Source organism: Podarcis liolepis, assembly GCF_965112155.1.
Source record: "Podarcis liolepis genome assembly, chromosome: 1".
Lineage (NCBI taxonomy): Eukaryota > Metazoa > Chordata > Lepidosauria > Squamata > Lacertidae > Podarcis > Podarcis liolepis.
Window position 1 is genome coordinate 89,729,082 of NC_139554.1, and position 124,227 is coordinate 89,853,308.

Consider the following 124,227-nt stretch of genomic DNA (forward strand, 5'->3'; position numbering starts at 1 on the left):
ATCCTCACTTAATAGCTTCCCAGTGTTTGTAGAAAACTTGTTGTGTGGAACTGTTGGCAAGAATGGATGAAATAACATCCAAACGAACAATCCAAACACAAAGCAATGAATAAAATGGCATCTATTGGAAGAGCAGACGATGCACAACAGCCTGTATGTCAACAGTTAAGGGCTTCTCCAGAGTGCTCAGGGCTGCTGAGCAGGGAAGGTAAAACAGCCTTTTCCAGTACTTCCAGTATGCTTTCTGCAGACCTGTAGAACTATGGCAGTTCCCAGTGCTCTATATACTCATTATTGGTGGAACTAAGGAAAAGTGCCTACGGATGGTCGGATAGATAAAGAGAAGCATGGCACTCCCATGACTCACAAAAACTAATAGCTGGAAATATCCATAGGTAAGGGTTGCATTTGCACATGAGCTGGGAAATGGTTTAGGGATATTCTGGGCAATTCTGGCTAATAAGAATTTGCCCTTAAACTGACTTAAATGAGGCTACATAGATTAATATGGCCTCGGCCCAGTCTACCTGAAGGATCATCTCCACCCCCATCGTTCAGCCCGGACATTGAGGTCCTCCTCTGAGGGTCTTCTGCTGGTTTCCTCACTGTGAGAAGTGAAGTTACAAGGAACCAGGCAGAGGGCCTTCTTGGTAGTGGCGTCCTCCCTGTGGAACTCCCTCCCTTCGGATGTCAAGGAGATAAAGAACTACATAACTTTTAGAAGGCATCTGAAGGCAATCCTGTTTCAGGAAATTTTTAATGTTTGATGTTTTACTATGTTTTTATATATGCTGTAAGCCACCCAAAGTGGCTAGGGTATAAATATTATTATTATTATTATTATTATTATTATTATTATTATTAGTTTGCGAACAGGTTCTATTTATGCAACAAAGTTCTAAAAAAAGGTCAAGAAAGAGGGAAAGAAACACCATACAAATAAAAATAATACAGGATCCATCCTCATTTAAAACATTGAAAATCTGTAATTTGCACATTGAAATAGCCCATATGTTCTACAAGGATCCACAAATTTATTTCTTCTTAAGAAAAAAATAGGACATGTCTATTACATAAATGTAATATAAAATGTTAATTTTGTCATGATTGCATAGTCCCATTGTTATTATGCCATTTTTTTCATAGGACTATAGGTGTTCTCCTCTTCCCTGCAGTGAAGACTAATTAAGGCTCAGTATACACATGGAGCAGGGACGCGGGTGGCGCTGTGGGTAAAAGCCTCAGCGCCTAGGGCTTGCCGATCGAAAGGTCGGCGGTTCGAATCCCCGTGGCGGGGTGCGCTCCTGTTGTTCGGTCCCAGCGCCTGCCAACCTAGCAGTTCGAAAGCACTCCCGGGTGCAAGTAGATAAATAGGGACCGCTTACTAGCGGGAAGGTAAACGGCGTTTCCGTGTGCGGCTCTGGCTCGCCAGAGCAGCGATGTCATGCTGGCCACATGACCCGGAAGTGTCTCCGGACAGCGCTGGCCCCCGGCCTCTTGAGTGAGATGGGCACACAACCCTAGAGTCTGTCAAGACTGGCCCGTACGGGCAGGGGTACCTTTACCTTTACCTTTATACACATGGAGCAGGATGAGGTGGAAGACTCCAAAGGTGATAGATTGTGCCACTTTGGCATAAAGGCAGGGCACTAGATTTCTGAAGGCTGCCTAATGTTAGGGAAGAAATATCTACAAGTAGACACTGGGTAGGCCAGGATGCTTTCTGCCTAAAGTACTGCTTTTCTGCTTCCAGGAAGCTGAGCTTTGTTTTGTTGTTAAGTAGGGGAGCATTCTGCCTGCTGTCTGAAGTGATATGTTGCATCCCACCACCTCATTCTACTGCACAGGTAAACCAGGAGTAAGCTAATATAGACCTAAACTGATCTGATTCCAAATATTCCAGTTTCTGTTGTCTGGTTTGTGGACTGGGCAAGTGGTTAAAAAAGAAGCTGTATCTCTCCTGACCTGGATTGGGTTCAATCTGCAATTTGGAAATGCAGTTGCATAGCTGTGTATTTTTGCTGGCCCTCATGCAAGCATAGTCTTTTGAGAGAAGAGGCATCTCAAGGCTGGGGGGGGGGGCGACTTGAGTACTTAACAAAAAGCATCCAAGAGTATCTGAGGATACAGGAAAGAACCAAGACCCAGAATACTATTGGGAGCTTTTATGTGTAGTGTGTTCCTGCTCCCCTATAATTTCTGAAAAACAGTCTAGTAAATACCAATTCCCTGGTAATGACTCCCCCAACCATCAAATTTAGGATGACCCTTCTGACATAACCCCCTCCCCAACAGAATTCCCCCCCCCCAGCCACATCTGTTGCCTAGCCAGACCTTTCATGTAGTCTAACCATGAGTCCCCTGCATGATGTGGTTATTGCCCAGGTTGACCTTCCCTCTGAGAAGTCCAGATCAGTGTATGACACCTTGACTATCTGAGCACTTCTTGTCAATGACAGCAGCCCCTGGTCCTGCACAAACAGTACTCAACATGGATCTGCCATTGACTAATTATGGCTCAATACTGACAATGCAATAGGGTCGTGTAATTCATGTTCTTAGACATTCTGACCCAGGACAGGCTATTTGAGGTACCTGGGAGATGAAGAAAATATCAGCAGATCGCGCTACTAACACATCCAGTTGTTGAACATATTTTGTAATTAAAGATTCTGTTTCCTCTTGCGAAGACTCCCAGCTCAGTTCTCCACTTAGGCATTTTGTATAATTAATGTTCTTGGATTTCTGTTCTTTTTGTTTTCTTTTTTGCTGCGGGGCTTGTTTAAAAAATTTAATAGGCCTCTAACTGTTGACATAATTGTATGTAATAAATTGTCCTAAAACAGATTTACATGCTATTCAGACTCCTCTTAAGCAGTGACCTTTATTCAGTAAATAACTATAGAAATTCACATAAATCATAATCTCTTCTTCAGAATCAATCCTGGGTTCAGAGATCTCCCCATGACACAGATCAAATTAGGCAGTTCTGCCAGAACGCAAATAGGGTGTTCTGTGATCTGTGGCCTGATGACCCCCATCTGAACCACTAAACAGAACTTTCCCTCTGGACCCTTTTACCAGCAAATTCTGAATTTTGATCCTATCTGTGGGTGAGTGGGGCTCCACCCCATCCCTCACCCCAGCACTTAGCTTATGAATCCAACCCAATGCCTTTTCCCACCAAAGTTGTGACAATTGCTATGAGGAAGGCAAAACCCACAGACAGGTCCAATATGTCTGAAAGCAAATTCCTTCCTGGCCCCAAATGTGGCGACTGATTAGCCCCACAGCAAAGCCATACATGTGCGTTGCCTGCTTGCAGCCCAAACTTGTGAAGGGGGTGTTGTTGCCAGCCAACCATGCTGCCCACACCAAGCACAAGCAGCATATAAACTGGGTTGGCTCTTCCTTCCAAAGGCCATGATTGGCCAGTTCAAACCAAAATTGAGCAGGCAATCCTTAGAGCCCCCTTGGCTGGCCAAGGTCAAAGATGAGCTGCCCACATGAGCAATGGATCACCCTCCTTCCTTCACTCGGCTCACTGATGTCGCTCAAGGCCTCAACTTCCATTGTACCTGAAGGAGGTAAGCGGTCTTTACCTGTAGGCCTGTGCCCTTCTTTAATAGCTGTGAACCTGTGCTATTCATTTGAACCTGAGTTAGTGGAGTGGGCATGGTGAGAGCATAGTTAAACATTACATCCAGGGATCTAAGGTATCGTGTGAGGGTCAAGTCTCCAGACTCCTCCACCTCCTTGGTCTGAGAGAAATCCTGCCAAGGAGCTGTATTCAAAGAGTGTTAATACCAATTATCAATACGTGTATGGAGCCTGATTTTAGTTACTAACAGTTCAGCCACACTTCAGCTTGCCCCGTCACTTACTCCTGGGGAAATGAGCAAACGTCAAAGGTTTTCTCCAGATTGACACTGGCTGTGATTTAGCACTAAAGAGTGGGCTTTTCAGGGGAAAGCAGTGGGGAAAAGGCAAGAGGCTCGGATCCATGTTTTCTAGGCATGGGGAAAGCAGAAGTCTGGACAAGCCCTAAGGTATAACAGACAACACAGAAGGTAGAGGACAGTTAGAGGTAGAAAAAGCAAGTTCAGAAAGTTTGAGAAACTCAGATCGTAAAGAATTATTATTGACCAAAAGTTGAGGTAGCCTCAAATTACCTTGTAGGCTTGATATTTGCTAGTGGAACATTTTCATCTTGTACTTTGCTTCAGGGATTGATGGGGAAGAAATCATATCACTTCCCCATTTTTTAAAATGAAAATGTCTTTATCCTATGAGCATGAAGATTTTTCTCTTTTTGCTTTTCTGGGATGCATTAATATTTTAGATGGATAGACTGGGACATATCTTACAAGCATCAGTGAAAAGTCCCTTCAAATTTCCAGATTCTTCCCCCAACTTCTAATATCACAGCGAGCAGTAACAATTAATAAACTAAGTTTTTTCAGCCCTTATGAAAACTCCAACATCCCCTCCCTGATGAGGAGAGCTCAAATTCATAACTTCACTTTAAAAAAAATAACATGTTTTTTTAATGGAACAGGAGTATTTCAAATGATGTTCTGGGGAGTGAAGGGCAGCTTGTTTTTCTATTATTAAAATAAATTATTAAACATGTGGTATTAAATGCAAGGAATGATCTAACAAAATCAGAGCATTTCTTATTGCATTTTGCCATGTGCTGTGTAAAGAATTCAGCTCATTCTTTACAGAGCATTGCATAATGCTAGTTGACATAAAGCTGGTTTCAAAACACGTGATGGCTATCTTACATGTGCCCTTAAATAATTGATTAACTGGTTGTTGTTGTTTTTTTTTAGAAAAATGTCACCTATTTCTCCACAGAGATTCAACCTGGCTAACAAAACTGAACAGAACAAACCTAATCTCCTTTAAAAAACCAACAACAGCCAATATGCATTCAAGTTTATAAATGGACCCATTTCCAATTCTGCTTAACAAACGTAACACAGAACTGATCCAGCAAAATAAAAAGAGAAAATATGCAATTAACCAAATTCCATTTTTAAAAGCCAGGTCTTCAGCAACTGCTTGAAGCAGTATAGTTATAGTGCCTAATGGACCTCGCCTGGGAAGGCATACCATAGGAACCACTGCCAGAAACTAACAGGAAGAAGTCATGCAGCAATAAGGATGAGAACTAGAGAGTCTACATCAGGTACAAGGTGGATGTTTTTAGACGCCAACTCCCATCTGTGTCCATTGGCTATGCTGGCTGGGACTGATGGGAATTGGAGACCAACTTCAGAAGGACCAGCAGGTGTGCATCCCTGGAACAATCCAGATGACTGCATTGTAGCAGCCTGACATATGTATCCACCCAGAAACAAACCAGGAAACATTATAGCTTAGTATGAATCTGAGCATAAGATTTCAATTGTGCCCCGAGGCCCCCAAGCCCTTCCCCAAGTAAATAACTTCACACTGACACGTAATTTTGGTTTAACTTTATTGATTACAGCAAAGTGAGTGTTATTGGCTTTGGCATTGGCAACAGACTATAACTGACTCCTGCCTCTCTGGCTGGTAGTCTGAAAGGGTAAACACCAAACGAGGGAGCAACATCAATGAAGATCAAACGAAGCTCACCCCGGGGTTCCTGTGGTCCTAGACCTAGCCCCATGTCGCACTGCCACTTTTATAGGCTGCCACCAATCATGCCACCTGCACTGATTGGCTCAAACGGCTTGGTGTGATTGTGGGGTCATACAAACAAGGCCTGGGCCACGCCCAGCACCTTCAACCTGGTGGGGGTTGTCTCAGGGGCCCGTGCACAACCAGTACCCTCGTTAAAGAGGATCCCATTTGATTTAAAAAGTCAGGCCTATACAAAACAGAGCTGACACCGTAAGCTAAACCAAAACTAGGAATTGGCATATTTAGTGATTTGGATATAATTTCATTTGGCATAGGGTGGATTAGCATGTACACAGAAGCCCTCTTCAGACATTCTACTTATATGTAATGTTAGACTTGTTAAGAATATTTCCAATTAAAGCTAGAATTTTAGAAAATGTTTGCTTATTAAGGCTATACACTTAAAAATATACATTTTTAGCCAGCTCTGTCTGACAGGTGGGCAGGGTAACTGACACCATAAGCTGGACACTTGTTCCAAAGAACAGCAGAAATGCTTATCAGGCACAAACAGCTCCATCTGGGAGGACACCAGTCATAAACATGCTGAATGCACAGACAACAAAGATTGCATGCCATGTTTCAGTCTTGACTGAGGGATGAGGGGGAGGTGCAATATTTGGATGTCAATGCCCAGGACAGTGTTTGACGTCAACACTCTTCCGATGACCCAGGAAGGAATTGGGACAGAGTTTTGGAATGCAGAAGGCACTATCTGAGGAAGTGGTCTTAGAGAAGCCTCCATCAGCAAACAGCACACTCTCAAGCAATTGGTCACCCCTTGCCTGAAAGTGACCGTGACAATGAATGAATGAATGAATGAATGAATGAAACAAACTTTATTTTCATCAGGCATCGGCCATAGCAACAAAAGAACATTGTGGTATACACAGAACAAAATAAGAAGTTGATTATATAAAGCACAGGTTAGAGTCCTACATCAGCAGTCAAATAGTGGACCTTATTCTGATATGACTATGAATGTTTAGGACAGCTTATTATACACGTATAACTGGCTATGCATGTGCTTTAATAAATGTTATAGAAATGGTGCCTAATTGCAATTAGTTGACCTGTCTCTCATTACATGAGTTAGAACCCTAGAAGATCAGGATCTAAACTACAAAGGAGGCTCCCTGCTTCAGACATTCTCTCAACAACTCATGCACAGGAAACAGCATAGGGTGTTCATCCCTGCTCAGATGTTGTTTTTACACATGAGTATAATGCCTAAATATTTCTCTTACAAACAGCACAATCTTATGTCTAGTTACTCTGCAGTATGTTCCCCTGTGTTCAGAGGAGCTTACTAGCATATATGTGCTTACAGAATTGTAGCCTAAATATATTTTTCTTTTAAAGAGAGAGAGAAAAACTAGATTGTGAATTAGGGCTGTGCACTATACTCCAGAGACAGCTGATGTGATTTTAGTTTTAGTTCTTAAAAAATTTAGACAGAGCCCAAAAAGGAAAGAGCTCCATTATGGCCTTTACACTGCACTCCAATTTTCTCTAAAATGTCATACTGGTTATTATTTTATTTATGCCATTTTGTGTTGAAAATTGAAAGGGAACCCCATCCCAACTATAAAAGCATCCAGAGCTGCTTAAAAATGTCTTTTTAATGTTTTATGATCTAACTTTCTAACTAGTTCCTACTTAAAGTTCCGAACAGGTAAGCTCAGGCCATTGCAGTTAGTTATTAGAACTTCTTTTCCTCTTCACACAAGAAAGGCAGAATCTAGAGGAAGAGTCTTAATATTGCCAGATGTTCATGAAGACAGAAATCCTCTTGTATGAAAAAGTTCATGGAGAGGAGAAATACAGCTCAAGTGCAACCATAATCGTCTTTCTGCTGTTTACACCTACCTTTACCTTGCAGAATGTGGTGCTCATCTAGAGTCATTGTCTATATGACTAGAGTGACCAGATTCAAAGGAAGACATTTACACCCGCACCGTTGCTCATTGTGCAGAAGAAGCAATATCATCAGGCCCAGCTTTTTCCTCTAACACTACACAACAATCCCTTCTCTCTCTACACAACTATGACAAAACACTCCATTATGCTGAATTAGAAGAGGTTCCATTGCTCATTGGAGGTTTTAAAGAAGACATTGCATGGCCATCTGCCACAAATGCTTTGGTTGTGATTCCTGCATTGCAGGGCATTGCATTAGATGATGCTTGGGGTCCCTTCCAACTCTACAATTCTATTATTTTATGATGGGTTTTGGTCCTACCCTGTGGAACAGGAGAGGAGAGAGATGCTAAGATCTAAACTCTGCTCTGAACGGGTGGGTTGGGATTATGAGCAGCCGCAAGAAGCAAGAGAATGAAACTGAATTTCTCTTGGGGGATTGGAGTTACTCCCTGTCGTAAACTCCTTGAGCAATCAGGAAGCCTGTCAGCACAGCATCAGCTGGTTTAAATAGAATCTGAGATAATGTCCTGGTCCTTCGCAGGCTCATAAGTAGAGAGGAGTGGACTGTGAAATGGAAACAGCATCCAATAAACTTCCACACAGAAACAGACATGCACAAATTTATGAAGTGTGGCTAGGCAAAGGGAAGAAATGCAGTTCTGTTTGCATTAGAATGCAAACTTCTTTAACTTGCCCTTCCCAAATCAATCTGTGGACTAAAACACAGCTATCATTTGACATGCACACATTTTGTAATGCAGTTCTCCAACAGACAGTGTGTACAAAAATGCATAAATGAAGGGGAAAGGTGTGTACATTGATGAATATACAAAAATGCATCATATTTGGATAAATTGCTTGCAAAATAGGTGCATTAGCCAAAACTGCATACCAAAATGCTGACAAATTTTCATGACCATTTTTAAAAAAAAGAAATTACCAACTGGAAATGGGGTGAAATAATCAGAAAAAATAAAAACTGAAGATATTCCCCCAATTTTAAGAGTCTGTGTTCCAGTGCACTCTTCTTTGCTTATAATTTCTCCTGAAGTTCATGAAACATTTCCCCAAGGAATTTATGACTGTGATGATATTATTATCATTATCATCCTTATTGAAGATGTTGCCTTGGCTTTCCTCAATTAAAAAAAAATCAGTGTTCAAGGGTTCTCACATACTAATGTACATACAATGTGATAAAAATAAACAGGAGATTAAAAAGCTGCATAAAATAACCCAACAGCAAGCAGTAGGATTCAGCCAAATGCTGGGAAAGCTGTCAGCAGATAAAAATCATGAAGATGTTCTTAGCCAATTTCCCCAGGCAGACATTCTATAAAGTGGGCGCCACTGCAGAAATTGCCCTGCTTAGACAGATGATATGTTATTGTTCTGCTTTGTAAAGAACACTTTGTTATTCAATGGTCACATATTCTTATTGAAAATTGTGAGACGTGGGAGTGTTCTTTGAATATATTATAAAAGTATGCTAATGCTCATTGTTCCCCATTATGTTGTCCAAACGCCATGTCACTGTTCCCACTATGAGCCATCCACTCTCCATATTCTCTCTCCTTCCTCTTCCCATATTTCCGTGTGTGTTTAGGTATGAATATGTAAATGGTCCCTTTCTGATAATTAGGCTGCAACAACCCTATGGACAGTAAGCCCAGATGAACACAGTGGGATTTAACTTCTGAGTACGCCTGCAGAGGACTGCACTGCGTAACAGATAACATTGAGTTTACGGATAACATTGAGTTTACGGCGTTAGTACTTAGTTCTTAGTGAAACGAAGCACATTTCTGTGGAAATAATCTCCATTTAATTTTTCCTTGAAGGAAAAGCCATAGTGTATGGTCAGATGCAGTGCTATATTCTAGATTCTGGTCTTGCACCATTTTCCCATCCAAAACCCTCCTCTCTGAGTTTTATGTTACATAACTTAGAGAGTATGGGGATAGGTCATGATTTTATAAACGGTATTAAAGCGATCTATCAAGAACAAAAAGCTAAAATTATTGTAAATAATGTGGTTTCAGAGGAAATTAGAATTGAGAAGGGAACCAGGCAAGGGTGCCCACTGTCCCCTCTGCTGTTTATCTCGGTTCTGGAGGTCTTGCTAAGTATGATTAGAAAAGACAAACAAGTTAAAGGTATTACAGTAGGTTCGAAACAATACAAATTAAAAGCCTTTGCTGATGATTTAGTTCTGACATTACAAGATCCAGACTCCAGTGCAGTTAAAGCACTGGAGCTAATACATGAGTTTGGTCAGGTAGCAGGATTTAAATTAAACAAGAGCAAGACCAAAGTAATAGAGAAAAATCTGGATAATGAAGAAAGGAAAATATTACAAGAAAAAAACGGGCCTAGATTTTGTGAAAAAAGTTAAATACTTGGGGGTGAACCTGTCTGGGAAAATTTTGAATTTGTATAAGGATAACTATGAGAAAATATGGAATGAAATTAAAAGAGATTTAGAGGTGTGGTCTAACTTAAAATGTCATTAATGGGCCAGATTTCTGTGATTAAGATGAATGTGCTGCCAAAGATGCTTTTTTTGTTTCAAGCCCTCCCAATTATAGACAATGTAAAATGTTTTAAAGAATGGCAAAAAGCTCTTTCTAGATTTATCTGGCAGGGGAGGAAACCCAGAATTAAATACAAATTACTTACGGATTCTAAAGAAAGAGGGGGATTCTCTCTGCCAGATTTAAAAATCTATTTTGAAGCTGCTGCACTTTGTTGGATTAAAGAATGGATGAAATTAGAAGATACGGATTTACTAGATTTGGAAGGATTTGATAATGTATTTGGTTGGCATGCATATTTGTGGTATGATAAAGTAAAAGCCCATAAAGCATTTAAAAATCATATAATTAGGAAATTGTTGTATAATGTTTGGATAAAATACAAAGACCTTTTAGAAAGAAAGATGCCCAGATGGCTTTCACCAATGGAGGCAAAGGCCCAGAAAAAAATTAAATATGGATACCAAATGGTTGAGATATTATGACTTATTAATAGAGGAAGAGGAAGGTTATAAATTAAGACCATTTGAGCAAATTAAAGATAAGTTAAATTGGCTACATTACCACCAGATTAACGAATTGTATAAACTGGATAAGAAAAATGGTTTTGCCTTGGAAAAATCCAAGTTGGAGATGGAGTTCTTAGATACTGAAGGTAAAAACTTATCTAAAATGTACAAGCTTTTGCTGGAGTGGCATACGAAAGATGAACAAGTTAAATCGGTGATGATAGATTGGGCAAGAGATTTAGGACATAATATAATGTTTGAGGACTGGGAAAGATTGTGGAAGAAAGGGGTGAAGTTCACCGCATGTACTTTGTTAAAGGAAAATATTATGAAGATGATGTATAGATGGTATTTGACTCCTGTAAAATTAGCAAAGATGTATCATAACTGTGATAATACATGTTGGAAATGTAAAGAAAAGGAAGGAACATTCTTTCATATGTGGTGGACCTGCCCCAAGGTGAAAGACTTCTGGGAAAAGATTTATAATGAATTGAAAAAAATGTTGAAATATACATTTACAAAGAAACCAGAGGCCTTTCTTCTTGGAATAATAGGTTCGGAATTGCCCAAGAAAGATGTTAATCTATTTTTGTATGCCACAACTGCGGCTCGTATTATGTTAGCTAAAAAGTGGAAAACTCAAGAATTACCAACAGTAGAAGAATGGCAGATGAAGATGATGGATTTTATGGAGCTAGCCGATCTAATCGGAAGAGTCCGCGACCAGAAGGAGGAGGAACACCATGAAGAATGGAAGAAATTTAATGATTATTTAGCTAAATTTGTTAAGGTAAAATAACTGGAAATAGCGTCCAGATACTCAATGGGCTTAGGATTGTACTTATGTTAACTGACAAAATAATATGTTTAATACAAGAAGGAAAAGATTTAAAGATGTTAACGTTTAATTTAAAGGGTATTAAAACTGGGATTTGGAAAAGCGTTATAAGGATATGCAATGAAATTCAACTAAGGGGAAACGAGGAAGTTGTTTTACAAAGTAAATAACTGTTATTTTCAATAAGGTTAGGATTTATGTTTGTTATGTTTTGTTTGTTTTATGTTTTTGTTTGTCGTTGATATTGTAAAAACTAATAAAATTTTTGCAAAAAACAACAACAAAACCCTCCTCTCCAATTACACTTTGCCTTCGTGTTCAATGCAACTAACTTTTGGGTAGGTGTCTAAAGGATTGCATTGTCACTGATTTTTCTAAACATCACCTTGGAAATCCTGGCTGAAAGGCAGCCTAGAAATATTTTAAAATAAACTAGAGCTGTACCCCCTGCTCACAGAGCTCACCAAGCCCTCTTACCTGCCACTCGCTCCCTTTACATCTTGCTCAACCCCCTTCCCCTTACACCCCTCGATCCCCTCCCCTTACACATCACCCAAACTGCACTCTCCATTCACTTGCAAATTGGCCAAACCATGCCCCACTTCCCATGCAAATCTGCCAGTTCTCTCTATTGCCCCTCCTGAAGAGCTCATCAAGGAAGGGGTAAGGCTTTGAGCACCCTGTGGGACCGGCCGAGCAGGAGAAGGCGAAGCTGGCGTCAGTGAGGCAAGACACAGCCTTGCCATCAAGAACCAGGCACCACTTCCTTAGGTGGGATCAGACACACCAGCTCAGGTGTGTTTCAACATGTGGTGGTCCCATCGGGTAAGAGAGTCTTGGAAATAAACTTGCCCTGCCTCATCGTTAACAGCTTGGCCCCCACAAAGTTGATGGGCATTCCCATTCAAATAGTGTGTGTGCACTGCGTCATGCGAACAGTTATGTGGAGTGAGGCTTACCTGGGCTTCCACAAGTTGACTTATCCAAGTTGGCACCCCTGTCTGCATCTACTGCTTTGCTTGCATACCTAGGAATCATGATTTCTGGACCCAGTGCTTCCTGCTGAGCTTATACTGTTAGTAGCCTGAATAAAAACCTTTGCCTTACTCTCAAGTATGAGCAGCTGTCATTGTGTTTCGGGATGGGAGCATGACAAGAACAACTGCACTGTAAAAGCAATAAATCCCACCCCACCCAAAAAAAAAATTACAGTGTAAAAGAAAACAGAAATGGTGGTGTTTTCTTCAGTTGATGTTCAATTGAAGTTTCTGCAAGGAGATGTGATGCCAGGAAGCCGCAGGACACCTGCAGCTTTAGCAACAGGGGCCACTGTAATTAGGTAACACTGACCCTGGGTAACAGGCACTGCTGGGGAGGAAATAACTGCATAGCATGAGCTCGGGGCCTGAGAGACAACCTAAGGACTTGCGCTTGTCATTAACCCCTCGTAATTGCTCTGTGCCCAGTGGGATTGTAAAAAGAAAATGAACCGCTGATAGAATGCGTGACAGTGAAAAGTTTTTTTTAAGGGCGGTGACTTTCAGCTGCTACCTGCACTAGTATGAATGGTTAGATCCTCTCCATTCAGTTTCTAATAGCTGGTATGAAAATTTTATCTGATTTTCTACTTCACTCTTTTGAAATATTGAAGGTTGATAAATTATTAAACCAAATGTAAAATGTTACAAATGTGCGTACGTTTCGTAAAGAAGCCTGCTCAGGCAGGCTGCATAATGGGCCTGTTTCTGCCGTGCAAATAAGCTCAAATCAAGCTTCCTTTCTTTTCTCCATCTGTCTCAAGGTCTGACTACTTATTCATGAGACATCCAAGTGCTGTATATTTCCTAAGCTTTCTGCTCCACCTCATTTGATCTTGTTCTCTTCAGCTCTCCAATACTTTTAATGAACTTTCAGGTACTCTGATTTTTTACTCCTTTTTGAAGCACTTGGAAATCAAGCACCAGTTGACTTTGGGAGGACTATCAGCATGTTCCTGTGTAATGCAGAAATGTAATATAAATATTGTGTTGTGTTTTATTAGATCTTATTTTTTTGTGGTTGTAAGTTTTTAAGAATTGTTTTTAGTGTGTTGTATTTTAAATTGTTGCAACCTGCCTTGGGACCTTAGCGGGAAAGGCAAGTAATAAATGGTGATGGTGATACCACTGTGCTGTTTTGCTAATGTTGGAGAGCTGGCAGTCAATGATACCTTTCTGTTATATCCTTTGGTCCATAGAAGACTCATAAAATTTACATGCATGTAGATGGAGCTTTGCATCCATATTGGGACACTACTGTCCTATTTTATCCTTCCTCCACAATAATACAACTTAGTTCCAGGTAAAACCATGACCTGATCTGAATCATATGATTCGGACACACATTCCTCCAATGGCAGAAAAGGAAAATCACCCCAACTTACTGGAGTGCTCTAGCAGGTTACCTACTCCCACTTCTTCATCTGCCATTGCAGCAGAATAGGAAGCAGAATAAGGCTGCAATTCTAGGCACATTTACCTGAAATTAAATCCCATTGAGCTCAGGGCGCCTTACATCCAGATAGACATACATAGGAATGTGTTGTGAAGGAGCTGGCTGGTGAGGCAAATGGATTGTTGTAGTTGTTGCTGCTGCTGCTGTAAGGGCCAGCAAAAGAAATTCTGCAGTGCGGGGGACCACTGCTGTGAGCCGTCACAGCAGAACAAGAAATAGCTTAAAGGCTCAGTTCAAGAATGGTTCATTGGTTTGTTCTTTCACTGCTGAAGCCAGCCAATGAAAGGGTATTGGGGGCAGACTGCTTCAGCAGCACATATACTAAAACTGGAATGATATAGGGAAGATTAGCACAAAATACCTGGAGGCATATTGGTGATGGGAAATACCCCTTTCCCAGAGTTCCTTTCTCCCTTCTGCATTGCCCTCTCCTTGTTAACAATAACAATAACAATAACAATAACAATAACAATAACAATAACAATAACAATAACAATAACAATTTATTATTTGTACCACTCTGGGGAATTAAAAATACATTAAAACACCAGTCATTAAAAACTTCCCTAAACAGTGCTGCCTTCAGATGTCTTCTAAATGTCAGGTAGTTGTTTATCTCTTTGACATCTGATGGGAGGGCGTTCCATGGGGTGGGTGCCACTACCAAGAAGGCCCTCTGCCTGGTTCCCTGTAACTTGGCTTCTCACAGTGAGGGAACTGCCAGGCCCTCGGTGCTGGATCGCAGTGTCCGGGCAGAATGATGGGGGTGGAACACTCCTTCAAGTATACTGGGCCAAGGCCATTTAGGGCTTTAAAGGTCAACACCAACACTTTGAATTGTGCTCAGAAACGTACTGGGAGCCAATGTAGGTCTTTCAAGACCAGTGTTATGTGGTCTCGGTGGCCACTCCCAGTCACCAGTCTGGCTGCCACATTGTGGATTAGTTGTAGTTTCCAGGTCACCTTCAAAGGTAGCCCCACATAAAGTGTGTTGCAGTAGTCCAAGTGGGAGATAACTAGAGCATGCACCACTCTGGCGAGACAGTCTGCGGGCAGGTAGGGTCTCAGCCTGCATACCAGATGGAGATGATAAACAGCTGCCCTGGACACAGAGTTAACCTGCACCTCCATGGACAGCTGTGAGTCCAAAATGACTCCCAGGCTGTGCACCTGCTCCTTTAGGGGCACAGTTGCCCCATTCAGGACCAGGGAGTTCCCCACACCTGCCTGCCCCCTGTCCCCCAAAAAGAGTACTTCTGTCTTGTCAGGATTCAACCTCAATGTACAAAGACTCTCTTTCTTTCTTTCTTTCTTTCTTTCTTTCTTTCTTTCTTTCTTTCTTTCTCTCGCTCTCTCTCCCTCCCTCTCCCTCTCCCCCTCTCTCATACACGCATACACAATTCTTCAGGCAAAGCAATTAAAATTATATTATAAATATAATGAGAAGTTGCATCTTCTATCTCCCTCTCTAATAAAGTACATGTGGGTGGGTGCTCTCTGAAGAGAAAGCAAAGATTGGGAAATGTTGCAACTGGGTTGGTTTTATTAGGACTGTTCTATCTGTTTGCTGATTGTTGTGTTCTGAATGGCCCCTTGTTGGCTACAGGTTAACAACCTGAGAGAAGGAAGAGCTAATGGAGGAGTGTTCAGTCTTGATGCTCTAACTTTTCAATGGGCATGAAGGAGACATTGCTTTAAAAATGGTTTCCCTCTAGAAACGGGGCAGGGGGTGGCTGCTGATTGGATTCATGTGTGTGCAGGCTTATAACTGATTGGCCAGCAGGGAAATGTACTGAAAATGGACACCAGAGAAACTGACTAAATGATCTAATTGATGACTATATTGCATAGATATAGATGATATAGATGGGAGAGAGACAGAAAAGACTGTGGTTCTGTGTCTTTTTCTGGGCAAATTCAGCCCTACCTGACCAAGCTGAAAAACCATCTCTGCAGTGGATATGTCCAGTAGCCTCATTGCAACCATAGAAGTCAGGCATCAAAGTAACGGCCGAAATGTAGACAAGAGAAAGGATATTAATTTCTCATTCCCCCCACACACATCTCAGTCTCTCAGGGTTAGTATTTAAATTCTTAGAACACGGTGTCAGAGTGATTCATTGCTAGTAAAGATCAGTGCATTGCTATAAGGAAATATTGCATAAATTCATATCAATGGGGAGCAACATTCTACTCAAGCCAATTTCTTTGATGGAGAAGGATATCTGGAATTAGAAGAGACTGTCTTGTGTGATGGATAACTTATCAGTGCCACTAGTTGATTTCTTGGAAGGCCTTACAATGTGACAAAAGAAGAGATCAGTTAGGGATACAAGAAGAAAGCATTGCTTTCCATTCTGCCCTGAATTTGCTGCATGCACCTCTGTTTCTGTTCTACTGCAGTTCATTTTCCACCAAAAACTACATTTTTGTCTTTGTGGCAAAATTATGTAATTAATTATGTAAATTACATAGTTTATGTTGTCATCACATTATTCCACATTATTCATTTCAATGCAATGGAAACACAATGGGTGGGGGTATAATCAACTGCATATCATTTGCAGACTGAAAACAGTAACAGCAGTCAATAGCAATTGTACTTGCTGGATGGATTTCTGTTCCAGACATGGAATGAATAAGCAATCGTTGGTAGTTTCCGATCCCATTTCCATTGGAATTATCCGGCCTCCCTTTCACCAATCTATCTTTAAGCTGTGAATGGGGAAACTGGTCAAAATGTTTGTGGCCATTTCTTGCAATAAATGGCTGATATTTCCTACCTATGCTGTAATATTGTGCTCTTTGTCATTTGCAAAGATGAGGATATATCAGATAAAAAGAGAAAAGGTTAGCAAAGCACTTAAGTCAATAGTCTTCACATTTGACATCAGTTGCTTGTCAAGACTTTCAGCATATTTGTCCAGTGATGAAATTTTCTTCCAAAAGAATCCCATAAAATCTTGTTTCCATGGAGCCACCTTTCATTTCCCTTTTTTCCAGCTCTTGCATTCCCAATCCTATTCATGTTTACACAGGAGCATTTTTTTTGTGTTGTTGTTTTTTGTATTCAACAGGACGTCTGATACATTTGCATGGGATTTTAGCCCAAGTGGGACTTAAACTTAACGTACATAGGATTGTGCTGTGGGATGATTAACATTTCCTATATACCGGTGATTCCCACTATATTGCTGTAAGGAAGTGGCATTTTAAGAGAATAGATATATTTCCCAATATTGATAAGATACCACTTTCTCAGAATACTATAAGGGGATTGTAGACGGAATTTTAACACACCTATAGCAGAAGAGAGTGAGAGATGCCTATGCTACACCTATATTTTCTCCCCAGTGAGGTTAAGGGCAGTTTCAGATGGAGGGTTTTAGAATGTGACAGCGATAAATGTCTTCTCCCATGGCACCCATTAAAATCAAAGGTTCGCACAAGTGGTTTAAAGTGGTGGTTGGGGGCACCATCTGTTTTAGGTCATAGATAGTCAGCAACTATCTTCAACAGCCAGTTTCGAAAAGAAGAAGGTTTCATTTAATGAATGTGAACAAAATATAATTAGGAATTCTGTTTTGGGTTCATCAGTAGCATGTGCACATTTCAAACACCAGCACCTTGGTGTCACTGCAAATCCTGTTCTGCAATAATGTTAGATACAATGCACCATGAAGTTTCTGCAAGGTTACAGGTGCCGCTATTAATACCTTGATGACTGTCAGTTCTTTTGTGCCTCCTTCACCTTTTCTCTGTCATAATTATGTCTCTAACAGAGATACCAGAATAGAGACTCAGTAGCGTGAGATTAATAGTACTACTACTGGGAAAGTTGTATTCAGTCTGAAACATCCAGCAGTTTTGAAATTCTATTAGAACATCTCTCTGGTTAGAATGCATTCAAGGACCCCAGGGGTGTTGAATGCAGGCAGTGTGGCCTCTACTGAGAGCTAGAAAAAAGGTATCTCCTCATTTTCCAGAGGCTCCTTAAACAGGGTGGGGCTAAGCACAAGTGTTATTTCAATAAAGACAACTTGTAAATCTGTCCTTACAGTTTGGAGCACCCAAATGGCTAGGGCTTGGGCATGCCCAGTTAAGACTTTGGATTTCTTCCCTCAAAATAAGAGGCATTCAGGTCATACCACAAACAGCTTTTGAAACAGCCTTCACATGCCCCTCAACTGCCCTCATTAAATCAGGACATCCCACTTTGGGGCAGCACAGCACCCAAAAATGCAGCACGTTGTGCTGTGGCCCTGAAGGACATTCATAGCATGATCTTTCATGAGATCAAGGAGCCCAAAACCACACATTTTGAGCACTGAAATCTCACGTAGGTCATGTGACTCATGTGGGAGCGTGTCACAGAAGACATGTCTCCTGGTTTTCTGTGGCGAGATGTTGGAGGCTATGCTCTCGGTTTCAAAAGGGATGCGTGCTTAGAGTTGCAGAGCTTTTCCACTCAAAAATGGTGGCCCAAGCTATTCCTTGTTTTTCTCCACCACTACCTGCTTCATGGCCCAAGCAGGTAACCACACACCCAGCTACTGGCAGACACCATGTTTTCTCAGACTGTGGCAATTCACAGTCTTGTCTGGATGGGATTTCCACCCAGCAAAAGTAGTAAGCAAGTAGTGAACACAGATGAGCCTGGCATCCTATGGGATAAACTTTCCCTGACAGCCAAACTAATGATATTAAGCAGCAGCGTTTTCTGCTGTGCACATCTCTGCCTGACCTTATACCAGGATGCTTCCCCCTTTTGACTTTCTTCCTTAAAAAGCCTAATAGATTTTCTTTAGCTTGAGGCAGAGTAAACCTCTACTGGATTGAAGTAATGTAGAAATATTAGAAAAGATTGGGGCTGGGAATTCTTCCCTTCCTCCCCATTCTCCTTGCAGGGTGATTGGAGGAAAAATGTCTGACCTAAATCTGCCAGACACCTTCAAAAGCAGAAGGATGAAAATGTGTGAGGGGAGCGGTATAATCTGCAAGCCACCCAGCACCAGTGAATAATTGTTATTGGAATGCAAATGCCACGAGATTAATCTGAAGGGGAAACAAAATCTGAGCAAGTGTTAAATGATTATAGTTTTACTCTCATATTTCTTCTTTTTTTGTCTAGATAGATATTCTGCACTATAAATAAATATTTTCAGATGTAAGCATGCACCTCATGCACTTTCATTTGTTTTAATTTTATTTGAAATTTAAGCCAGAGAGGGAGGGCGAGACTTGAGGGAGAGCTAAATTTCAAACTAGAGCACCACCTACAGCTTATTTGGTCAAATTGCAACGTGGGGGGGGGTCCTTTTTGAAAAAGAAAACAAGCAGGTCTAAACATCACCATTTTATTCGATTGGGTTTTTTTAGCTTTTTTATTAATGGTGCATAAAAAGAATACAAAAAGACACAGAGAAAATACATGAGTACACAAAGACAAACTGCCATTTACACATACAAAAAGTACCTTCCCACCCCCATGATATCCTATCACCACACCTAGCGACTTCCCTCCACTACAGCTTGACTTCCATAGGTTTTGAATTCAGTACCCAACATTGCAATCTTTTAGGTTTTTTATTTTAAGCTTTGTATAGACTATCTTATTATTATTACTCCCCCACCCCCGTTCCTTGAGTCTAGGCATATCAGCATGTTCTTCTCTGAACAGTGCTTGTCCGTATATTCTTCAAAACATTGCCATTCTTGTCTTAGTTTTTGATTTGACTGCATTCTTATATATGCAGTTAGCTTTGCCATTTCGATAAATCTTTGGTGGGTATTGACTCATTCTTCCATTTGCTGGCAAACGCTCTCCTGGCGGTGGCTGTGGCATAAAGAAAAATTCCTTTCTTTTTTGTGGTATATCTTTCCCCAGTGGGCCTAATAAGAATGCCTCTGATTTCTTTTGGATAGGTATTTTAAACATTTTTTTAAGTTCTTCATGTATCATGCCCCAATATGTTTTAGCTTTTTCGCAGCTCCACCAGGTATGGAACATTGTTCCCTCCACTTTTCCACATTTCCAGCATAGGTTTGACTTTTATTTATAAATTTTGGCAAGCTTAGATGGTGTTAGGTACCACCTGAAAAACATATTTCTTGAAATTTTCTTTTATAGTGTAGCACGCGGTGAACCTAATGTCAATGCGCCAAAGTCTTTACCACTGGTCCAAATAAATCATGTGGCCAATGACTTATGCCCATTTTACCATCACCTCTTTTACTTCTTCTTCTTCGAGGTCCCACTCTAATAAAAGGTTATAAACTTTATATAGTATTTGCTTATTATTTTTCAATAGTACTTTATGTAATTTTGATGCTTCTGTGTCAAATCCTCTTTTTATATCTGTTTTAAAGACACTTTTTAATTGATTATATTGGAGCCAATCCGATAAATAATGCCTTATTTCATCAAATTGTTTGAACTTTGGTTGACCTTGTTCTTCTGTCAGAAATTGTCTATAGGTGGCCCATCCGCTTTGCATAAACACCACCATTTATATGGCCGCATTTTGGTGGTTTTGCTTATTGCAATAACTATTCATCCCAGCAATGGATTTCCTCTCCTGGTTCCTTAAGGGTGGTCGGAGTTTATTTGGCCTGGTGCTGCCATTAGAAAGCTGATTTGGAATGTCATGGAGGAGCAATAGACTGTCGTGTGTGTGTGTGTGTGTGTGTGTGTGTGTGTGTGTAATATTTTTATCCAAGGGAAACACACCTTTTGAATTTTCTTCCTCATGAAGAAATAGCACATCAAAATAGCCTTAAGAAATCTACATTTTGACTTAAAGAGTGGAGTGCCATTGCTGTTCTGCATTATGCAGTGAAATGTCTTGGGCCAATACTGGTTGGAATAGGTAGATGAAGCAAGACTGTAGAAATCCTGAAGTGACCACTTAGCAATCTAGAGTAGGGCTCAGCAAATGGAGGTCTTGGGTAAAATATGGCCCGTGACCAGTATCATTTTGTCTCACCAAAGGCAGGCAAAGGTCATGCATGGGCTAAGAAAATTGGATTTGCTGACAGGGCACTTTGAGGTATTTCATTTGTGATCTCCACTAACTACTCTCTTCTCAAAGTGGACCTCCAGCAAAATCACTTGCCACCCAATAATCTAGGCCACTTCAGGACCTTGGAATCCATTCCTGCTCCATTTTAAATAAACATCCACGGTAAGAGGTGTATCCAAAGCATCCAGCATGAGGTGTATTTTCAAAGCCATATTTCCAAGTTTTTCACAACAAGATAAGGAAAGAAGTAGTGGGTCAACTATTTTCATATTCCAGTGATCATATGAGGCACTGCTTGAAAAAAATGTGAACAGTACATGAGAGCAGCTCATGAGAGGACTATCTGGTACCAGACAGCACAGAATAGGGGAACGTTATCAGGATCTAAGCAAAACTTTTCAGAAGCAGATTTTTGAAGAGAGGGCTTTGTGAGGGAAATGAATTGCCTTGAATACAGTTCTGCTGAAAGTGAATTCCACAGGCTTGAGAGAATGTCACTATATGAAGGAATAGATATGGCCATTTAGCAAGCAGTAACTTATTACAGCATGCATATAACTAGTGCCAACGACTGCATAGACCCGCCAAGTCAGCGAGAAGAATTTTAGCACACTTCTGCATCTAATCAGAACTCTGATAAAGTGGGAACAGTGATAAAAACTCCCCTCAGCACTTGAAAGGGTGACTCAGAACACCCGTCAACCAAGGAGTTGCATGATCAATAACCGAATGTCAAGAGGCTGTATGTTTTCAGCCTGAGGTCCTATGCTAGCCCCATAAGTCTAGAATGCAAAGAAAGAAGTTGCTATGGTTATAGGAAGCAACTTTCCTTAGTCAGGCTAAAGAAAGAAAAACAACAGAAACTGCAATGCTAATGTGGTTTGGGCATCAAACCAGAACGTCAAACACAGAAAGAGTCGGCCTTGTAATTAGGCACATGCAAAGTGTCCCTGAATCATATTCTGTGACTCTTATTGACAGCCATTTGATTTCACTTGAGGAAGTGCCTCAGCACTCATGCAAGTTTGGTGAGTTCTGGCAAGAGTGCATCCTGAGACTTTTGCTTTCTTCAATGAGCCTTGGATGGTCTACCTTAGAAAGAGCATGCGGATTCACCCTGACTTAAAATAGTCCCTGCCAGGGGCAGCTTTATCTCTGAATCTTACTTTTTTCACTTAAAAGCTACAAATAAAAATGCTTGGATTCTTAGAAGGCAATCTTCAGTTTCTTCATAATGACCAAAGATAAAAGAACTGACAGGTAATCTATAAATCTACTTCTGGCTAAGGAATGAAGAGATATTAAACCATGAAAGATCAATTATTTCACTGCTATTTCTCTCACACACATTCACATGCTTTCACTAGATGCTTGCTATATTTTAGAACTGCATCCCAGAATCAGGGGTACTAAGCCCCTGTGTTTCTCTGGCTTATTCCATCTGGCTGTAAGATTGTCATGGCAATTCTGGCTTATTCATCTAATGCATATGATGCAGCAGTGGAACACTTTGCATGCAATGTGGCTTTTCCCTCAGATTTATGGATATTTTACATGCACGGACTCCAAAATGTGCAGTTTTTGGGGTGCTCGCCAAAGGGTGCATATACAATTAAAAATAGATCCTGAGTACCCAGAAAAGCATGTAGTCCAGGGCTGGGGAACCTATGACTCTTCAGAAGTTGTTGGACCAAAGTTCCCATTGGCTCCGGCTGCCATGGACTGTAGTCAGCTGGGGTTGAACTTTGGTCTTTCAGATTTCAGTGGTGCCCTGCGTGAGGCCAAAATTTGATATCCCCCTGCCTCTTGTTTTCTGTTCTACTCAATTCATTACATCAAAGTTGTGACACCCTACGGCACCCTCTAAGCTCAGTGCCTAGTGTGGCAGAACCAGTTGCACTGCCCTAAATTGTTGAACTATGGAAACCATTGCCCAACAACACCTGGAGGACCATGGGGTTCTTCATCCCTTCAGGGTGTTATGCCATGAACCTGCTCACCTGAGGACATTGGACATAGTGGGGGGGGGGGTTGAATTAAAACTTTTATTGTGGGATCTACCAGAGAGACTGGACTTATTCTCCAGTGCAGAGGTCTCTGGGAGAAACGACCCAGGAAGATGTAACCTAAGTGAGACATTACTTCCACACACTGTACTTAAGAGTCTTTCCAATCATCCTGACCTCCTTCAAGTTTCTAATATTACTCAGGCATCTAAAGCAATGTGGAGAAACATAATGAGCCTACTTTTTATTGGTAAAAACACAAAGGAAGATGCATCAACAAAATGTCGGCAACATGAAAAGGGAACGAATAGATCATCCAATTTCTCTATTCATTCTCTAACATTTAAAATGCTACTAGGCTGAAAGCAGGCATCCATAGACACACAACCTGATTGTAGCCTTGAGAGAGAACATTTTCCTGGGTGGCTGCCTTCCCCTCACCCTCTCCTTTCCAATGCTTATTAACAAAAGCACTGCTCTAACTGTGATAATGAGGAGAGAGGAAAAGTCCATCTTTCAAGAAGGAAATTCTATTTTTTCCAAACTTAACTTCAGTTGTCCACTTTTCTGCAGCAATTTTCAAGAATTAAAAAATCCTCATGAAAACCTGTCAGCATTATAGTGTGAATTTCTCACAATCAACACATTTTTCTACACTGTTGACTGATTTACACATTTTTACAAGCCATTTCTCTTTATATAATGCATTTGTGTATGTTACTTACACCAATATTTTTGTTTCATGCACACTTTTACCTAACATGTGCATGTTTCTAAGTGCTGTTTGATTGAAGAGCTCTATCCCAAAATTCAGATAAGTGCAGATTAAGAAGGATGGCTATGTTTCGGTTTTCATATGGTTTGAGAAAGTGTGGATTGGATAGATTCACCTTTAAATATGAATCTAATTTCTCCCCAACTTTATTTAAGAGGCAAATATTTTGCTCTGAGACTCTTAGCCAAGCAAAGGTCTTGCTAAATGAGCCCATAATAGTGAGTTTAGCTTCAAAGTTGGATCTTCCAGATCTAACCATTTTGCTCTCAATCACACAATGTCACACAACAATCAGAAGATTTGTTAGCAATCTTACAGAACCAGCCTTTCCAAACTCCAGCTCATCTGTAGAGAGAACATTTTTGCTTAAATTTTACTTACATATTCTTACAAACATGATGAGATTTAGCTCCTCCCCCCCCCCATTTGGTTAGTGTGAAGTGTTAAACCATTGCTGCCTTTCAATTGTGGATAATATAATCCAGTATATTGCTTGGGGAGAACTCTGGCCTCTTGGGATGAAAAAAGACCCCATAAATGTACTGCAAGCTGTTATCTAGTTTTCTAAAATGATTCACTTCAGGGATAAGATCTTTTATGCCAACTTTTAGCTCAGGGGAAACTTTTATGACCAGGATATAAACTTCTGAATAGAGAGGGTTTATAATGGAAAACCACAGTGTATCTATGGGATCAGCTGGAGCAATGCTATTATACAATTTACAGCCGCCTTTGCTTTAGAGTCCCTAGAACAATGATCTCTCACAAAGTCCAATATTAGAGGGCTGTTTCTAAGATGGCAGGAGTGGGAAAAGAGGGAATCCTGCATTGCTGGGAGTTCTACCCCCTGTTCAAAGAATCACAGCTAACTGACGATGATTTCCACATGTAAATGGGGAGAGATTCTGAACTTCTTCAATATATAGGTCAAACATCTGAGCATATGGCCCTTGGGGTGTCAGTTTAATTGAGGATTTCCAGTACACTTTTCAGCTCATATGAGATCCCAAAGCAGAGAACATTACACATATACAATAAAACAGCAGTGTTATCAGCACAGAGAATAATATAAATCCAACCAAACTATCACAACAGGAGATTAACAGCTTGCTTTAAAAGAAATGTGTTAAGCTCTTGAATTTGGCAAATGTTGAGAGTTAAAGGAATCCCATAAGGAATACAGAGTGAGAAGGCTCTGTTAATTATCACAACAACCTAGTCTCAGCCAGAGGGAATACCTGAGGCAGAAATTCATTACTAGGCCTCTGTGATTGAAGAAAGTCCTAACACCTTCAGGCCAGAGGTCTTTTAGGTTTGCTATTTGGCTCCTGAGACCAGATTGGCCAAGCCAAACCTTTCCATCACCTGATGACATATTATGGCAGGCATGGGTTGGCTAAAGCCAGCAGGGGCGGGCTTTCTAATTTCATTGTCACCCTGTGCAGGGCCAAAAATTGGCATGTCCCCTATACCTCTCGCCTTCTGTCCTGCTCAATTGACTGTGTCATAGTTCCTAAACATTTTTATTCACAGACCACATTAAAATTGCTCAGGATCTTGGCAGACCACTTAATCATGTTTCTGCCCATTGTAGCAACTATAATCCCATTCATGGATGCAGTAATCAGACTCTCGGCTCAGTTATTCACCAATGGCTTTATTCCAAAAGTCACGGCAATGTCCAACCATAGATCAAGCTACATGGTTCAGAAGTTTGTCACAGACTTCTAAGGTATATTGTAAGGTGTAAGCTAAGAAGTTGTCCCTCACACTTGACACAGGACAGGGGGCACAGTCATTTGTGCAGTTGTCATCCAGAGCCCTGGAACTGGGCAAGCAAGCATGCACTCATGCAAGTAGGCTGGGTCTGCTCATGCCAGTGCAGTCATTGCCTTGACCTTGGTGACAGAGGCGGAGGCAACATGGCTGACTCACTAGCTGATCTGGTCTCAGGCGCCTCCCCAGTGGCACCACCTGAATGAAACTCGCTGGTGGTCCACGGATAACAGTTTGGGAACCCCAATCTGTACAATAAAACTCATCATGATATGTATAACTATTTCAGAATTACTTTCCCTTCATTTCCTATTCTGGCCCTCAGCATGTCTCTTTCCTCCCTTGCCCCCCAATCACTGCTGAGTACCATCAATCAGCAGCAGCAAAACCAAAGCAAAATCACCTGCATACAATCTGTTTGCTGCAGTTTTATGTTCTAGTGAAAAGGGACAACCCACAATATTACAGTCTATGAGAAGATCAATAGATTCCTGACAAATTGCATGACTGCACAGCTAATTTAAAACATATCTAAAAGCTAGATCATGATAATTATAACAACAACAACAACAACAATAATAATAATAAGCAGCAGAATGTGAAGTTGAATGTTTAGGATGAATTGGCAGCTCACCATTAGATATAGAAGGAATGCAATATTTTTAGGGAGGTTTTACAGACACCTTTATGGTGTGAAATGCACACTAGCCTGAGAAATACTGTATTTTTCGCCCTATAGGATGCAATTTTTCCCCTCCAAAAATGAAGGGGAAATGTATGTGTGTCCTATGGGGCGAATGCAGGCTTTCGATGAAGCCTGGAGAGCGAGAGGCATCGGTGCGCACTGACCCCTCTTGGTCTCCAGGCTTCAGGAAGCTGTCCGCAAGCCTTGCGTGCCCGGCGGGAGTTCCCGCGGGCTTTCAAGGCTTGCGGATAGCAGCCTGTTCTGGAGGCTGGGGGGGATAATCCCCCCCAAAAAAAGACGAGGTGCGCCCTATGGGCCAGTGCACCCTATAGGGCGAAAAATACGGTAGTCTTGTGCTACACCAAGAATTTCTGAAACCTTGATTGGCTAGATGAAGCCAGATTTGGGTAATTCTTTAGGGCACTTCGCTTATTTGTCTCCCTACTGCCATGCTATCAAATAAAATCAAAGAGCACACTGATTTTGTGTGTGTGTGTTAATTAGTCAGTTTTTACTCCACAAATCAAATAAGCTCAACAACAACAAACTAAGTGGCATACTCTTAGATCTAGTATTGTCGCTGGAGGCACAAGGACAATGTCAATCATCTTGATCAGTGGGTAGTTGTGTGCAGCTATCCATGATAATACCTTTATTTGTCAATTATCTTAAAGCTCTTTACATATGTTATCTAACTCAATAATCCTTAAAGCAATCACGTAAGGGAGGCCATTCCTACTTGTTGTGAATTACCAATGTGAATTGGGGGCAGAAACTAAGAGATGATAGTTTGCTTCAGTTCATGAGCTCTGCATTAGTAACAAATCGTGGACTTTCAGATTTGGAACTGGGTTTCCAGTAGCGATTTCATGGCTGAGTCGGAATCTGCATTAGGAACATCTCATCATACCTGTAACCACTATGCGGCACCTCTCAGTTTCTTATGATGAGCGGTATCCAACTAAAACATACTCAGAGTAGACTCACTGAAATAAATGGACATGGCTATTCTAAGTCCATTGGTTTCAATGGGTTTACTCTGCACATGACTTAGCTGGGTACAAACCTAAAGTGTGTACCTTTGTAGCTTCTGTGTGTCTATTGAATGCAGCCACCGGGAACAATTTAAGCACAGTTAAAACACAAATAGAGGCTTCAAACATGATGGTAGCAAAGCACTTTCCTTTGATGAATATTCATAGCAAATTGATGGGTTTTGTTTTTGCAGTAGTCACTTCATTAGCCAGCATCATTAACAATGCAAAAGTATTTGTGTAAATAAGTGACTGAAGGGTGATGACACTAGAGGCAAGGGATTAACAAATTACCTCAATTGGGTAAACAGATGAGGTAGAGTCACTTTGGAAGGGAGGGGTCCTCTCTGCCTATGCTGCTGTTTATACTAGACCATCTTGACTGTGAGTCCTGGAAGACCTGCTCTCTGCCTTGCAGGCCTTTTCCCACCTGGCCTGGGTGGCTGGGTCCCTGACTGACTCCAGCTGCAAAAACTGAGGCTTCTGAACACATTCTTCGGCTGGGGTATTGTTTAGGGAGTTTTGTTGCAGGAGGTGTGTGTTGCTTGTTGTTGCTGTTATTTTTTGTATATTTATTTTATATCTTCTTGTGATATATGCCCTGCTTCTCTCCACCTGGCTTGGGGCGGGGCCTGACAGGCTCCATAAAGGAGTGCTGCTGCTGTTGCTGGGCAGAGAGGGCTCCATTTTTGTTTTTCAATTTGCTTTTATTTTTTATCTACGTCATTTTAGATTTTATGATTTATGTGGAAATTGTTTTCCATTTGGTTGTGTACTTTTTGATGTGTTTTCTTTATTGTTTATGATTTTGTTATGTTGGTAATTATGTAAATCTTGTCATGTTGTAAGCCACCTTGAGCATTGTTTTAACTATGGAAAGGCAGCATACAAATAAAATGATGATGATGATGATTTATGTGGAAATTATTCAATTTGGTTGTGTATTTTTAATGTTTTATATTTTTGCATATGTTGCAGATATGTATTATTTTCATGTTGTAAGCTGCCTCAAGAGTGGTTTGAACTGTAGGAAGATGGCATACAAATAAAATTATGTATGTATGTTCTCTTGCCTAGCGAATAAAAACAGTTTTGGGGCAAGGAACAGTGTCTGTGCTAGCTGTGTTGATCATTTCATGGAGTTCCACAAAACTGGGGTTCTAAAAGTCCAACAAGCCCTCCCTAATTTGGGCAAAAGTACTGAGCACAATCCAGCCAGGTTTAAGCACCTCTGTGGCCCAGTTCAAACCAGCAAATGTGTTTCGTTGAACAGTGGCAGTGCCTCGCCCTCACGACACAGCTAAAGGAATGTGTGGTACATGGACTCCACCAAGTGGCCCATACACATAATGGCTCTTTTGTACAGTGGTGTCTCGTGCCCATTGGGACTGACAGGGCAGAAGAGAAAGAAGACCACCATTAGGTGGAGGCAGAGCCAATGACTGGTGGAGCTAACTCATTCTAGTCTTGTTCCCATCCTCCCAGCTCAGTTTTACGAGGGCAACATTGAGGCTAAGGAAGAAGTTGATAGACAGTGCTCCCCTGAACTGGGTGCAAGTAAGAAGCCAAGCAGGTAGAGATGACATCAGATGTGGCACGGGTGGGCATGGTTTGGGAGAAACAACCTTGCAGGTGAAATTGGGATCCCTAGCAGGCCAACTTTGGCCCTTCTTGTAATGATCTAAGGCAGGCAAGCAAGCTCCAATAAGGAAGAATGAGTCTCTGGCAGTTTTATGTATGTTTATTTACAATTTACATCTAGAGAGCGGCTCCGAGCCTGCCGCCATAAACTACGAGTTGGTTACTCTGAGTCTCCTCCCGCCGCAGCACAAAGGGCCCCAAAGTCCCGTCCTTCCTCTTATGCACTTCCATTGTATTTTAACCCTTTCAGCTCTTCTAGTTCGGGGAGGAGGTGAGTGGAAATCCCCTCCACTCTCAAATGAAGAGCCCTCTGAACGTTGTTTCTCTACTGGTTGCATAGCAAGCCCCTCAGTGCTGTCTATCTCCTTCCCTCTCCCTCCCTGTGAACTGTCCGAGTCTGCTGCTCTATCTGAGTCTGGGAACTCTTGGTGAAGGGGGGGCAAGCTAACCCACTCCTGCTCTGTCTGAATTCTTTCGTCTCAGATTCAGACTCTGGCTCTCTCTGTACTGACAGTCCTTCATCTCCAGGGCTTGACTCTTCCTAGGTGTTCAATTCAGCCCCATCCCTGACACTGCTGGAGGTTCCCTACCCCTGGTCTAAAGTGGTGCATCTTCTAAGGCTGGCAGAATTTTAGCAGAGAAAGCGGGCTAATATGTGGAGCTCCACACTGACAACTTGCTTCACACAACCCTATAAGCATGTGGTGGAGGGGTGAAGTGCATGCCCAGCCCTCAGTCCCTCATTGATTCAAACTATTTCACTTGCTCAGTAAGTATATGAAGCAGGCCACAGTTCTATTAATTTCAATCAGAAAGAGTTAGGAATAGGCTTGACTCTCCCACTGAAATAAATGGCCCTTGCAACTGGCCAGATTGCATCCAATGTTAACAGGTACAAATTAATCCATTTGTAGGTCAGTCCGTTGTGGGTCAGTTTGGTGAACAGCACTCACTTTGCGCCAATTTCTACACACACAATCCAGTTGCCAAGGATCAGAGAATACTGACAGCTACACTTTATTGTGCAATGTGAGCTCCTAGTTATAAGCACAAATTGCTCTTCTGGATGTGCCACTATGTAAACAAACGGCTGTGGAAGGGGGGAACCCACATTCATCATCCAGCCAGTATATGTACAGTGTTTCCTCCTCTGCTTTTCTAAAAATGCAATGAGGGAGATGAAATGGAAGGTTCCTCTTTCCCCGCAAAAGATCTGACCCAACTGGTGACACGAAACATGTCTTAGGAGGAATAGGTGGTGAATTTCATCACATATGACAGTAGGCAAGTGGTCTTTCAAAGGAATCTCTTGGATCAGAGCCTCAACACTTCAAATTAAAACCTCCCTTCTTCAAAGTTTAGCTTTTGCTAACAGCACTACAAGGCTGGCTTGAAAAGGGGCTTCTTAGGCAGTTCATATGTTGCAACATCAGCATTCCTTACCTGTTTCACATGAAACTTCAAATTACCGGTTTTTATCTTTTAGTTTAGAGGTATTTCTCTTGGGCTACAACAGTGGGTAGTAGTCAATATGGTGCCCTTCAGATACTGTCAGACTCCCATCAGCCCCAGCCATTATAGCCAATAGCCAGGAAGGATTGAAGCTGTATTCCAACAAGATCTGGAGGACATCACTTTGTCTGCATAAAGGATGCAAAAGCTTGAGTGTGAAACGAAGTCCTCAGCAGGCAACAGTTTTGAAAGGGTATAAGAAGCATTGGGATCCATTCATTTTGTAAAAACCCGTGACTTAGTGCAATTGGCACATAATGAAGAACATTTTTCACAGGTAGTGTTTTGTCTAAAAAGAGAGAGCATAAATAGGCAAAGGTCTCTTGCCCTAAATAACATTTTAAAATGCAAATTTGTCAGTGTCATTCTGAGAATTAATGCACTGGCTGATAAGCCTGTAATGTCCTCAATTTGCAAATTACGGTTCTTGGTAGGTAATATCCCAGGAGATAAATTCTGAATAAAAAAGCTGGATTAAGTTTCTCCTCAACGTAGAAGTTTATTTGAAAACAACTACATTCTATCTTAAGCGGGCCACATAAGTGTGTGGCCTTTTGTGTGTGTGCTTTAGATATTAAAACACCAACACTGTAACAACGGTGGGCTTTGTTTTCCCATAAAATTCACATCAGAATGTGTATGAACTGTTGGGACTTTGTTGTCTAGGAGACCTTATATATATGCAGAGCTAATACATTGCTTTGCTCAATTTAAAGCTGTAGATTTCTCAAAGCTAAGCAACTGAGCATTTAACTGCAATTATCAGCACTATCATCCACATTAAAGAGGGCATATTTCCATTTATACTCCTACTGATAGGAATATGAGGGTGTAAGTAGAAATATCTTGAGGTCATTAAGAGCATGTCATGTCCTCAGAACTCTGAGATGAATATCAGACGCCCAGCTCTTCCTGAACCTGCCAGTGTTTTTCAGGAGTTTGGGGTATGTTGATTTCATAAAAATTAATGGTCTTTTTCAGTGTCATAGCTCAATGCTCCTTTTTTTAGATACATAAAAATTAATCCCAAGTGTTGATACATCTTTCTGCAGAATTAATATCTTAACACACAGGTAATAGGTGGCATGACATTTAATCTCTTTGATTAAATTATATACTAAAAATGTCTTATAAATAAAAGAAACAATGGAGGCAACTTTTAAATTATCTTGATTGTTCTAAAGTGATAGATTTAATGGTTACCAAGGGTGATATTTAGAGCCCATTAGAGCTATAAGAGGGCTCCCTTTTTTTAATTCCACAGTTCTGAAAAGACATCATGGCCTAGGGTAGCTTTACCCACATTACTTTCATTTAATCAGATGAAAACTAAAAGAAAGCTGTAGGGTGTTTCTTTTTCTTTTTCAACCGCTACAAATTTCAAACCACCAAGATTACAAATCTGAAATCTGTTTCAAAGGCAGAGGTGCTGCCTCTTAGGCTTCTACCATCCAAGGCAGCTGCCTCAGCCTGCACTGACTGGCATAAACATTCATAGGTTAGATTTGCAATCTATAAGCAAAAGAAAACTTAAATTGTTGTCTTTCAGTGCCTACATAAATGCATTGCACCTATAATCATATCTGAGCTCCGAACTAAGGAAGAGATCTAGATGACGGCTCTTATAGACAGACATATCTATTATTAATTTTATTTGTTTTTCTCTTTAATCTATTGTGACAACATTTCACTCCACTACCTAATACTTACTATGAATGCAATTCATAATTTCTGCCATATATTCATGCATTTCCATTGTTGTGATGTGATTTTTAAATATCCATATATCGTCTTACTGTATAGAACAGGGTTCTACAACTTACAACCCATCGGGGTGACTGTACTCTACCATCCATGCATTGTATTGTTTCAGGAGACTAACAAGCATCACACATCCTCTTCTCCCATTTTGCATCCCAATGAGAAGTAACTGGGATATACATGATGTGATACCTCAGTGGTGTGCATGCTTAGTCAGAAATCAGTCCCAGTATATTCAATGGGGCTTCCTCCCTAGTCAGCATGCCTAGAACTGAGTCTTTGATGGCATTTTGGGATACATTGAAGGAACCCAATGGCAGGTTGATAGTTTTCAAAGGTTGGGAACCTCAGTACTGCAGGGTTGTAGTAACGGGATATGTTATGTCACAGTATCATGTTAAACAAATTGCTTCAGACACTTGAAAGGACACAAAAACAGATCAAGTTATCTTGTGAAATACTAGCAAGTGTAGCAACTAATAGTATCTCAGACAAATTATCTAGGAACACAAATGTAAAGAGACTGGGCAGAGATAGCGAAATGGTAAGTTTGTGTTAGCTCTTATTCCACCTTCCCATTTCTCAATAAATCTTCATCGTATAATTGGTTCACCTGAGACTGAGTGGAAATCAGATTTATTATGGTCTTTCATGAACACACACACATGTGCACACGTAGACACTATATAGTAAGCTACTAGGAACTTTGAGTCTTCATATAATCCCTTTTTCACTATATACCATTTCTACACACACACACAAACTGTCATGACTGATGTTTACACTTCGAGTTTGGAGAAAGCAAATGAGGGCCAGGAGATTCATGCTGCAGATGATAAGTTCTCTTATCTAGTAAGGCATTATTTTTTTGTCTTCTCGAGAGAAAAGAAAACAGAATAGCACTCACTATCTAGAGATAAAAGTGATGGTTTTATACTTTTAAAAAGAATTTTGAAAACTGGGCCTGCTTGTTATATTGAACATAAGCTCAATAAGCCATGCAGTGGTTGTAGTACTGTAAAACAAAGGGTTCTCTCTCTGCTATTGCGAGCTCGACTTTTTCAGGTTCCAGATAATGGAGTGAGAGTCCTCCATGCATATGGTTACACATGCAAAGAGTATTTCAGATCTTCTAATGAGCACATAGAGATCAGGCGGTCACAATCTCTCTCCTCAAGTGCATTCAAAAAAGAACATAGAGGGTTCAGATTGTAGGTAGGGAGTCTATGCATATCAAGTGCATGCACAAGGTCCATACATTTTGTGTGGGAGGTCCTTTTTTATTTTAAAACAGCAAGATGATAGTTCCCTCGTGTGCCTTGTCATTTTGGTATGCTCTTCAACAGTCACTGCAATTGTCTATTTGGTAAATCACTTTTACAGGTCTCTCTCTTCGCTTGCTTTCTTAATTCAAGGAAGCCTAAGGCCCAGTTTTATGAGTTGCTTTAAGCAGTAGAAGCACAGTGATATCTTTTTGCAGATATTAAGTATGAATGTTATGTTTTCTATTATCTGTAGACCTCCCTGGGGCCTTTGGACCAAGAACAGTATTTCTTAATAGATAGAATAACTAAATAAATGTACTGCTTAAGCTAAAGGTGACCCATGCAATCCTCAGCAGCTATATGTGCTGCTGAGATTAAATTCCATAGCTAAGGCTGGAAGCCTACACAGATTTGTAAAGCTGACACCTTATTTGTTTCTGAGCCCAATTCAAAGTGCTGGTTTTGACCTATAAAGCCTTAAACTGCCCGAGGCCACAATACCTCAACAACTGCCTCTCTCCATATGAACATAACCAGACTCTGAGACCATCCTCTAAGGCCCTTCTTGTGCCTCCTCCATGAGAGATCCAGAGGGTGGCAACATGAGACCAGGCCTTTTCTGCAGTGGCTCCCTGTTTGTGGAGTGCTCTCCAGGGGGGGCATTGGCTGGCGCCTTCGATATTCCCCCCTAGGCACCGGGCGAAAACGTTCCTCTTCAACCAGGTCTTTGGGTAATTGACATCCGATGCCCTTTTAAATGTTGTTGGGGGGGTATTGGGTTGTTTCAGTCCTTATTTTCATGTATTTTGTGTTTTTTTAAGTGTTATTTTATGTTGTGAACTGTCCTGGGGTCAATGGATAAAGGGCGGTATACAAATTTAATAAACAACAGCAACAACAACAATTTTATATGGCAATATGCACAAGGTTATATTTTTTTAAATGCCAACATGTGGAGGGAGGGTAAGCTGGATCAGAGTCATGGTATGGGATAGGAAGGATTTAACCTTTTGCCCTTGCTGTGGCCCTTACTAGAATCCCATCATCCTACCTACCACACCCACTATTCATCATGGAAAGAAAGTTCCCATTGATGCTGGTGGATGCCCTCCAACATTTCTCCAATGAAAACAGGGACATCTCATTCCATAATGATAATTTATACCCCACACATCTTATTCGGCTGCCTGTGCAGTCCCAAAGTGTCTTGGGGTGGTTTTGTTTCTGGCAGGAGCAGACACCATGGTAGGGCCTACCTGACCTCCTGGAAGGTGAGTTGCTACTGCTTCCAGGAGGGGGAAGTAGCCAATCCAATATGGTGCGTTTGCACTATGCAGCCCTCCCTGATGCCTTGCCCCTTCCCCTTACCTCCCAGTAAGCATCAATGACTCACCTGATGGGATGTTAACTACATCTTTACCCGGGGGGGGGCAAGGGGTGCGGGGCATCCAGGCACCAAATTCTGGGGGGCACCCGGCTGTTGGGATACTGCCAGGGAGACAGAGGCATCATCAGGCAAGCCTCCATCATCGTCTCCGGATGATCTCCCAGTCTCCCGTGGTAATAGCATCAGTCAATTAGCGACATGAGCCTTAGACGCGTTCCAAGACTCATGCATGCCCTTTTCGCAGAGTTTTCACAACAGAAGATTCACCCAGAAGAGCATATTTACAGCTTTATTCAACGTTGGTCAGAACAAAGGAAAAACATGACTGCTTGCATCCATGTCGAGGAAACAGCCAGAAACAAAAACTATATACAAAACGGAAACTCCCAGTGAGACGGAAGCACACAGGCAAGTGACACACAACTGCCTGTTCCCTTTTTAAGGTGGAACAGAAATATCCGAACACCGGCACCCACCGCTGAAGCCGCCTAAGCTCTTAACCTGTTAAGAAAGAATAAATAATTTTGATCAAGCTAGAAAAACAAAATACATATACGGTATACCTACAGTAGGTATTACCGAAATGTATACCTACAGTTTCACTAAAGGACTTTTGACTTTGTGCGCTCATTTATCAAAGACGTGCTGCGCCGCGCAAGCGGCGCTGTTTGTCATTCACAACGGCGGTGCCTCTCAGACTCAACAGCGGCACTTGTCATTCTCAACGGTGCCATGCACGCAAAATTAACTAAATTTGGGGGCCCTGGGCAGATCTTTGCACCCCGGCAACACATATGCTAAGGGCTAATCTAAATTTGGGGGCGCTGGGTGGATCTTTGCACCTCAGCAGCGCATATGCTAAAGACGGCCCTGAACCAACTACAGGTTAACCAACAGTGAGAGGTGTTCTTAAGTCTTCACAGCTGCAGCAGCTTAATTTTAATATTCTTTTAATAGTATAGTGTTTTGCCACTCTCTTTTGCATGCCATGTAGTGCATATAATAAAACAAACAGCATTAAATTCTTATCACTCAAAGCAGCCCGCAACCCCCAGAAGCTAATGGCAGAACTCCCGTGTATTTGAGCGGATGCAGATTACACTCCCATAACATGAGACTATAAATCATTAGTGAAGACGTCTTCTTCTGAATGCACTCCTGACCCCACATGGGCTTTGCGGGTGCAACCTGGAAATTTATATACAAATTCAATTTTAAAACATTCATCTACACTGCATCAGTTGGAGAATGGCATCACTCTGGTGTGACTTATCAAGCCATTTATAACTAAGAAACAATGCTCTGTTTTTCCATTGTGCCTGTTCAAAAACCATAAAGGAAAACCAATCTGAGCCGAGGTGCCAGGTTCGAATGATGGATGCCCCCAAGGAAGCCTTGCTTTATTTTGTGAATATTCCATGAGCAGCAATAAGGGGCACTCTTAATGGGATACATTATTCATTGTGGTTTACATTTGCAATTCTGTTTATTTTATTTTGCGTACTACCCATTTTCCCCAGGAAAAAATAAATAAATGAAACCAGATCATTTGTTTCCTTTCCTCCACTCACTTAAGGGAGGCATTTCCAATGTTTTTTTAATTGCTTTGTGCATATCAAGAGCCATTAGGCATCACCATCGCTTTGCTGCTTGAGAAGCCAGCGGAACATTGTAGCATATAGCAAAGTAAATAAACCTGATTAGTGTCATTATCTCTGACAATTGCAGAGTCAATAACATCAGAATCACCCATAGAGATACACCCAACAACACTTGAACACAGCCAATAGACATTTCAGGCCAAATATGTCCCAAGCGAAATGCCATTACTAGCTTCAATGGAATTACATCAGCCATGAATTTATCACCTGCAGCTGTCAAACCTAATATGAGCAGAGTATATTTCAGGCATACTTAAAAGCTAAATTAAATGGAAAGAGGTTTTAGGGGGCATTTAAACACTCTGTGGCAGAGCTGAGAATCCATCCCCTAGAGCTTTTGCAAAGCGAATAAGAAGTGGGCAATGAAACCAACTGGAAACTGAAAGAGAAGCTGATCAATCTACTTTCATTGTCTTTTCTGGGTGACATGAAACCGGGCAGGGGGGTGTTGTCGTAACAGAACAATGTATATGTAGTTTTAAAAGGAAAGGGTAAAAAAACTAACTTGATTTTTGTCTTACAATCTTGGTATTATTAGAGTCGTATAGAACCTGTCTTAAAAAAACAATTTTCTTTGAAGTAATGGTTGTGGGAAAAGAAGCTGAAAAATAGCTGATGCAGCTAGCCTCCTTCCTGACAGCACATGGGTCACATTTAGTGTCATTTCTCTGATGGCCAGTATGGGCAGTAGCAGGGTATGGGGGGGGCAATTACACCCTCCCAACACTGGCTTCACTGATGCCTCAGTGGGGATGAAAAGAGTCCACAGCAAAGTGATGACTTTGTGACTGTGCTACTAGTAGCACACTTGCCTAATCATGAACTCAGTTCAAATCACTGGCTTGAGTCTATGCACCCCACCATTCCTTAATTCTAAATGCTCATTTGCCTCCCACCACCAGGGCTATTTTCTCAGGGTAGCCTAAATTTTGACCCCACTGGTATAAAATATGGGATGAAGAGAAAGTTTAAAGTGGGGTTATTGCCAACCTGACTGCAATGAAAACCATATGTAGTTATTAAAACACGTGAAAGATACATCATCACATGGGTGCAAATCAAATCAGGCAAAGGTAAAAGGTAAAAAAAAAAAGGTAAAAGACCCCTGACAATTAAGTCCAGTCGCAAATGACTCTGGGGTTGCGGTGCTCATCTCACTTTACTGGCCGAGGGAGCCAACATTTGTCCACAGACAATTTTTTCGGGTCATGTGGTCAGCATGACTAAGCCGCTTCTGGTGAAACCAGAGCAATGCACAGAAATGCCGTTTACCTTCCCGCCGGAGTGGTACCTATTTATCTACTTGCACTTTGACATGCTTTCAAACTGCTATGTTAACAGGAACAGGGACCGAGCAACGGGAGCTCACGCCGTCATGGGGATTCGAACTGCCGACCTTCCGATCGGCAAGCCCAAGGTGCTACCTGCATCCCTATATAGATCAAATCAGGGACTTACACAAAATAACCTCCCCATGCACAGTTAATTAACCTTGGACTTTTCATTCTAAATTTACTCAACTCTGTTTGACATATGCATATTTTCCAAGTAGAAAATATTCAGACTTTCCCAAATCTTTGCTGAAAACTTTCTTTAGTCAGCAGGCCTCCTTTATCAGCATAATTCGTATTAGGCTGTAAATCCTAGACACACCTACTTGGGAGTAAGTGCCATTCAACTCAGTGGGGCATACTTCTGGACATGCATAGATAGGATAATGATTGTGCTGTTAGTAAGTCAGTGGATGTTCTAAGTCAGTTACTGAAGATACTGATGCCTCCAGTTGGAGACCCTGAGGTCATTTCCACCAAACCTCCCTTTGATAAAAAGATCCTGAAGTATCTCTCCAATGTGGCTGTTAAATTCAGTGAGTGGCAAGTCTTAAAGAGCCCCCTGGTCATGGTGCTTGGTAACCCAACCTCCTTTTGTTCTTATATTAACAGGCTAACCAGTTCAGAAATAAAAAGGAAGACACCACAAGACGAAAATACTTCAGAATTTCTTCTGTGCCCTTCCAGAGATCCAATTTACTTCAAAGGGAGTCGCACATGAAGACTTCTGAGTGGATTGTGCCATAAGGCTTAGAGGCGCAGGAATGTATTGGATTGCATCATCGCTAGTGATGGGTCATAAATTAAGAAACTCCTTGTACTAGGCTCCTGCTGGGTGGATGGAATCCAGGTGCACTCAGCGGAAATGGAGAAAGCTAGCTTTGAAGTTCGTTATTAAGCTCTTTTTAAAAACAATACAATCAAAATATGTCTCTTCTCTCCACTTTAAATTATATTAGGAAAGGATGATTGTCAGAAGAAATCACTCGTAACCAAGCAAAAGAGCTATACCTGAAGGTCAGCTGTCAGGGAAAAAAGATCCCTGCTGCAGCTGCCAAAGGGGCGCATCAATTTTGCTAAGCAATGGAGCAATTTCTGTCATGGTAGCACAGAACACTGGCATGGAGTCCTGAGAGAACAGCTTCATTACTTCAGCACAAATGAGAACAACTTCATTACTTTAGCCATTTGTCTTGGCTTTCCGAGGGGTAACTAAGAAGTTCTTTGTGTTGACCTTTGCTGCAATACTAGCTGGAGGCTGGAATATTTATTGTTAATAAGAACCCATCTAATCCAAAGGCATCAAGCGTTCATCTATTTTGGCCATTCTGGTGTTAAATTTAAAAGGGTAGGAAGGATTCCTTTAAAAGCAGGTACAGTAGGATGTTAGTATCTGCATCACTACTGCTGTTACTGTTAGTAGTATTAGGACTTAGGACTGGAGGAGAAAATAAATTTTGTTTGCATTTTAATGAAATATTACCTAATTTAGACTTTTCGGAACAATACATGAACCAAAACCCAGCTATCCTAAATCTGCAATGCTCTGATTTTTGCAGTGTCATTTTCCAGCTAAACAAGGTGTACAAGAAGCATCTATCAGGGGAAAGCATTGAAATGCATTTATTGGGCAGGGTACAAACCATTATTATTATTATTATTATTATTATTATTATTATTATTATTGCAAAAGTGTCTGTTAGTCAAACTGTATGGGGAAAAAAGTGTTTATTGGGAGAAATTTGCATTAAAATGCTAAAGAATCTTCATAAGGAATTTTTTTAGAAAAAGAATAATCCCAAATTATTGCAGAAATGCAGAGAACTGAGTTTAAAACTAGAAGAAGAAGAAGAAAGAAACTGAAATAACTGAACTGAGAGATTCATCCAGCTCTACTAATAACTGTACTGCTACTGGTACTATACTTTCCTTACATAAATTCAATTGAATTTCACAATAAAATCATTAGCCCAAAGAAGGATCAGCTAAAAAAAACACTTATTCCAGTGAAGTACAATTTTATTTGATAATACTTATGACTTATGACTTTGTTTGATTCATTTATCTGAAACCTGCCTCCTGCAGATTTGCTAAAATTCACTTGAAACTTTAGCCTTAACGGCCAACAATTTTATTATCACATTATCATTTATGGGAAAGAATTGACTTTGTCAGGTTGCTCAGAAAGTCCCACAAAAGTGTAGAATTTACAGCTTCTCGTGATTGGTAACATTATTGTGAGAGGCTATAACTCATTCTCTTTCATATGAAAGAATGCATATCTCAGCCATAAGTTGAAGATGGCACATTTAAATTGTGGCTTGAGCATTCACAACTTACTTGTTAAAAGAATGTTGCTTTTTTTAGCACAGGGAAACATCAAGAGGCCATTGGTGTGAAATGAAAGTCATGGGCATGTATGAGGAACAAGCCAATATTTACTATTCTAGAAAGACAGGGGCTGCAGCTACCCTGTAAACTTTTGATCAACATTTGGCTCCCGAAAGGAGAAGACATAGGAATGAAAGGGCTGCTGGCCACTCTCAGAAGCAAAAGTATCAGACAGTAAGAATGGTTGTTGCTGCTGCTTACAGTCTTGTGATTTGCCATGGAGGCCTGTGATTGCCACAGTTCCTCCGCAAAGTGAGGATGCTAACAAATTAGCAGCATGAGGGCCAGCCTGTTTGTGATAAAGCCTTTGCTTCTGCTTCACAGCTGTCTGAAAATAAGTCCTCAACATAACAAGCAAAACAACAACAACCCAAAAACAAAAGACTTACTCCTTTTGGTGGGAGGTTAGCAGCATGAATAATAAAGCCAAGCAATATGGTAAGAAACCCGTAATTAAAATCACAGACCATCACTCAATCAGGGATGAGAAGCAACCAGATCCATGGTGCCACCCCACTAAAAGCCAAATTCATGCCTTCAAAGTGTGGGCAAATATTAGCTGTCACTTAACTACTTCTGTTGTGAAGTGTCAGCCAGGTGTCTCCTGGGTGGGAGTTTGATAAACATGGCAATGCCACCAAGGATGCCCCGTCTTATGTTTCTTGCAAACAGGAGTGGGCTGAAACGATCCCTCTTGAGTCCTCAGTTCCCTTGACAGCAACCAGTCCACAGCATTCTGCACCTGCTGCAGTTTCGAGACCATCTTCAACGTTCACTTCTTCCATGTAGTTTTTGAACACAATATGGTGTTGTGCCTTTGCTCAAAGCAGTTTGAGCCCCACTTATCTTAGAACCTATCTCCTCATTATCATGGTCCTTCATGATTGGTATCATCAGCTTGGGAGTCATTGGGAAAAAGGTACCTTTGGCTGATGATCCAAGTAGACAAGAGGACCAGTTACTTACAGCCAGGGATGGGCAATCTTCACTTGGATTAGCTGAGAATTTGCTCTGTTTATGAACTATCTCAGCAATCATTCAAAAGCATTCAGCATTCGCTTGCTGAGATTGGAATCATCTCAGTGTTTATGAGCTTTCTCAGCAAGCACTCGGAAAAATCCTAGCCTGCTTTTCTCTCGGCTTTATCATAGTGGTGCATGTGTGAGAACAGTTCTGCGCACATCTACATCACTATATCAACCCCTGAAAATTGTAGTTTGGTTTTCTCTGTCCTGCACACAGTCACACCATTGGTAAGTACATAATTACTTGGAAACTAAACCCTTTTCCTCCAGACAAACAGCCAGAAACTAGAGGGGTTTTCAGATGGGGAACAAGAAGGTTGCAAAATGTTTCCAAGTACCCATCAAGAGAATCGCTTCAAAGAGAAAAGACACCCACTCAACAAAAGGTTGTTTCATCAAGTGATCTTATCACATAATTCACACCCATAATGAAGAGTTCACACAGTTTCATAGCAATCAGGAAAGGTGCATTTTGTTGTCTCTCAGTTTCACATTTTTCCAATCTTCAGTTCAATTTGCCACATCTCCACATCAGTTCGTTGTTGTTTTTTTAAAAAGGATCTTCACAAAAATTCATAAGCATTTGGTGCACATTTCTCACATATGCTTTTATACAATTTCCCCTAATATACTGCATTTTTGTAAGTTACTTTATTCAGATTTTCTCCTAATAACTGCACTTTTGTACACCTTTTTGTTGGAGAACTGCATGACAAAATTCAGAGATCAGTAAGGCTGCATTCACATGACAGGGGGTTTTTTCCTGCTTCCCTGACATTTCCCTAACTTAATTTCCACATTATATTTGAGCTTACACACAAATACTTCCAGAAATCTAGCAAAATACGGCAGAGTTTAGCACTAATTTCCATCTGTATTACTCCCCCCCCCAAAAAAAAAAACTTCTTGCAATGCCATTAACCCAGCAAAGTGACAAAAGTTGTGGTGTTATACCATCATACAGTTCCTTCCTGCCATTTTCATGGGGGAATCACAGGGGAACAGAAACACACATCTGCAGAATGGGTGGGTGTGGAAGGGGTAGGGAAGCAGCGATATTGTCCAGAGATATGCATTGTTGTGTCACACCATGCCCACTGCTGCGAATGAAATGCAGCGTATCATGCCAATATATCAGTCAAAAAGCCACAGTTCCTGCTTCTACCTACAAAGCGGCTGGTCTTATCTACTTCGTCTGTCAAATGCTGACTGCACATGCCCAGAACATTTTGAACCAGAGAAGAATGCCTGGGGGAAAATGATGCTTACTCTAAAATACAGTCAAGCATTATGAGCTGGGCAAACTGTACCTGGTTATTAATTTTATGGCTATTAAAGCTGAGGGAGAAAGCTGCACATTATGCTTCGCTCTGTGATCGTTTCCCCTTGCTTTCATGCAAAGCCACTGCAACAGGTGGCACTCAAGGATGGCTGGAAGACCAATGGGAGGGAGGGGATGCTTAACTTTTTTCTTGTCCACCGTTTGTCTTCTCAAAAAATTCTCTCTCACACACAGCTGCTTTGCCATCTGTAGAGAAAAGATGTGAGGTGACTGCCTTCAAAGAAAAGGGGAAAATGGAACAGAAGTGAAAAGAGAGGGAAAGGGGAGGTGGTCTCCTCTTTAGCACTCCTCAATGTCAGGTCACTGCTTCGAAGAAAGGCCTGCAGCTCAGTAGCAGAGCACAAGGAAGGTTCAATCTTCGCATCTGTTTGAAACAAAGATCAGCTTGCATGTTTTGGGAAAGGTTTCTGCCTCAGATCCTGGATATCTAGAGCCAGTCAGAGTTGACAACGTTCAGTTAGATAGACAAACTGTGTGATGTGGCAGCTTCTTGTGGCTTTTGAGTACATTGCCTAGGTCAGGTGTGGGGAACCTTTGGCTCTTCAGGTGTTGCTGAACCACAGCTCCCACCAGCTCCACCAAGCATGGCTAATGACCAGGAATGATGAAAGATGAAGTTCAGCAATATCTGGAGGACCAAAGTTCCATACAGCTGGCCTAGGTCATGAAGAGAGATGTGGCAGATCTTTTCAGGCACTCATTACCCAAGCATATGATTACCAAGCATATGGAAGAACCATCTAGAACACACACTCCCTAGATTTCAATGTGTGATCAGTGACAATCCAAAGGGGGCCTGCACATATGCACATATACAAGGCACCTTCTGGGGCGATGATAACTCTGAGCAACCAGAGTTCCCATTCCTGTGTAGGGAGCCTCCTTCAGAATGTCACTGGAGCGCCGGTGGCAGGGTGTATTCCACAAAGTCTCTTCACATATTTGGTACCTGCAGGTACTCACAGGTACCAAATGCCTGAACAGTGCTAAAACCTTCCCCGGCCCCAGCAGCTGTCGAAACATCATCCACAGGTGTAGAAATGAGACCAGGCTGAGGGACTTGGCAGGCAGGCAGGCAGGCAGGCAGGCAGGCAGGCAGAAAACTCCCCCACAGCACATCCAAAATAGGATTGCATCACTATATAGACAAGTTTTCATTTTAAAATATATTCTTAAATAACACAAAGGTTACTGTAGCGTTGCTTTAGGTCCTTGTGGTATATGTGTGCATGTATGAGGGGAAAGCTCTGCTCACAAACTATTCATATACTATATAGGCATCATGTCTTCTTCCTCAAGCAACCATGCATTGTCTATGGTTCTCTGAAATGAAAGGCCAACTGTCCATTGTTTGCAGTTGTCTGAAGTGAAAGGCCAACATGTGAGTTCTAGTACCAGCAGACAGAGCAGGTTGGGGTGGTATTTCTCACCTGGCTTCCTAATGTGGAGGTGTCATGGAGGTTGGTGATCACAGTGCCAGCAGACTCGCTCCAGGCCAACTTTGTGCAGATGTGCCCATCGCTTCTCCCCCTCCTTGGTTACCAGCAAAAACCTCTCTGCACTGGGATGCGAGGTAAGCAACGCCACCCGCCTCCGCCGGCTGCTACTGGTGCACTCCTATGCACTTTACGATTGGGATGCCTAAACATAACCCCTACCTCAGACAACTGTAAACAATGGACAGTGGCAGGACTAAATGTGTAGCTTGCATGACAAGCTACATCGGCTGAAACTTCCTTGAATACTAAACTTTTAAAAGAGCAAGATCCCTGGCCTCTTTTGAATCTGGCCACCCTAAATGGCGCTGGGATTAAAACGTACTTTAGCTGTCAGGGTCAAATCAACTAGACCGTCCTGTTCATAGCCTATCCCTAAATAAGCATAACAAGAGCATGGCAGTTACTTTTCTGCCAAGAAGCCTTGCTCTTTCTGTAACTATTACTTGTGGCATGAGTTTTCCCGTGTGTGTGTGTGCCGCGCGCATCAACAGTGTTTCCACCAGTTCTTTAGGTTTTCCTAGTACATGTATTCACACAGACAACCACACCTTGACTACCAACTCACTTGTGTTTTGTGCCATCTTGTGGGGGAATCCTAAATGTGCAGGGCAGAAAGACAATCTCTGAAATGAGTTCATACCTTCTCTCTTGGTATAAAAAATGGATCAAACAAAAGCTCCTGAAGCTTAAAATGGATGTTTGAACAAATATCTAAATGTCAGAATAGAAAAAAATGAACCATAGATGGTTCAAACATTTATTATGATGGGCCAGAGGAAAGCCTGTAAAATTGTTAGATGTCTGATCATCTCCTGCATATTATTGCTCCCGTTCTCTGTAAAATCATTTGTTGTCAGATAATAATGATAATGATGATGATAATAATTTATTTCTACCCCACCCATCTGGGGTCACTAATTAGGATGGCTTAAAAGAGGTTTAAACAAATTGACAGAGGGTAAGGCTATCCGTGGTTACTGGCCACAGTGCCTGTATTCTATCTCCCCTGTCGGAAGCACTATGTCCCTGGATACCAGCTCATATCCTGCCTGCTGGGCTCCCATGGGGATGGGAATCTGGTTGGCCACTGTGAGAACGGAATGCTGGTCTAGATGGGCCTTTGGCCTGGCACAGCATAGCTCATCTTCTGCTCTTATATGGGCTTTCTAGGTGACAGGCTGCAGGAGCAGGCAGGAGCGCATTAATGAGCACCTGGCTGAATCTGGGGAATTTGCCATCTTAATTTGCACAGTGCTTCTAGCATAGTGTCACTCCAACACATTATAGGGAATTAACATGGCAGATGTACAGAGATGCTCACTGAAGTATGTGGTGGGGGAGAGGGATTTAAAAGGGTGGACGGGCAGGATAGATAGGCCTTGCCTCTTGGGGCCCTGCCAGCTCCCTGAGAATACCACAGGGTGGGTCTGGCTGCATAAAAGCAGCCTTTTCCCTGCATAGAATGTTTCCAAAAGTTTTTTTTCCTCCCCCAGCAGAAAGTGGAAGAGAAGGCAAACATCCATTATGACATGCAAATTTTTGCGTTGACGAAACGATGCATATTTTAAATGGAAATCTTTGAACTTCTACCGTGTCCGCACAAAAACAAACAGCTTTTCAATGGTTGTGGGGAGGGAGGGAGAAAGATAATTTTCATGAGAATTTAAACCGTTTAAATGGGGATGAATATGGATGAGGACATTTGAACAGATTCCACATTGTATGTCTGTTTCACATCTGCCAAGCAATGGCTAATCCCACTGATTAGGAAGTGTAATGACAAAATGTTTGTACCTGACATATCCCCCCCCCCCCCCTCCTTGGCAGCTCTTCAGTATCAAAGGCCTTGTGTGATGACACCATATGTCACTGCCTGCTCAGGATTCTAAGAAAGCAGAACTCCCTAGGAGGTATCCTTTATTGATGCTTGTAGGAAAAACAATTGACTTGGCATCATCCGGCAGCACAGGAGGATGACAAAAGCTTGTGTGGCAACAGGCAAGGGAAGAATTAATATTTGGGAGAAGGCATCCCTTTGGAAGCACCCTGCAACATTGCACAGAGATGTGAGGTCTTGTGTTTTTGGTCATCACTGTTTACCTTTTGTCTCTGTCTCCATATGAAATTGATGCAGTAACTCTTAGGGTGGATCTACACATACGGAGGGGAAACTGCTGTAAATAACTCCAAAATTAGATCATTTTAACAACAACAAAACCTTATGGAAAAACAGGTATAAAAATTTCCTGCTCTCTGGTGCCATCTGGTGTTGCATGTTTATAGCATGTTCAAATCATTGTTTCTTTATTAATGTAGCTGAGTCCAGAGTATGCCACAATAAATATGTTAATCTTTAAGGCGCCAGAAGGCAGGAGTGTGTGTGAGTGTTCAAAAATAAAAGAGATGACAATGCCATCCAGAAAAGAAAAGAAAACCAGATTTCCTGGGCTATCTTCAAGAACTTTTGTGATATAATGCATATTTTGTAGTCAAGGCTTTGAGAGTGAACCCTGAGGAAAAATCCATACCTGCTGCCTTGCGGGACATCTTCTGGAGAAGAAAAGTCTGAGTAAACCCTACACAAATCAGGACAGTCCGATGGTGTCTTGTACGCCTCCTTCTGGCAACTCCTGCAGCCCAGCCTGTGCCAAATGTATTGCTCTGCTTCCCTGAGGCTGAGAGGGCAGCCTGGGCAGCCCAGGACCTCCATAAACACTGCCCAGGCTTGCACCCTGGAGATGTCACTTTGGTGTTGCTACCACAGAAAAAACAACGCAGGAGGCAGCAGTTTATGAGTTACCGGTCTCTGCAGCCACAGCAGACGCTGTGATTCTCCAGCAGTTTGACTTCCCCCCAGGAAATGCACTCCATTGACTCTCGAGACAGATGGGTACCAACGATTCGAACATGTGGTACGCCATGCTGCAGAAGGTTTGGGTGTAGTGGAGGGGATGTGGATGGAGCACGGGCTATTGGGGGGGGGGGCTCCAGCACCGGTGGGACACTTTAAGTTGAATAAAATAAATAATAAAATAAAGTGGAGATTCTTAGAAATCTGTCAAACTGAACAGTGGAGACACATAGCTATTCTGCTGTGCCTCTCCCAAGACCATTTTTCCAAGCCTCTGATTTTTTGCTTTCCATCTGCAAATACTAATTCACCAAGGAAAGCCTTATTAGAGGGAAGAGAACTGCGAGAGAGACAGGGGCATCTATAGGCAGAAAGATGGGGCAGAATTTGCATGAAGGAGTTTAGATTCAAACTATTTCAAACTATCCTTTATTCTATTCAGATATTTTGCTCTCCCAAGAAGGCTCTTTCCTTTACTCAAAGAGCATCACTTGTGTTCAATTGCACCCACTATAGCTCTACCCTTAAACACCATTATCATCATTTTGCATCCCATTTCCCCAAGTCAGAAATGAAAAGGTGCTGATTTCCTCCCAGTGTAATTTCAGTCCCATTTTCACTCATTGGGTAAACTAGGAATATCTCTTTGATGCTCCTCTGTTCCAAACTCACTTTGATGAGCCACAGAAATAAAATTGACTCACTACGAAGAAAGATCCTTCTTTTCACTCCAATTGCTTATGACTGCTTCCCCCAAAGAAGTTAGAATTGGCAGTCCACTTTGGTAGCATGCTTTCATGGGGATAACGGCAGTGGTTTCAGATTATGGTTTAATTATAGCCGTGGAGAATGAGGTTCCTAGCATTATAACCAATCATAAAACAGCATGGGGAAATGGCACTTTTCTTTTTTTAATCTAAGAAATGTATATAAGCCATGGAACAGTTGCAGTGGACATACAAGGCTGGTCAGTTGTTAACTCTAACTTTGTGGGCATTTAAGCCATCTTTAGAAATGATTCCCCTGTATTCGGGAAACACTTTACTCCAAGACCTCAGTCCATTTGGTGACCATCAGAAGGGGAAGCTGCAATCATGCAGAACTCTCAATTGGTGTGGAAGAACTGCACACTGATATACACCCATGGATCCCCTTCCCATGTCGGCAGAAGGAGTCCAGGGATCAGTGCTAGGATTGGTAATGGTTAGGAAAGTTGAACGAATAAATGTTTGCAATAAGAGCCAAAACAAACTTCCCCCAATTTTCTTCTTTGTGAACATTAATGACAAGTTTTTTTCTGGGTGTGCCTCACATGCTCAGGTGTCCTCCAGATCCTTTTGACACCCTATACTGTACTCATCATTAGAGAACTATAACTACATTTAGGATCCTACACAGAGGACTAAATCAAATCCTGATGGGTACGTGGAACAGTGAGGTTTAGCGATAGTATGGCCACTGAATACCAGCTGCTGAAGAAAGTGGAGAACAACCATGGAAGAGGGCTGTTGCTTTTATGACTGCTTGTGGACCTCCTAGAAATATCTTGGCTGGCAACTGTGAGAAACAGGATGCTGAAAAATGTAGGCCTTTGGTCTAATCCAAAAGAGTTCTTCATATGTTCTTAGTCACCAATGTAGAACCAATAGGCTTTAAACCAGTTAGTCATAAGGGATGCTTAACCCTTTTCAGCCTTGGGGCTGCATTCCTTAGTTTATGGGAAACCATCTGAGAGCCACATTCCAGGCTGAGGTTCTCCCCCGCATCTTAGAGAATTCTGCAAGTCGCATTTTGTAAATGGGCTATTGATAACTGTAATTCCAGAGTGTGTTTATAGGACGAGTATTATTTACTGTTTGGTAGATGTTAGGCTTCCTGCAATAAATTGCCACATGAAGAAGGTAGATCAATGTTAAATTAAATCAGCCCACTTCCTAATGACTGTTTGCTTTCCTTATCACTAAAACCCAATAACATAGTTTAACTCAGCCAACGTGGCTGTTACTGCTAGAAGTGTTTTTTTATAAAAAAACAACAACCGAAGAAATATGGGAACACAGGGATTAAGGTCACATTAGAAACACCAGATATTAAATATTTAGGAAAGGGGAGGGGAGAGAAAGTACATGACTTTGCATATATCATTGCAGAAACTAAATGCTGAAGTTTTCCAGTCTGCTAGGCCATAGCAATAAAGACTTCATTTCTTTATATTACGTAATACACTTCTTGTCAAGATTCTGCCCTGCCCAGTCCTAAACTCAGGGGTTTCTTCAGTGGAGGAGCATGGGGAGCACATATCCACCCTTCTAGTCACCCTAGCAAGCCAATGGGTCCAGATAGCCCTGCATCAGATCTGGAAATTTCATCAGCCGCTGCCAAGATTCCTGGCTGGCTCTCAGACCCAGCCACCCTCATCTCCCCTTGGAACACAGGGGCAGAGAAAATGGGAAACTAAACAGGACCTTCAGAGCCATTGCTGAAATGCCTGGCTAGCTACAGGTGAGACAACTTAGGAGGAGAAGGTGTGGCCCAGCCTCAGGGAAAGTCTCAAAGGCCAGAAATTTGCCTGTGCTTGTACCACACTGGTTCTCTGTTGTGCACTGTTAACTGCCCAAGAATTTTGGGATCAGGTAAGCTAAGCATCACTCATTCATTCAGAAATCGGGGGGGGGGGAGGTTTATGGCTCCCAAAGGACCTTCTTTTCAACACCCTCACTCAGCCCATTTACCTTCAAATTAATTTATTTTCCAATAACCCAAGTCGTTTGTAAAGCACAAGACTTTTCCTACCTCTTAATTTCTGCCTAGGAGCCTGTAAAAAGCCAGTATTGGTATCTGCATTTGTCTCAGCAGTCCCTTTGTCATTTTTATAGATCCTCTCCCCTACCCCTCTCTTTTTATATAATGAATGCCAAAATAAATTGAGAGTGTCTGTGATGCATGCAGGAACAAATACAATAGAAGAGGCTCGGGCAGTTTCCATTTCACATTGGTGTACATTCAGTCTTGCATATTATGCACATTAGAAATGCTCCAAACAAGGAAGACGAATGAACACATGATAAACTCCAGGCCATATTGGAGTCTGACTAAGGACGCATTTGTGCATGTATAACATTAAGCATATTGGTTATTAATTCAGTCTGCCACTCATTTTAATTTGGGTTCATATGTAAAAGACATCACATAGTTGCTTGATAGTTTAATGTCCTGACTTGGGGAAGCATTCAGGCTGTGGCAATCACACTGGAGAATGGTAAGATACTCAAGGAACCATTTTATCTTGGCTAAATATATCAGTCTAGAACGACACACAACTTCTTTATACAGTATTGTTTTTATGCTGATCTTGTACTGATTTTATGCTAGTTGTTTTGCTTTTGTGCTTTTTTAAAAAAAACAGTGTTTTGATGGTATTTTACATTCTGCTGATTTATACATTTTGTAAAAACTGGTCAGAGGACCCCTTTGATGGATGGTGTAAAAATGTAACAAACAAATAAATAAATGTGGTGATACAATGTGTGGCAGCAACACTGTATTTATGACATTCCACTAAATTGTAACAACCACCCACTCACTCCACTTACACCTCAGAGGTATGAATAATAAATTAAATTAAACATCTATATACTAGCACTGAAATGTGTGGCAATTTGTATTTTTAATCTACTGAATTAGCAGGATCCAGTTTATACCAGCAGCAATACATGATATCAGGGGACCATTGCACACTGATTTATTTTATTTTATTTTATTTGGCTTGATACATTTTTGGACATCTAGTAGATATTGGCCTGCTAATCTTGGGTGGTTGTTCTTCAGACCAGTAGTGACTCTGACCCTCTCTAGGAGAGTCGATTGCCTTGAATGAGAGCCAGTCTTCCCCAGAATTCTGCTAAGCACTGAGACTTGAAAACCAGAATCTGGCAAGTGGTACACAATTAAGGAAGCCATGAGGAAAATGTAAGTCCACCTTAGAAGTTATATCTTCTAGACAGCAAGATCCAAGGATCACCCAACCAAGACTGTTGCAGTGTGAGGCAAGATGGTGCCCCTTCATTCCACCTGTAGAAGACAACTGGACTAGCAGATGAATCTTACTTCAGCATAGTTATGGCACCACACTTGAGATAGCATGCTATTTTCAGAGATATCAAACAGGCCATGTGACACACACATCTCTCTCTCCTCCAACAGGGGGGGATGAACGGGGGGGGTCCTCAGGAGAAAGGAGTGGGGGCCTCCACCAATGTCTCCTATCACCTTCTGCCTGAGGCAGTTGCCTCACTCTGTCTGAAGCAAGCTGCAGCAAGATGGTTCTGCCAGGAACATGAACCATGAAATTATGGTCATGGAGAAAATATCAGAAAATTGCAAAGTACCTATGGTTTACCCAGAAAATCTGAAATGAATTCAGGAAGCATGCACAGAGAAAACATGTGAGACTCTGAACGTGACTTTAGCCATTTTGTCTATGTTTCAGTTTAGGATTCTTCTTGCAGGCAGACTCAATTAAAAAATACCCAGTGTGGTCCACTTTGAAGCATTAGTTGATGCCTGAACTTCACGTTCCCTCAGCCTAGTTAGGAAGAAGCAGGAAACTTGCTCAATCAGCTCACAAGGCAAGACTTCATTCAAGCTTCAAACCCTTTACTCCCAATTAGTTCTAGTCTCACTCCACTTGAGGCAAGTAGAATCAGCAGGACTCCTTTGCAACGTTCATTAAATTGCCCACCTGGTTTTGTGAAGTTCAGGTTCCCCATTAAATATCTACCTGTTACCTGCCTCTTTTTATTTCTCAAGTAATCATTGGCACTAATAGCAGGCAGGAGATGTATTCTGAAGCTGGTAAAGGAAAATATGAACACAATACAAAATGTGCTTCCCATTACAGCAAGGTAAATATATAGGGCACAAGGTCTTACAAGTCCTAAAACAGTATTGTTACACCCCAACCCAATCTCCGAGTGGTGCAAGATTCCAGGGGTTCAAGGCACTTACCCAGGGTCCATGTTTCCTTTGGGGAAGGAGGCACAATGGAGGCTTGGTGTCTTCATGATACACCATTTATTTACACATTTCATATATACAACCAAAAGGGTCTTGTTTCTCCCATAGCCACAGCCTTGGATTCAAACAGTCATCAAACATTGCTCTCTGACCCTCTCTCCAGTTTACTGCTTTTTCCTTCTACAGTAGTACCTCAGGTTAAGTACTTAATTCGTTCCGGAGGTCCGTTCTTAACCTGAAACTGTTCTTAACCTGAAGCACCACTTTAGCTAATGGGGCCTCCTGCTGCTGCTGCGCTGCTGAAGCACAAGTTCTGTTCTCATCCTGAAGCAAAGTTCTTAACCTGAAGCACTATTTCTGGGTTAGCGGAGTCTGTAACCTGAAGCGTATGTAACCTGAAGCATATGTAACCCAAGGTACCACTGTATGTCACATCACTGCTCTAAAACTATCTGCTCTAAACTGTGAGAAGTGAGGTTACAAGGCCTTCTAGGTAGTGGTGCCCGCCCTGTGGAACACCCTCCCATCAGACGTCAAGGAAATAAACAACTATCTGACTTTTAGAAGACATCTGAAGGCAGCCCTGTTTAGTATTATGTATGAAGGGATGCATTAAACAGTCTCACCAGCATTGTAGATTTTTGAGGGAATATTTACTGAGAACTTCCACGGAAGTGGGCCCACTGGAACCTGCAGGCACCACACTAATATCCTCTGTGATGCAATATCTATGCACAAAAACCGTGGCCTGTGCTCAATCTGTATAGATGTCTAAGCAAGCCATAGATCACAAGACTCCAGCCATCTCATCCCAACCCAAAGGAAACCAATCCCCTAAGTGAACAGCCCTGGTGTTCTCATAGCTCGGAGAACTGGGGTGCAGTCATATAACAGTATTTTAAATGTTGGGAAGTGAGGAGAGGATTCCGGCCCTCTTGGCAATTTTATCAATATACGTACGACTGCTAGCGACTGGTTTTTACCTGACTGAGACTGAAGAGGACAAAGCTGACAGCCAGGGACTGGACTTAAGTTGATGGGGCAGTGCCGATCAGTGATTGGGACAGTGCCCATCAATCAGCTTCCAATGATTAAATCCATCAGAGCTTTGTGCAGGGCTGCACAGACTACTCCCAGCCAATGCCTCCACCAGCCACAGCCACTGTGAAAAAGGCCTACGTGCCTGTGTATACATGGAGCTCCTCCACATGGCAGAAGATCCTATTGGCTCAGGATTTCTATCCATACACACAACATGCATGAAGGGGCTCTATGCATGTACAGTGGTACCTCAGGTTACATACACTTCAGGTTACAGACTCCGCTAACCCAGAAATAGTACCTCGGGTTAAGAACTTTGCTTCAGGATGAGAACAGAAATCGTGCTCCAGCGGCATGGCGGCAGTGGGAGGCCCCATTAGCTAAAGTGGTGCTTCAGGTTAAGAATGAACATGCAGAACAAATTAAGTACGTAACCAGAGGTACCACTGTATATCATGATGTGCCTCAGGCTATTGGACATGCAGCTGGCAGAAGGCATGGCCAACGGTCCATCAGGCAAGGCTATATTCTCATTGCATCTTCTTTTATGTGAGAGAGCATTCATCAGGACCCCTCTCTGTGTTGGGCTGTGGTCCCTGGTCACCTGTCTCTGTGTTTCCCTCTCAATCCTTTTTATGCATACAGTTTACTGTAGCCTTGCATAGAAGGCAGCTCATATGTGCTGGAGAACTGGGGAGGGGAGATCCTTTTCTGCCTCGTGTTCCAAGGAATAATGATGTCAAAGGCAGAATATCATTTCAGCTGCAGGCTGGAGGGATGTGAAGCAGCACAAAGGACACTTATCAAATCTCCCGGGGTTCGTTCAACATGTCAGCACAAATGCTCTTGTCAGTCCTCTGGCTTGTGATGCAGATAACCAGAACTGGCAGCCATCAGTGCAAACTGCTCACTTAAAGGGAAAGGAAGAGCTGTCACTGCTCATTTATTTATCTGCTGTGCTTCGGAGCCATAATACCATAGGAGTATTATTAAATCATCGGAGGCAGCCTTAGGACGGAACGAGAGGTGCATGACCTAAACAGTCAGGGAACCCTCTCACCTCCAGCCACTTATGGCAAGAGAGTATCATGGGGGTTGTGCAATCAGAGGCCTTGTGGGAAGGTGGGTGGCATAAATGCCATTCGCTTTCTAGTATAATCAGTGTGAATGCTGAGTAGAGCAAAGGCACTTCCAAACTGCTGCTATTTTGGGGTGGGCAGTGGTGCGAGGTAAGTGGACTAGGGGGACTAGGCTAGTCTGAGCACAACCCAAAGTGTTGGTGCTGACCTTTAAAGCCTTAAACGGCCTCAGCCCAGTGTACCTGAAGGAGAGTCTCCACCCCCATCTTTCAGCCCGGACACTGAGGTCCAGCTCCAAGGGTTTTCTGGTGGTTCCCTCACTGTGAGAAGCGAAGTTACAGGGAACCAGGCAGAGGGCCTTCTCGGTAGTGGCGCCCGCCCTGTGGAACACTCTCCCACAAGATGTCAAGGAAATAAACAACTATCTGACTTTTAGAAGACATCTGAAGGCAGTCCTGTTTAGGGAAGTTTTTAATGTTTGATGTTTTATTGTGTTTTTAATATCCTGATGGAAGCCGCCCAGGGTGGCTGGCAGGCCCAGATGGGTGGAGGATAAGTAATAAATGTTCCCCTGGCACCTACTTCCCAAAGCCTGAGAAGCTTCTGCCCAACTTAGGGAGGGAGGCATGAGACTCTGATGGGTCCAAGAGCTGTCCTGCCATCCAGCTTTTGGAAGGAGGCAGAAGGGCACCAGCATCCTGACAGAGCCTTGGTGTCTCCTTCACAAAGCCCAGGAAATGTCTTAGGGAGGTATGATGCTCACACACACAATATCAGGATGTGTGCACATGATGTCCCCCCCCCACCCCATTGGTTTCATAAGCTGGTGCCTCTGGCCCTAACTATTCCCTACCCCAAAAAAAATCCTGCACACCACTGGGAGTGGGGTTCAGTTACATACTGGCAAATTCAAGCTTCACAATTAAAGTTAATTTGGGGCTCTTGTTCTGCAAACCAAAATCTTCCACCACCACCTCCCGCCCAAAATTGCACTTTCTGCAATAAGAAAAGTGATGGGGAAAATGTGCTGGAAAAGGTGGGATAGTATAAGCTCCCCCCACAAACACCTTTCTATTTGCTTTTATTTGATTATGTATTTTGTGTTCTCATTCTGTATTTTTATGTTATGAATTGCCCTGTGATCTGCAGATGAAGGGCAGTATAAAAATGTAATAAATAAATATTATAATAATAGGAATGCTCAATAAATAGGTCATCTGGAAGCACTTGTTCTTTCATAGTTTTCTTTCCTGGTAAATGTGTACAAAATGACAGAACTGGGACAAGGTAGCTATGTACATATTCTGATGATTTCACACTTATTTAAGTAAACAATTTGATTATGAAATGGAAACTTTGCCCTTCTCTTAAATGTATGCTGAGTATCTTATAAAATAAAACAAATATTGTATCTGAATTAAGAATTTAAAAGGATATAAACAAAGTGCATTTGATGGGCTGATACTCTTCTTCAAATGCAGAAGCATCATGTTTGAAGCGGAAACAAACTGCTTCTGAGCACATTGTGTTTTTAATGTTTAAATAATAATAATTAGCCATTATAGTTCACTGTTAAAGAAAGGGCACATTCACACAGTGAAGAAGAAGAAGGGCAGACTAACGTTCGCTAGATGACTCTTACATAATTTTATTTGACAAAATTTATACACCAGTTGATTACAAAAAACCAAAAAAAAAACCCTTAAAGCGGTTTACAAAAAGATAAAACAATAACATTTTGAAGAATTCACAACCCTACTTTAAAACATACAAAGGTTAAAATACTAAAACAGATTAAAATTACCCAAAATAACTTCTGGGTAAAAGGTAAAGGGACCCCTGACCATTAGGTCCAGTCGTGGCCGACTCTGGGGTTGCGGCGCTTATCTCGCTTTATTGGCCAAGGGAGCCGGCGTACAGCTTTCGGGTCATGTGGCCAGCATGACTAAGCCGCTTCTGGTGAACCAGAGCAGCACACGGAAACACTGTTTACCTTCCCACCAGAGCGGTACCTATTTATCTACTTGCACTTTGACATGTTTTCAAACTGCTAGGTTGGCAGGAGCAGGGACTGAGCAACAGGAGATCACCCCGTCGCGGGGATTCAAACCTCTGACCTTCTGATCTGCAAGTCCTAGGCTCTGTGGTTTAACCCACAGCGTCACCCACATCCCAACAACTTCTGGTTAAGTTTGTCTAAACAAGAATGTTTTTAGCAGGTGCTGAAAAGAGTGAAGTGAAGGCATCTGATTGATCTCAATAGGCAGGGAGTTCCAAAGTGATCTTATCAGTTTGGAATGGGTATTATATGGCACCTGTAGTAGCACCAGTTCTGCCAATTGAAGCAGTCAAGTGTGCATATATGGGTTGAGGCGATCTCTCAGGCGAGCTGGTCCCAAGTTGTTAAGGCCTTTATATGCTAATAGTAACACCTTGAACTTGTCACAGTAGCAAATCAGCAACCAGTGCAGATCTCTGACCACAGGTGTTATATTCTCACAAAGCTGTCAGAATCAGTCCGTGCAGTGATTTGCAGATGCTGATGAATGAGATGACGCCTTTGCTTCTGTTTCAAACCACAGGCTGCTATGGAAGTCTTTCCCAATCGTTGGCGTGTAATTCCTAAGATCTTCCACTTGGTGTCCTCATTTACTCTCTTTAGAAATGGGGGAATGGGGAATTCTTTTTTTATATCTATTTAGTTTAAGGAAAGCTGCGTTTGAGCAGCTGGATGCCACAAGTTTGCTCAGGGTGGCCAGATGCAACAGTGTTTTCTGCCCAGTTTGTGAATCTAGAACACGAGCCAAGAAAGTTAAGCACTTCCAGGTCTGATTGATTTCAATGGGAAAGCTTAAAATATGCTTGCAGTTCCCTTGCTGAAATCACTGGGACTTCAAAGCTGGAATCCTATACACACTTGCCTGGGGGTAGGGCTGGGTGGATTTTGGTTTCACTCATTCCAGCATTCATTTCTTCACAGTTCCACATCATTTTGCAATTACTTTAAAAAATATCCTCCTAAAAATTTAAAAACAAATAAACAAACCAGTTTTAACAAGGAGGAATAACAGAGATGGGTACAACACAGAAGCTAACACCAAAAATCTAACACAACACAGCCTTTCCAAACTCCTCTCTCACTGCACTCAAACCTTGTTTTAAAATGCCACTTCCCTCCTTCAGCATCACCCCCTCCTCATTCTACTCCAACCTGTTTAAAACAGTCAGTTTCCCCCTCTTATTGTTTCCCCATCCCTCCTTTACTTTGCCCTTGTTTAAAGCCACACATTTCCTCAGTGTACCTCCACTCAGCTTTACTTAAACTTCTGCTGTTGTTTGAAACAGCCATTTTTTCCCTTTCATTGTCTCTAGCTTTTTGCCGTACTCAAACATCTCACGCTTCCATTCTTCATGGGAAAACCTCAAATTTTCCATAGTACCTTCACACAATGGATTTCACTCTTGGTACCATGTGTTGTCCTCAACATAAAACTTCAAGCCTGTGTGGTGTAGTGGTTAAGAGCGGTAGATTCATAATCTGGGGAACCGGGTTCACGTCTCCATTCCTCCACATGCAGCTGCTGGGTGACCTTGGGCCAGTCACACTTCTCTGAAGTCTGTCAACCCCACTCACCTCACAGAGTGTTTGTTGTGGGGGAGGAAGGGAAAGGAGAATGTTAGCCACTTTGAGACTCCTTTGGGTAGTGATAAAGCAGGATATCAAATCCAAACTCCTCCTCCTCCTCTTCTTCTTCTTCTTCAAATTCAGTGTAGTAATTTAGAACTTATTAAGAAGCTAACACCCAAGTGTGCACAACATCCAGCAACTGGTCTTAACCTTCTCTGACAGAACAAGCTAACAAGCTTACGAGCCTATCCATCTTAAAAAAATACAATGACATGGAATTAGGGACAGCATGAAAATTGGGGTAGTCTATGGGTAAGGGGGCATTGAGAAAGGTAAAGAAATTGGGGGAGGAAATGAAGGTGAACACAGGAGTCAAAGGATGGTTGCACAAAAGGAGGGAGTACAGTGGTACCTCTGGTTGCAAACGGGATCCGTTCCGGAGGCCCATTCACAACATGAAAAGAACACAACCTGCAGCGGCGTGTCTGCGCACGTGCGGGTTGCAATCTGCCGCTTCTGCGCATGCACGTGACGTCATTTTCCGCTTCTGCACATGCACAAGTGGCGAAACCTGGAAGTAACCCTTTCCAGTACTTATGGGACATAACCTGAAAGAACGTAACATGAAGCGGACGTAACATGAGGTATGCCTGTAGTAAGAATGGGCAAAAGGGATGAAGACGAGAGCAGGGGCATGGAAGGGTGACTTCATAGCCAGGCAAAAGGTTACAAGGATACTTGGTAGTTGCAATGTGAGGGAGGAGGAAGATGCAAGAGGTTACCATGGGGTGGTTTGTGTGCTTGGTGGGGGTCCACAAAATAAGGGGGAAGACATAGTCATCAGGGGGGAGGTGAAAATGGGTGCAAAGTGGGGCTGCTGAACAGAAGAGAGGCTTCGGAAATGGAGTTGGGAAGGTGAAGAATGAGGCTAGTAGTTGCATGGGGTTGGAAGGAGACGCTCCAGGGAGTTATTGTAGGGGGAATGGCAGCAGAGTTGGTGAGAGGAGTGAGCAGGGGTACAGCCTCTAGTCTAATATAAAAGCAGAAGAGCTTTCCCTAAAGATCAGCATTAAAAAAATTTAAGTTTAACCTATGCATTCAGAAGTAGGAGCTTACTCCCTGGAAACGGTGCATAGGATTGCAATCATGCTGATCCTAATCAAGTGGGTATTGTGCAGTATCTTGCTGCTCTTTGGGTTTGTGTATTTTAAGGACTGACAAAGATGCTCGGCTTTTAAAGACTCGTTAGGGGCATGGCTATGTAGACTGTCATGGCGAGATCCTGAGTTTCAAAACTTGCCACTTGATCCCTGTCTTCTTTTTCACAGCCACCATAACTAGGGAGTATTGCCCTAACTGAACACAGTGGGTCTGAGAAAACAGCCATAGGTTTCTGCTGCATAGCCCTTACATTGGACTGGGCAGTTTCTTTGTAGTAGGGCATGCAAGATAACCACAAAGTTTTTGAAACTATTTTTCAGCGGCTTATAATTCAGCTGTACATAAAAGCAGTTTTGTAGCATCAGCTTATTTTTAAAATGTGGTTTGTTTTTTATTGAGGGGCATCTTGCCTCTTTCCGATACATGCTTTCCATAGCTAAAGTTAAGATCAAATTACCATTTAATTTTCCATGTGCACATTTTTGAAGCACCCAGCTTCAAAATATGACAAACTAGGTTGTGTGTCCGTGCTTGTTGCCTTGCCATGTGTTTGCATCAAGACAATATAAATTCTTCAGCAAGCTCACTGGAGCTAATTGGATTAGAGTTCCGTTACGTTGATCCCATGAAGACATTTGTCCCTGGAGGCCCTTTATGTTAAAAACAAATTATCAGTGGGGCCTTTTTGTAATTAAATTAATGCTTCAACTCACTTCCTCCCTCTTGACACTGAAAGACGGCAGACATGGCTAGATAAACACAGCCGCCTGTCAACACAGCATATACTATTTGCTTTAGGAGCAGAAATCTGGAAGCCGAGGCCTACATAACTCAGTGTCTCTCTTTCTCAATTTAGACAAAAGGATGTGCTTGCTGCTTTCTGTTCCCAGTCTGTGGGACCAATGCAACAATTAAGAGTTTGATTTGCTAATACAGATGATGCTGTTTACCCATGGTGACACTTCTGCCATTTCAGAGTGACCATGGGCCTCTGCAATAGAACCTTTAGTTGGGCAAGGATTGCAGCCAAGTTTCATGAGCTCATGTGTATGACATTACACTATGTTAGCTAGTCTGATTTGTCCAATATATGTAATCCTTCCTTGCCAAAAAGTGGGGAGCATTGTGCGTGTCCGGCGAGCTGGCATGGGGTGCATATTTGCATCGTGCCAGGATCACATACTCCCAAGGCTAATCCCATTCCCTATTGTGTGGGGGTAGGATCACAAGGGCTGAGGGCTGAACTTCATTGATACCGTGTGGGATTTTCCCCAATCCCCCACTGTCAGGGACTGGACTGAAGAGGAGGGCTGGGAATTGCCCCCTCCTCTCCCCCTCTGCTTCCTTCAGAGGGGGAGGGGAGGGGAAGAATCACCCCAGCCCACCCCCACCCCCAGTAGCTGCAAGAGGAGGAGGAGACAGGATTGAATTACAACAGGATGCTGAACTGCCAAGTTATGAGGAATTGGGAGGAGGAGAAGTTGGAGAACGGAGAGCATCCTTGGAGAGTCTGGGAACTCCCTCTCCACAGACTCACCAGTCACTTAGAATTCAAGAGCAAAGAGCGCAACAAGATTTGACTCCTGACCTCCTGTAGGGACACAGGGTGTTGCTGGGGAATGAAAGGGAGGGGATCAGAGCAGCGGCGTAGCATGAGTTGTCAGCACCCGGGGCAAGGCAAGTAATTTGCGCCCCCTAACCCGGGGCAAGGCAAGTAATTTGCGCCCCCTAACCCGGGGCAAGGCAAGTAATTTGCGCCCCCCTAACCCCTAACCTGCCGATCTGAGGTGAGTTGCCGCTGGCGCTGCCGCCCAAACGACGGCGCTTGCCCGGAGGAGGAGGGGGGCAGAGAGGCGAGGAAAATGCAACATGGCCCAGCAGCTGCAGCAGCAGCGGCGGAGGCGGGGCTGTGAGGAGGGGCTGCCTGGTGCGTCCTCCACGGCCCTGACGCACGGGGACCGCGGCGAGCGCTGAGAGCCACTGCCTGCCGGACGCCTTCAGCCCGGACGCGCGCACAGCTCGTCGGTTCCGCGAGACATGGGGCTTTGCTACAGCCTGCGCCCGAGGCTCTTCGGCGACTCCGGAGGCAGCGAGCGTGCCCCCCCCCCAAGATGTTGCACCCGGTGCGACCGGCCCCCCTTGCACCCCCCATGCTACACCACTGGATCAGAGTGAGCAAGGTCACCATGGCGTCCAGAACTGGATTTGTTGCCTTGTTCCACAATAGCTAAATAAAACCATAAATACGAACTTCCTTGTTTCTTCTTTGAACCTGGAGGCTACTGGGGGAGGAGCGAATCCATCGAGTTCAACACCCACATTCAAAATGCAACACCATTGATTCAACATGTGCATACTGCAACATGCCTGCAACCTGTATGATTTTGCATGTGTTTGTCAGGTCTTGGGTCTGGCTTTCATGTTCCCTTCTTCTCCCCTTCTAACAAAGCATTATATTACTATAGCAACACTGAGTATATATAGATGTTACAGTCAGTGTTAAGATGGTGTCAATGTGCCACTTCACTTTACTGCTTACTGTAATGTGTGCACAGACAATCTGTCGGTGCAAAAACAGTCACATCTTCAAGGCGTAACTTCTTCCAGAAGAAGAAGAATGGGGGTGGAGATATATAAACGTGGCACTAGCTTGCAAGTACAGCGCTGGGCTTTGAATTTAATCTGGAAATCAAGAAAGAGACGTACATCTAAATAATGTATGGCTAATATAATTATTTTGAAAGCTCTGCAAGAGGGGATGTCAGACTCCTGATGGGTTCACATCAGGGTTTCCTTTCATTATTCGCCTCTCGTTCAATATTGCCCCTTCACTATGGATTGCATTGATTTTGTAATCAAGAAAAGTAGTCATATGGTGATTTTTCTTCCTGGAAAAGAGGGGGAAATAACAAGGGTGCCACTCTAGGAGAAACTGTTTGGGGAAATTATCTGTAATCAGATGCTTGAGGATGGAAATTAACATTAAGCTAATTTGTCTCCCGCTAGAAGGATCAAAATATTATATTTCCTTCTGCACAATGATCCAAATAGAAACGTTGAGAATTTGGGCACGGTACATAGGAAAAAACCAAGTTTATACTGACATTTCTCAGAAAAAGCAACACAAACCACTACGTATTAGGGGTCGTTCACACTTCCCCTTGTTCCGTGCCTGAAAAGCATGGGTCCAAGAAGTTTGGCCTCTGCCCTGCCACTTCCCCCCAGAAAACATATTTTCCGAAAAACGTTCCATAAAGAAGAACCCACCATTCAATAAGTATCTTGCATAACTCTAGCTTTAAAACCTGCTGGTCTTTATTGTGGGAGTTTATAGAAATAGTGGACATTCGCAGGGAGTCACTGAGGGAGTGGGGGGGCACAGTTTTGAAGGAGTAAGGCAAATGCCACTAGAAAAATGACTAGTTAACTTGGCTTCTCTGGGACTGCAATCTTTTCTTGGTCTTCTGATCTAGACATTTACCTGCAAAGTTTGGGTAACTGTAACCTTAGCAGAGCTTGCAAGTTCTTGGTTGCTGGACAATGCACAAACTTCTTCCTGACAGGAAGCATTCCAGACAGGGATGTACCATGGGGGAGCTGCTGGGGTGATGGCCCTGGGTGTTTCTGGGGGGTGCTGGGAGGGTGGTATGAGGAGGATGCAACAGACATGTGCCCTTCAAATCAGTCTATGAAGACACACTCCCCCAATGGTTCTAGATGACTTGTTTAATGGGCATCCATCCCAATTTGTTTGCACAAACTTTGTGGGAAGGTTAGATGATGCCACACCAAGCAATTGTTATGCCATACTTTCCAGAACATTTCCTCATCACTTTCCTTATTGTAAAAAGCGTGATTTTGCCATTCAAACTGAAACAGGTTTGTTGCATAAGAGCATCATATCATCTTTAACCGAGCATCCTGAATTTGCCTGCGTGTTACTGAATATCACCTGAAAATAGCAACAGTTTGGAAGCACTCATAAAGTGGTCAGTCATATGGGAGAGGTGAAGCACTGTGGGGAGCTATCTGCTCTTGCAGTAGTCATGGAAATGGTCACATGACATAGCTGTCAACGTTTCCCTTTTTTTTAAGGGAAATTCCCTTATTCCGAATAGGATTCCTTGCAAGGAGAGGGAAAAGTTGACAGCTATGTCACATGATCCTTCAGTAATTCAGGCATACCAGTCTCCAATTAAACTTCTAAAAGCAACAATTTGAGAATCCTAAAAGCAATTCCCTACTCTCAAACTAATAATTTCAAGGTTGCCAGGCCAGAACTTTCAGCCACTGGATGCCTGGGAAAAGAGGAATGTTTTTAATTCTCTCCTGATGTCAATAGGCAGGGAGCTCCATAGTGTAGCTGCTGCTATGCCAAAAGATTGATTTATTACATCATTCCAGTTATACAGGGTCACACACATTAGCTGCTGTTGAAAGCAGAGGAACGCTGGCTACTTTGCTTTTAGCACCCAATCCTGTGACTCCTATTTGTAGACTTCATACCTGGTTGTTGCAGCATGCAGAATCTCCTTGCAACAAGTTTCTCCCAGCAACTTCTTCCTCCTACCAGTTTCATCGCCTCTTGATACTGTACTATGCTCCTTCCGTTCCTTCACCTGACTCAGTCAGTGTCTGCATCTTGAAATCAGCTACCTTGGCATCAGCAAAGAAACATTTTCCTTCCATCCATCTAACTAGCTTGTGTAAAGGAGCTGCCTCACCATGCAAAGCAGAACTTGCGAGCCTCCTGTCTTAACTTTGCACTGCCCTCCACCCTCCAAAAAAACAACAACACCTGATTTCTGGGTGCTTTCACTCCAGCAGGCAAGCATTCTGCAACAAAAGGCAAACACGATGACAATTTATTTAACCAACATGGCTTTTGACTCCCAGCACTCTCCATATTCCAGAGAAGATGAGCCAAGCTAATGTGACAAGGTCAGTGCTTTCACTTGAACTGTGAGGATCAAAACATTAGTCTTTTGGAAAGCTGCAGAAAATGTCAGAAAGGAGAAGAAAAATCACTGCACCCTTTTCCTGACATTTCCATGCCAGATACAAATTCCATTTGTTTCCTCTACTGGCTAGTGAATATAATGGTTGGGGACTATAATCATTGGAATGAATTATTATATGCCTATGTTGTGTGTGCATCATCACTATGTATGTTTTGTGGCATGTATTTATTTATTTGTTACATTTAGGGAAGTTTTTAATGTCTGATGCTGTATTGTTTTTAATATTCAGTTGGAAGCCGCCCAGAGTGGCTGGGGAAACCCAGCCAGATGGGCAGGGTATAAATAATAAATTATTATTAATTATTATTATATTATATCTCACCTTTCCTCTAACAAACTCAAGGGGGTATCCAGGGTCTTCCCTCTCCCCATTTTATCCTCACAACAACCCTGTGAGGTAGGGTATGCTGAAAGACAGCAACTGACCCAAGGTCACCCAGTGAGCTTCATGGCTGAGTAGAGACTAGAACCCTGGTCTCCTAGGTCTTAATCCAACACTACACTACTGTGTATGATGGATGGGAGATACTCAGGACATGATGCAGTCCACTCAGGGTGCAGGGAATCCTGGGAGAATTCAGTAGGCTTATGTCTCTCCACCCCATTCAGTCCTCCTTCTTGCCTCAAGTTGAAGTAGCTGTTGAAACCATCCAGAATGTGTAGGGCATCCTTTTCCGACCTGATGCATCAACCTCGTGTTTTGGATTTCATCTCCCATTATCCATGGCTACTGGTCATGGTTAGGGTTCCAGCCATTACTGGAAGGCACCAGGTTGGAGAGGATTTGAACAGAAACTCTACTACGTCAAACCAGTTGGGGGACGGGGATAAGTAGTGTCAAGTTATGTCTGCCTTCACTTTTGACTAAGTTGTAAATTTTGAACAGGTGTTGCTCATTTTTAACGAAACCAGCTATTCTCACTTGACTGTACCTTTGCATATTGGTTTTAGAAAGCTAATTTCGGTCACTGGAGCATAAACTGGGGAGATGGCTTGCCAAGAGTAACCCACAGATGCATCTTGACAGGTCCTTTGCCTGCTGGGGAGGAAATGGACAGGCCTCTCCTCCCTGCACTCAGCCAATGGGCATTTTCAGCCTGTGGATCTTCCAAGTTCTGTCTTGTGTCACAACTTGCCAGAAGCTAGAATGGGGGAGGTCATCTGGTCCGCCTTCTCTCCTGCGATTCTACAGCTCACTCAGCCTCATTCAATCTGGCAGAGCTTCATAATGGCCTTGTTCCAGCTAAAGATAAGCTGTCAAGCGGCCTCCACACTCTCTTGAGCAGATATGGAAGATTCAGGCCCATTGCATTCCATCTCTTCAACCATCCACAACAGTCAAGGAGAGATTCGTATGTTGTTAAGGCCAAAAGCGGGGGCCGCCGAGGTTGGTTATCTTGGTTACTCTTATTCCACATGCTGTGAAATGAAAGTCAGTCTCTTCCACTGTATGCTAGTGGAACTACTAATATCGGAAGAATTGTTTCAAAGATGGATGGGTCCTACCATAGGCAACCCGATCATAACTGGGCTAGCCATTTGCATACAGAAAACTAAAATTCAAAAGCAAGTGGTTAGAAGTGGCCCAATCTGTACTATGAAATTCTAAAACAGGTTGTCATTTCCAATAATCAACCTCTCCTTTCCTTTCTTACTAGGTGGGTGATGGAGAGGAAAAGCATCATAAGGGCAGCATTTGCCCCAGTATTTAAGACCACTGAACAATGGGGATCATAACCAAGTCCCAAGACACAGAGCCAAAACCTACAAACCAACATAGCTTTAGTCAGGTGGCTAGTCGAATTATCTAATGAAAAAGAAACAGCATGATCCATGGGCGAAGACATTCGGAACACACTCAGCTTCACAATATGTTTTACAGGCATCAGAGGGCCTATTTATTCATTTAGTTAACAAAATTTGTATACTGCTTAATTGTAAATTAAGTCTCTAAGCCAGGGGCAGGCAACCTAAGGCCTAGAGGCCGGATGTGGCCCAATCACCCTCTCAATCCAGCCCACGGACGGTCCAGGAATCAGCGTGTTTTTACATGAGTAGAATGTGTCCTTTTATTTAAAATGCATCTCTAGGTTATTTGTGGGACATAGGAATTCGTTCATTCCCCCCCCCCCAATATAATCCAGCCGACCATACGGTCTGAGGGATGGTGGACCCGCCCCCTACTGCAAAAGGTCGCTGACCCCTGCTCTAAGCAGTTTACAAATAATACAAAACGTACATTAGAATATGGGTCCAAGACCCCTTCCCACCCACCACCAAATCTTCAGTCTACATACCAGGGCGGCGTGTGAATCGGCTTGCAATCTGGAATCCCATGAAAACTGGTTTTTCTGTGAATGAACAAATCACAGAGATATTATGTTTACAATACAGTCATACCTCAGGTTGAATGTGCTTCAGGCTGAGCGCTTTCGTGTTGTGGTCCGCGGCAACCCGGAAGTAATGGAGCACGTTACTTCCAGGTTTCGCCACTCGCGCAGATGCTCAAAATGACGTCATGCACATGCACGGAAGCAGCAAAACGCGACCCGCACAGACGCATCATCACATCTTACATTCCATTCAGGATGCGAACGGGGCTCCGGAACGGATCCCGTTCGCATCCCGAGGTACCACTGTATAAACAATACATTATGTTACCATGAAAGATGTTTTCCCCACCGGATTCTCTTCTCTTCCCTGTGCTATGTAGCATCTACACGAAGCCGCTGGCAGAGATCATATGGGCATTCTGTCTGAGATGTCATCAGTATTTGAGTGGCACCCACCTTTTCCTCTTATTTCATCAGATACAGGGGAGGCTGCTGATGTCCAGAATCAGTGTTTGTGCACAGTAATAGATGGGGGTGAACAAACTGAGATTCAGTATAGACAAGGCGGAGGTTTATCCACCCAAATGAATGGTGTTCCACTCCTTCTGGATGGGCTTGTGCTACTGGATCAAGTTCACAGTCTGAAGGTGCTTATTCAACCAGGCATTGTCGTCATAGAATTGTAGAGTTGGAAGGGACCACGGGGGGTCAATTAGTCCAATCCCATGCAGTGCAGGGATCTTTTGCTCCATTTGGGGCTGGAACCCACAACCCTGAGACTAAGAGTCTCATGCTCTACAAACTGAGCCATCTGCAGAGCTGCCGCTCAAGTGGCCTCCATGACGAAGCACCTTTTTAATCAGCTTTGGCTGATATGCCAGCTGCAGCAGTACCTAGACGGAGATGGAATGGTGTCATGAAAATCGCTTGGCACGCCCATGAAATCATTTACCCCTCTCTGAAAAATATGGAGGGAAATTTCTGTTGCTTTGGGGGGATGTGGCAAAAAGAAATCCCCAAAGTTTTCCAGAGGTTGTGGCTTACTTTATTTCTAAATTACGTGCCTGAAAGGGAATGTTTTTGTCAATGCTGTTGTTTTTACTTTGTAAAAAGTGTTGCAGCAAACTTGCCTTTTCAGTGCCAGATATAGAGACCTTCTGTTTTTACATCCTGCACTTCTCAATTTATGATTCCTACTGTATTTGTACGTCCACATTATTAACTGTTTTATTTATTCCTCTCCTGGAAAAAGCCACAAATGTTTGCATTGCTTTCTGCTGCAATTTATACTATATTTTAATATTGAAATCTATTCTTTCTTCGACTTCTTTGTGATCAGCCCAGAGAACATATGTCATTGGGCAGTGTGGCAGATATAGTTAGCAAATAAGCAAACACCTAAAACCCTATTCAGATTCACCAGTAAGATTTCGCTTAGTCAAAAAGGGAACTCAGAGGCTGCCTTCTACCAAGTCAGACTATTGGTCTATTGGCCTCAGTATTGTCTCCACTGACTGGCAGCATAGGGGTTCAGATACTTCCCCCCCAGCCCTCCTTGAACATGCTGGGGATTGTACCTTGGGCTTTCTGTATGTAAAGCAATTGCACCACCACTGAACTACAGCCCTTGTCCATAAATTATCCCCCAAATCATGGATCCAATTGAGGCTGTGCTTTTGCTCGCATGCTGTGTTTGTCAATTCCTAAAACTAGAAGCTAATGGTTTGCAAAAAAAAAAAAAAAACCCTTAACTTTAGAGGCAGCCAATTTCTATAGCTAGCAAAAACAAATTAAACATTATGGTTTTTGTATGGCATTATTCACTGAGATATTGTTCAAATGTGTCTTGCATCATCTTACAAGATTCTTTCTCAGCCCATGGGGTTTGCTGAACAGAGTGCAAGCAAACTGCATGGAAATTTCATCAGTGGGCTACATTAGATATTATCGCTTTTGTTCTCTCTGGATGATTAATTCCCACATCTCCTTTGTCTTGCTACTCACATCGCAGACTAATATGATTCCCCCACCACGATATAGCACGTGTCAATCTAACTAGGGCTTTCAGAGCTTAATGGCAGAAGACTGAAGCAAATCAAATGTATTATCACTATTAAGAACCTCTTGGGATGCATCTCATGTGTTTTTAAACCATCACATATTTGGCTGGCTAGAAGCTGAAGCCACCCACCCACCAGGGTGGGGGGTACATGTAAAGTCAGAAACAGAACGGGTTTATATATTGCTATCTGACAATCTTCACCTCTTCCACAGTAGCCCAGTGCAGAACAAGCTGAACACCACCTATCCAGTCTAGGGAATCACCCACTAACAGTGCCTGAGTCTCCTGGATTGAGCTTCAGTTTATTGGTCCTCTGCCAGTCCACCGCCAAGACCAGACACTGGTCTGGCACATCCACTGCCACAGATGCAAAGGAGAAATGGAGCTGTATTTTATCTTTATATTGTTGTACTCCAAATCCCCAGATAACCCATCTCAGTGGTTCCATGTAGATGTTAAACAGCATGGGGGATAAAACTGATTTATGTGGCACCCCACATTGGGGGATCTACAGGACCAAACAGCATCACCCAAGCAACACCCCCCCCTCCCCAGAGATGGCCATACAAGTAGGACAGCTGCTCCAGAAGATTACTGTGGTCAATGGTATTTTAAGTTTGTTTTGCATGCATTCAAGTTCTAATGGAATTGTCACGTTCTGTTCTTTGTGTGTTTCATTGTCATTTAACTCCAGCCTTTATACTTGTGGTCCCTTACACCCGTGCATCTTCATGCACTGACTCTAGACCTCAAAGGCTTTTGCCACAATAAATTTGTCTGTGTTTATGCTGCCACAAGACAGTTGGTTCTCCTCTTCTACAAGGAGCCTATCTAGGTGACCGACAGACTCTGTATGGACCTGAGAAGCAGCTGCTGGATCAGGCTAATGGCCCATCTAGTCCAGAATCCTGTTCTCACAGCAGCCAACCAGATGCCTGTGGGAAACCAGCAAGCAGGATTCGAGCACAAGAGCACTCTCCCCTCTTGTGGTCCACAGCAGCTGGTGTTCAGAAGCATTACTGCTTCTAACAATGGAGGCAGAGCACAGCCATCATGTCTAGTATGCAAGAAACTCAAGCTCAGGTGCCTAACAGAGTGATGAAATCTGTGTCTTCGCATTGGCCCCTTCATCATCAATGTGTTTCTGGTAGAAGAAAATGAGCCTGTTTGTCTATCATCCACCATTTCACTTGAAAACACATTTCTGTGCTTAGAACTCCCCTATTGCCACAACAAGGGCTACTGATGCTCCTGCCCATCCCATAATATACACTAAAGGTATGTGCTGCCCACAATGTTCCAACATTGCTTGAACTCTACAGTGGTACCTCGGGTTAAGTACTTAATTCGTTCCAGAGGTCCTTTCTTAACCTGAAACTGTTCTTAACCTGAAGCACCACTTTAGCTAATGGGGCCTCCCACTGCTGCCGCGCTGCTGGAGCACAATTTCTGTTCTCATCCTGAAGCAAAGTTCTTAACCTGAAGCACTATTCTGGGTTAGCGGAGTCTGTAACCTGAAGCGTATGTAACCCGAGGTATCACTGTATTTTATTCTTCATATCGCTGCTCCTTGTACAAGGCATTTTCTGTTACATCTGACGGCCACTAGGTGTCACTGACTTCTTCTCCACTGGCTTTCACGACTCTCGATGGCAACACAAAAGGAGCGTTCGTGCTCGCCTTAATATTTCTATTCCACGTATGACACTGCGTAGGCCACGGTCAAATGCCACATCTGGTTGTTCAGCAACGTGCCAGGCTCAATCGTAAAGGCAAACAGCAGGTTCGCTGTTCGTTTCCCCCGGGACTGTTTGCGGAGGCATTTTTTCTAAAATGAATCACGACATCCCCTTTTCACATGGGCATCTCTCTGTGTGTGTGACTGCTAATGTGATGCAGAGAAAAGAAAACCAGAAGTATTTGTGCAAAGCCATCCAAAGACAAGCACTGCGTAAAAATCGTGACTGTAATGCAGAGCTAAAGGTAAAGGGACCCCCGACCATTAGGTCCAGTCACTGATGACTCTGGGGTTGCGGCGCTCATCTCGCTTTATTGGACGAGGGAGCCGGTGTACAGCTTCCGGGTCATGTGGCCAGCATGACTAAGCTGCTTCTGGCGAACCAGAGCAGCGCATGGAAACGCCATTTACCTTCCCGCCAGAGCAGTACCTATTTATCTACCTGCACTTTGACATGCTTTTGAACTGCTAGGTTGACAGGCGCAGGGACCGAGCAATGGGAGCTCACCCCGTCGCGGGGATTCGAACTGCCAACCTTCTAATCGGCAAGCCCTAGGCTCTGTGGTTTAACCCACAGCGCCACCCGCGTCCCCTAATGCAGAGTTACATTGGCGTTAATAATCCTAAGCCAACCACCAGATCTGAGCAGATCTGATCCCTCCCCATGCAAGTACAGAGGGGCATGTGTAGAAGAAGTGATGCGGGGGTCAGAAGAAGCTCCCATTCTTCCCCCAGCACAATCATGGGCTGAAATGCTGCACACATCAAGGTGAATAGGAAGAACAGGACATCAAGTGAACCCTGTGTTGACTCATCCAGAAATGCTCCCAGACAGATTATATGCAAAGCTGAAAGAAATCCAATCAATGGGGCAAGACATTTAGAAAAGTCTAAATATCTAAGCTGTTAAATAAAATATACAGAAGTAAAGCTAGCCAGAATGAAGCAAGAAACTGGAAGAAATCAGCTTCCACTTCTGTTAATGGCCAGTGTGACGCAACGGTTAGAGGGTCAGACTTCGAGTAGAAAACCCCGGGTCCAAATCCCCACTTAGCTGTTAAGTTCACTTGGGCCAGTCACAATCTGTTAGCCTAACGTACCTCCTCACAGGGTTGTTGCAAGGACATACATAGTGTTATGTACTGAAGTTCTCACCCTGGGCCAGCAGGGGGATACTGTAGATAGTTATGCAAATAAGGGATCGAAAGTGACGTTCAGTGATTGGATAGTTTTAGAAAGTTGTTACAGTAACGTTGTACTGGAGCTCTATATAAGCAGGCTGACTGAACCCTTCAGTTCAGTTCTGTCCTGGCCTGTGAATAAACAAGAGCTGTTTGAAGAATCGCTGTGTCGTCTGATATGTTCACCCACAACTTAACACATGGGATGTTGCATTATTCCACCAGTAACAAAGAATTCCCACTTCTGACAAGGCTAGACTGAAGTTTTCCAAAATAGGGATTGTCATGGACACGAGCAACCAGCTGCCTGTCGAACATCATGATAAATCAGATATTATTTTGCACCAAAGTTCGGATACGTTTTTCTTGATCCTTGTCCTTCTATTCTTCTTACTATGTTTAATGTAATCAATTATGAACTGAAGGAGTGAGTGAATGTTTAAATGGATGTTAGCCATCAATAGCTTTCAGTAGTTTAGCTATCTCAAATAAAGAGGACTTTGCCTCTGAGAAGATGAGCTACTTTCCTTGCAAGCTACAAATCAGCAAGGCATGAATTGGCGTCAATCAAGGAAGTCTTACAAAAGCATCCTGAGAGGGCCAGAGAGCCCTGTAATCATGATACCAACTTGTCTCATCAGAGTAAGCAGAGAAAGAGGCTCGGAGCAAATGTGGGGGGGGGGGTTGCTATCCCTGCTAAACATGTGTGCATGGATGAGAACTCTTGAACAGATAGAACTAATAAATTATTGAAAACTGGTACCATTGCCTAGGACCCCTTCCAAACCCAGGCTACATTCATGACATGCCGAGAAGGACAGTGTTTTTGGTTTTTGTATGTGAAAGCACCTTTGCTATGGCTGCAAGTTGGTGTATAAGTCAACAATGGATACAAGCATTGGAGCCCTGAAGGCATATTTACACTGCAAATGTACATCATATTGTACCACCGTAATTGTCATGGCTTCCCTCAAACAATTCCAAGATTGTGTTCCTTAATGATGGTGTTGAGAATTCTCTGTCACCATCCCTCCTGCACACCCGCAGAGAACTACAAGTTCCCAGATATTCCCTGCTGTGCAGATATGCCAAGTGGCAGGAAAGTGAGTTGGCGCAACATCTAGACATCCTGATGCCAAAGTCACAAGTTACGCAGCCAAGGAAAAGCATCCCGTTGGGAGGTTCCCATGTTGTGGTCCACAACATGTTTTGGAAAGTTAATTTTGGATAGAACAAGCACAGGATTTTTGCATTTAAATGAGTACAACTCTGTTAGCACATGACATCTCACGTTCCAAAGACTAACTTGACCCAACAATCTCTCCCTCCCCTCTCCATGCAAACAAATCTCACTGCAGCCAACTAAAGACAACCAACCATGCTTTGTCCACCCCGCCCCCCGCCAAGGAAATATAATGAATGAATAGAAAGAGAATCTACCCAAGTGACGCTCGCTGACACAAAACCTCACACATACACTATGTAAAAGAATGCAAGTTTGCCACCCACCTCTCTTATCCCCCAACCTTATACTGTATACAACATCAATGTCTCACATAGGACAAAACTGATTTGTAAAAAAAATACTATGACCTGAAAATAGACAATGCACACACTTTTGTAACCCCAAAAAACTTGAATAAAAATGTTGTGTATGTGTGTGTGTGACTGTATTACCACTCCAACAGATCTCACCTCTCGATTAAGTTCCCAGGGTGCCCCACAAACCATAGCTTTGGATTCAGCCCACAAAGAAAGTCAGCTTTGAGCTCCCAGCATCAGCAAAACTCACCCACATACGCTAACCCTCCTGGCTATGGCTCTCCTTCCTAGGGTGGTAAGGCATCCATCCAGGTGAGGTAGGAAAAGGCCCACCCCACTCCTCCTGGGAGCATCTCCTGTTAATCTCTATAACAACATGGTCATACCTCCAGTTACAGAGATAAGGATATTTAACTGGCCATCAATTTGACAAAAAAACTAGCTTAACCAGTTCAGCAGTTCCTCGATCCTATGACAATATTTTCTCATTTAAAGCTGGATTTACTTTTTCCATGGAAAATCTGGTATTTATTTTTTTAATAAAAAAAAACCCCAATAACTAGAAATCGTAAATCCAGATGAAGAATGCAATCCTAACCCTGGTTTCAACTAGCCAACAAGGAGGACATGAGCACAACTGGCTTCTCCATCTTGTGACCCCCAGCAACTGATAATGGTCCTGGAGATACTACATAGCCATCATAACTAGAAGCCACTAATGAGCTGGCCTCTGTGATAGATCTAGTAGTATTAATGCTCTTGGGGGTGGGCGCTGAGGCTGAGAATTCCTGGCCTAGTTAGGTCAACCTAATGATAACGTGGCAGAAACGGTATTTAAACCAGGTACCTTCTCAGTTTATTGTTTCAGTTGCTTTCAGCCAGGGCTGGATTTAGGTTTGATGAGGCCCTAAGGTAATGGAACGCTTTGTATGTCCAGCTGTCCTTTGTCAACAACAAATTGCCGCTGTTTTTTGTGTTGAATATATGATATGTTAACTGATGGACCTAATTGGTATCTAAAGCAATTTGCACATAACAAAATATGTACATCATAGGAGCCTACACAACACAAAACACTGTTGCTGTATGTAGGCTTTATTTGTTTTTTATCTTATATTTTGGAAATGTACATCCAGGTGTTTTTCCCCCTCTAATGTTTTTTTGGGGGGAGCCCCAAGAGAGTTGAGCCCTAAGCTATAGCTTGTTTAGCTTATACATAAATCCAGCACTGCTTTCAGCCTATAGCAGTATCTCTGGCTTTCTTGTTTTTTAGTGCAAGGGCTATGTCCACTCTCAGAGGCAGAGGCAGAATACTTCTGAATACCAGGTGCTGGGCCCTGCCAAGTGTGGCATGGGATGCTGCGCTCAGATCGTGGGCTTCCCAGCGGCATCTGGCCCGCCAGGTGTGAGAACAGGATGCTGCACTGACTAGGTGGGACCCGGCACGGCTCTTCTGGAGTCCTGGCGCGCAATACTAGCCCGCAACAACGATGCACTAAAGGCAAGAAGCGTAGGTGGGCGAAATGGATCTTTCCCTCCCATTAAGGAGAAGAAAAAAAAGATGGAGCGAAGGGTAGCCAGGATAGCAGCGCGTACACAGGGCAGGGATCTGGAATGCGCCGAGCTGGGAGCGGCGCGTGCCGTTCTTTGGCACCGATGATGGCTAGGGAAGCGCTAGCTTGGCTTTATTTGCGGAATAAAACCGCCGCCCCTCCCTTCTCAACCGTTGCTGGACGATCCCTCCAGCAAGCCCACGTGCAAACAGCCAGGGATCCCAAACGACTGAAGGAGCAGCGCGTCTAATGCCCCCTTAAGGTGCCGCCGCCCCCCCCCCAAACGCCTGCACCTTGTAAGTCCACCTTAAAAGCCAATTCATGGAGGGAACTGGAGAAGGACCGAACCATTTTCCTGAAGGAAGGTGGGTCCGCTCTTGCTGACCCCGATGCCAAAAAGACCCTCTCCGTCTCTTTCAGTCTTAAACAAACCCGTTCAGAAAAATAAAGTCTGCCAATCGCTTTCTTCCCTCCCCGCCGCCTTCCTGCGCGCGTTTGAGCCGATTGTATTTATAATCGTCCCGGTCGGCCTTTAAAGAACCCCACAGGGAGGTCGCTGTAGCTTTAAGAGGGTAGAGCTGGGCTGATTGGACTGCGGACGGGGAGGGGGCAGGAGAAGGCGTGACTGACGGGGAGGGGGCGGTTTCATGACCATCTTCTCCTCGGAGTGCTTTTCCAAAGGGATGGATTTACTTTGAAGAGAAAGAAGCGCCAACTGGAGCCAGAGAGCGGCTTGTCCTGGGACGGGCGAGGCTTGGGCCAAGCCGGGTGCTGGCGGTGAGTGACTTCTGGGCTGCATAAAGCGCAATCTTTTTTGTTTTGTTTTCCCCCACCGAGAGGCGATGCATGTCACTCTTGAGCAGAGTTCTGCTATCAAAGCTTGCGATTGTCAAACGCTGCACACCCTGTAACTTGAAGATCTCTCATTTCCAGAAATGTAGATCTCTCTTCGTATTAACTAGCCTGGCCAGAGTTATAATTCTACCCCTTCGAAGAGGTGCCAGTGAAGAACTTCGCCTGTGTAGCTCGCCACTTTCCTGCAAACTATTTTCTGTTCTTTAAATGACTAAATATAGTTCTGTTCGGATGACCTAATTTGTTGGGCGATATAGGGAGAAGCCTCTTTTTTGGTAACTGTTTAGCAGTACAGTTATTCGTGAGCAATAATAATTTATGCAGCATACTTAGGAATGCTCCCCCCCCGCGTCGTTCTGTGTTTACTCAGAAGCATGTCCCATTGTACTAAGTGCGGTTTGTTTCCAAGCTAAATTTGTACAGAACTGCAGCCTCCGTTGATCATAGTATATTTCACATGCCTGACCTTTATGCTTGGACTCTTCTCTGGCTGCTTTTGGAGATTCCTTTCAAGAATATACTTGTTCTTTTTTTTTTTTTAAAGGAAAATGCATACACCTCTCTTTTCTAAAAGATCATTGGCTCAAAAACCGAAAGCCTCAGAACTGAAGCTATTGGCCTGAAAGGTACATAATAAAGAGCTGGAAACAAAAACAAAAAGCTGCTTCACAGCAGGGGAAGATGAAGGAAATGAATGAATAGCAAGCTTATACCACAGTAGCATGCACGTTTACTCAGAAATAAGTCTCACTTTGTTCAATGGGACTTGCTCCCAAGTAAGTGGTTCTAGGGTTGCAGCCTTAACGAATATTTTTATTTGTACACAAAGAACAACTAGCATACGGAATGTAATGTCCTGACTGAAAATCTGGTCTCTAGCTAGGTATGAAACAGATTTCATGTTGAAAAACTCAGTCAGTAGTTAAGCCAATTCATATAAGCAACATAAGGCTGATCTACCAGATTGATTCTGTGTTGTGTTATGTAGTGTTGGGTTTGTCCTGAATCTGGCACTGTGGACTTGGCTAAGTGAAAATATGAATAGTTGGAAAGTGGATTACCCCATCTTTGCCCAATTTATTGTAGGAGTTTACAGCCGAAGCCTCTGTTCTTCTGCTCTTAAAGCAAGCCCCTGTCAGTCTTATTCTCAGGAAAGTATGCATAGGATTGCAGCCTTAAGAAAGTAACTGATACTGGTCATTGTTAAGAGTTCAGAAGGTGTATCTGTGCTTGACAATGTCAAAACAAGACAAGAATAGTTTTTCAGTGCATCAGATGGAATGGACTCTCATCCTCAGAAGCTTTTGTCACAGTAAACTTTTCAGCCTTTTTAAGGAGCTACTTCTTTTGTGTCACGCACAAAGTAATAGACTAATATGGTTATCCCTCTGAGGGTCGAAATGTGAAATGGATGAGGTAAAATAACCTTGTGATGAACTGCTTCTCTCAAAAAGTTGCATGTGACTTGACTCTTTGGCATGTAGCCATGTGACAGCATTGCCACACAGCCAGCTTGCAACATTTAGGGCTTCTTTACACGTGATTTTCCTGCACAAATATGACATGTACGTGGGGGGCGGGGGGGAATTAGCACAATGTGTTATGCCTATTCTATGCATTTGCGTCTCCTGCAGTGGCGTGCATGGAAACCGTCACCCCTTTGTCACAACAACGCTTCAGCCACATTGCAAGTGGAGCTGCAAACTTGAGCCTGTAAGAGGGGAAACTGTATGACTACATACGCCACATCGCAGGCATAGCCAGGATTTGAGGGGGGGACAGAACCGAGTTATCTGCAACATAATTTTTTATTTATTTACATGGTTTAGGGGGGCAGCTGCCCTCCCTGCACCCCCATTCACCACATGCCATGTTTCTGCCCGGATTCACTACTTCCATATTCTCAGCTGGATCAATTCAGAATGCACATTATTGCTAGCCCATTTTGTCACAGGACTAAAAGGCACTTTTGAAACTCATATTTGTGCCTTGCATGAATGTTTCTGATGCATGATGGAATATAGAAGAGATATGGAAGGTTTGCAAGCATGTTTCCTTTTGTGAAAAGACTAGAGGAGATGGATGGGAGGAACTATAGCCACCTCATCAAACTTGCAGACAGTTCTTGGACCAGTCACTATCCTTAGTTCCACAGTAGCCACTGGTACCCTCCAGGTGTGAGCTCCACTCCCATCAGCTAGCATGGCCAATAGTTGGGAATGATAGAAGTTGCTGTTGGCAACATCTGGAGGGCACCATGTTGCTTACCCTTGTTTTAGATTAATCTTTCTCACGCGACTATTGTAAAGTGGATTTGGATTTGGAAGAATGGCATAGTATAAGTAAATGAACTTTTAAACCAAGGCTTATTCATAATTTTAAATGCATTGCCTGTTTGTAGCTAGGGGTTTTTGTGTTGTTGTTTTTTGTCTAGCAGTTTACATCACTTTCACAAGAAAGTAAAAGTATTATTTTGTGGTGGGGAGAGATTTCTCTGCAGTGATGTGGAATGCCCTCCACTAAGTGGAGCAACTTGAGCCAACACTGATTTAGTCCAAGGTTTTATGACATATTTGTCTGCTCTGAGTATTCAGTCCGGATTCTTTAACCTGCTCTGCGATTGGCAGATTTTAGCTGCCTTAATTTGCTGTTGCTACATTTAGTAACTCTGTTGTATGGTTGCCTTATTTGTTTACTTAGTATCCATTGAGAGGAATGTGGGTATAAGTATTTTCAATAAATAAAACACAAAGACTTTAACACACTGGAGGATCAGAAGATACATATATCAAGTTGTTTCCACAGTTTATCCATGTTCAGGGTGGCTTGCAACATGAAAATAATAATAATTACTGCAACATAACAAAAGCAGTCACAATCAGTAAACCAAACATCAAAAATACGCAGCCAAACTGAACAATTTCCACATAACTCACAACAAGATCTAAAATAAAGATACAAAAAACCAACAAGAGTGCAACAGCCTCTGGTTTTGTCATTGGAGTCACTCAGGGCTCTGCCATCCCAGGCCAGGTGGGAAAAGGCCTGCAAGGCCAGGAGCAGGTCTTCCAGGACTCACAGCCAAAATGCCTCACACATGCACACAAGAGTATCAAGTCTTGGTGAAGAGTCGATTGATACAACTAAATAGACGGTTCATTTTCCCCAAAGACAAGAGATGTATGAAGGAATCCATTGTGCATGCAGTGTGTGACAATCAAGTCAAGAGTGCTGTAGTCAATAGAGTGCTTGACTGGGTTCAACTGCTGATTCAGCCACTAAGCCATACAGTATTTCACCAACCTGGGTCCTCCCAATGTTTTGGACTACAACTCCCATCATCCTTAATCATTGGCCATGCTTCCTGGGACTGATGGGAGTTGTAGTCCAAAACACCTGGTGGTCGCGAAAGGTTGCACTAAACTCCTTGGACGGCCTTGGCCCATTTACTGTGTCCTAGACTAACCAACTCACTGGGTTGCTGGGCGAATGAATGAGGATAACCTTCCATGGGCTGCCCTGATCTCCCTAAAGGTTAAATAGGACCATATGCCTCACATGAGTCTTTCTGTTCTGAGCTTCCTGTGTTCCTATTACACACACACACACACACACACACACACACACCTTTATCATTGGAACATTCTTGCATGGTAGGTTATTGTTAAGCAAGACCTCCTAGTGAGATTCATGACTTATATAGCTATTAGCTTTCTTGTTTTCACAGGCATTTATGCCTTCGTAGTATTGTATGGTGTGTGCTTTTATGTTTTCCTTTTTGGCAGCTTGTATTCTGCATGTTGCCACCTTTTATTGTTCATTGTGCTATGCCAAAAGCTGTAATCAAGTTTGTAATCTTCTAAGATCTATTGCACTGCCCCACCAAACCAGTTGGACAAAATGTTTCAGATTAAGATATGAGCCCACTTGCCAAATGAGGTCTCCTGATCTCCTCCTGAAGGGGTGGGGACCCTGTGAACCTCCAGATCTTGTTGGATCCTTACAAACTATGGATCTTCTTCCCTGAAGCTAGGACAACTCTTTGTTCTAAATATTTCCATCCTGCCTTTCTGTGAATTCTTTCCATCTGTTTGGAGGTGGTGTAAGACCGTCCTCATCCATTTAGCTCTGGATTTTTTAATTTTTTAAAAAACTGTTTTCTATAGTTCTTTAAGAAATTCTGTAGTAATGTACTTATGTTGTTGTGTTTTCAGTTTTAATTGGGGTTTTTTAAAAGACATTCACTATGAACAACTCTGAATTGCTGTGAAAGTGGTATAGAAGTATTTTAATTTTTAAAAATGCATTAATGAAACGTATTTCCCTATTAGGAATCAGTCCCTTGATAATAATAATTTAAAAAATGCACGTGTAGTGTTAGGGGGACTCTGTCAGCATCAAAAAGAAGCATTTATACCCTAAATATATTCAATACAACATGAAAGGTCCTGACCCTGAAACTGAATCTTCCCATAACATTTGCTGGAAATCGATGGACATTTTAAATGGCTGCAAAAATCCATTTGTGTGGGGCTGGGTTTCAGGATGGATGCAATTAAGAGAAATTAGCAAGGGAAAAGTTAACTGGCAAAGAAGTCCCAATTTGCCCACGGCAGTGAAATACTTCTGGCTGCCAGAACTCTCAGTATGGAATAAGGTGTGCTCTACAACTGCAGCATCTGCTTGGGACTAATGAGTCAGGCAACTAATGAATAGTTACCGTGGGTACACGCACAAAAAGTTGCTGCCCCCTATTATAGGGGGTCATATCCATCAGCCCGGAGTTGAGACTAGGGAGGTGCCAGACCATTGTAATGGAGTGGATGAGGACCTATAAGCTGAATCTCAACAAGATGGAGATGCTATGCTAGGTGCTTCTCTGGTCTGGGAATTAGGTAGCCCGGCTCTGAACATGGTTACACACACATACACATACACACACACACACACACACACACACACATATGTAGTTCAGGAGCACTTTAGATCCTGCTTTGACCCTGGGTGCCCAGTGGTTAGCCAGCTATGGCCACCACTCTGATAATCCACACTCTGATAATCTCTTGGTTAGATTACTGCAATGCACTGTACGTGGGGCTGCCCTTGAAAATGATTCAGCAGCTACTGCAGGTATGTTAGTATAGGAATGATCTCTCCATCTTCCTGCCAGATTCATGTCTCTTTTGTCCTGCCTGCTGACCTATGGAGAAAGAGCATCTCATCAGAATTGGCCCCCAGAACACTCTGCCTGCTGAAGGGGTGGCCTGCCAACTATTCTTAAATTTTGGAAAATACAGATAGGAGCTTATGAAATATATACTTTGTGGGTGTTCTAAATACTGAAGGTAGAATTCAACTTCACGCTGTTCCAATCGTTCATGCCTGCAGAAGCATTCCAGCTTGCCAGACAGAACAATGCTCCCCCCCCCCCTGTGTTCTTCTGGGCTTCTCCCTACCGCTGCCCCCAGGGCCAATTGCAGGGGAGAGGAAAGCCCCATGATGCAAGTAGAGGTCATTGCACAGGGCTTCTGCTGATGGGGCTGGTTAGGTGAATCTTACCCTCATATTCTTTAGATATTACTAATTTGCCTGTCTCCTAGCTTTGGGTATTTTATTTTTCAATTCTGCTAAAGCACACAAGAGTTGTCGGTTTTGCTATGTCTAGACAAAGAGGGTTGTGTCTTCAGCTTTGGCATGGTGTGACTTTTGCTGGTGGAGCTGCATTTGTTATAACCGTAAAAATGGAGAGGAACAGAAGGAAGTTCACTCCCTCGGATCTGGGTTCCGACCCACTGACTCATACTCTTAACAGCAAGGTCAGAGGTTATCATGCAGCCTATAGAAAGAAGATGGGAGTCTTGTATTACTAGGTTCACAAAGCAACCCTATGCATGCTTAGGTGGAACAAAGCTCTATAGCTATGGACTGGGGTGCTTGACTATGTGATTTGATCACCCCTGCCTGATCAAGGTAGGCCCTAACCCATCAAGACAAGTTTCGCCCCTCAATTCTGCTTACACTCCAAGTCCTCCTCTGCCTGCTAGCCTATGTCCCTTTCCCCAAAGAGGGATAACTCTGCACAGTTTTCCTCTCATTGCTAGTAGCAGGCATAAGGGAGGGCTGTATTTGGGATTACAGGACAGGGAGGGTGGGCAAAGGGTTAAAGCCCCCTAACCCAGTGCCATGCATCCCAGTCTACTCTGTGTGCAGGCTATAAACAATGCAAAGGCAAGCTACATGTAGTTTGACCTTAAGTAATAATTGACTCTGAACTTCTGTGTAATCTGTTGCAGAGTGAGATCTTGTCATTCTTATCATATCAAGAATAGCTTTGGTGACCACACACACACTCACGACTTTATTTGTCCAGGAAGGATGTGAAACCCAATTTCTGTTTACTAGCAGGCTTGCGGGCTGATTTCACTTACTCACAGTTTTACAGAGGAAGTGAACATTGCATAAAATAAAACGCCTTTCCCCTTTTTTCCTTACAAGAGAGAGAGAGAGAGAGATTCTTAAACTGGGTGGAACATCCCAAGAAAGTGAAAGGGGGTGGATGAACAACTGATCCGCAATCTGAAACAGCAAAGGGGTTTTGCTTTTTGCCTTTTCTGCCTTTATCGGCCCGAGAAATGTTAACAGTGTGAGGGTGGGGCTGCCAAAGAGACACCAGAGAGACATGAACAAAAATCAAACCTGATGGGTTCCGTCTGCCCAAGCAGCTGGACGCCAGCCCCGGCCATACGCAGGCTTGTGCTTTTAATTGGCAGCGGTGCATCGTGATGTAAGTGGAGAGCATGGAGATGATGAATCACGCTTGTAACTGGCACAGCGCCTCGCGTGTGCTTCCTAGCAGAAGATGCAGCAACAGGAGGCTAGGACTGCATGGAGCAAGAACTGCTCTGTGTGTGCCTCGGAAACTTCGTGCTATTCCGTGTGGAACAAATAAGTCATTATTGGGTGTGTTGATGGCTGAATGGGGGGGAGGGGGGGAATGAGGTGCTCAGCCATGTGATCACCCCCTACCTGAGTTCTTGCAAATAGATTTGAGGCAGGCAAGTATGTGTGTATGTGCATAATTATTTTCCATCTATATATGTAATGCAAGAAGAAGAATTCAGTTAAAAGCATCCATCACACACCATATATCAAAGGGAGCATCCATTAATAATATGATCAACTCATTATTCTGAGTTCTCCGGTGTTGTAGTTAAAATATGGAACTCACTTCCACAGGAGGCAGTGATGACCTCCAGTTTGGATGGTTTTATATATATATATATATATATAAAGACGAGACAGAATCGTGGAGGATAAGTCTGTCAATGGCTGCTAGCCATTCTGGAGACTGTGCTCTGCTTCTATGGCTAGAGGTGAAATCCTTCTGAACACCAGTTGCTGGAAATCATGCTGCTTGCTGTTTTCCATTTGGGGCATCTGTGAAAACAGGAAGGGGCACGATGATGGGCCACTGGCCTGATCCAGCAGACTCTTGTGTTCTTATCATTCCTTCTGTGTATATCCTTACTCAGATTTTAATTCTAGACTACTGCATCTTAAGAGACACGGGTGACACTGTGGGTTAAACCACAGAGCCTAGGGCTTGCCAATCAGAAGGTCGGTGGTTTGAATCCCCACGACGGGGTGAGCTCCTGTTGCTTGGTCCCTGCTCCTGCCAACCTAGCAGTTCAAAAGCACGTCAAAGTGCAAGTAGATAAATAGGTACCGCTCCAGCGGGAAGGTAAGCGGCGTTTCCATGCACTGCTCTGGTTCGCCAGAAGCGGCTTAGTCATGCTGGCCACATGACCCGGAAGCTGTACGCCGGCTCCCTTGGCCGATAAAGCGAGATGAGTGCTGCAACACCAGAGTCGGCCACAACTGGACCTAATGGTCAGGGGTCCCTTTACCATTACCTTACTGCATCTTACAATACCATACCATAGCACCAAATACAATAAAGCCCTTCTCCTTATTTATAATTGATTCATTTTTCAAAATTCAAATTCTGTCTGTACTTGAGGAGTTCCCTGCTGGATCAGACCCAAATCCCAACCTGGTCCAGCACCATCCTGTTTGTCTTTCACTTATATGGCAACATATAGAAAGCAGCTTCTTAGACTCTAGAGTCTTCCTCTGAGTTGGTCATAGGTTGGATGGACCATAGGTATATTGCAAAGCTAGAAGGAATCCAAGATGTCATCTGGCCAACTCTCCATCCCAAGGCAGAAGTCTCCACATACCAGCCAGACACATACTTCCCACAGTCCGGTATAACAAATCCAGCTTTCCAACATTTCAGACACAAGTATTTCCCATCCCTGTTATCTGAGATCCCTGCAGCAACACTGATAGTAATATGTCATGCCAGCAAAGTGCAGGATCTGCTCCACAATGGTGTTCAGTGGGGCTTACACAGGTTTGCAGACTGAAGGCGCTTGAGAAGGGTAGATGATTCCTGCTCTTCCAAAGCTGTGTAAAAATGGCAAGCTGCCTTAGCGTGAATGCCCTTTCAGTTACTTAAAACAGTCATTTGTGACATTTCGGTGTGACGCAACTCTGTGGAAATCTAAATGTGAAAAAAGGAAAAGAAAAAAAAGAACAGCTGAGTTTTCCTTGTGCAGAGTTTTGGAATCCAATGTATTTGTACTTGATTTCTGAAGATTGGTATGAGCTGTGGAAATAATAAGAGTAGAAGGGTATGCGAAAGTGTTTTTCTAATCTGTGCTATAATAACACACGTGTGTGTGTGTGTGTGTGTGTGTGTGTGTGTGTAAGGCAAATCTGATAAGTAATTCACTTTCAAGGCTACAAGGAGATCATATTATCCACAAGCTTGAGAAGGAACTTGAAAGGTTAAGGAAACATCACTCAGAACTATTGCTTTAAAGATCAAAGAGGCCGGACTCCTGTGAAATGCTGAGAAAGTAAAGAACACAAGGGACTGAGTCCCAATTTGAAACAGAACTTGTGCAAAAGCAGGAGATAAGAGAGCGGGCAAAAGCGGGGTGGGTTTTGGGACAGCATTTGTTGCGGCAGTTTAGACTTGCTGTGGAAATCTGGCAGGCAATGGGAGAGGAGCGGGGAAAGATCAATCACGCAAAACATGTTCTGTGTCTTCCTTCCGGAGTATCTGCTATGGACTCTTGCAGAAAGACCAACATATCCAGGACCATATTTCAAGAAGTAAAAATGCGGACACAAAAGGTTGTTGAGCTTTTTTTGGGCAATCACTGCCAGAGCCCAGGTTGCCAGAGCCTGAACCCAAACCACCCATGTGCACACACAAACAAACAAAATGGAAACCCAAAGTCCAGGGCATTTGCTTTAAAATGTAAAATTTATTCCAAATTGGCATGTAGGACCCCCAAAAGAGGACATGTCCAGGAATTCGCAGACATATGGCAACCCTACTTGGAGTCTTACCTATTTGTGACCTATCTATGCTGCCTGTTTTGTGGAAGGCAGCATGACAGTTGAGGCCTTCTAAGCTGGACACATTGCGTTCCTAAATATGACTGGCAGAGATGCTACCTCTGATATTACCAGCAGCTACTGGCCATGATAGCTATGTTTTACCTGCACTGTCAGAGGTGTTATGTCTCTGAATACCAGTTGCTGGGAGTCTCAGGTGGGCAGAGTGCTGTTGTGCAGATTGCAGGCTTCTCACAGACATCTCATCAGCCACTGTGAGAATAGGATTCGGGACTTGATGGACCACTGGCCTGTTCCAGCAAGCTCTGTTTTCCCCTATTCAGCTCCTTAGAATCATTGAGTTGGAAGGGACCTCGGTGGTCATCTAGTCCAAATCCACCCCTCACACAAGGCAGGATCTGCATTGCAGGATGGAATCAGAGCTTCCCTAGCAGATGGTTGCCTGCCTTTGCTTTAGTACTCCAGTAATGTGGAGCCTGCCACTCACTGAGCAGTCTGTCCCACTCTCTAACAGTTTTTACCGTTAGAAATTTTCTCCTGATGTTTAGATGAAGTCTGTTTTCCTAGTATTATTGTTGTTGTTGTTGTTGTTTAGTCGTTTAGTCATGTCCGACTCTTCATGACCCCATGGACCAGAGCACACCAGGCACTTCTGTCTTCCACTGCCTCCCGCAGTTTGGTCAAACTCATGCTGTTAGCTTCGAGAACACTGTCCAACCATCTCGTCCTCTGTCGTCCCCTTCTCCTTGTGCCCTCCATCTTTCCCAGCATCAGGGTCTTTTCCAGGGAGTCTTCTCTTCTCATGAGGTGGCCAAAGTATTGGAGCCTCAGCTTCACGATCTGTCCTTCCAGTGAGCACTCAGGGCTGATTTCCTTAAGAATGGAGAGGTTTGATCTTCTTGCAGTCCATGGAACTCTCAAGGGTTTCCTCCAGCACCATAATTCAAAAGCATCTATTCTTCGGTGATCAGCCTTCTTTATGGTCCAGCTCTCACTTCCATACATTCCATTCCTAGTATGATTGATTGATTGAATTTATATTCTGCTTATACCCGGAGGTCTCAGGACAGTTCACAGAAAAGATCAACATAAAACCCACAATATATAATCAAAATAAAAACAACAACCCAATAACCCCCCCCCCATTTTAAAAAGGAATAGGATGCCAATCAGATCAACCCAAGGCCTGGTTAAAAAGGAATGTTTTTGCCTGGCACCTAAAGGTGTACAATGAAGGCACCAGGTGAACTTCCCTGGGGAGAGCATTCCACAGACGGGGAGCCACTGCAGAGAAGGCCCGTTCTTGTGTTGCCACCCTCCGGACCTCTCAAGGAGGAGGCACATCAAGGAGGGCCTCAGAAAATGATCTCAGGGTCCGAGCAGGTTCAAATGGAAAGAGGCAGTCCTTGAGGTATTGTGGTCCTGAGCCGTTTAAGACTTTGTAGGTCAAAACCAGTACTTGCATTGGGCCCAGCAACTAATTGGTAGCCAGTGCAGTCCTGTTCTCTACAACATCCTAAGTCTGTTCCATCTTCTCCGTTACAGCAGATCAGATATTTGAAGACTGTTGTCACATCTCCTGGCTAAGCACACCCAACTCTTTCAACCATTCCTCATTCAGCTGTTTCCAGAACCCTGCCCTGGTCTTCCTCTGGACATGCTCCCGTGTCCGTAAGGATGTGGCTCCCAGATTTGAGGAAGGTGCGCCATATGCGGCAACATGCAGCATGAATCTGCAACCTCCTTTCCTTTTCCTGCCTTGGGATGCCCAGAGAGTTCAGCTGCAGCTGAACTGTTCAACATTCCCTGATATCCAGGCTTGAAACCCTGAGAGGTCTGGTTTTTTTAAAAAAAAAAACAACAACCCTAATAGTTGCGGTGTAACTCAATACAACATTGTAATACAATTTCTCCCTGCCCTCCCCATCAAACTGTGGCAGGATGGGGGTGGGATTTGCTGCAAATTCTTCACAGATGGCATACTTATGTGGGAGTCTGCATTTCAAATATGTTCATGTTCCAGGCTGTTTTAAAAAAAGAAATAGAAAAAAAGTGGAGATTTTTATTCTCTGTGGAAAATAGATCTGACTTTAAAATGCCTCTTCTCTTTCCCCCACCCCCATTCCAATTAAAACAACCATCCCCTTTCATTTCTTGCAATACTTAGCTCTAATCTACGTATACTATAGCTATTCTGAAAGGCTGTGTTATAATGTCACTGCCAGATTCAGCTCAGAAATGGTACCTGGTGGAAGGCCAGTTCCAAAACCTTTTCGTGCTTCTTTCAAGAGGTCCAAGTGCACCCATGGGTGCTAGAATGGGGAGGGGTGCTGAAAGTGCTGCTAAGTTAGTCACTAGATGGACTCGGAAGTTTCTTCTTGCTGTTCTTGTTTAGGAGATACAATAATGTTCTTGTCTGTCTTCCCGAGTTGAGCATCCTCCAAGCCTTACATGACAGCAGGGAGGAACTTTGACTTGGTGTGCATCGTCTCCTCCCAGTAATGAAAATGCATTATTAATATTCTTCATTAAATTTGTGTACTGCCCTTCATCCGCGGATCTCGGGGCGGTTCACAACATAAAACTGCAATATAAAACCCACAAAAGACATAGGAAAAATAAAAGCAACAGCAAACTAATAATTCCCTTCCCTCACAGCATATTTAAAAGGGCATTGGATGCCAATCATCCAAAGGTCTGGTTGAAGAGGAACATTTTTTCCTTGCTCCTAAAGATCTATAATCTATAACTGAACCTCCCTGAGGAGAGCGTTCCACAAATGGAGAGCCACTGACACCCTCTGTACTTCATGTGGAGGAGGCACACAAAGAAGGGCCTCCGAGGATGACCTCAGGGCCTGAGTAGGTTCATATGGGGAGAGGTGGTCCTTGAGGTATTGCGGCCCTGAGCCATTTAAGGATTTATAGGTCAAAACCAGCACTTTGAATTGGGCCCGGAAACTAACTGGCAGCCACTGCAGTTGGGCCAGGATTGATGTAATATGCTCAAACTGTCTTGACCTGGTGAGCAACCTGGCTGCCGAATTCTGCCCTTGTTGAAGTTTCTGAACCATCTTCAGAGGCAGCCCTACATATAACACATTTCAGTAATCTAACCTAGAATATTAGAAGAGCCCTGCTGGATCAAGCCAGCATCCTGTTCTCACAGTGTCCAGCCAATTGTCTTCCCAAACTCATTCTTCCAAACTCAGTGCTTTCTTTTTGTTGATGTTCATTGCCTTGTGTGTGTGTGTGTGTGTTTGCTGCCTGTGGTAGCTGTTTAGTTCTAGCATTCATGGCACTTTTATCAAGCTAGGAGTACCAGCACCTTCTCTTTTTTTCAACCAACCCTCCAACTCATACCCTTCACCAGAACTTCCCAGAGTAGGCTACAGAATAAGAAAACAATGCAGTAGAACACAACTCATAACCAGTCAAAAGCAGCTGCTGGAAAGGAGGAGAGTGCTATTGCCCTCATTTCCCATCTGTGGTCTTCCCAGAGACATCTGGGCTGCATAGACCTTTCCATCTGATCCCCCAAGAAACCACTTATGGGCTATTGGCCACACAACTCTTCTGTGAAATGTGCACTCTGTTCACTCTTGAGAGACTGTTCCATGAATGTCTATATAGTATATAATTTTGGGTGCTGTTGTCTACTGTCAATAAGCCAAACTTATTAATGAGCAGCATATTGCGTAGAAGGCAGCATGGCAGACCCCAGACATTGGCTGTTTTCCAAGCTACCTGAAAGAATGGTGCAAATAGGCAACAAAGCAGCAGTAATCCTGTTCAAATTTATATTCTCCACAGGAAAAATAGGATGTGGGCTGGGGGAGAAGCAATTTACATTAATCATCATCCTAGAATTATTCTACTGAAGGGTCTTTACAGCTTATGCTATTCTGGCTGTGAATTTAACTTGGCACCGTGTTGTCTGAAGTATAAACTAAGGTTGCAGAAAGGTGCCACAAGAATACCAAGTGAGGAGTATTTTATTACACTCTTATTTTCCCTGAGAGGCCCCCCACATTCCCTCTCCCCAAATCATGCTCTGTGTTGTGTTGTGAAAAGAGGGAGGCAACTCTTTGATGCCAGTCAGCGGAGCCCATGAAGGAAGATGTGGTTTCTTACTCACTTTTTTCCCCATCTAGCAAAACTGTTTTTAATTAAGCATTTGGGATTTGAATTATTAAATAACAGAGCAGTTTCTGTCTGCTTTTGTTCCCTAGCTAATGCGCCTGCCAGACCATTATTGACCTATTTTTTAAGAGATTGGATAATGAAAGCAAAATGGGGATGTTTTACAAACATGTGGCGGAGCAACCCTATCCCATTCCATATTTTTAAAAACTGCATGTGCTGGTTGTTTCGGTCAGACCTCCCCACTCCATCTCAATTTCAGCAGGGATATAAATTGCACACTACTCAAGGTAAAGCTTTGTTTGCTATAATCTTTTGCCGTGACTATCAACAAGCTATTATCCCAAATTTCTGAGGAATATTTAAACCCCCGTTTTCTTTAGGAATTCGCTAGGATGTTACTTTAGAATGTTCAGATGTTCACTTCTTATGTGGGTTAAGGTCCCCAGGAGATATTAAAGGTAAAGGTACCCCTGCCCGTACGGGCCAGTCATGACCGACTCTGGGGTTGCGTGCTCATCTCGCTTAAGAGGCCGGGAGCCAGCGCTGTCCGAAGACACTTCTGGGTCACGTGGCCAGTGTGACGAAGCTGCTCTGGTGAGCCAGCACCAGCGCAGCACACGGAAACGCCGTTTACCTTCCCGCTATAAAGCGGTACCTATTTATCTACTTGCACTTAGGGGTGCTTTCGAACTGCTAGGTGGGCAGGAGCTGGGACCGAACGATGGGAGCTCACCCCACCGCGGGGATACGAACCGCCAACCATACGATCGGCAAGTCCTAGGCACTGAGGTTTTAACCACAGTGCCAGGAGATATTACTACATCACAAAACTTAATGCCTTTAAATGGTTGAGATGGAGTTGAACGATAGAACCTGTGTGATAGCTGCACCAATCAACATTGAATTTTTTGGGCTTTCCTCCAGATCAAAAGCAAACTAAATCTTCTATAGTGCATGGCTTTGAGAAAAATCACACATTTGCCTCTGTTTTTCCAAATTGTTCTACCAACTCTTATGGCTTTGCCAAATACTTGCCACTCACAGTGTGGTTGTGTTCACTTGGGTTCTCTTTGTTTTGTGGGTCATTTCCCTCATATTGATGAGTCCATATTTGTAAGATGTATACACAGTGCATACCGCTTCCTAGTTCCTGTGTGCCAAATGTGTCTTTTACATGCCAGCAAAATAACAGCTTAACTTCCAATCCAATAAAGATGAAAGGAATTAAATGAACTAATAAGATTGAATTAAATAAAACTGAGCTGTTTTTAATTGGGTTACTACACTCAGAGCCCAACATTCCTCCAAGGAGCTTAGGGTGATATATATACTACCACCACCACCACCACCATCATCATCCATGGTTCTTCCTTCAGCACCCATCCATTTAATCCATACAACAACCTGTGAGGTAGGATAAACTGGGATAGCATCTGGCCCAGTGTCACCTTGTGACAGAGTGGGGACTTGAACCTGGTGTCCCAAGTCTCTTTGCTGTAATCGCTACACTACCCTCTCATTACACCTCTTGTAACTGTCATGTTACAAGAAGGGTTGAAAAGTACTTGCACAAGCAATTCCCCTTTTCACACTTTTGTCTTCAAAATATATACGTAAATGGTGCATCTTTTATTACAGGGAAATGCAGTCTCCTCCTTAGTCACTAAAGGTCCATGTTGTGTTATGGAATGCCTTTTACTGTACCTTGGGTTTAAGTTAGGGATGGGCAAAGATGTCAATTTCCATTTCTCCCGGTTTTTCCAACCTTAAGTTCAGTTCTCCACGTTTCCAAATCAGTTTGTGATTTTTCAAAAGTCCTTATGAAAATTCATCAGCATTTTGTTGAGAATTCATTCCTGACATTTTTGTATGCAGTTTTGCCTAATATATGCAATTTTACAAAACAATTTCCACTAATACAATGCATTTCCGTATATTCTTTCCACCAATATATTTGTGTTTATGCATGCTCTACCCTTCTATACGCAGTTTTGTACGCATTACTTGACTGGAGAAGTGCATTTCAAACTTTGGAGGAGGGATGTCCATTTCAGTTTGCTTATTGTGTTGGAAAGTTCAACTTTTTGAATTTCTCCTCCACCCCTAGTAACTTTGGATCCTTTTCTTTTCTTTTCTTTTCCTTCCCTTGTTTACTATATAATTTTCACAATCAGCCTCCAGGGACTGGAGTCCTTCCACAAATATAAAATTGTGTTTTTATTTCCATTGGTTAAAATAAATGTGTAGATAATGTTGTTCACTTGGTTTGACAGTGAATACTTGGAGGTACAAAAACTGCTGAATGTGACTAGTGGCTAAATGAAAACATGTTGTGGTAGGCCAAGAGCAATTCCTTTCTTAATCATCCCCCAAGGAGGTTTTGTATAATTTCATGTGTTTGTTTTAAAGGAACTCTGTTTTAAAAGCAGTGGCACGCGTCTCTGTTTCCTTTTGTGCTTTTCTTTTCAGCAGAGAGGATTTTCTGTCCAGGAGCTTGTCAAGAAAATGTCAAGAGTGGGCCTTCTTGGGTTGGTGGTCAAGGTAAAATACATTACACTGTCGACATCCATTAAGGTCAGGTGAAAATAAACCTCTGGAGGCAGATCTTAGCTGTGTTCTTGAAGTTTAGAAGTCTGTTGAAGCACAAAAAAATTGAATATATGCAGTTTTAGAGTGGGAGGAGAAGTGGATGTCCTTTATACACCTTCATGTGTGCACAATTGTTGAAACAGTTCCACATGCTGGTCCTAAAGGAACCAAAGATTAGGACCTTTTGATGTGAAGAGTATTGTTTTGGTTGGCCCAAAACATTTGACTGCCTGAAGTGGATGAACACACCCATTCCAAGTTTAGAAGCTGACTGGACTAGGAGTTGAGTTTGTTTTCCACGCTGGTACGATCAGCAAGTAGCACACCTGAGGATAGTAGGTTTGCTTAGGAGTTGGGTATGCTGCTTTAGACCAAATCAGGCCACTGGTCCATCTAACTCAGTACCGTCCACACTGACTGGCAACAACTCCCCAGCATTTCAGACAGGGAACATTCCCAGCCCAGATTTAGGGGACTGAACCTGGGCTTTTCTGCATACAAGGCAGGTGCTCTGGCTGTCAGCCTGGCTGTCAAGGTGGTGACCTGGCTGTCATCCTTCCCCATCCAGCTTTGGAGAGATGTAGGGCAGTCTGTGTGACACGCAAAGAATCAACGCCTTGCTGCTGCCCCTCGTCTTTCTGTCAAATGGTGGCCCAGTCCTCTTTTAGCCCCAGAAGCTGTTGACGCTTGTCTGCTCAGGAACACACACACACACACACACACACACACACACACACATTTTTGCAGCCCCAGATCGACAGCAAAACAGAAAGCAAAGGTTTATTGAGCTCTTGTGGGTCACAAGTTGCAGAGGCCTGCCTTTAGTACAGCAGTCTCTGCTTTCCCTTTAAATGATGGTTCTTAATATTTAATGCGACTCTGAGGGCACGTAAGCGGCCTGAAGCCACTTTTCTTTTGTGAACCAACCCCTCTTGCCAATTGGCAGAGGGACCTTGCATTCATAACAATAACAACTTACTGTTACAAAGTATATCCACTGGCAGTGTGCATGAACTTGTGATGCAAATAAGTTTTTCCTGTATACAGAACCTTCCATTCTCATCCTCAACATGCTGCTTTGAGTCTAGATCCTTTCTACCACTGTGGTGGCTACATGACACTTATGTGAAAAGCCACCACATACCGTATTTTTCCGTGTATAAGATTTTTTTACCAAAAAAGTTAAGTTTAAAATTGGGGCTCATCTTATACATGGGTAGTGCTAAGGGGTGTTTTCTTAATTTGGAGTCCCCAAAAATAGGGGGCGTCTTATACATGGGGGCGTCTTACACGCGGGGAAAGTATGGTAATTAGGTTATCCATGCCTTTTTTGTCCCTGCACATCCCCCAGGTGAATGAAGAAGGAGGAAAGTAATTGTGATCTTGAGGCAGGATTCAGCTCATGAGTCCCATCAATGGAAGCCCTCCATGGTGCAATTTCACCTTTCCTCCTCCATGCCCATCTGAAATTGACTATGTGGGGGTCAGGAAAACTGCCAGAGTTGGGGATCTGGCGAGCTAACATGCATGCCCAGACAGAACAATCAACAGCACGATGTTGAAGTTCTCCCTTGGTATTTGCACCCACCCACAAGATGGGTGGGGGGGTGCACCCCCCATTGCTGTAAGCACATCCACCCCTTCGGACGCAATGGGTTGTAATGTAGAATCAACCTGCATTGATATTTTTTTTCTGGAATGAAACTAATTTGTGAAAATGCTCTTTTGGGGGGACGTAAAGTATGCAGTAGGTCTAGATTGTATGTGTGCACGAAGCAACAAAATCAAGATGGCAGTGTACACTGAATGTTGAATATAATGTTGTGTGAGTGCAGCCCTGTGCTCCAACACCTAACGATAGAACAACAAGCAATCTGTAGTTCTCTTATCTGTGTTTACAGGTGGCTTTTGTTTTACGAAAAGCAGCTGCTTAGATTGCAATTTCACAGGAAGGTGGCAATGGTGGACAAGTCCATATAGGCCTTTCTGACAACTTGGTGATTTGCTGTTTTTGTTTGCTTGTAGTCGACTAAAGCTAAAATGAATTGAAACTTCCTTTGCAACAAGTGTGAGATGCCCTTGAGAGTCTGAGAACAGGTGAAAGCAGGGAGTCTTGAGCTTAAATAAGAATTACTGCTCTCAGAGCTGAAGGCACCTTTCTCAGCTACAGCTTATGTAAGTGATCAAGCCTGGAGCTGTTGCTAGGCTTTGAAACCTTCCAAGCAGAGTACAGAATTTCAGAGCTTTAGGTGTATGCGCATAAGGAGCTTTGCGGCGTTAAAAATGATTACGCCTTGTCCCAAAGTAGTGTCTAAATGTGCTCACCTACTATGTTAAAATCCATAATGCAGATCCCCTGCCAAACCACAAAGAGCTAATGAAAGTGTTAATAGATGCACATTTGAGAGCCTGAGTTCAGCTACCAGTCTATCCCTGGGATCCTGGAGCCATTCCTGTGGAATGAAAGGGTAGCTTGGAGGAGTTGGGGAGGGAGTTTACATTTCTGAATCACCTTCCCCGCTTCACATCAAAAACTTCCTGCATGCAGTAAAGCTGGCACACCAGGGAAAGGCCTGTACTCAGCAATAATAAATAAAATAAAATAAATTCAAAAATACATTTTCCCTTCGCAGGTACAGCCTGGGGTGGGGGGATGAGTTCAGCAAAGTGGAATAAGAAGTTGTCTGTGCATGGCACTGATTGGCTGGTGACTGTGATGTCATTAATTTCCCCATCCGGGAAGAAGTTTGCATGGGGAAGGGAAGTTGTGTTATTCAGTGAATACATGATAAGTTGATTGATAAGCCTTTGTGTGGCATTAAAAAATATGCGAAATAATAGATGCCTGAATTGTATAGGAGAAGCTCTTGGCCACTGCTCAGTTTGCTGCTTTGGATGCCTGTCCTTTTGGTTGTGACACCAGGTCTTGATGCATGAGCTCTTTTTAAAATATTGCATCTTTACACCCTCCTCCCATAAAGTTCAATAGACATACTACACATATAAAGTCTTTTTTGTGCAACATCCAAAAGAAATATCCAAAATAGTGACAGTTGTAACAGTGATCAAAGGCAATTAAGACGTTTCCCCTTGATTTCCTGGTGTTTTGAGGAAATTTGATCTGGAACAGCCAAGGGTGGTGAACAGGAGGGATTACTAATTCATTTACTAGAAAGCTGTGATTTCCAAGAGGGAACTTGCCCATTTCCAGGGATTGTGCTAAAAGGAAGGGCAGGGGTATTTTGGAATTCCAAGCAATTTCCTCCTTGTGTGGATTAGCTTTCTTTCTGTTACGTCTACATAGGCAGGCATATGGACTTCTCGAGTATCTGATTTCTTTCTCCTGCCTAGTTAATTCAAATCCACTGTGTCGGTGATTACTGCTGAAATGAGAATCGCTTCCTTTGCATTAAGTACTTTCATTGAAGGCGGTATCTTTTATTGTTTAAAAAAGGAACAATAATAATTTTCTCCAGGAGCAAAATGGAAAATAATATTTTTTAAATAATAATAATAATAATAAAGGAAGAAAGAATAGGGCACAGTGCAGCCAAAGTTAAGCCCTTTTATGTGTCATTTATTTCTGCTGGGGGAGGTCTAAGTGCAAATTTCACTGTCTCATTGAGATGTAAGGAGATTTAAAAAGTGTTTAATGAGAAAAGCAATGTGCTGCAATGGCCTGAGTTCTGGACCTGCACGCAGGGAACAGTGGGGCCCTCAGGGAAGGACTTTGGGGCAGAGGTCTAGGGCCACACTCAACAGGTGGGCCCTGAAATAAGGCAGGGCTGCCTTTTGAAAGTTATCATCTAAAAGCTGGGGCATTGTGGAGGGAATATAAATGCCTACAGGCAATTACCCATTTATTCATGTTTACATGTGACTGCGGGACGCGGGTGGCACTGTGGTCTAAATCACTGAGCCTAGGGATTGCTGATCAGAAAGTCAGCGGTTCGAATCCCCGCAACGGGGTGAGCATCCCTGCTTCTGCCAACCTAGCAGTTCTAAAGTACGTCAAAGTGCAAGTAGATAAATACGTACTGCTCCGGCGGGAAGGTAAACGATGTTTCCGTGCGCTGCTCTGGTTTTCCCAAAAGCGGCTTAGTCTGCGGACAAACATTGGCTCCCTCGGCCAGTAAAGCAGAATGAGCGCCACAACCCCAGAGTCGTTTGCGACTGGACTTAACTGTCAGGGGTCCTTTACCTTTGCCTTTTTACATGCGACTGCACACATCACCGCAAAACTGGAAGTGGCATGAAAAAGGGCAAAGAAGAGCATGAAAATGGCGTCTAGCCATCCCACAAGCTTTTGCAAGTGCAATCCCAGGAGCCTCTTCTGTCCTCACACTGAAGGTCTCCTGGGACACTTTTTAGTTATGCTAATTAACCTATAAGCAGGAGGGGTGTGTGAAATTGCACTCTCCACTCAGCCCTTTAGCTGCCTGTCTTCTTGGAAAGTTTGCAGCACCGTGACACTCTGATTCTGCCTACCACAGTAATTTACGGGGACGTGGGTTTTATCGCCGAAGCTATAATTTTGTGTTTCCCGAAATAACTGTTAAATGTTCATCAAGGAGCAAAGGCCTTTGGCTGTTCCTTTGTGCAATTCCAGGACTGTGTTTCTTCTTAAACGCATTCCACATAGATGGCGAAGCGAGAAAGTGCTGCTCTTTCAGCAGAGATGGAGAGGGCATCAGGTGAGGAGCTCTGGTTCCCTTATGTGAGATTTAGGGGGGTGGCAGGGGGAGAACAGCTGGCAACCGTAAAATGAGGTTAAGAATTGCCAGCATCATATGAATCAGCCTTGAAGGGTCATTCACTCTTCACAGGAAAATGTACAGAAGTGTTCTCATTTCAGCCACCAAGTTGACTTGTGAGAATTTTAGAAATGGCGGCAGTGAGAGAGTGGGGGCAGGAGTCATTGCCCTTGTTTCGAAAGTGGAAGGTTAAACAAATGCTCATTAGATTTCTCCCCACCAACACCCTTTTCCTCATATGCATCCAGGGCTTTGGGGAAAACAAAAGAACAGATTTAGGGAGAGGAGAGAAGTTTGGGCGCACAAATATAAGCCATAGGTTTTTTTTAAAATAAACCAGTTGAACTTGAACAGTCATTCAAGCCATAGTTTGGGACGAACGGACCATGTCAGTTTTACACATGTTCACATGTCCATTCTGTCCCATTTTTGCAGTAATTTGTGATTACTTTTTTTTTTTAAGTGAAAACTTGCATTTAAATATATATTCATCACAATCTTAAAAACATATTTCTCTCTCTCGATGTACACAATTTGAAACAGATGTAATCCTAAAATATGTGCTTTAAGGTACTTTGCCACCTCTTTGAGCCAAGATCTGCATCTCAAAATTCAGAGGAATCCAAAGGATTGTTGCGTTTCACCAATGTATTAGTCTAAGACATTTGAATTTGGTTGGTTCATTTAAATGCAGCCTGAACAAAGTTTTCCACTGTACTTAGCAATGGTTTTCAAACCTTTTGTCCTCCAGGTACATTTTCCACATAGATCTTTTCCACCGTGGGTACCTTTATGTACTTACCTTGAAACCACTATGGATTACACAGCAAGTTCTGGGGTGCATCTAGGACACATACTTAGTTAACAAATGGGTGTCATTGTCCATTCTTATTCTGAAAGGCAACTCTAAAGTGCCCATTTTCTTATTTCCCATTTATCACTGATACCATGCCTGTAGTTCCACTGATTGCTTTAGCCTAGACATGTGTTGAGCTGCTGGCAATAACTATAGAAGTAGATAGAGACTGTGCCTCTAGGTCTAATGAACAGCTTTCTCATTCACTCCAGCATTCATCCCTGGGTCTGAAACCCTTCATTAATAAGGCTGAAACACCCAGGGAAGCAGAAACCAATATTGATAGTCCATCACTTGGCCTCCCCTTTGCCCACCAGTCTGCTGCAGATGCACATTGCAAGGGCAGATTGACAATGGGAGAGAGAGAGCAAGCTCCGTCTTTCAAGGAAGCTTGCCCCTCTCCATTATTTGTTGTGATTTAATTATTAAATGTATAGTTTAGCCTGACTTTTGTTGTATGAACCCAGGGAGAGTTTCAATGCAATTTAATCAAAAAAAAATCCATTCTAAACAATTAAGAACATTTTTTTTAAAAAAAATCCACTAACATTCATTCATAAAAACTAGCGGTGTGCCAAAAAATAGTCCTTTTTAAATAATAATAATAAAAACAATTTCCCATCTATTAATGAGAAAAAAGATTTAATCTGAAAATTCTCAAAGGGTGGAGAGAAAATGCCAGTGACATTCTCATGGATGGGATGCAAGCTGTGTTGAGCTGACCCTACTTTCAAGGTGGCTGAGGGAGGTCTGTGAGTGTTGTTTTGTTCTGCAAATTACGGTATCTCTCCAGGGGTCTGTACTCTGCAGCATTCTTAAGCGCTCACCTTCCCTGAAGACCTCAGCTGGATGGTACACCTGACAGCTTTTTGATGGTTGTTTTAAAATAAAGTTGTTGGGTTTTTTACTTTTAAAGAAATGCACGTGGAACATTTTTTGGGGTGCGCAAAATGCAAAAGGAAAGACTTCAATTAAACAGTATTAGTGAGTGCACCAATCTTAGGCGTTTGGTAGCCATCCTCCTTGGCTTTCCACACTTCCATTAAAGCTCAGGAGAAGATGCCACAAAGTAACTCTTCCCATGGTGATTTTTGAGATCAAGAAGGCTGCTGAAGTACTCACACACACACCAAAAAAAAAAAAAAAACCTCAAGTGGAGAGCATGCACACCCCACCTTTGGCCACCGTGCCACCTTTGGCCACCGTGCAACAAGGCATAATAAAAAAAAACCTCATACCCAGTGAATTCTAAAGTACCATTAGAATGAGACCAAAAAACAGAAGCCACTTTTGAACTGAAATAAATCTTTTGATAAACTGGAGGGCAGGTTTCAGCCCAGCAACTAATAAAAATGCTGCTTACAGCTCCCAGTGGCAGCTGCAGCTAATGTCCCATAAATGCCCCGGCAAACAGGCAGGTCTTTTCCTGGTGCCAATATGCTGTAAGCTCTGGCACCAGAACTGCTTCCAGGAGAACAATCCACAATGGGGCACCACCACAGAGAAGACCCTACCCTGTGTCACCACCAGGTGAATCTCCCTCAATGGTGTGATAACAAGAAAGGCCTCCCTCTGCCATACCAGCTATAAGGGGTAGGCTGTTATGGGGAGAGACACCTGTTCAGCCATCTGGGCCTCAAGTCATGATTGACCCTCACCAATTTTACTTCCATCTCTGAGTTTTACTTCCATCTCCTGATCTCCTCTGGAGCTTCCTGCTCCTGTATAAGCTCCCAACCTGAGCTGAAGCAACAAGATTTCCTAGGGCTCCAAGCAAAGCTGCCTTGAGCTAGGGAAATGGGCAATGGTTGATATGTGAGAACCAACCAGAATACGCTGGAGACTACAGAATTGCGGACTAGACGAATGTAGGTTTGATTTAGGAAGGAGACCAGCCCCAGGGACCCTGGCAATTCTGAAACGGGCAGGAAGGTGATGGCTTCTCCTGATTGGTTTAACCCCAATTTTCAGAGGCTTAGTACATCTGTGGGCATGTGTCGTGAACAAACAAGGTTGCTCTAAATGGCTCACTGGTGATAATTTATCATTTCCATCTCCTGTGCAGTTGGGCTGGGACAGAGAGCAGGTTGGGAGATACAGGTTCGCAATGATTGGGTGCACTGGGTGAGCTCCATGTCCCTAAGGAAAGCCATGCGCAGACCCACCACCACTGTTGTATTGTTGAGGGATTTGGTGCCTAGTCTGTAACACTGGACGTTTCTCTCTCTCTTTATTATCAGCTTCATGGCCACAATTAAACAGCAATAGCGTCCTGTAGCTGTTGCTAAATATGAAAGCTACAGATTTTGAGAGAACCATCTGGAAGAGAGAAGGAGGAACACCGAGGCAGCTCCAGCTGCTGTTGTTGTATCTAAGTGTGTCTCCCCCCCCCCTCACTTGCAGGTTTCATAACAGGATTAGGCAATTTCAACGTCACACAGGTTACCATGGATACTGTAAATCATTGTCATGGGCAGTTTCTCAGCCGAGGAGTTTATACATACTCAGAAAGGCTTTTTCCCCCCAGATAACTTTTTATTTCTTTTTTTGGCAAGATGAGATGTTTTGGTTCTGAGCTTCATGCTCTCTTCTAAAAGGCGTAGACTATGTATTGACTTTGACCAGAAGGGGAAAGAAGAATTGAGGTCTCCCGCCATCTTTTGTCTCCTGTCTCCCCCACTTACAGACCTTGAATCAGGCTTGTCTTGCAAATGAAGCCAGGCTAATCCAAACCTGGGTTAGACGCTGAAAATTTAGGGGTAGTGCTAAATCCTGGATGTGGTAATGGGTGAAGGCAAGTAAGCTGAAGTCCAAGTCAGAGACGACAGAGAGGTCTTTGTGGAAGGTTCATCCTGCCCCTAGTGAGTGGGGTTCCAGCTGTTCTGAAGGAGATTGTGGAGTTATACTTCCCTTATAAGGATCAGGTTTGTAGTTTGCAGATGACAATGAGACACATGTGGTCTCTCTGGAATGGAGAACTCTCTTAGCAGCTTAGGATGGGGTGCCAACTATGACCTTTCCTGGCTTCAGTTGTGTATCCAAGTCCTGGTACCTCCAAGCTGGATTACAACAGTACATGATGCTGCATTGAAAAGGATCTGGAAACATCAGTTAGCCTAGAATGGAAGTGGCTAACCTTGTGTCTTCCAGATGTCCTTGGACTACAACTCCCATCAGGTGAAGTTGACGTGTCCAGTGGCCAGGGATGATGGGAGTTGTGGTCAAAGAACTTCTGGAGAGAACCACATGGGCTACTCCTGGCCTAGAATAAGGCTGTGAGATCACTAACTGGGACTGGATGATACAATACAATACAACCCTATTAACACCAGTGCTTTATCAGGCAGGTTACTACCTACCTACCTACCTACCTACTCAGACCTGAAGATCATCTTGCCAGAGTCTTAAGACATAACATGGGAGGAGGTAGCAGACATATAAATGAGGCTTTGTAGGATGATAGGTGGGAGTGAGTTGCACCATGGCCTTTTGGGAAGGAGAAACATGTAGTGGCCATTTTCTCATCTCTGACTTTTACGCCATCCTCAGGGAGACATATGGCTTCCTTGGTTCCTTCATGGTACCTGCAGAGTCTCATCTGCATGACTGCTACCTCCTTCTGTGTTTCGTATTAGGCTCTTATGAGAGCCAGATCCATAGCTTTACTACCAGTTACCTTTTTTCAATACCCACCCCCAAGTTTCTTTGTTTACCATCATCTTGACAAATTGTTTTGGAGAACTCGAAAGCTTGCATGCTGTTTTGTTGTGACACAAGAATTCTCTCTCTTTTCCAGTTCTAACCTATCGGTACCATGGCTACAAGTGCTGTTCCAAGTGAAAACCTTCCCACGTACAAGTTGGTGGTGGTCGGAGATGGGGGTGTGGGGAAGAGTGCCCTCACCATTCAGTTTTTCCAGAAGATCTTTGTGCCAGACTATGATCCAACTATTGAAGACTCTTACCTGAAGCATACGGAGATAGATGGGCAGTGGGCCATTCTAGATGGTGAGCCACCTATTTTGAATTGATGGGCTTTCATCTGATGCTGCTCAACTTTTGTGTGTGCATAAATTCCATATATCTTATTGATTGCATATGTTCTATCTCAGTACGGATAAATGAGATGCAAGAATCAAGTGGAGCTATTCCGATTTGCCCTTTATTCCATGCAGAGTATATTTGTCAACCTGCCTTGGTATTTCTTCTCCAAATGAAAGTTATTTTAATGATAATGATTTGAATCACTGAAGTTTTGGTTTGGGGGATCATGACCAGAACGCACAGGCGTTTGGGTCTTTAATGGAGTGTTTTGCCCAGGTATTCAAAAATATGTTTATCTTGCTAGGCAGTGTGCTACAGAGAAAATATAAAAACCACTGAGAGAAAGAGAAAACAATACAACAGACAAAAAGGCATTAGACAGAAGTCAAGCCAAGAACACTCACACAAAAAGAATGAAACACTTGGATAGAAGTAGATTTTGCTAGAGACACAGGACGCAGTGGTGGCCACCAACTTCGATGACTTTAAATAAGGATTGGACAAATTCATGGAGGAGAAGGCTATCAATGGCTACTAGGCATGATGGCTATGCTCTGCCTTCCTGGCTGGAAGCAGTGAAACTTCTGTGCTACACCCTCCCCTAGTTCAAATAAAGAAACTCAGAAGTTCTCTCCTACCTGTTGTTCCAGGAGCGAATTTCAGTACATTAGCACTGTACTGTATTTCTCTCAGTACTGGCTCCAAGACTGAGCAGTGGTATGAAGGTGAGATTGATGGTATTTATTTGTTTGCCATGCTGAGTTCCTGGTTTTTCTTCAAGGACCTGAGAGGGGCATATATGGGATTCAGTTCTCACAACTATGCTATGGAACAGGTGAGGCGAAGAGAGAAGGAGAGAATGTGGCTTGTTCTAGGTTACTCCATGAGCTTTGTGAAGTGAAGATTTGAACCCACGTCTCCTCAAACACCCTCTTTATCAATCCATCGCACTAGCCCTTCAAAGTGTTCCCAAATTTACACAAACAAACTGAAGCCATTCCTGAAATCGACTCAGCTACAGATTCACATTTTGCATTGTTGTTGTCATTGCTGTTTTTGCTTCAGATGGCGTGTGCACTTGAAAAGCACTCTTATGGGTCTGAAAAGAAATCCGACCCCCTCTTGAACTTTTACTTTTACTAGAGAACAATGTAGGAAAATAAAGGTAACCAAGGCAGGCGCTATTCATAAACTTGTGAATTATTATGCAAGGGATGTTTTTTGATAACCACTACCACTTTCTCTGCACGTAGCTATTTTCATCATTTCTCTCCTGGGGCTGCTTGTCCAGTTGCTCACAAACTCAGTGCATTTGTATACATGCAATGTTTATGCACACACGGCTGGAATCCAAGAATTAATCTTGCTACACTAAATTAATTCCACCTTTGTTCTGAGCAGTTTGGATGAAACAACTTGTTTTAGTCTCCTGTTTTCTCCCACCGCTGCTGCAACCACCCAACATCTTCTGTCTATTTGCTGCTGAATCTGATGCTTACAGAGTTATTTATTTATTTATTTAATTATTTGTTTGTTTGTTTATTTGTTTATTTATTTATTTTGCTAGAGGCCAGTCTGGTGCTGGTGCTCCAAATCTGAAGCCAAAGAAAAATGCTTTAACAAGGCAGGCGAACAGAAGTCTACTGAGCCTATTGGCTCACAAGAACCTGAGCACTGGCCCCTCGCAGGCAACCTGTTCATTGAGCCTCCATCTTGATTTGCTTGCACAAAGCTTAAACAGAAGTTAGGCTCCAGCCAATCTTTATTGAGCATTCATCCCGACTTTCTTGCAAGGTGTTTTATATGTCTTCCCATTAATCCTTCATTTGTTCCACACTTTTCACTTTCCTAACTGCAAAAAGTTTTGGGGGGTTTTTTTTGTTTGATTTAAAAGGGGGCTGCAGGGTAGGATTTGTTGCACCAGGGACTTCCGGGTTGACGCGATCTGGAAATGGCGGATTCCCTCCGAGCTCCGGAGGGAATCGGCTCCACTGAGGATGGGTCTTTGCCGCGCCGGCGACGCGGGGACCCTTAAAAACCGCAGGCGCGGAAGCCTGCGGACTGAAGACTCGGCGGGTGCCTTAAGCGCCCCCCCTGATTCGCAAAGAGCCTTTTTAAAGGCTGCGGAGGGGATACGGGGGTGGCGTGGCACTGAGAGTCGATCGCTACCTCGGTGGAGCGAAGCCGCGAGCCATGACCGGAGAGCGCTGACTTCCTTCCTTGAAAATTTGGACTGAAAGAATCACCCGTGAGTAAGACGGATTGGGACTTTATAAAAATTTTACCTTCAATTGGAGACGACCGGGGGGTGTGCTAAAAGGAAGTCCGCACCCCCCCTCTTGCAGACCATCTAAGCAACGACACAAGAGATAAGCTGGAGAGCCTACCCTTGGCGGGGTGAGTTAAAAAGGACACTAACTTTCAAGATTTTACTAAAGGAAATTTTGTGCAGGAGAGTGGAGTTTTGGAAACCTTCCTTTTGTTTTAAACAACCCCCCCTCCCGGGCTCGGGAACGTCCTGCCTTTGTGCCTGCGTTAGAGCTGCGGAGTTTGACAGCTGTCAAAGCTGCCAAACGGGCGGTTTAAAGTGAGAAATTGCCATTTAAGATTCCTATGGACTAAGACGAGTCATAATTGAGCTGAAACTGTTGGAAACAAAGTAATAATAATCAGTTAAAGGATTGTTGGTGAAAAGGCAAATAAGTAACCAGATTCCCCCTAGGGGGAACTCTGTGAAACTACAATGGATACAATGGCTGTGGAAGGAAAGTTACTAGTGGAAATCGAAAGGATGTTTCAATTGGTGGGAATCTTACAGGAGCAGAGCTTGGCCATGAACAAACAACTTGAGACTATGACCTTGGGAACAGGCAACTCTGCTCTTTGTATTGAGGACCTTAATGAGAAAGAATCCACAGCTGATTGGGAAACAATATCTACAGAGCTGGAAGAGACTAAACAACAAGAAAAAGAAGAAGTAATCCTGGGAAGCAACAACCAAAAGTTGACATCTGTGGAATACAAGCAAGGAGACGCTGGGAACATATCTACCACAAGTCTGCGAGAGATACAGAAGAAGAAGGAGGAGGCCCCAAGACAAAATGGAGTACAGGAATTTAAAATAAAGAAATATGATTGGGGCCTCCGTTTGGACTTAGACTTGGAAGAGATAGACTTTGTGGAAATACTTCAGCAGCTACCTTTGAATCTTCTTGTCGGAAGAGGACATACTTTGATGGTGAAAGAACTTTTCCCAGATCTGACGACTGCTATAAAGGACTACCAACAGGACAGGCGGAGAGGAACGGAAATAGATTTGAAAGCCTCGGACGTGAGGAACCCAGGCTGAGAACTTCGAATTTGGATTTTTATTGGGAAGGGACAAAAACCGGGGATGGGAGGGAGGGAAGAAGAGACTCTTAAAAACTCTTAAGACTTTTAGGTTTGGTTAAGATGACTTTTAATTAAGATAAAATGAAAATCGATGGAAGAGAACTTAAGTCCAACTTATGAAAATTAATTTTTATTATAAAAAAGGAAATAAGATGAATAAGATTGTTAAGAGGAGAAATATCAACTTGCTGACATAATCTTGAAACTGGGATGCATGAGGGGGGGTGGGGGGAAGTCAGGGAACAAGGCTATGAAATGGGGATTTGCTGATTTTATACATGTTTTTGTCTTTTGTTTTTTCTTTGTGTATGTTTTGTCTTTATAAAAGCAGAAAACCAAATAAAAATTTTATAAAAAAAAAAAGGATTTGTTGCACCAGGGTGACAAATCCATTTTATCAACTTCAACTGTGCAAATCTAAAGTTGCAGCCTGTGCTTGCATCCCTCCTTCAAACTACCGACCAAGTGTCAGCACCTTGGTAAGGTAAAGGTAAAGGGACCCCTGACCATTAGGTCCAGTCGTGACCGACTCTGGGATGGGCGCTTATCTCACTTTATTGGCCGAGGAATCCTGTGTGCAGCTTCCGGGTCATGTGGCTAGCATGACTAAGCTGCTTCTGGCGAACCAGAGCAGGTAAAAAAATGGGAAGGAAGAGGTGTGGATTTTATTTTGTTTTAAAGGATGCTTGGGAGGTACCTTCACAGTCTTTTGATTTCTGGCTGGCATTGTAAGCCTACTTGATTGGAAGCAAATTCCATCAAAATCCCTGAGACTTGAGCAAATCTGGTTAAGACAAGGCGCTATGCCCACAACACCATAGTCATCCGGGATATTTAGAATTACAATCTTATGCATTTATGCTCTGGTACTAACTGAAGAAGTATGTATGCTTCTGTTGGCTCAGAAGTGAATTCCACTTGGGTCAATTTAGCCTTCCCCTAAACAAGTACGTGTAAGCTGGTTGCCTAAATTCTTCCCATAAGTTCTGTCAGCGTTTCTTGCTGTGTTTGGCTTGGCCCACCTCCAGATGTGCTCTTGCTTCACACCAAGATCACGCTGGTTCGTCTGCCTCGCTTCTGCAAAGATCATAAAAACAGCTTGGGAATAATCTAACCAGAAGGTTAAAGGGCCAGCGATCATTCTGAAAGCATTCATGCTTGCATAGCCGCTGTCACTGAGGAGCTGGTACCTGGGTTTCTTGTTTTGTTTTAAAATCCAACTTCTAAATAAGCTAAACAGTTAAGGTTTTTGCCTCTATTCTGCAGGCCCTTTTTGCACCAGGGTCAGTGAACAGGTTCCTAGTTCTGCCATCTCTTCTTAGTACTCCAAATCCATGCTTCTGCAGAAGTGAAATTATTTCTTCCCTTACAAAGGAGAGGGATAGTTTTGAATCCTGGTGTTTGCTTTTTTGTATTGGAATCAATCCCTCCCCTCTCCCCAAAATAAGATCCCTTTCTCTCTTTCTTTGAAGGGGAAAAAGCATTGGCTGTTTCACACCACCCTCACTGGTTGTAAATCTTCTAAGGATTTCTCGTATCATGTGGTATGCCGTCACATCATGGCAAATGCAGAATCAGAGCAACAGATCACAAATTAGCATAGCAGCGATTCAGAAGTGTTGCATGCTGCTCTGATATTTTATGATACAGAAATTGCAAAGCCTTCCAAATTGGTTTTTTGTGTCTGAGTGTATTCCATAACATGTCTTTGACACAACCATAGTATATTAGTGATGGATTTACACTGGACCGTCCACACATCATTTTGCTCTATTATTTGTTCTAAGATGCTTCCCCAACGCTGTGTCATTATTGCTGTCTTGAGGGACGAAAAGTAAACCAAGACATTTGTGGTACAAAAAGGCCTGTATCTGCCTTTACGTTTCACCAAGCAATGACTACAGTGGACCAAATTCAACTAAGTAGTTGTCCTAGCAGAAGCAAGCGCAATGAGTTCCGCTAGCGCATCAGGACTTTTCCCGCTTTTCCCCTCATCCTCCCCAAATCCTATTGGGAGAATTGGGAAAACTCCCAGAACAGTATACAGTGGGAGGAAAAGGGAGGTCATTCTGTCTGGCAAGCAGAAATGCTTGCACTGACGGAACAATCACCTTAGCGCAACATGTTGAACTGTATATCAAGTCAGCAGAGGGCTTAACTTTGAAAAACAGAGGTGTAAACTTGCCTGGAGGCCACAGTCTTTGACCTGGAGCCTCTGTGCTCCCTAATCCCAAATATACAGAGGCTGGCTGTGGCTCTATATTTTGTAGTGGGGGGAAATGCATTCTGTACATGCTCCGAGGCATAAGAACTTCTTTAAGGTTACCAGATCTTTTTCAGTGAATCTGGAGACAATTTCAACTTCAATGGATTTTGTATGGGGACTGGTTTGTAAATCCGGGGACCGTCCCCAGGAAACGGGGACGCCTGGTAACCTTACTTTATATATTAAGGAGAAAATGTGGTACACCCTTAAGTGTTGAGATCCCTGCATTGCAGGGGGTTGGACTAGATGACCCTCACAGTCCCTGCTAGCTCTGCAGTAATATGATTCTAACTGTTCCATTTGAAGCCTCAGGGGGCAGGTCAAGTGCTTCCATGTCAAAATCTCCCTGCATATGAAAAGCATTTCAGGATAAAGGCCAAGCTTGGTGCCTTCTCTGGTGTGCTAGCTTCCCAAGTAACCCGCTAGCTTGACACGAGGCAGTTTCAAACAACTCCACTTGTATGCATTCCGAGATTGTCATCGTTCCATGTTCCAGAAGACTGTACCACGTGCCATCCCTCGGCACTTAAATCCACTCACAAGGTCTGCTGGAGAAACAAGGGCACGATATTAAAAGAAAGCAATTATAGCATAATTCCTTTTTTTTCTTTTCTTCCTGGGCTTTTGCTTTGCTTTTGCTTAATGGCTTTAGAACAGTCATTCAGGAGTAGCCTTGAGGTCATGCCTTTCTCCGTCTGGCAACAAAGAGTTATGGAAAATAACTTTTATAAGAAGGAAAGAATGTTCTCAACCATCCCCCCCCCCCAAAGGGTGCCTCAGAATTGGACCCACGCAGACTGCAAATATATGGAGCAGGGTTCGCCTCCCCTCCTCCTAGCCAAGGAGAGAAGCTAATGTTTCAGAAGGGGCAGGGTAAAGAATACAAAGACGTTATAATCGTAACAGCAATATTTATTTCACCAAGCGTACACCAAGCATACAGTGGGACTGATGTTTTAAAAAGCAACAACAACAACCACAGGCCCGTTCGCTAGACCAGTATCCTGTTTCTAACAGTGAGTATCTAAATACTTCTATAAGAACATGAAAGAGCCAAACCTCTGTTGGTTCCCAGGATGGAGGTAGGTAGAAGTGGCCTCTGCTCTGCTCTTCACTCCAGGTGTTTGAACATAGTTTATTTTTCAGAAATATACCAGTGCATCTGCCAAGAGTGTACCATGTGAAGCTGCCCTGGGCTTGGACTCTATGGATTATTCTGTGGTCCAGGGACTCCTTTGCTGCCTATATGTTTAACAAAATGCAGTTACACAACATACGATGTGACAAAATGCCCTGTCTAGCTTGGTTCTCAAATGCTGGGGTTTGAGTTTCAATATATACAGTCTTATCTTGGTGGTCGAACGCCCTGGAACTCGGACGTTTTGGCTTCCGAACGCCGCAAAGCCAGAAGTGATTGTTCCAGTTTGCAAACATTCTTTGGGAACCCAAATGTATGACAGAGCTTCTGATTGGCTGCAGGAGCTTCCTGCAGCCAATCAGAAGCTGTGATTTGGTTTTTTAATGTTTTAGAAGTAGAACGGACTTCCGGAACAGATTCCGTTCAACTTCCAAGGTACAGCTGTACATCCGTAATGCAAAGGGAAAAGAAGATTGTCAGAAGGGAATCTTACTGTTGCAAGGCTCCATCCCCCTTTCATTCTAGTTCTTGGGTTACAATGCGGTGTTCAACATTGCTAAAACTAATAATCTGGGAGACTTCGGCTGCCATCCTAAGCACATCTGCCACCCTCTTTGTGTGTGACTTCACACATGCACTGAACACATGTAGGGGAGAGCTGGACCCCGCTGCCCTGGCACACCCTCCCAACATCCAAATGTTGAGCTGGGCATAGCCATAAGGAGCACCTACATGCATGCAGTCATGACACCCTTAAAATCTTTTTACCTTTCTTGGTCAGTGTGCAGCTTTAGGGAGGGCTGGAGGTGGGGCAGGGTTAGCCATGCACAGCCCCACCTTCCTCTAGCATAGACCTGGAAATGTATACAAAGGAGGCTTAGCTCTCAAGTAGATATGTTTAGGACAGGAGAGTCAGTATGGACACACAATTTGGGTGCAGTCCAACTGAGTATCTTCTACTTTCTCTTTTCCCTTGCCATCCCTAGTTCTGGACACGGCAGGCCAAGAAGAATTCAGCGCAATGAGGGAGCAGTACATGAGGACGGGGGATGGATTCCTCATAGTCTACTCAGTCACAGATAAAGCCAGCTTCGAGCATGTGGACAGGTTTCACCAGCTCATCCTCCGGGTCAAAGACAGGTGAGTGCATTGGAGCTGCAAGTACTCTGAACTCCCATGGATTCTTTTGAGGAGTAAAAATGTCGGAGCCCTCCCTCCAGAGACTTAACTTTTTTGTATGGCTCTCGACTGAGTAGACATTGAATTGATTTGCATCCTTACCTCCTACATTTTTTATGACTTTATATTTTTATGACCCATCCTTTATCCCATTAGTTATATTTAAAATATCTGCATGTTGCCAGAATATTTAAAATATCTGCATGTTGCCCTATGGAGATTTTTTAATGAACAGCATTGGTGTTTCTGATGTGGCCATTCAAAACCAGATTCTCTCTAGCCCGGGTCTCTTGTAACAATAAGATGTCATACCCAGTTATAAAATCTTTGAAAGTGACATCCTCAGTTTTATGCTGCCAGCCTGTGTGTAAAGTATGCTTGTTCACATGTTACATTGACCACAGGTACATTTGGGGGTGTGGCAGAGCTGCTGGAGGGAGCAAGGGAGAGAAATGTTCCCTTCAGTGAGTTTCCTTAAGTTGCCCTCGAATTCAAATTCCCCAGTCTCCCAGCAGGCACATGCCTCATCCCACATTGTTCAGGAGTGCCTAGTCACCCTCCAGATAAGCTTTTGGGGGGTTACGGGTGACTGCAAGTGCAGGGAGGAAGAATGGAAACTATTTCCTCCTTGAATGTAAATTGCCGTCCCAGCCTCCAGTCCACTGACTTGTTGTCCTATTTTCTGTGGATTGTTTTTATGTGTACTGCTTAGAAATTTGAATAGTTAAGCAGTATATAAACATCATCAATAAATAACATTTATAACCGAGCAGTCAGTCCATACATTCAGCTCCTAGTTGCTGACAATGACCAAGAAGAGTAATTAAGCAGTGTCCTTGCATATGTGAACCAGGCCAACGCTCAGATTTCTAGACTGGTTTTAGGTGTCCACTGCAAGTACATTTGCTATTAACATTTGCTATTTAATGCACAAGCAAAAGATAAGAAAAGCCTTGGTAGATCACAACGGCATTCAGTCATGATTTGATCAAGCTCTGTTGTTCAATTAACCAGCAAGTGCTTTGGTTTGTGGTTTCTGTCTTCTTCAGATACTAGAAATAATGTGACACCCAATAATGTGACACCCAGCAAGTTTTTGTACTGATGTTCTCTCTTTATTTGCTTCTTCCAGGGAATCTTTTCCAATGATCCTGGTGGCCAACAAAGTAGACTTAATGCATTTGCGGAAAATCACCCGGGAGCAAGGAAAGGAAATGGCAGCAAAGCACAATGTAAGTATTTTGGTTTTTTCCCATGATGTTTTCTTTGACCATTCAATGGCCTGTAAGAGCCCATGGCCTATTGGAAGTACATAGGATGCTAGGTCTGTTCTTCCATCAGCAAAAAACCCACTATATTTTGTATGACTAGGTTGACTGTTTGCATGCACATGTGCCCATTTGTACACCAAACCCACCAAGTATATGTCTTTTCTGGAATATATGAATATATTTATTTCAGAAATTTCTATGGTGCCTTCACCAAAAACTTCCACACAGTGGCTTTAAAAAAATAAGGTACAGTGGTACCTTGGGTTACAAACTCCTCAGGTTACAAACACGTCGGGTTACAGACTCCTTTAACCCGGAAGTAGTACCTTGGGTTAAGAACTTTACCTCAGGATGAGAACAGAAATCGCTTGCCAGCAGCTCAGCAGCAGCAGGAGGCCCCATTAGCTAAAGTGGTACCTCAGGTTAAGAACGTTTTCAGGTTAAGAACGGACCTCCGGAACGAATTAAGTTCATAACCAGAGGTACAACTGTACTATAAAGACGTTGCATGTATTCTAAAAATATACTATCATTGCTTGGGCTACATCAGCAGCAAATTTCTATATTTCATATTAATGCTTTTGAATATCCCTTTTCCAGGGTCTGCTGTTCTGTTGTGTGCTACTGTATTTTATTTGATTATGTTGTGACCCACACTGGGATGTTACAGGATGAAGTGTGGTTTAAAAATGAAGTAGTAATAATAATATGGATCTCCTTGTAAGTACATATATATTTTGCAGACAGCCATTCCTTCTCCCCAGAAAACTTTGGGAACTGTAATTTTGAGCGGGGCAGCAAAGCTCTCTCCAAACTACCCATTCCCAAGTTTCTTTACATGAGACTATGTCAGTTAAACTGGTATAAAACTGATGCAAGGTTATAGTGCAACTATGCCACTAGAGAGCACCTTTATCAAGTCATTTTCTGCCATGGAATAGTGTACAAAATGTAGCAGCAGAAACCCTGGAACATGTAACCCACCCTCTTCTTGTCCTCATTATCAAGTATCAGTGTGACAAGCTCTATCTGTGAACAGCTCTTTAATCTTTCTGAGCTTCTGGTTATTCAAACTGTCTTCAGGCAGATTGGGGAAATAAAAATGAAACTCTATATTCGGTACAAGCCACCTTCCTTCTTTGTTATAATGGAATTTCTACTGTGCAATCAAATGTTTTCTTTCTCGTGAATCATTACATAAAAGCATTTCCCCAATAATATACATATTTAAGAGTTACTGGGCCTTTATTTTCCAGATTCCATATATAGAAACCAGTGCAAAGGATCCCCCATTGAATGTTGACAAAGCCTTCCATGATCTTGTTCGAGTAATCAGGTGAGCCATCATCCTATTGAGTTGGCCAAATACTGATACAGTTTGCAAGAGTTTAATGAATCTATCATCCACGTGCTAGAAGCAAGAGCTAGTTTTTATCTCACTGCTAAATGCCAGTTTTAATATAATGCACTGTTTATATATATATTTCAGCACACAAATGACCATCTTGGCAGCACAATACTTATCCCAGATCAGTTGTGGAAACATTTGTTCTCTCTATCACAGATGGTCCACATGATCAACTCAAATGGCCCATGTGAGCTTGGTCAGCCTTGAGTTCTGATGATGTCATCTAAGCTCAACATGCCCCTTCCAGGCCATTGTATCACCTGATCCTTGAAGGTTGTTGCCTTCTGAGATGGTCTACGGCGGTGACTTACAAACTTCCTTCTCTTTGAAAACTGGGAGGGGGAAATTATCTGCTAGGTAATTTGGCCAGGTCCTAAGATCCATGCTCAGTGTTCATTGGGTATCATCCAATCGTCTTAAGCCTCCAATCAAACTTACTGTGCTCCTGGAACATTCTTCTACAGCTGCACCCTGATCAGCAATGGTGGGCAAGGTGCCTTTCAAGGAAGAGGACTCTCTTATGCTGAAACCCTAAAGAAGTTTCAAATAAGCTGCAGGTTTTCTCAGAACCCTGCTTAGAACCACTAGCTCAGGGTAATTGTCCATTTCTGAGACGAGAGGTGCTGAGCTCCAATCTAGCCTGAAAGCTGTTGGACTGGGTGTGAGTGCTTAGCTGGGGGAATGAGAAACCAGCTAGGTAGTACAGCCCCTGAGAACGTTCTCTGGAATAGAAGAGGCTCCTCAGAACTGGAAATACCTGCTTTAAACCATTGAATCTCATGTGCAACAGTGGCCCAATGTAACATGAACCCATATTCTGCCACATGCAAAATTAGGGAAAGTCCAGTTGGCTTTTATGTAAACAAAAGTCTAAAATATGGGCTTAATGTGCCTCTCCTCTCAACTTTCCCACTTAGCTTGGAAGTTTCCATTACTCTTACTTGTATTACAGTGTCTGGTTTTCCTCTATATCTTATTTTGGCAAAAGTCCAAAAGCACTGGATGTCTTTGTCCATTTATTTAGCTGCTGAGTTGTTTTACTCGCCCATCGAGTGGAAAAAGCACTGCCAGTTCAAGTTGAGAAGCCACTGTGGTGGAATGGATGAACCGTCAATCTGTCCTGTCTAAACTGGGATTATATTTCCAGTTTGGCTGCAGATTTCTTCAAGGGGGTTTGTTTGCTGAATTTCTACACAACCTGCCTACTAAAGCTGCAATACTATAATGCTTACCTGGGTATAAGCCCCACTGAACTGGCATGCGTATGAATCTGCTGAAAAATAACTCCACCTGGAAAATGTGCTTCCATGGAAATGGTCACTTTTACTAGGTTTCATGTACAAGAGAGTTGGAAAACATGTTGTGTGATGCCTCTTCCCCCCCCCCCGACTCAGTTTAGCTGAGGATATAGGCCTGCAGAAACGCTACCATTATCATGGCCATTTTTCCAAGCAGTGGAGAGAAAAAGAGAAATACATGGTGCTTCCTTCTTCCTTGCAGTCATATCTTTTGCTGATTTATGCCTGTTTCTCAGGAAAGCAGGTGCCACTACCCACTCATCCTAGATCATCTCCTTTGGCAGCAGAAATAGGGAGTGGGTGGCGAGGAGAAGTCGCTCTGGGAGGACAGATGCAAGCTGGAATTGTGCCATGTTGTTTTCAAATCATTTTCCTCATTAGTAAAGCTGGCACTGAGAAGACTCCCTCAGAGCTGAGCTGGTGCAGCCCCCGTCGTTTAAATCTTGCGTCAAGGACAGGCGCACGCACGACACTGTGGCAAATTGGGCAACATCTGGTTCTGCCCAAAGAATCTTCATCATAAGGATAGCCAAGCATCTGGTTGCTCTGGTTTTCCATTTGCTAATTGCCTTCTAGGGGTCGGCAAACTTTTTCAGCAGGGGGCCAGTCCACTGCCCCTCAGACTTTGTAGGGGGGTGGACTATATTTGGGGGGGGGGGGTGAATGAATTCCTATGCACACCAGGCAGGCCCCACAAATAACCCACAGGTGCATTTTAAAAGGACACATTCCATGCAAGAGCACCAGGCAGGCCAGGCAGTATTGTAGATGATAAAAATTAAAATTATTATTTTTTCTTGCCTGCACTGATGATAGTCATTGTTTGGATGGGGGGTCCTCGCCAGGGTTTGGGGCTGCATTGCGGCTTACTGAGCCTCCTGCTGCTGGCACATCTTCCGTGCTTCGGGGGGTGGGATGGGGGCCCTCCCGCTGGCAGTGGAGGCCAAATTGCAGCAGCTGCCGTGGCGGCGGGGTGAGCTCTGGACTGCAGGAAGGTCTGCAGAGGCCTTCCCACAGTCCAGAGCCTTCCTGCTGGCAGCGGAGGCCAGATCGCCACCCCGCAGCCAGCAGGGCGAGCTCTGGACTGCCCACAGGAGCACCAGGGTGGCAGCGGGAAGATGAGCGGTGTGAAAGGGCTGGCTCCGGAGAGGGGCTGCTTAAAATGGCGCCCAGCCAGCTCAACCCAGACCCCTTCCTCCGTAGGCAGGGCGGGGAGAAGCCAGGAGGAGGGAGGGAGGAGGCGCCACCGTGGTGGGGGAAATGGTGCAGGGGGGGGAAATGGCGCAGCCCAAACAGAATCCCCACGGACAGTCCGCAAGCCGGATCCTGAAGGCAATTGGGCCTGATCCGGTCCTCGGACCTTAGTCTGCCGACCCCTGTTCTAGGGCATCTTTGCTGTTGGAGTTGATCTGGTGGAGAATGGATCCATGATGCATTTTCATGAGGATCTTTGAAAAAAATGGCAAACTGCTGAAGAAATTAAGATTGAATTTAAGACTGGAATAATGGTAAACTGAGAGAGACCAAAATGGACAGATTCATCCATTCCTAACTTGTGAGTGAGAATGCCATCAGTGCCAGATTTACATTCATATAGTAAACCATACCTGAAGCAAGCATCGCTTTTGATCCCCTTGCATGAAAATACCTGTGACAGTTCTGCCCCATTTTGCCACAATGCTGTGTGTGTTTCTGTGTCTGATACAGAACTGAAAGCCTTCCTGTTTTACCATTCCATCTTTGTATTTTTACAGGTAGAATCCCCACTATTTAACCCTTATACAATGATGGTGCCTGCTTACCTTATTCCTTTGAATTCTGCTGCCACCATTAAATAAATTCTAAATACTCCCCTGTTCACATATCACTGCACACCCACACACAGTAGCTGGGTCTAGGCACAGGACTGAGGGCACTTCTAGAGGACCTGCTTATTGAGCGATCAGCTTGATTTGCTAGCAGGGAGATTAGGTGACATTGCGTCAAAGCAAGTATTATCCCACACTTTCCACTTCATTTTCCCGCCACTTTCTTTATTGCCAAAAGTCTGACATTCTGGGGAAGCAGGTGTGTTGCACAAGACTTCTCAGTCAACTGTAACTTTGCAACAGGAATTTCTGCTATGTGCTTGAATCCTACCCAAAATTAGTAACAGTCTGGGAGCACCCTAACAGACTGGGAGACTTAGAATCATAGAATTTTAGAGTTGGAAGAGACTCCAATGGTCATCTAGTCCAACCCCCTGCAATGCAGGAATCTCAGCTAAAGCATCCCTGACAGATGGCCATCCAACCTCTGCTTAATAACCTCCAAGGAAGGAGAGTCCACCACCTCTCGTGGGAGTCTGTTCCACTGCTGAACAGCTCTTACTGTCAGAAAGTTTTTTTTAATGTTTAGTCTGAATCTCCTTTCTTGCAACTTGAAGCCATTGGTTTGAGTCCTACCATCCAGAATTTTAAATTTTAATTTAAAATTCAAAGAATTTATTAAAACCTGTTTAGGATGTCATATAACAGGCTTGTCTGCAAGTTAGATGTTTAACGATACTTTGAAATTATCTTCAAAATGAGAGTTACTTCTAAAGAAATCTGTTTCTTTGTCCTTTTTCCTGTTTTTTTTAACTAACACCCCTTTTGTTCACAGGCTTTCCAGAGGGCTTTAACCTAAAAGTCTTCCTTCTGGTTAGGGTTCTCTTATTTCCACACACACACACACACACATACCCCAAACTCACAAGACACAGTTACTAAAGAGGTGACTATGGGTCAGACAGTTTCTTTGCACACTGGCAACTCAATCACCTATACATTTTATTTCTCAGGCCTTGAGAGTAAACTGCAATTCTTTTCTTCTCATGCAGTTAACCAGTTAGAAGCCAAACCATTTTTATAGCAGCACAACATTAACTTGCTTAACTTGGGCATCATAAGGGCTGTGTACACACTATTCAAAGCATATGTCCTCCCCGCCTCGAAGAATTATTGTCATTGTGGTTTGTGAATGGTTGCTAGGAGTTGCAACTCAGTAAACTACAGGGCCCATAATTCGGGGGGTGGGGTAGAATGTGCTTCTATAGTGTGTATAGTGCTTTAAAGGTATAGTGTGTATACAGCCAATGTTTCTGCAAAAAAGGACTGGGAGCCTCCCAGCCCATATGTGAATGACATCATGCAGATGCATGGAATCAGAATGTGGGTGACCATTAATTCCATTCTGCACTGAAAATAAAATGCTATAAATATTATCTTCCTCATTTTCATTGTGACTCATAAGAAATTCTGCACATTCAATTGGAATTTCATAGGGATGATGTGGCACCTGTCACTAACATGCTCTGCCATGTCCTTAAAGACAGGTAGCTGATTTTATCCAGTGAGGGGAAAACATGTTGACAAAGAAGTATGTTCCATTGGGTCCAATAGAACATGCTTCCTAATAAGTGTGTTTTAAATAGAAAGATCTGTTGCAAACTTAGGTAATAAGGAGAACTGCTATTCTTTGTTTATTTCTTTGCTTTCTGTGAAGCAATGCTGATTTGTAAGCCTCTCTCTTTCTTTGAATATCCCTGAAGCTGGCATTCTCCCTAGCTGCCCATCAGAGCAGTTTAAAAGGGCAACCTTTCCTTTTTAATGCTGTGTTTTGCAGTGTCCTCAACTCTGAGCTGGCAAAGTCACTTTGCACCCTATGTTGTGCATGACCCATTCCTCATTCGTCCACGTAGCATTAGCTATAAAGTAAGATCCTTTCCCTCAACTGTCTTCCTATCCATTAATCCAGGCGTGGCAAACTCCCAAGAGACTGCGATCTACTCACAGAATTAAAAACTAGCAGTGATCTACCCCCTTTTGGAGGGTTCAGGGCAAAGATGTTGAGCTTTTTTTAGGGAGAAAGGGGGACAGCCACTCACCAACAGATTGCTGGGGAAACAAACTCCGTCTTCAGTTCTGCAGAATTCTATTTTACGCTAAGGAAAGGGACCCAGCAATCGACCACGACCAACCAAAACCTCCCGGGGATCTACTAGTAGATTGTGATCGACCTGTTGGGCATCCCTGCATTAATCCATCTCAAAATGGATTTCTGTGCTGCCTTCCCGTCTTCATTAACTGTAGGCCTTTAACTGGAATGGGACATCTGGCATTTGTATATGTCCATTATGCCACACTGACCCATTCAGCCAGGAAAGATAACCCAGCCTTGCCTTGCAGTTGTGTTCTCTAGGAAGCTCTGCTAGAATGGAGGCTCTGTATGCCTGCCAGCCCCAGTTTTGCACAGAGGAGGCAGCATAGACTCTCCTTCTCCAGCATACAAGCTTTTCAGTCATTGCAAGACTCTTCCGGCTTTTTCTGGCTAGCAGAGAAGGGATGTGAGATAGGAGGAGGATTCAGTGGAAGGGAAAAGCTTGAGAAATGCTGCTTCTCTTGGTGTTACACCTAAACGACATGACACACACTTCAGAACCAGAGCTGCAGCCATGCCACACCATAGTGACATTTTGTTCTGCCCTTTCAACAAAATTCTATACAGAAAATACTTACGTTAGCACCTTTCTGCGTTCACTGATTTATACCAAGTGCTATGGGAGAAAATGGCAAAGGTCTACCTTGAGCTGGAAATGGAGGGGGCTATAGATCAGCGACAGAGGGCATCCTTGGAATGAGTGAAGCAAAGAAGGGAAACCTGTAGCCCTCCAGAGGCTGTTGAACTTCCATCAACCCCAGCCCAATGTTCAAGGATGAGGGGAGCAACATTCAGTCTCTTGTTCTTGAGACTAGGGCTGGGTAGAGGAGCCCATCTCTCAACTCACCACATTAGATGCTGTGGGCTTGCAGCCACTAGATGAAGCTACCAGCTCCTTTATTATAAGAACACACCTTTTCTATGACATGAATTTTCTCGGCTGTCAAAGTTCAAAACTAGAGACAGAAAATAGTTTTTGAGGGAAATGAAAGTAGTGTGAGCGAGTTGCTGTTCTCCTTGGTTTCTTGCATGTTTCTTACACCTCTGCTCACAACAGGTTTCGAAAGAATAGCAGGAAGGGTGGTGCAGCATAACTATGGCAACCCCATAACTCCTGACCCCAGCGTAGCTGCAGCTTACCTGAATGGAGAGCTGCAGGCCACAAATGCCAGATTGGCTCTGTTGGTATGTCCATGCAGCCCCACCCAAACCACTGCTCTGCCCCACCCGAGTCCAGTTCAAGTAAGCTGTTGAGAGGGTAGCTCCTCCCTTGGACAGTCGCTATTGCATACAGGTCATGTGTCTCTTTCTACCAACTTTAAAATAAAAATAAAAATCCAAAGCCACTTCAGAAGGTTGTGAGATCTAGTGGAGAAACAGTGAAGGGGAAGAAAGGATTGATCCACCATCCTCTTCTTTTTTTCACTCTAGGAAATCCATCTCCGTTCCTTGGGAGAGAGAGAGTGAAATAGCTGGGGTCAGAAGGTGGTGCTCAAATACAAAGGATTAAGCAGATGCTATGACAATTTTTTTCTTTTTCAAGAGACCAAGTGCACAGAGCAAGCCATGCCCACTTTTCACACTGAGTGAATTTAGCCACAGCAAGTTCCCCAGTTCAGTCAGGCTCTAATTAGTAGAGCACTTAGCATAATGATTAAAATCTGCTCTCCCTTCAGGGCACAACTCTGTACCAGCTGTTAGGGAGGGAAGTCTGCTTCGCTCCAAGGGCCTCGGAATGCTGGAGACAGGGGAAAGAATTCAGCATCACACTCTTATGATCGTTCCATCAGCTCAAGCATTTCTGCTTGCCAGATGGAAAGATCTCCCCCGCTGTGCAGTTCTGGGGGTTCTCCTTGTGAAGGTGGAAAATAGATCTGACCCACGTGTGGGTAATTAACAAAAAGAATTAGCTTGGAGTCTAGATTCCAAGCATAGGGCTTTGCACACACTCCAGTGGGAGAGAGCCCCCAGCATAGTTAAAAACACTATTAGAATTAACCCGCAACATAGTGTGGAATATAGGTCGTCAAACCCTTTTGCATATCCCATTTAGTCTCCCTTAAAATGCTTGCCCCCTCTCTCTACCACTCTAGCAATGAACACACCACACCCCTGTTAAGTAAGTTTAAAAACTTTACTTACTAAATCCAAAACTTTACTTACTAAATCCAATTCAAGCATTGTTCCATGCTGCAGCAAGAAGAACAGTGGTAGATTGCTCTTGGGCGCAAAATACACAATATAGTTTCAGACATGTGGTCTGAACGTTGATTGATTACATAGTACAGAGAGAGAAAGAGAGTAAGGGAAGAGAAGCAGCTTTACTTCCTCCTTCATGGAGGTAAGGGGGCATGACCTAGTCGTGTCTAGGAAGAGGCTTCTCTTTGTTAACTGCTTCATGCACAAAATAGCACTTACGTATAGTTATGTTTGACTGCAATTACCCACACTCTTAACCCTCCAGAGTGGATTTGGAGGAGGAGAAAAGTGCTATCGGACTAGTGTGAGCCCTACTGTTTGCACACCCTGTTAATTGACTCCAGCTCAGAAAGCTCAAGACCTAACTCAATGTACACACACATACAGGTATGCGCAGCGAAACCCTGTCAACCACTTTTTTTAAAGAGGGGGGAAAGCTTCAGCTGTGACCACACCATACATCTAAAGTGCATTCAAGGCACATTCTGCCCCTTCAAACAAAGAATCCCTGGGAGCTGTAGTTTACATCTCACAGAACTACAGCACCCAGCATCTTTAGCAAACTACCATTCCCAGGATTCTTAGGGTGGGGGAGTTGGAAGTATTCGTTAAATATATGATCTGTATGTACCCTTCTTCAAGAGAGATCAGGGAAGCAGGAGGGATGTGTGAGTTGCTTATCTTTTTCTACATTCACCACTTCTTCTTATCATCATCATCATCATTAGGACCAATGAGTCTTTTTGATGAACTGTAAACTCAAAGAAACTTACAATTCACTGATCTAAACCCACACCCAATTGCTATGCCAATAGCGCAGATCCAAACACATGTTACTTTTTGGGAAAGAAATATTTATGTCCTGAAAGCCTGTTTCTTTTCTTTTCTGTCCAGGCAACAGGTCCCAGAGAAAAGTCAGAAGAAGAAGAGGAAGACCAAGTGGCGTGGGGACCGAGCAACCACCTCCCACAAACTGCAGTGTGTGATTTTGTGACTGTCTCTCCCATCTTTCTCTCAATCCATTCCAACTTGAACCTAATTTGAAACCCAAAAGGAGGAAGCAGGAGGGAAGAATCCAGCCTTGAAGCCCTGTGCCACCTAACTGCAACGTAATGTTTCGAGAACAGCAATCCTTGCACGGAAGGACTCGGCAGGGAGCAGAACCTCAAAGGCATTTTTGAAGCTCAGCCAAAAGGCTGCTTGACAAACGGCACAGGGTGGTTTTATTTAAAAAAAAGGAAAAGGAAGAAAAGAAAGCGCCCCCAAAGCAGGGGGCAAACTACTAGGACTTGGGAGTATTTGTGAATATTCACCATCTCGGCAATCTTTTGTTTTGTAATGGAGACACAGTGTTCTCGGTTATACTTGCACACATTTCTGGGCACAGCCTGTTTCTATACAGTCATGAATGATTCCATTTTGTACAGTTGTTTGGGGTGGGGGGGGGAGGTGACTGGCAGTCGGAACTTCCTTGCTCAGCAAGTGTGGAGTAAGGAAGAAACAGCAGAGGGGTGTGTGTGTGTGTGTGTGTGTGTGTGTGTGTGTGTTCTTGCACTGTACACTCCCAGAAGTACTTGGCTATGCAGCCAAACTGTAGTTTCATATGAAATTGCATAGATTTGAAGGGAGAAAATGAATTCCAGCTGCTCTGGGGACTCCAGACATTGTGTCAGATCCTGGAGGGCAGCCAACTCTCCGTCTGTAAAATGCCAGCGAAAGAGGACGGAGGGGTTTGTTTGTTTGTTTGTTGTCATCGTCCTTCTTGTTAATCCCAGTTTGGGGAGGGGGGCTGTATTTCTGTTAGCAAACTGCCATGAGAGGGGGAAAAGAGAAAAGCAGCCATTTTGCTAATCCTGACAATATTTAAATTAAAACATTATTTACAAAATAATAAGAGTACAGTTGGTTTTAAGAGAGAAAATTTATACTGATTCAAATTGAATACAGTTGTGCGCCTATGCATTTTGGTGTTGAAAGGTGAGGCTCAGTTCAGATTATTAATTCCTTTGCCTTGCCTTTCATTTATGAAGTCAAATAGTTTTGAGTTTTATGAGTTTTATGACATTTAATGAATGTTTACATACCAGCGTTCCTCCAAGGAGGTCCAAGTAACACACAGGGTTCTTCTTCCTATTTTTATCTTTCCAAGAACCCTGTAAGGTAAGAGAGAGACATTGGCTTTGTTTACACTCCCATTAACTGCATTTCCAGTGCTGAGTTTTTAATCTGTGGTCACACAATGCTATCCCAAATGCATATGTATTTTGGTACAAAATACTGCTGTTCTGCACATTGTTTCTTATTCCAACTTCACACCAACTGGAGCCCTTTAAGCAGTTCCTAATTTGTCTTTAGCCAAGGTGTGAACAGCTTTGCATAGGATAGAGACATCCCTGTCCTTTCAACCCCTAAAGTGCAGAAACGAACAGGAACAAATCTGAGAATGATGAGGCCCGGCTCGTGTGAACAAGCCCTGCTCGTGTGAACAATATATATATTACAAATATATATATATATATATATATATATATATATATATATATATATATATGTGTGTGTGTTTATTTGGCTATGTTCAGAGCAAGAGGAAGAACAAGCAAGTGGTAGGTGCTTTGTGTGGAGAAGACAGAGAAATGCTGTTGGGGTGGCAGGAAAAAAACAGTGAAACTGCTCAATACCTACTTTGCCTCTGTCTTCACCCAAAGGGAAAGCAATGTCCAACCTGGTGATAGCAGAATAAATGATGCAAGGAGGGAGCTGCTGCCCAATATAGGAAAAGAGATAGTAAGGGTATATCTAGCTACATTAAATAAATTCAAATCTCCAGGGCCTGATGAGCTACACCCAAGAGTACTATAGGAACTTAGAACCTCTGTCTAAAATCTTTGAGAATTCTTGGAGAACAGGTGAGGTCCCTGTGGATTGGAGGGGGCAAATGTTGTCCCTATCTTCAAAAATGGGGGGGGGGGAGACCCAAGTAGCTACTAGCCAGTCAGCTTGACATCAGTACTAGGAAAGGTCCTAGAACAGATAATTAAACAGTCAGTGAGCACTTATAAAAAAATTCCTTCCAGTAGCACCTTAAAGACCAACTAAGTTAGTTCTTGGTATGAGCTTTCGTGTGCATGCACACTTCTGGTATCTGAAGAAGTGTGCATGCACACGAAAGCTCATACCAAGAACTAACTTAGTTGGTCTTTAAGGTGCTACTGGAAGGAATTTTTTTATTTTGACTATGGCAGACCAACACGGCTACCTATCTGTAAGTGAGCACTTAGAAAAGGATGCTGTGATTACAAAGACCCAGCATGGGTTTCTCAAAAACAATTCATGCCTGACTAAGCTCATTTCTTATTTTATAGAGTAACAAGCGTGGTGGATCAGGGGAATGCTGTGGACATAGTGTATCTTAATTTCAGTAAGGCTTTTGACAAAGTCCCCCATGATATTCTTAGGTAGATTTGTAGCGGGTTGACATGACCCAAAGAATCCTGGGAACTGTTGTTTGTTCAGGGTACTGGAAATTGTAGCTCAGTGGCAGATAAACTACCGTTCCCAAGAGGGGAACCATGTGCTTTAAAGGTGTGCAAAATATACGGTGTGGAGGTGACCCATTCCAGGTTTCCTTCTCTTGCTGCCCAGTTAAAACCGCTAATCCTCCAGCCAAAAGAGCAATTAACATGCAGTGGCTGTATGTTTTTGGCCTTTAACAATTAGGGCAAGGCATTTCTAAGACAGAGTGAGGGTCTTCTGTGCACATTTTGCATCTTAATAGCATGAGTGCCTTTTCTGCTCTCGGCAGCCCCAGCGCCTGAGCTGTGGGAACCAGCCAAAGAGTCTGGGCATACACTTCTGGCGCAGCACACAATCTTTTCTTGCCTACTTTAGACTGAAAACTGACTTTTTCCAAACAAAGACAGCGTTAAGGATGCAACACAAGACCAGCAGCAACAAAAAAGCAGGAAATCCAAAATGAGGGCCACTGCACCCTGTTCCAGCTCACACCATTGTGAAGAGGGAAGAAAACACAATGGTGTGAATTGGGCACCCAGCAGGATCCTCCCTTTCCTTTCTGAACTTCCTGCCTTCCATCACTGCTGACTTCCAAGACCTAGTTTCTGAGCTGAATGCTCCTCACTGCTGTACATTCGAGGTTGATGCTCTCATATATATGTGCCCACAATTCCTGGTTTGACTTTGCCCCCAGAGGCACAATCCATTGTCTTTGAGAAAGATGGATGCCAACAAAAATTCCTGGTGGAGGGTATTTTCATTTCTGACCATCCTCTTGTTCAGTTAAAAGAATCCTGAGTCCTGTGCAAAGATACTTTGTTGAGAGATAGACAGATCTGTAACAAATGGACTCTTTCTAGAATAAAATATAGGTAGGCATTTAATTACCTAATAGGCAAAGGAGAGAGCAGAGGTGAGGAGCCTGCGATCCTTCAGATGGTGCTGGACATCAGCTGCCACCAAACCCAGCACAGCCAAGAGTCAGGGATAATGAAAATTGTGTCAAACAGCATGTAGAGAGCCACAGGTTGAAACGGTGTATCTGTAGCAGCAATTTATTTACTGCTGATATTTATAATGGGGAAAGTAGTTTGTGCAGCATCCCAGATAGAACTGGCTATTTCTTCATTCCCAGGTTTTATTGCTGAAAAATGATTCTCAGTATGTTTGCACACTAGGGACGGGTAACTTTATTATTATTAATAATAATAATAATAATAATAATAATAATAATAATAATAATAATATTGTGCCATCCATGTGTATTGACAACACAGGAAAGCACCCCTATTGTTGCCCGATTCCAGAATAAATCAGAATCTGTTGGCACATTTAGGGACTTGGTTGCCACAGATCAGCTGCCAGAGTCTGTGGCCGACCCAACAGCTGTATAAAGATGTCAGGTATTGACACCAATTTTGAGTATTCCCCTGCTTTACTTTATTGGTTGCTGCTTGCAGAGTTCAGGGAAATGTGAAGATGTCACATCTTGCTTCCCCTCAGTGGCATAGCATGAGGAGACCACAGGGGCAGTTGTCCCGGGCGCAGAATTTCAACACCCAGTGCTGTGTGCTTCCGTTGCTGGGCTCTGTTGAAAACAGCTTCTCCATGCAAACCAGGAGGTGACCTCTCCAGA

General features: G+C 43.1%; 1 protein-coding gene across 3 annotated transcripts; it reads left to right on the forward strand.

Annotated features, from left to right (window-relative positions):
* Positions 1-74,910: 74,910 nt before the first annotated feature.
* On the forward strand, positions 74,911-120,299 carry MRAS (muscle RAS oncogene homolog). Of its 3 annotated transcripts, none has more exons than XM_083491467.1 (6): positions 74,911-75,069; positions 100,720-100,930; positions 108,750-108,903; positions 110,075-110,174; positions 111,470-111,549; positions 119,973-120,299. In XM_083491467.1, the coding sequence occupies exons 2-6, from the start codon at positions 100,738-100,740 to the stop codon at positions 120,070-120,072; spliced, it is 627 nt and encodes a 208-aa protein (XP_083347593.1). In that variant the 5' UTR covers positions 74,911-75,069; positions 100,720-100,737; the 3' UTR covers positions 120,073-120,299. The 3 variants fall into 3 exon arrangements, with proteins under 3 accessions (XP_083347593.1, XP_083347595.1, XP_083347594.1); XM_083491468.1 differs by lacking the exon at positions 74,911-75,069 and adding an exon at positions 91,242-91,265; XM_083491469.1 differs by lacking the exon at positions 100,720-100,930 and having other exon boundaries at positions 74,945-75,069.
* The last annotated feature ends 3,928 nt before the right edge of the window (positions 120,300-124,227 follow it).

What these genes read in the sequence shown, in the direction of transcription:
- MRAS (XM_083491467.1), top strand. Translation starts at nt 100,738, where the DNA reads ATGGCTACAAGTGCTGTTCCAAGTGAAAACCTTCCCACGTACAAGTTG. An exon ending in GCAGTGGGCCATTCTAGATG is followed by an intron (nt 100,931 to 108,749) that starts GTGAGCCACCTA and finishes TGCCATCCCTAG; the next exon opens with TTCTGGACACGGCAGGCCAA. An exon ending in ATCCTCCGGGTCAAAGACAG is followed by an intron (nt 108,904 to 110,074) that starts GTGAGTGCATTG and finishes TGCTTCTTCCAG; the next exon opens with GGAATCTTTTCCAATGATCC.